The sequence below is a fragment of the Euleptes europaea genome, chromosome 3, assembly GCF_029931775.1.
Source record: "Euleptes europaea isolate rEulEur1 chromosome 3, rEulEur1.hap1, whole genome shotgun sequence".
NCBI lineage: Eukaryota > Metazoa > Chordata > Lepidosauria > Squamata > Sphaerodactylidae > Euleptes > Euleptes europaea.
Genome location: NC_079314.1, coordinates 96,211,794 through 96,312,727, shown reverse-complemented (window position 1 = coordinate 96,312,727; position 100,934 = coordinate 96,211,794). Strand labels below are relative to the sequence as shown.

Sequence of the window (100,934 nt, the reverse complement as noted above, 5' to 3'; positions counted from 1 at the left end):
AACTATTACTATTGATATGCAATGCATGACTTCCATAGGCTTTTTAATGCAGTGAGCATTAAAGAGTAATTGGCTGTGGTCTATCAAGTTAGTTATTACTAGTATTTTGTTACCCTTTAAAAAAAACTCAGCACTGTAAATCTTGGGGTGGGGCAGACTCAGGACTCAACATTATTTGAAATTCATTCGAAGTCCTTCATTTTTTGTCGAAGGCTTTCACGGTCAGAGTTCATTGGTTCTTGTAGGTTATCTGGGCTGTGTAACCGTGGTCTTGGTATTTTCTTTCCTGACGTTTCGCCAGCAGCTGTGGCCGGCATCTTCAGAGGAGTAACACTGAAGGACAGTGTCTCTCAGTGTCAAGTGTGTAGGAAGAGTAATATATAGTCAGAAAGGGGTTGGGTTTGAGCTGAATCATTGTCCTGCAAAAAGTAACAAAGGTAATGTGCTAACCATTGTCCTGTAAGTATCAAGATAATGTGCTAATGAGGGTGTGGTATGTTAATATGGAACCATTGTATCCTGAAGTGATCTGTTAATGTGTGAAATCCAAAGCTAATCTGCATGGCTATTGTTGACTGTAGTCTTTGTCAGTCTGGAGGTTTTCAAGACAGGAAGCCAAGCCTTATTCATTCTTAAGCTCTCTTCTTTTCTGTTAAAGTTGTGCTGATGTTTATGAATTTCATAAACATCAGCACAACTAGGATGGAGAAACTTTTGAAAAAACAAAACCTACAAACAGTGTTTAAACCCACCAAGAAAATACAACAAATGCTATGATCAGCAAAAGACAAAAGAGACCCCCTCACCTCTGCAGGAGTATATCGTATACCTTGCAGCTGTGGACAAGTTTACATCGGGACAACAAAACGCAGCATACAAACAAGGATAAAAGAACATGAAAGATACTGCAGACTGGGCCAACCTGAGAAATCAGCAGTGGCTGAACATGGACTGACACAAACAGGACACAGGGTCTTATTCCAAGACACTGAAAGACTGGACAATTCTACCAACTATTTTGTCAGATTGCACAGAGAAGCCATTGAAATTCATAAACATCAGCACAACTTTAACAGAAGAGAGTTTAAGAATGAATAAGGCTTGGCTTCCTGTCTTGAAAACCTCCAGACTAACAAAGACTACAGTCAACAATAGCCATGCAGATTATCTTTGGATTTCACACATTAACAGATCACTTCAGGATACAATGGTTCCATATTAACATACCACACCCTCATTAGCACATTATCTTGATACTTACAGGACCTTTGATACTTTTTGCAGGACAATGATTCAGCTCAAACCCAACCCCTTTCTGACTATATTACTCTTCCTACACACTTGACACTGAGAGACACTGTCCTTCAGTGTTACTCCTCTGAAGATGCCGGCCACAGCTGCTGGTGAAACGTCAGGAAAGAAAATACCAAGACCACTGTTACACAGCCCGGATATCCTACGAGAACCAATCCTTCATTTTTTATTTTAGTTCATTTATAACCTGCCTTTTCCTCCAGTGAAAAGCCAAAGCAGCATACATTGTTCTCCATTTTTATCCGTTCAGTAGTTTTTCCCCCAGAAAACAGTTGATGTAACACCTTTTAAAATGCAGGGTTTGCCAGAAATGTGGGGTCAGCATACACTGTCTAGTGGTGTTAAATGTGTGTGTGCAACTGCTTAACTCACCAGCGATCTTGAACTGCCTTGGAGAAAGTTTCCTCTGTTGCAAAATTTTAAAAAAACCTTTGTTGGGCAGAACAGTCCTAAAGGGAGGTGGTAGAGGCACGCCCAGGGATGGCGCAGCCGGGGCCGCTTGCTGATTGATTTGCTGCACCATGGTGAGCAAACCAATCGGGAAACCCGCCCCCCCAAGCCCTGTGAAACTGCTCTATGCACCATGTTTGTTGATGTAATCCAATGCCGGCAAAAGGGGGGTGTTCCCAGAGTGAAAGGGGACGCCCCCTTTGGCATTGGTGCAAGGCCCAGTGCTGGAGATACTCTGCCGCCGAGCCTGCAGCGGTGCCCATGCATGGCGTGCTGCATGGCTCCCCAGCACCGTTGTAAATGCCCATTTAGTTGGCATAAGTGGCACTTACGCTGTGGCGGGGTCATACCGCATGCAAACCCCTTTCAGCCCCCCTTCAGGATTGCACTGTAAGTGTATCATCTGGTGCTGATCACTGCTTTAATGTTTAGCACATGGTGTGGTAAAAATGGGTTTGCATGAGAAATTATTTTTTTTATGTGTTTGTGGGAAATACCCTCACACAAACAACAGTGAAAACAAACTTTATATTAGTGTTGCTGCTTTGATATAACCTTTGAACATTGTAATCCAGTTTTGAAGCTGTTAACTTCTATAATGTCGTTGATATTGTGCTATGGAGGCTCTTGTCTGTATATTTTTTTAAAACACCAAAAATGAAGCAAACAAGCAACTTCTTGACAAACTGAAGGCTAAAAATCTGAATGTATAGGAGGGAGTTTATTGTCAAGCAAAAAAGAAAAAGAAATCCACACTTTTTTTTTGTATTAAAGTTTTCATGTAATGGAATTAAGTACACCATAATAAAAATGTCTCATCAACTCTTTAGATTTAAGTAGTGTGAGAATCATAATACAGGGTGTTCATTACAACAGGAAAAACACCTGGTCAGTTAAACAAAGAAAATGGAATTTGGGCTTGTAATATACAGTTTGGCATTCCATGGGAATTTAATGTGTGGCATACGGCTTTCAGAACTCCATTGTGAGCAAAGAAGAAAAAGCAGGGTTTAGTACTGTTTCTTGTGCGTGTGTGGGGGGGAGTGGGAGGGTACCTGCAAAACGAAATACTAGCTACTTTAAAGTAGTTTATTTGGATCAAGAACTCTTTACAAATCATGTGGCGCACAAGCCACTCAGGATCACAGTCTTAGGTTCTCTGTCGTTATCTCATTTTCAGAATCAAAGTAGCTAAGTTGGTCCATAGTAAAATCCAGACAAAAGCCACGTAATATCTTTTACTGCAGCCAACCAGAATAGGCATGCAAGCTTTCAAGTTCTCCAAAATTCCTCATCAGCCTGGATATTGAAAGATTATCCCTCTCCCATTTTTACTTTTAAGCGCCTTCCCCACTCCAGGAAAGCAAAGAATCCTCCCCAGCACGTGTGTGCTCCAAAGCTCTTATCCTGATGCCAAGGATCATGACTCAGCCCTGAAAAAGATATTTCTGAAGCTGATATTTCCCTGGCTTGTTGTCTTTAAGCAAAGTTAAAGCTTTCAAGGAATCATCTTGGAGTTCCTCATTAATGAGATTATTTATAATATGGGTAAGCTTCCCTGGAAAAAGTTTGCCTGTTACTATTGATCTTTGTCTGGGGTGTTCTGGGTCTGGGGCCACACAGGTATGTGAGATGGAGTGGCAGTCTGTAATAACCCTGAACAAATACCCCAGCATTTTCTGCAAAACATACTTTTGTGACAGATACAGAGGGGTTTCTAGGTACTCTAAAAATAAGTGGTCTGAAACGCAAAGTCATTTATTAGTTTCAAGGCAATGGATAAGGCCAAAACACCTCCACTAATAGTACAGTTTTTCCATATTTAATGGTCTATTTTGGAGTTTTGGGGAGGGGCTGTGGCTCAGTGGTAGAGCATCTGGTTGGCTTGCAGAAGGTCCCAGGTTCAATCCCCGGCATCTCCAGTTAAAGGGACTAGGTGTGGAGGTGATGTGAAAGACCTCTGCCTGAGACCCTGGAGAGCCGCTGCCAGTCTGAGTAGACAATACTGATTTTGATGGACCAAGGATCTGATTCAGTATAAGGCAGCTTCATGTGTTCAAGTATGCTGTTGTAGCATATCCAAGATGATACACAAGTGTAAATATTTGAATGCGTTCTTGGAAAGGAGTACAGCTGGTAAAGTAACCTACATATGCCTTAGTGGGGAGAAAAACAAAAACCAAATGTAATACTGTCTGGCTCAGTTGACTTTCTCATAGGGACTTCTGTGTACTACAACACTTAAACTCAATCCCAAATCCCTTTATTGCCAAATCTGCGTTGAACAAGCAATATTATGTTTTTAGTTAAACATGCAGTTTAAAATATAATTCTAATTACTTCTGCCCCATAGAACTCTATACTCAGTACCCCTTGCCCAAAAAATGAGGTAAGAATGAACAGAAATCCTTAAGAACAGTTTGAATTTTGGGAAAACAGACACTGTGTAACAAAGTGGCAAAACAAGTTTTTAGGGAAACAAAAACACCTTGATTCTCACAAATTGCCTTCCTCCATAGTTTTGAACTGCTCCTCACTTTGAAGCAGAAATTCCTCTGTACTGCTTTATAGTTCACATTCAATTCCAGATCAGAGTCACATTCTTTCCGATGAAGTCATCAGAACTCTGCAGGTGGATCATCAGTCACCAGTTCACGTACATCAGAAGCCTGGGTCGTGGGGGGAAGCCAGGGACAGCAAGAAGAAGAGGAGTTGGTTTTTATATGCCGACTTTCTCTACCACTTAAGGGAGACTCAAACCAGCTTACAATCACCTGCCCTTCCCCTCCCCACAACCAACACCCTGTGAGGTAGGTGGGGCTGAGAGAACAGAGCTGTGACTAGCCTAAGGTCACCCAGCTGGCTTCGTGTGTAGGAGTGGGGAAACAAATCCAATTCACCAGATTAGCCTCTGAGATACAAAATGTGAAGCACAAGTCTGAATCGTTTGAATGCACTGAACAAATGCTAAGTACTGCATCAGATTTATTGTGGATTTCTCTAGGTCTTGTCTAGACTTGCCTACTAATCCTACTAGCAAGAGAAGTTACAAGGGAACAACTGCAAACTGTAGCTGCCCCTCTTGTTTCTCCTAAAATGGTACCACACGTTTTTTTAAAAACAGTTTCATTACAAAACAATTCCACTGACAAATTACAAAAGTAACCTCAAATGTGAGGATGGGTTAAAAAAAAACTTACTGAAAATGGATCATAAGGAAGATCTGGTGGTGAAGTTGTTGAGCCTTCATAGTTAATGTTTGAGATGTTTGAAGTCCGGGCTCTGTCCAGCGTAGTTACATCGATATCATTGTTTTGCTGTTTTAAAAACCAACATTTATTTATACTTCATTGATGTATTGCACGGAATTCAGAAGAAGGAATGCAACCATGATGGTGGTGTCATAATGATAAAAGAATACAAGCTTGTTGATTCCACTAATACTCTGCAATATTTAGTGAGTTCAGATTAGGGATATGCACTTCAAAAATTATCATTTTAATTCTATACCTTAATGGCGGACAAGGCATGGGTATCATATTCATTCAATATTGTGAGAGTATTATTGTTTCAGAAAATCATGTTGGGGAAAATTTTCAGGGGTCCTAGTCCTCATCTACTAAAGACCCTCCCAAGTTTGAATAGAATTGGACAAAGCTTTTTGATTTTACAGGCCCCTGCATCTCCAGAAACAAATTGGGGTGGGGCTGTGGCTCAGTGGCAGAGCATCTGCTTTGGATGCAGAAGGTCCCATGTTCAATCCTCGGCATCTCCATTTAAAGGGACTAGGCAAGTAGGTGATGTGAAAGACCTCTGCCTGAGACCCATGAGACCCTGGAGAGCCGCTTCCAGTTTGAGTAGACAATACTGACTTTGATGGACCAAGGGTCTGATTCAGTATAAGGCAGCTTCATGGGTTCAGCAGACAGGCTACAGAACAGCAGAATGCATTTCAGGTATTTCTGATATTTATCAGGAGGGAAATTGGGGAAATCTCAGAAGCACCTTTCATGTGAAAAAGAGATCCCTAAGATCTTGGCCTCTTGTATGAGCCAAGGTTGAGCATTAATCGTAATATATCCCCTCCATGGAACGTCCTCAGTAGCGGCTACTTAAAAACCCACACAGAGGCCCCTGCAAATGGGAACTGCGCTTTCCTCTGACACTCAATTTCACATTTTCATCTGTTTCATACCTTGAAACGCTGGAAGTGAATATCTCCTTGCTTAAATCTGAAGTATGCATACCCAATAAGGCCAATGATTCCAATGAGGAGCAGAACTGCAAAGAATAGTCCTGTTCCAACTCCAAGATGTGAGAATGCCTGAGCAGAGGCAGTGAAGGCAAATGAGTATGCAAGGAAGTAGTAAAACTTTTTTGTGACAAATTCTTGAAAGGTATCTAGTCTATCGTAGCAAAAACAAGAGAGTCATATGGTATTTTAACACTCATCGTACAAGACTTCCTGGCCCTACTAATGTAAGATGCATAAATAATAATTAAGTGCCATCAAGTTGCAACCGACTTATAGCAACCCCTCATGGGGTTTTCAAGATGAGAGTAGCAGAGGTGGTTTGCCATCGCCTGTATAGCAATCTTGGTCTTCCTGTGTGGTCTCCATCCAAGTAGGAACCTTGGCCAGTCTTCTAAATTGGTAGGTTTATGTACAGAGACAGAAAAAATACACAGTGAGGCTAGAAGGCTCAGAAAATGCAAGCAATGACAGTGGATGCGTCCAATGAATTGTTTTGAAAAGCACAAATGATCTAGCCTGAGAGGAAATAACCTTCTTTTAGAAAGTAGGTAATGATTGTAATTATTAACCAGAGTTGGAACTGTGACCCTGATGGCTAAGATGAACCAGAGGAGGGAATTAGAGGGACAGTGGAAGCCATACAACACCAGCGTTTCAGCCTGAGCTACTTTCCTTAGTCGGTCTTTGGGCACCAAGCTACAGGTGACTGAGTTGCCTGACTAGAACTCAACTGTATAATTTAGACTTCTCAAAAGCAGCTGGCAGAACTGTCCCGCACACCGCAGAGGGGAAAAAAAGTAACTAATGACCTGGAGATATATTTAAATAAGTGTGTTCGTCTGAGTGTGGTATCAAAGACAGCTTTTGGTCACTAGCCAGAAAAAGACCACCTTCAGATAAATGGGACCCAGCCCAACTGGCGTGTTACTTTTCCCCTGACAAGAGGGGCAGGACTACACCTAACAGTTGGAAGCTTAATGCAACTATGAGTCAGGCCTGGAAGTAGTGGTATATTGTCCTCCTGTGCTGAAAACTGAAATGGCATCTCTGCCATGGCATTATAGTTGACTTTAAATATAGTAGCCCAGGCAAGCCTGATCTCGTCAGATCTCAGAAGCTAAGCAGAGTCCACTCTGGCAAGTATTTCTATGGGAGACCTCCAAGGAATGCCAGGGCCGTGACACAGAGGCAGGCAATGGAAAACCACGTCTCTTGCCTCAGGCAAACTTTTTCCAGGGGTTGCCGTAAGTCAGATGTGACTTGATGGCAAAAACAAAAAGAGAGATAACAATGAAATCACAGCACCCACTTCCAGATCAGAATAGGAAGAATTATTTATTTGCAACTTTTCAATTGATGAGCAAGTGACAAAAAAACCCCCATAATTTCTGTACAAAGGGAAAAAAGGACTTACAGGGGGCAGAGGAGGAGCCTTCAGGGGTGCTGCAATGACATGGATGACCCCATTGGAAGCAACAATGTCCCACCCAAGGATAGCTCTTCCATCCACATACCTCATTGCCCTCTAAAAAGGAAGCAAACAGAGCCATAACAATGAATACTCAGATAACCTTTTCTAAATGCTTACTCAAAACTGATGAAACAGCAACTGCCAGGGTGTGGTGGTTGGGTGTCTCCAGTTTGGATCAACAGGAGAGCAGCCAGTGGTGGGCTGGACAGTAGGAGAGGAGGTGGTCCTTCAGGTACCCTAGCCCCAAGCCATTCGGGGCTTCAGAGGTAAGAACCAGCACTTTGAATTGTGCCTGGAAACAAAGGTCAGCCAGTGCAGATCTTTCAGCACTGGGGTGATACAATCCCTCCATCCTGCCCAAACCATAGCCTGACTGCTGCATTTTGGATGAGCTGAGGTTTTTGGACTGTTTTCGAGTTTTAGTTAAACTAAATTTGTTTGGATGCTTGGACAAGGTTTCTAAGGAAGAACATGGGCAAACATTTTGGCTCAACACTGGAATTTGAAGAGTGATCTTATCTCCCAGGTAATTGGATTTAGCCCTAACTTCCAGTCTTCAATGGCAGGAATTTATCAATCTCAGAATTACCTCCTATCTATAAGGGGAGAACTGGAATTCAATAAACATTGTTCCTGTACTTGCGTCCACAGCATTACTCTCTGCCTTTGCCCCTTCTACAGCTGTTGTCACCAATTAAAATTTCTTCCTTCCACTGGTTCTGTGCTACCGTCTCTTCAGACCAAATATGTCCTGAAGAGTACAATGATCAACATACCTTTGCTACAATATTATATAACTTTTATTAACTGTCTTGGCTTTCCCCTCACAAAACTCTTGAAGATTGTAGTTTGACATGGGTACTGATCATTCTCTAGGAAAGGTCCTTAGGCAGAGAAATATCTTGGTTCATGCATCTCCTGGGGCCAGTGCTCAAGTCTGCATGGTGGAAGTGCAAGTGGGAACCCCTTCTCTCCATGATGCACATAGCAACTAGTACAAAATGGCTCCCCCATATTAATTCCCAACTACTCAATCCCAACTACTATTCCCAACTACTCAATCTCTTTTGTTGAACCTAGTGATCTGGATATTCCACATCCATGTGGAGCACCAATCCAAAGTAGTTGTAATTTGCAATGTGCAAGAGAGGATGTGTGCCATTTCTCTGGTCTGTGCAATGGGTGCCCATCCTGGGAAATGTACAAACCAGGGATTTATCTGTGAACATGCAAACCTGCACTCACCTTTTTAGCAACGGAGGCCTGGTTTTCTTGGTTTTCACCATGAGTAATTGAAAGCTTTTTCCCTATTCTGGTTTGAAGAGTAGTTCCGTTGGCCAAGTCTTCATAGTACAATATGCTGATGTTGGACAAATGGTACTCAATGTCTCTTCCAGAAAGTGTCTGAATGTAGCAAGCAACATAAAGCAATATTAATTAAGAAAATTACCACATTTCATGCTTAATAGATTATTTCTGTTCTTGCACATCTTTATTTTCAAAGAGAAAGAATAAAGCAGGAGGAGGGCATATGGTAAGGGGAAAAAAGGAAAAGGATGGGGAGGAGATGTAATTCTGAAAAAGCTGAACAATGGATGTCAAAAATAGAAACTGGGTCCTATGTAGCAAGTTGAAGCTGAAAGTGGGGCTCAAGTCTGAACAGTTTGAAGATGACAGTCCTTAAGTGTGATGAAATTTTGGGAACCAGGTTTTGTTTTTGTTTTTTAAATAGTAGTACCACCTCAGAAATTCAGGGCTGTTGACAAGATCTTCTGGATATGGTAGGCTGTTTGCATGCTAGTACCAGTCCTCTCCTATTGTCAAGGGATATGATGGCCATTAGCATTGATGGATTTAAAAAAGGATGAGACGATTGATGAAATTTAGGTCCATCAGTGGTTACTAGCCACCATGACTACAAGGAATGTCCATATGCAGAGGAAGTAAACCTCTGAATACCAATGCTAGACTGCAACATGTAAAGAAGACACTGGCATCTATCCCATATTTACTGGCCCTCCAAGCAACTGATTGACCATTATGTGATACAGGATGCTGACCCGATGGCCCACCAGTAGGGTTGCTAACCTCCAGGTACTAACTGGAGATCTCCTGCTATTACAGGAGATCTCCAGGATTGCTACACCATTTGGAGTATCCTTCGGGGAACCAGTGAATCCACTTGATGATGTACTAGGCAGAAATTTATTTGGAAACATAAAGTTGAATGGATTTGAGCTGAAGAATAGACTTTGAAACGGCCGTCCCCCCCATCTTCTCCCATTAATTGCATTTCTGGGATTTGTTTGACTACGTACCATTCATTGGACAATCTTGAAATTTGTATTATTATCAAGAAATATACACCAAGAAGATTGCATTATTCTGTTGCACAGACTGCATTAAACATATGTTGTATATATTGTATATTTTTGATCTGTTCTTGTTTATGTTTTCCATTTTTGTTTGTCATTGATATACTGGCACTTAATAAGAATTTTGCTACTTTTGTACACTTGTTCTCCAGTGCTGTTTTCCTAACCTAAACGGTATTAGCATGGAGGTGCCTCTCCTTCGGATTATAACCTCCAGGTACTAGCTGGAGATCTCCTGCTATTACAACTGATCTCCAGCCGATAGAGATCAGTTCACCTGGAGAAAACGGCCACTTTGGCAATTGGACTCTATAGCATTGAAGTCACTCCCCTCCCCAAACCCCAAAAACCTTCCACCGGTGGTGAAGAGGGACCTGGTAACCCTACCCACTGGTCTGATCCAATAGGGTTCTTATGATTCCTCTGATCTATGGGCCCTCACAAAAGGTGCATCTGTACCCCTTTGTTTGCGATGCTGAAGAATACAGTATCACCTGGGTACAACTCGAACTGATGGCAAAAGAGTTAGGAATAGGGAGTGAGTAAAAGTTTAAAACAATTTCACAAAGCCTCAAAGTGAACGACGCTTTCCATGGACTAAACTATTATATCTATGTCATGTCTTGGATACTCTATATGAGGCTGATTCAGGGCCATGTTTATGATATGATTTAAGCTCCCATAGTCAGTTGGTACTTTACCTCATTTTCCTTCAGTCCATTATTGTCTGGCACAAACAATGTAGCTTTAATTGACAAATTTGTGAGGTATTTCAAGAATTCTTGACCTTTCTTTGAGGTATTTGAGTAAGTAAAGACCTCCTGTGAAGAAACAGGATACGCTGGAGTAAAATATTTTTACTGTGACAAAAGTTTCACAAGCATATATAACTGACACTATGAGATTAAGATGCAGTCAATTCACAAAAGTTGAAAGGTACTAGAAATGTGGATGCTTCATAATCAAAAGTTGATTTTAACACCAAAAACACTGCCTCACCATTATTCATTTTCAACATTATAAATGTTCAGTTTTGCTGTTCTATGAAGCAAGTTGGTGGGGCAGAAGATGGCTTTTGAAAAAAATGCATATTGTTATATTCTTGAGAATATCAACTCTTCTAGTACTCATGAAGGCAAATATGAAAAATGTATTTGCACTGAAGGAGTAGAAAGCAAAAGACAAATCCAAGATTTTCTCTGCATAAATGAGATAATTTCAAGAAGGAAGATGGTTATTTTTGGTTAACTGAAATGTGCAACACTAGGTAGTTTGGTTATTACAGCTGACTGGATGTGTCAGTCAGAAGGTGTAGGGGGCAGGGCTTGGCCCATGTTATGAAGTCCTTAACCATCAGAAATGGAAAACAGCAAAAACAATTTCTCCAAAATTTTATAATGCTGTGTGGGGCTCCGATTCAGTTGGCCACAGAGGGAGGCGAAAAGGAAATTTAACTTTCCTCTCCATACAGTTTTGCCAATTAGCCCCACCTACTCCACTGATCGTGTTTTTTTCCCTTTGAGAGCAGGTAATAGCAAGGGGGTAGAGTGTGAGTCAGCGGCAAAAGGTGGCAGGTCCAAAATGTCCTCGATCTTAGCTGGGTCTGCAGACTCAGTCCCATTCCCCTCTCTGTACACATGTTTCGGACAACTATTTTCAATGAAAGCATCAGTTTCTATTACTTACCGAGACAAAGTTTGTAAATGTTGGGACAGACAAGAGGACTTGAAGCAGATTTCCAGTACATGTGAATCCATTACCCACATAGCCAATTTTGCAAGTGCAGTTAACATCTATAAAATCCAAGCATAAGGATTTTAAACAGCAAGTTGAAGCGGGACATCATTATCTAGAGTGCAATCTGCAACTGCTTTGCAAGATTACTGTTTTGCAAAAAACATAATTAAAAAAGAATTGTGTCTTTAAAATGTATACTAGTGTTTATACTGGAAGGGACATCAATCATTCGTTTTTTAATGAGGAATTCAGTTGACTTTGCCAACCTATTGCATTTCAGTGTTTTCCCCTGTTCTCCCACCTTGTTCCAAACTGATTTGGGGTGATTTTTTTTTCTAGCTTAAAATGCAACTGCAGCATCAGTCTGTACAGTCTGTCAGGGCAAGGCACTACTGAGGTTTGTCAAGACTAATCAAAAGCACCTGTACCTTTGACTCTGTAGCAGAAGGCATCCCATCTTTCACTCTGGTTGATTTTGATTCCATAGTCGACAATCCCAATGAGTCCTCCACCACAATTAGGGGCAGAGAAGGCTGTTGGATAGCCTACTCTCCGATTCTGTAGCCAGCCAGCTGAGCATAAGTGGTACTTTGCCTGTACTCAGCATGGAAATGAAGCAATCGTGAAACCAAGGGAAAGAGGTAGCAATGTTAGCCTAACGATATGAGAGACATTACAAAATGTATACGGAGGGAAGGGGGAAACTCATTCTATATTAGGGTTGCCAACCTCCAGGTAATAGCTGGAGATCTGTTATTACAACTGATCTCCAGCCAATTCTATTGGATTTAATGCTGGAGCCTAATTTGATTGACAGAGGGTTCTGTGCTCCTGTAGAATCAGCCCCTCCCTTCTGGTGACAGTTACTTGTAACTGACGCTGCCAACTGTCATTCACTCAGTCTCCGTCAGAAGTATCACTCTAAGTATCACTGTGTTCACTCTCTGCCTCACACTCCATGAAGATGTAACAATGTTTCAGTTAACATGAGAAAAGTAGTAGAAACCTCTTAAGAAAATGTTGTTTATTTAAAGGACTTTATAAACTTTTATTAAACACAGTTTTCTTCAATTTAATACGTGTGCTGTTCATATTCCTCCAGATATCTTTTGGCTGTTTTGAACTCTGCTGCTTTATACAGGTGGTATATCCTGCACCAAGTGAGTGCTGGGATATTGCCCCACAAAAGGGGTTGGATTAATTTCCATCCCCTGCCCTACAAGTTCACCTGGAGAAAAGGGCCACTTTGGCAATTTGACTCTATTGCATTGAAGTCCCTCCCCTCCCCAAACCCCACTCTCCTCAGGTTTCGCCCCAAAAATCTCCCACCGGTGGAAAAGAGGGACCTGGCAACCCTATTCTATATATGCTCACTTAAGTCCTGCTCTGACGGCTTGAAGACATGGCCTGCTTAGATGACTTGGCATTCCCCTGCTGATGAAGCTAGGCCTGGGTGGGCTTAAAACAGTTTTATGTTGGAACAAATCCACAGCTGGTGCCTTCAGCTAGCACTGTGACCTATATCCAGCATAGCAGACATTGCTGTATTGCTCTGATGGCAATTGCTTTCTGCTCCCAATGTGGCATAGCAGAGTTGCACAAGGGAATTTGCTATTTGGGACAGAGTCCCCTGCGCTCATTTTCTCTAGCATCTTATGTCTTTCTAGAATCCCACACTCTTCTTTTGGTCTTTACTGAAAGGCAGACTCTGCAAGACATGTTATAGAGAGGCCAAAAGGGAGCAGGAGAGCTGCACAGCTCTGCTTCGTTTGCCAAGTAAAGGATCGTATGGTTATTGTGAGGAAATCACTCATTACTTGTATCAACACAGCCACACTGGATCAACAGGAGGAGGAGGTCTGACTGTTTCTCCATATCCTGCTGCAGAATTGCTCTGGAATCTGCAAGTCTGAGGAGTTCACTCACATACAGTTCTGTCTAGGCAGGCCCAGACCATTGGCTACAGATGATATAATTGATTCAGTACGATTCTGCACTGGGGAAAATGTAGTCAGTTTACAGCTTTGACTTATGTCTGCCTTACATGAGAGTCCAAAATATCTAGGGAAGTGTTTGTGAACAGCTCATTGATTGCTTTCATGTCAGATTGCAGCATCAACCAGTACAGTACCTACTTCATTTGAATGCATAACCAGGGTTCCCCCCCCCCATTCAGACTGAGAAAATTGCATTCCTGAGAGAACAGAATAATGTGTGACCTTCAGAACTCAGCATTTATGCTCCTAAGAGTCATTATTCAGCTTCTTTTTCCTTCCAATTTAAGAAGAAGGAGGAGGATGTGGAGGAGGAGAATAAGGAGGAAACTGACTAAGGCAGTATCCCATTACTCCCCAAATTATCTCACAGTGGCATGGTTCTCCGCTCATCCATGTTATCATCACAACAACTCTATGAAATAAGTTAGGTACATAAAGAACATTAGGGTTGCCAACCTCCAGGTACTAGCTGGAGATGTCCTATTACAACTGATCTCCAGCCGATAGAGATCAGTTCACCTGGACAAAATGGCAGCTTTGGCAATTGGACTCTATGGCATTGAAGTCCCTCCCCTCTCTAAACCCCGCCCTCCTCAGGCTCCGCCCCAAAAACCTCCTGCTGGTGGCGAAGAGGGACCTGGCAACCCTATAGAATGTGGTTGGCTAAGTGGGAATTTGGACCCAGGTCTTTAGTCAAAGCAGAATACTCTTAAACTGCTACACCACATTGGCTCTCTTGCTATCTTAACTGCAATGCCTTGTGCGCATGTTCAGATTAATGCTATGTTACCTTCTGGGCATATAAGAGCTGATTGTATGTAGCCAGTGTCGCTCCTTCATCTGCACAGGTTTTATTTGCTTCGTCATAAGTCAGTTTGTACTGTCCCAGTGGAGAACGTATGTGAAAAACTCCAGCGGTTGCATCTGCCAGAAAGAATTGGGCAAAAGAGGTTAGGGAGCCCACATCTGGCAAAACCTGATCATTTTAAAGAACCAATGCTTTGGCCAGACAAGGAAACTAGATTCCATTCTATTATTTCCTTTGCATAACTCATTTGGCAGAGCACCCTGGAGATATTCTTTAAACAAAAACGTCTCTGTTTTTGGCACGTCAGAAATGCTGCACATCTTTGTGGATAATGATTCTTTGGACCATATAACTCAGCAACAGCCAACAGGCTGGAGGTGACTCCTGAAACAATTTTTGCTGGCTCCCGATAGCCTTGCCAAATAATATTTTTGAGCTGTAAGAAAGAGAAGAATCCACACTTTAAGATTCCACAGCTCCCTTTTGGGTTTTGTACGCAATGGGTATACTTGGGTGGGCAGTGCAGTGTCTGAGCCGCTGTGCTTCACATGTATGAGGCTCTTCCTGCTAGATGGGTCTTACAGATTTGAAGCAGATGAGCTCAGACACAGCATTCCTGCTAGATGGTATCAACTTGATTTTGACATGACCATTCAGGGCCCCTGGATCATTCTCTGGTGAACAGAATGGCCTTGAAGCGGGATAAGCTGGATGTTTCTGGAAGTTTCCTTTTCATTTGTAATTCTTTTTATTGTTCTTTCCCTCTTCCTTGGCAGAATGGGGATTTGAAGCTGGATCTCCCAGATCCTAGTCCAGCATTCTAATCATTACACCATGCGCACTATCAAAGAATTCTGTAAAAAACTAAGTAAAGGCAACTCTTATCATATGATGCCCACATATATCCATTCAAAGCAGTCTTATTTGGGTATGATTAACTGATATAATTAATGGCTTATCATTTTCACACGGACAGACATTTTCTGTCAATGAGATCCTATTGCAATAACATCCTACGTAACTGAGACAAGGAAATTTTGAGGGGGAAATCCAATTAACATTCTCAAGTTCAAGAATCATTTGTTTGGTTTTCTTCTGGCACTCTACAAAGCACCCTACATAGCAATAAACAAGAAGAAATGTAGAGTATATAAACACACACATAAGACTGTAGTCCTGAGAGTTTCTAGAGTCACAGTTGCAGTTCTAACACACAGGTCTCATAGAAAAAGCTTAACTGTAGATGCTCTTTCCTACCCATGGAATTTGTATTCAAGCTTCTGGAGTACTGACCCTCAAAATGGAGATCTACACATTTAGCATCAGCATGGCATTGTCCGTTGTCTTGCAAACATCGGTTCATTCGGAGCTGTTTCACTTCGCAGTCAATTCCATCACCAATGTAGTTATCTTTGCATTCGCATTTGCGCTTACCCTGGGAGGGAGATTTTCAGTCCAAGTAAATATCTGAAGTCAACAAAGATGCAAATATCCAGCTGCCATTTGAAATCTTGCTTTTCACTTCTAACCCCTGCAGACATTGGGTAGCCCTTAAAATACAATTACAGCGGGTGCATCCCAAGCACTCTCTCCATTATCAATCATATCCTGCAGTGAATCTAGTCTTTGAGGGTGGGGACATGCAATTGAAATTCTGGAAAGGTGGACCTCTATATTTTACAAGCTGCCCGCAGGAACTGTCTGCCTAGAACTGCTGGAAGAAAGAAATCAACAGAAATTGATTGCTCGTGTCAGAGAAGGTGATGGTGGTGCTGTTGGCAGGTACAGAAAATGTAGGAAGTGGAATGAAGGGGATGTGTGGACCATGAGAAATGAGGCTGAAGGAGAGATGAAGAAAGAGTTACTGTATGAACTGTGTAAATGCTTCAGCATAGTTATTGTCAATGGCATTTTGTTAATCCAAAGAGGAAATGGAAATATTTGTGGACGGTTACTTCACATGGTCCAGTTTTTCGAAATGTTATTTAATCCTTTAAAATATTTATATCCTGCCTTGTATCCTTAGGCTTTTGTCTAAACAACAGTGCAAGGAACTTTTAGTCGTGGTTCCACGAGATGACTTCTTTTGTGTTGCTGAAGAATCTTTTTTCCACATTAAGGGGCACGTGGAATTGAAGCAAGGGTTAATGTAACATAATATTCCCCTTAAAATTCTAACAATGCCTATCATCAAAGGTAATATTCTTCTATTTGTCTACTCAGAAGTAAATCTCTTTCAGCAAAAGTAGCTCTCTGTGCATTTTCCCCTACCTTTGTTTTTTGCCTCATTGATTACTTCCTATTGCCTCTTGGCTGGCTGGTTGTCTTTCATCAGCATTCATGGACAATATGTTAATTATCAGATTGTGCAGGAGGGTGGAGATTAAGTGCTTCTTTTTTACGTTGTAATGAGTCATACTTACTGCTCATATTTTTATTGTACTGTTTTATCAAAACGTGATTAAAATTATTACTGATTTTGTAAAAAAAGATGAGCAACTTGGCTTTATTAAGAAGTAAGAAACAAAACAAAACTTGACCCTTTCCTTCTCTCAACAAGATGTAATAACTATGAATGTTATGGAAGAAACACTGCTGAAAAAAACAGGAAATAACTAATGAGGCAGGAAGGAGAAGGATGAGACAGGATTTTAAAGGACATTTCAATAGTGCTTTTTTATTTCAATAGTAAGTCCACGACTTACTGGCACTGTAATTGCATTTTATTTTAAAAATTGCCACAAATTAGATCTGCAAAAACACAAAAAATCATGGAATTATCAGGTTGATAATGGTATCATTTGGATAGTCCATTAAAAATGAGTGAAAAAATCATAGAATTTCCATTTTGTTTGCTTAGAGTGGAACCAGCTTTGGAGGGCAGGGTTAGCCCATAATAAAACTCTTCAGCAGATGGGACTGAACCTAAGTGTTCAGATCAATCTGCCACACAATTCTGCTTCAGCCCAGCAGGCTTACAGCACTATGCAAAGTTGCACCAGTCTAAGCCCAATGAAATCTGTAAAACTGCACTGCTAAAGTCACATCTGCATGGTTATTACTGGGCATGGCATCATCAGTATTTTCAGTTTTTACAGTAAGCACACGCGTGGGTGCACACACCCACACAAAAGGTCTTCCTATCTGGACAACAGAAAGACTGTGCTGATCAGTATAGGCAGGAGGAGGCGTATGCAATACGTTTATCCTTTCCTTTCCTAGAACATTTCCTGGACTCTCATTGTCATACCAGAATGCTCAAATGTCAGTGCAGGCAGACACCATCTGGGCGAGAACCCTTAAGTGAAGGGGCTACAGCCAGTAACACTTACAGGCCCTGTTTTTGTACAAATCGCATGTTCATGGCAACCACCATTGAGCCCATCTGTACAAGGGTTGATAGCCATGCAGATCTGGCCATCTCCTTTGTATCCTTTCTGACATGTGCAGTTGACTTTCACACCAGATTGCGTGCATCTTGCATTCTTATGACAGCCACCATTGGCTACCTTACAAAGGTTAATTGCTAAAAAGGAGAAAGAAAGCAAAAACAAACATAAATGATTTTTTCCTAGCATGCTCTTCACGAAAAAGCCTGGCAATTCTTTGTATAGAAATGTACTACAAAATGAGACATAAAGACCATGATCTAGGGGAACCAGTGACTTAATCAGCACTTGCATAGTGAGATGTAAATATTGCATCTTTGCACTTGGGACTGCATCTTCTATTGGGTTGACATTTTAAAAGGGGGGGGCAGTGTAGTAAAGCTTTGATGATCCCAAACTGAAGCTCAAGGCAAGATTGGAAAACTCAGGACTAAAATGGACAACTGGAGTTGGCTGGATGAGCTAAGCGTGGTGTAGTGGTTAAGAGTGGTGGTTTGGAGTGGTGGACTCTAATTTGGCGAACTGCTTTGATTACCCACTCCTACACATGAAGCCAGCTGGGCGACCTTGGGCTAGTCACAGCTCTCCTAGAGCTCTCTCAGCCCCACCTACCTCACAAGGTGTCTGTTGTGGGGAGAGGAAGGGAAGGTGATTGTAAGCCAGTTTGATTCTTCCTTAAGTAGTAGAGAAAGTCAGCATATAAAAACCAACTCTTCTTCTTCTTCTTTGTGAACTACCACATAACTTGCTGAAGGGTCGGCAAAGAAAGAGCCCATGAATCTCCTAACACCACGTCAGCCCCAAAGCTGGGATATGTGAGCCACAGAAGGCCACAGAACTGATGACGTGCCTGTTGATTCCACAAACAAACAGAAAAGCCTTAGGCTAATGGTTGGAAACTATAGCTCATTACCATTGGAAGATTTCCTGATTTAAAAAAATAATAATGTTCCTCTGGGACAAAGGGTGCTCATTTTTTGTTTTAACTGGTACACTAGAACAAGGTACAGGAGGATCATTTGCCCTTGAGAAAGATAGTTTTCAGGCAATCTTCTAATAATAAACTGCTACATTCATGTACCAACCTACATCTTTGCCTGTCCTTTTGTGGGGGGAAGATTGCCCCCCCCATCTTCTGCCTTGAAGATTCGACCCCTCTCCCACCACCAGACAAATGGTCACAGCTATCAAATCTGACAGATGGGGGTTAGAGCCTGCCTTGGACTAAACGCTGGCATTTCATGCACAGGTTGTTTCCGTTGGATATGCTGTTCTCTCAATGAACAGTATTTGCAGTCGAATTCTCAAATCACTCTGCACAGGGGTGTGAAACTGACCAAATAAGCAGCTGCATAGGACCTTTGTGATTATTTCAGCATTCTCACAAGTTGCAAACAAAAAAAACCCTGTTCAATCAGGCTGAGGTCTGAAACTGACCAACAGTCACTGTGAAACAGAGCAATAAGCAGCCTCACAGTATTCCAGCTTTGAGGGGAGGAAGTGGATGAGGGGGAAAGACAAGTGGGAGGGAGAAGCGAGAATGGGTGTGGGGAGAAAACTCTGAATTGACAAGCATGTACAGCACCAACTTTCAATTTGGGATTGAGGCAGACATTAAACTCGGGGTAAAACAGCATCTACAAAATGTGGGGGAAACACAAGGGGAGAGCAAGGTGACCTCTAATGGTCGGAAAATACATACATAATGAAAACAAAGCCCTGAAGTACTCGGGGCTTGAAACCTGTGCATAAAAGACCATTGACCTAATAAGTTACCAGAGCTGCAGATCTGACTTGTGGTGTAGTTCATACAGATAAAAAGATGTGGGTCCAACCTCAACCCCTTTGGTATTCCTAGGAAAGGAAGTCCATAAGTAGAACCTTATGTTTTGATTCATGCATCACCCTTGCAAGCCTGTATGTATTACCTTTGCATCTAATCACACTCAATGTGGGCAATGCAAATACTGTCAGACCTTTTGCCTTTTAGCTGGCGTAAAGGCTCTTGACATGAGTTAGGCCAGGTTCTGGCTACATGTCCAGTCCTTGGTTCTCATGCCTGTGAACATCTGTGTACAGTTTCGCTCGTCCTGTTTTCTGCAGCTGTGGTATTGTTTAGTCTGTCTTTCTTGGAACCACTTATCTCAGGGTTGCCTAGCGATGTTTACCTTTTCAGCCCATAGTGCTTTTAAGCACGTAACTTGCCTGTGTTCGCCATTACCAGCCTCACCTGCAAGTGTGCGGTCAGCTCTTTAATCTGCTTTTTTAGTTCCTAATAAAGTATTACTGCTTCAGAACCACCTGTCTGGATGAGTCTACTTATGGGATGCTAGAGGCAGACGCCTGATCCTGACAAATACTTTCTTTTAAGTGCAAAATGTGGGTTTCTTTTGTACAGCATGTTTTTAACTTCACTGACACTATACTACAGCATGATTTTGTGACATTTACAGATAGTTTTACACTGGGTCTTTTTGCATACGGACGATTTACGGAGGCTGAAGGGCTGAGATTCAACATATCCCTCTTCTTAGGTTCCCTTCCCAGTGAATTTTTTTCAGTGTCTGTAAAGAATGTACCTGTACAGGTGATTCCATCTCCAGTATAATATAGTTTACATTGACAGATGTTTTGGGCCTTGCACACAGCATTGGTGGAACAGCTGGGTGAACACACTGGTACCACATCTGTGGAAAAAAGTTAACACAACTGTTTGTGCATTTGGAAACCTCTCAAGACTGAGACACAGTTCTATATAACAAATAAGGCATGGAAAGGACAGGCTAGCATCTTTTCTGGACTATCAGAGGAGCCCCCCCCAACATCCTCAGGGAGAGCATTCCATAAAGCTGGGGTCACCACAGAGTGAGAGGGTCTACGCACTGGCTAATCATACAACTTTGGGGACTTAACCAGACAGCAGCTCTGGGAGGATCTGAGGTGACAGCGTAGACTCCTAATGGGAGAGATGGTCCTTCCATTTATTTTGCTAAAGTCAGTTAGTCATAAGCTGTTTATGGCAAGGTGAAAACTGCTCTCTAAGCTTTAAGTTATTGCTGCAGCTAAATGGACTGACCCAGTTTGGTTTCACAGAACCTTCCTGTCCATCCAGTTTCACAGACACATAGTCCTGATCCAGAAATCCCTTCATCGCATTGTCCTTGCTCCGTGCACTGACAGACTGCAAACAGAATGTGGTTGGATTATTAGGAGAATTATCATGAAAACATTTACATCCTGCTTCACAGCAAAGCTCTCGAGGCAAAAAACCCCAAAACAATAAGCTAAAAATATGAAAACAAGCAGACCTACTTAAGAAGAAGAGTTTGAGTTATACCCCACTTTTCTCTACCTTTAAGGTGTCTCAAAGCAGCTTACTTCCCTTCCTACAGTTTACCAGGAACTTTCCCAGTAAATTATAGGGCCGGTACACTCCTGTAAAGTATGCAGACTGCTTTACAGTCCTCATGTTAAGCCTTACAAAAAAGCCATTTGGAATTATTAGCCCCATTAATAAATGGGTGATTGCAATTTGCCTAAGGCCATGTGGTGAATTCTTGTTTCAGCCAAGAAGTTTGGAGACAGTTCTTCCAGGCTCAAGTCCAACTCTCAATCCAAAAAGCCATGCTACCTCCCACATTCTGGCTAGTTGGTTACATTAGAACAATAACTTAACAGGATGACAATCACAGGAAGCCTACATCTGCAATCTGGGCCGTATCTTCCAGGCAGACAGAGTTCACATGACGTCCCATTGAAGCCACCATAACATGTGCATTCTCCTGTGCCAGAGTATCCTTCATCACATGACCCACGGCTGTTACATGGAGCTTCTGGCCCTCCCGGGCAGCCTGGAAAGCAGTAAGCAGCACCAAGTCAAACATTTTCAATAAAAAAACAAAAAACCCAAAAATAATAAAAATTTAATTAAAAATAAAAATACAATATTTTCAAACACCAAGATGGAGATTTTATTTAGTGTAATAAATAGTTGGGCTAGGACCTTAAGACCCATAGAAAAGACATACAATTATGGACTCAGTCAATAATCTTTCCTGGAATACGATCCCAGCTTTCATGTTCAGACTTGGAATTTTGAGTCCAAATTCTTAGTGCTTCCCCCCTTCCCTACTTTCTTTCCATATTTTAAAATTAGGGAATCACAGACTTGTCTACCGAAATCCCAAACCCTGACAAAGCCAGAGGTAAAACTATGATTGGAGTACTACGAACAATGATACCTCTGAGCTACTATGAACACTCTGAAAAACAAACAAAAGACTATTATCTGTTTCCTCCCCTAACCCTAATCTGCCTACCCAAACAAAAAAGAGACTTGTGGCATCTTAATGTCTAACCAATTTATTCAGGCACAAACTTTCACGGACTACAGCCCACTTTGTAAAAGGTATTTGATGGTGGGTTTTAATCCATGAAAATTTATTTGTGATATACTGTTAAATCTATCAGGTGCCACAGGACTCCTTGTTATTTTTGTTGCGACAGCCTGCCGTGACTAACCCTCTAGAATCTGTTATCATGGAAGCCGGCTAACTGTCAGTTTGAACAGGTGGAAGTGTCTTCCCAGTGCCAGATACACTGACATAAAGTGCTCTTAATCTACCTTGTGCATGAACTAGAGATTTCTTATAAAACCACATGTACTTCTGAGACACACACAATCGATGTGTCTTTGGAATTTCCAAGTTCTCTATGGAAACAAACGAAGCTGTAGAAAGGAATGTATGGATGTGAGTTTCACTGAGAAAAATGGGATATAAATATTTTAAATAAATAATTTATCCATCAGGCGGACACAATTAATAGGAATTTATCTGTGTATTTAAAAAAAATGAATGTGAAAAGTGGTTCTGAGATATCAGAGCAAAATTTAGCACTCAGTGGGTTAGATTCAGTGCAGCATTTCCATGGACGGAAGGATTTTCTGCCTATGGAACACAGATTTCTTGACTCCCTCTTCTTGTTGCAGCTCAAGAAGCCCTTGACTGAGCAGCATGTCAGGTCACATTTTAGGCTATAATGGGCTGAAGGAGGTGAGAAAGTCATTGCTCCATGACCTGAAATCCTTCTGCCTATGGAAATGCTGCACTGGTCCTTCATGATGTTTTGAGGGTCCGTTTAGCAGTCTATTATGTTCTTTTGCTCCAAGACTTTTAATCTTTGGAAATTCTGTAGCTCTTCTTCGGGAGAGGGGGGGTTGCATTTCATGCAATGCTACACAAACCTTCCCAGAAACTGAAGTTTAATTTTGGAAAGTCTCACCTTGACAGTCAATCCCAAAGTAGCCCTTGCAGCACTGGGGTACCCTGACAGACACAGAGCAGTTCCTCTGGCAGCCTTCACGGAGTCTTCCATAGCTATAGTAAGTGCACGGGTGTGACTGTTGTCCCTTGTGATTTTAAATTTGAACACAAGAAGAAAGAAAACAGGAAATACAAAAAGGAGCACAGGAAGTTAATGTCTTCACACACACCATAGCTCCATCTTAAAAAATGCTCTGTGGTGTGTGTGTGTGTGTGTGTCCATGTGTGTTGTATATGCCCATGCAAAGGGGAAATCAAAATTCTCCGCATAATCAAGTGTACAGGACATAGGTGTAAAAACTAGTCCAGCTCCCTTGTGAATGACAGGCCTTCTAGGAGGCAGGTGAAGTTGACTCTAGGCATATTACCTACACCACTGTCAAACTAGTATTAGAAGTCATTATCTTCCCCAAAGGGAAGACAGTGTTGTTCAGTGAAGTTTTTACCGGGGGGACCCGCAGAGGAATTTTTAGCACCCTTGCTAAACTGCCATTTCCAGAATTCTTAGAAACAACCAGTGGCGGTGCAAATTAAAACCTAAAGACATTTTGTAAAACAAAAATGTCCTAAGTGTCATCACATTCAAGAGGCTGGATATGTCATGAAAGAGAGGGGTGAGACCTCTCACTATAGTTCCACCTCTGTTACAGCAAACATACCAAACTGGAATCACAAAGCTAAACCAGGTGACATAAGGCTAGTGTGGGGAGGAACACAACACAGCAGCCAGAAGCAGGGGGAGGGACCACAGCCTGCCTTCCTTTGCCACCCCTGCTGTTGGCCTCAGTAACATCCCCAAGAATTTGAGGGAACCAAGGAGTGCCTCCATTTGGTGTCCCTTGTGTGGCAACGAGAGTACGTAATCCAGTTCCATCTGTACTGGGAGGAACCTGTTCCCAATTTTCAGTTTGAATCAACCCAAGTAATTTGGTTCATACAATCTTGATTTTTTTTAGCGCCACCTTGAACATACTCATGGAGAGACTGTGGAAAGTGCTGCCAAGTTGCAGCGGACGTACGGTGATCTCGCAGGGTTTCAAAGCAAGAGATGTCCAGAGGTGGTTTCCCAGCTCCTGCCTCTGCGAAGTGAGCCTGGAATTACTTGGTGGTCTCCCACCCAAAGACTAACCAGGGCCAACCCTGCTTCGCTTCTGAGATTTGATGAGATTGGGCTTTCCTGGGCCGTCCAAGTCAGGGCACGAATGGAGAGGCAGGATATAAAATAAATCAACACACACACACAGAGGACCGTTATGAGCCTAAGGACAGTGGAGTACTTGTTATGAGGGAAGTGCCCTAATAAGGATGAATCCAGACCTTGATTCTGAAGGTGATTCAGGAAGCATCTAGCCTGAGATCTGCTTTCCGATCAAGGACCATTCAAGGAACTCACTGCATGGACATATATATTACTTTGATACTTGCTTATCTGTATGTGCAAATTTGATTACATTTTGGCTCTCTCTCTGAAACGTATTAGTATAGATTACTGCTTATAGTCAGAAGGGAACATTAATTACCTTTATTTTAGCCCCAACAGGACACTTCGGAGTTCTGTAACAACTAACACAATCTCCCTGGGAAAACAGAAAAAATGTATTTTTAATCAGGAAACTTTTAAATAAAGCTCTCTAATAAGACTTTTCTTAATTCATAATGACTAAATTGCATAGTTTAATAAAACTGATCAAAAATAGGGTCTAGGCACAGGACCTTCTTCCATATGAACCTGCTCACCCACTGGGATGGCATTTCTCTGTGAGGGCACTGCATTTTTATTTTTTGTAGTTTTTCGATATTCTGAGTTGTGCTAAACAGTTTCTCCGCATTTTTAGTGTTTTTTTGTTTGGTTTTTCGCTATTCGGCATTGTGGTGCTAAACAGTTTCTCTGCTAAAGATCTAATTGTGTTGTTCATGTTATTTGGTTTGCAACCTTTTGAGGTTTATGGAAATTGGAGAGGATTAATTTGTTTAGCCACTTTGAGCAAATGGTATTTGGAAAAATGAGATATAAATCCTATTGAATACAACGGAACATCCCATAACACATCTGTGGCCCTGCTAGCTCACACTGATGAACTAACAATGAAAGGATAGACTTTGAGGCCTCAATGATCTAGATTAATACACAAAAATAAATATAAGGTTCCCATGTTTTTACAAGACACCTCACACAATGTCTGGTTTCCTTCATTTGTTTTCACTCAGTCATTTTCTTTTCCAAAGGAATCTTTGCTGATCTCTTCTTTTTTATTTTGCTATAAATATTCTCTGTATTATTATCCAGTTCCCCAGTGGATTAATAGGTCTTGTTTTTACTTAAACTTTTAGCAAATCCAAAATACAGAGCACTGGTGAATGTGTACCCAATAATCTTAGCAGTAATGTCCAAGGTCAGTTTTACAGCTCACCATATAACAGGTCGGCTTCTACTACATCAATATTATACACACAGTTAACCTTTTAAGATATTGTATGTGAACGTATAAAGTTCTGACAATATACTTTTCAAGGATTTACACAGCTGTGCAAATTGTGGTAGTGGGGCAACACTATCATACAACAGCCGATCTACAAAACTTCGGACTTTGGTTACAGATGGCTAAAACATGGTTTCTCAGTCCCCATATTCTAAGCCTATAAACATTTTAATTGAATCATATTGGAGCACCCACATGTATAAATGAACTAGATTAATTTGAGGTTCAGAAAAGGTAAAGGTAGAGGTTCAGAAGAGTAACAAAAATTCATAGAAGGACAGACCGGAACATCATAACTGACGAAAGTGTCACAGCGACCTCCAAAGTTAGGATCTGTGAACAAGCAGTCAATCCCGTAAGCAACGCCACCGTCAAACTCCAGATACCTTTGCACTATTTTACAGCTGTTATCATTGACATACAATTCACCCTGAAGGAGAAAGGGACATAAAATTATATCTCTTTCAGCATTTTTTTCAGGCCACTGAGTAAGAGAAAACAGGAAGCACAGATATAATGGCCTGTATCCTACCACTCTGCTCTGCAAAAGCTTGAAGATTTCCTCTAGCCTAAGAAGACTTCCTTGAACTTAAGTGGTTCTTCCTCTGGTTGCAAGCAAAAATGGGCATACCCATTCCTAGTACAAGATAGACGGGAATACATGCGCGATGCTGACAGGGATTGCATCTGCTAGACTGCATCTACATCCACCCCAATCCGTACATGCAGTTATTAAGTGACAAGATCGTGTTGCTCACGACCTTGCTGTGAGCCGGCTGATGGATTAGCAGGCAATTGCCCACCATTCCAAGCCACCTGGCAACCCTAGTTGAGCTACAACAGCTCTAAAGCCATAGGTCTTTACACTGATGGGATCTGTGCTGGCAGCGACAGACCAAGAAAGGGATTTTGGGGTGGTAGTGGATAGCTCAATGAAGATGTCAACCCAGTGTGCGGCTGCTGTAAAAAAGGCAAATTCCATGCTGGCCATAATTAGACGAGGAATAGAGAATAGAGAATAAAACTGCTGATATCATACTGCCCTTGTACAAATCTATGGTGACTTGGAATACTGTGTACAGTTCTGGTCACCACACCTAAAAAAGGATATTACAGAGCTTGAGAAGGTGCAGAAAAGAGCAACCAAAATGATTAGGGGACTAGAGCAACTGTCCTATGGGGAGCAGTTAGGACGCTTAGGGCTGTTTAGCTTGGAAAGAAGGCGGCTAAGGGGAGACATGATAGAGGTCTATAAAATTATGCATGGTTTGGAGAGAGTGGACAGGGAGACGTTTTTCTCCCTCTCCCATAATACTAGAACACAGGGTCATCTGCTAAAGCTGGAGAGCGAGAGATTCAAAACAGATAAAAGGAAATATTTTTTCACACAACGCATAGTTAAATTGTGGAACTCCCTGCCCCAGGATGTGGTGATGGCTGCCAGCTTGGAGGGCTTTAAGAGGGGAGTGGACATATTCATGGAGGAGAGAGGTATTCATGGCTATTAGTTAGAATGGATATTGGTCATGCTGCATACCTATTCTCTCTAGTATCAGAGGAGCATGCCTATTATTTTGGGTGTGGTGGAACACAGGCAGGATGGTGCTGCTGCAATAGTCTTGTTAGTGGCTTCCTAGAGGCCCCTGGTTGGCCACTGTGTGAACAGACTGCTGGACTTGGTGGGCCTTGGTCTGATCCAGCAGGGCCTTTCTTATGTTCTTATGCTCTTAGGTCGCACACCCCCACACTATGTACAAATAAACAGACTGGAGGAACCGTATTACATTACAATGAAGACTCTCCCTGTTTCCATTTAAACCTTGCCAGCCACTTAACAGAATCAAAAAATCAATGGATTAGCTAATTTACTGATGTGAAATACTTACAATTTCATCGTTATATTTACCACACGTCACACTGAGATCAAAACCTTGAACTGTTGCCAGTGAAGTGGAGGTAGGGAGGGCATAGGCTGAAATCTATGGATGAGATGCGCAAAAGATAGCAGAGAGGTTGTGATTTAGAGAAATTAGAGAACAGAAACATGCGACACACAATTTAGGGTTGCCAACCTGGAGCCTGGAAACCTCCCAGTATTACAACTGATCTCCAGACAACAGAGATCAGGTCCCCTGAAGAAAATGGCTGCTCTGGAGGGTGTACTGCTGGAGTCCCGTCTCAGACTCCACCTCCAAATTTCCCAACCCAGAGCTGGAAGCCCTAATATAGAAGCAGAACATGTTTATACAGAAAGTGCCTACCTTGGCATCTCTAATAACGTGGAATTTCAGATACTGCTGCAATTTTGCCTTGTTTGACATTTTAAATAGAAAATCCTGCTGTTCTGCAGGCAGAGCTCTGACCACTTTGTCGGTGGGCCAAAACAAGGTGACCGGTTGGTGAGCAGGATCATTGAGGAAGCTAAACAATCCAGCACTCTGGAATAAAACAGAAGTGTGACAGATTTTCTCCATCAAGCTAGCTACAAATTAACCTGTGGAACCCAGGCATCGCCGCACCACAGACTTAAAATGATTTAAACTGCATTGTGGGGAGGGATATTTTGCCAAATCACAAAATCATGTCACCTTACCTCAAGCAAGTTGACAAACATGATGTAGCCATTTTTTGCTGCCACCATTTTGAGACTTTCCTAGGAAGATGAAATGTTTGTTAAGTTTATTTGCTTGAACTATTTTTTAATGAGCTGGCAATCCAAAGGTAAATTTTACATACCCTCTCCGTTGTCGGATGAGGAGTCGCGAAGTCTTGAATCCTCTGTGGAACCAGCCAGTTGTCTATGATGTGGATGACTCCGTTTGTGCAGATCATATCACGGGTTAAAATTTTAGCTTTGCCATTTAAAAATACTGAATTCTAAAAAGGCAAACAGGGGCAACAAAGTTTTTCACAGACCCAAGATGCTTAGTGCAAAGAAATAACACATGATAGACTGATCTGCACCTACAGTAGCAATAAAAGTATGAAGCTGGCAGTAGTGCTGGCCAAGTTCAAAGAAAGGGTGGAGACATCCCAAATTTTTGTAGGTAGGGTTGCCAGGTCTCTCTTTGCCACCGGCAGGAGGTTTTTGGGGTGGACCCTGAGGAGGGGAGGGTTTGGGGAGGGGAGGGACTTCAATGCCATAGAGTCCAATTGCCAAAGCTGCCATTTTCTGCAGGTGAACTGATCTCTATCAGCTGGAGATCAGTTGCTAGTATTTGGAGGCTATTTAAACGTCAACATGTGTACAACAACAAAATTATAAGTTCTGAACAATATCATGAAGCTTCACCATACATCAAGCACTAATCAGAACGTTATAACAATAATAAGTACCCCCCGGAAAAGTCCATACGCCGGCAGTAGAATCCTTTACTCAAAAGTACCTGATGTTGTGAGGATCGCTGTATACCGCTCCGTGCTGGTTGCAGCACTAGTTCCGCGGTCAGCTGATATGGAGTTATCCAATTGCGTTGCTTGAAACTCGTTACTGCTGATATCAAACTTTTTCGCTAAAACGACTATGTATTAGAAGTTTTTAACAAACATAGAACATACGTGGCACACTGATGTTACAAGATCCCGGTTGCTTCTTGTTTCGTTTTGAGTACAACTTGCTTCCTCAGACTGCGTAATTTTGTTCTGACTGTATTATTGCAGTTCATAAGAATGACTCCTAGGGTTTCTTTAGGGTTTCCAGGTCCCTCTTCATCACTGGCGGGAGGTTTTTGGGGCAGAGCGGGGTTTGGGGAGGGGAGGGACTTCAATGCCATAGAATCCAATTGCCAAAGCTGCAAATTGGAGGTTAGCGCCTCCAATTCTAATTTTAAATATACACTCAAGCAGTTTACCAATTGTTCATCTAAACACGTTATTTATGCAATTATTTGCCCGTGTTTTCTTATGTATATTGGATCGACATGCCGCCAATTAAAGTTGCGTATTGGTGAGCATAAGGCAAGGATCCACTCTAGGACCCTGGAGGCACCGCTCACTAGCCATTATTTGGAGAAGGGACATTCCGATTCAGATCTTTTATTTTTTGTGCTTTGGCAATATAAACCTCGCAGATACCAACAAGAAGATATTGCCAAGATTCTTCATAGACATGAGATGAGGTTCATTTACCTTTTCAAAACGCTTTCCCCTATGGGATTAAACAACGAATTTGACCTCACATGTTTCTTATAAGGATACACTTTCTCTTTAAGAGTCAGCAGTCCATTCTAACGTAGTGATGCAATACAGCTGGGCTAGGCAGCATTTATGTTGGCATCCTTAGAGATTAGTACCGGCACTCAGAGAGAATAGAGCCCTTGAGGGTCAGCTGGCTAATGGTATGTATGAAACATTATTATGTTTTAAGTTAGGGTTGATTATGAATGATTATTTTATGTGGACCTTGGTTTAATTTTTATAGAGGTCTTTGTACCCGTATGAGCTGTGAATCAACTGAAGAAGCATTTGGCAAAACGCACACAAATCCGGAGGTGGCGTTTTGAACTCTTGAGGAACTTTTGAAGAAGCCTGATAATTGTTGGATTATTTTGGAACTTGGACTTTGTACTATCAACCACGGAAGATGGATATTTAATTTGACTTATTTGGATCATTTTCTTTGGACAGTGGAAAGAATCACTTGGATCTGATTTAAGGCTTGTATGCCTTTATTATTGGTGTAGCAACCATATATATACTTTTTTGCTTTGATTGTATATAAATTGATGGTATATAATTTTTGGTGTGCTTTAATACATCTTGTTGCTTGAATTGTTTCACTCTTATCTTGTTGAATTTCCCAGTGGTGGATTATATATATTTTTTTGGAATTGTAGAGCTGGTGCTGTTCTTCTCTTCAACTAGTGTTTATTCAGCATACGTTACTTTTGCTTAGAGTACCTGGAGGCTGGCAACCCTATTTGTAAGTCACTTGCTTGCACCAGAGTGTATATTTCAAAATAATAAGTTAAAAAGGCATGTGTCTGACTACTTTAAAAACGTTTTTTTTAAATAGATTTTTTTTAAAAAAAATAGATGGGCTGGAAAAACTGGTGAGCACCTTGAGGCGTCTACTGATGAAGGGAGTTCATATAAGCCAGCTGCTTATCATCTGTAATGGCTAGAGGGAATGGAGAGGGTGCTGAGCAGCTTTCAGCTGAATCCTAGTTGCTGTACAGCACAGGGTGATGTTGGTGGATGTGGTGGACATGAACTTGGATACCTGTTCTGAATATATATATATTAGATATATTTGGGATCTGAATCAATATTTGGAAATCTTGGTTATACCAGTATTCCAATCCTGAATATTCCCAGAAATATTCGGGAATATCGGGTGCTGGTGTTAAAAGCTTGGTGTTTTTTTTGTTTGTTTCCCAGGCAACAGGAGGGAGGAGGGAGGGGGGCAGCTCTCATAGGCAACTGGCAACACACATTAGGGTGACAGTTTGTCAGGGTGTTTCTTCTGGGATTCTCTGGTTTGACACTGAGTTCTGTTGAGCTTGTACTTCCGCATCAGCCCTGGGTTCTACTTGGCTTCTGTGATTTGATGTTGGTTCTGTTGGGCTTGGTGGTTCTGTTTGCATTGGGAGACTTTTGGCCAGTGGCTGCTTTGCTCTTGTGTGTTTGGCTATTCAGTTGAAACTTGGGGGTCTTTAATGGACAGACAGCACTAACTCTGCTGCAATTTTGGTGTCATTTGTTCAAAAAACAGCAACTTCAGCCCCCCAGAAAGATTCCCCCAGGAAATAATGGACCACAATAATTTCCAAATTCCCAAAAAGAAAAACAACAACCTGCACATCACACTGGTATTTGGGACCAGAATTATCTGGAATACTGGTATTTATATCCTTTCTGAAATCCAAATTTAAAAAATACCATTTTTTTCAGGTGATTATTAGGCAAATGCAGCTGCTCCCGAGTCAGTACCGTTGCTCTTTAAAAAGTTGTGACATTCTTCCACTTCTTTGGAGAATAGGGCAAGGCACAGACGTGTAAATTCCTTATCATCTCTTAATCCAAACTGGTTGCTCGGTTAAGGGAGTTCGCTCTTTTCTTTGGTATGGCAAAACAGACACAAGAGAACTGAACACTAATTGTACATCCATCCCATCCTTAGGAGTGTAACATGAGAACCAGCCTTTGAAATTACAAGCATACTTCTGAGATATTGTAGGTTCGGTTCCAGACCGCCGCAATAAAGCAAATATCGCAACATAGCGAGTCACATGAATTTTTTGGTTTCCCAGTGCATATCAAAGTTATGTTTACACTATACTATAGTCTATTCAGTGTGCAATAGCATTATGTCTTAAAAAACACAATGTACTATAATAAAAATAATGAAAAAGTTTGAAATATTGTGAGAATTGCCAAAATTTGACACAGAGACATGAAATGATCACATGCTGTTGGAAAAATGGCGTCGAAAGACTTGCTTGAAAATATAATATCTGCAAAGTGCACCAAAGTGAAGCACAATAAAATGAGGTGGGCCTGTATTGTGTAGAATTTAATTATTAGATCCTAATTCGTTATTCCAAACTGTCAGCAAATGTTCCCAGTTTACTTTCCCCAAACCATTTACAATTTTATATGCTCTCTCTTTCCCAAAAAGAGAAGTGGAAATGAAATCGTACGTTTAGCTACCTGTGAGAAAGTGATCTTGAGTTGTTCTCCCTGGAGAGTAGTCACGTTTTTATCGGTTGTCAAATCGTAGTAGAGTAGCGCTCTACAAGCTACTATATGGTAGCGAAGTATCTGGGGCATCACACCATTTTTGACCCAGTCGTAAGTCTTGGAAGAGAAAGGTTAATGATAAATACAAGAGGGGAAAAAAACCCTCCATAAAACGTTAATCAAAACCATTTAGCATGATTTTGCCCTTTGCTTACTCACTTTTGATTGAACTGCTTTTCTTAGGGGTACGAAAACAGTGAAAGGGCCAGCCCCTTCCAAATCTTGGACACCAGCATCCTGCAGCAAAACAATGCCAAATCTCAGTTCCAAGCAAAGCAGTGGCATTTGAGAGACCACCTTCCTGTTACTTTGGCTTGCCAACTCTGGGTTGGAAAATTCCTGGAGAGCTGGGGCTGGAGCCCCCCCAAAACAGCCATTTTCTTCAGGAGAATTGAGCTCTGTAGTCTAGAGATCATGTGTAATTCTGTAAGATCCCCAGGCCCCACCTGGAGGTTGGCAACCCTACTGTTACTAGGTCTGAAAGGCGGATCCCTCAAAACACTTGTTCAGGTTCTCTGGCAATCCTAATTAAATATGCATTTGAATCCTCAATTAGGAGTCTGCAGGACTTCCATTTTTGTGTCAGTCAGAGAGCTGTGGAAGGCATAATTTGGGGTTCTGATCACACTGCAAGATTTGAGTCCAGTAGCACCTTGGTGTGTGTTAAGTGCTGTCAAGTCGCTTCCGATTCATGGCGACCCTATGAATGAAAGTCCCCCCAAATGTCCTGTCTTTGATAGCCTTGCTCAGATCGTGCAAATTGAGGGCTGTGGCTTCCTTTATTGAGTCAGTCACCCTGATTCATGCTTTGAACAGCTTCGGACTTTCCTTTTGCATCTATTCATGTCAACCACTGAATGTCCTTTCAGCTTTAGTCCAATCGCATCATTACGAATAGCGCTACTTGTACTTGTCCTCTGCTCTACCCCAGTAGCAGATTAAGTGCCATCCGACCTGGGGGTCCCATCTTCCAGCACTATGTCTTTTTTTAGTTTGGATTGTCTCATCATAGGGTTTTCAAGGTAAAGGTTGGTCAGAAGTGGTTTACCAGTGCCTTCTGCTGTGCAGTACTAACCAGGGTTAGCAGTAGTGGCACTGCCATTGTCTACGAAAGATCCTCCGCCAGTGTCACCTTCCACTACTGCTGCTGCCCAGTAGCTAACCTTCAGGGATTCTTCTGCCCCCATCCCCATTGGAACTGCCTGTTCTCTTCTGCGGATGTGGCCATTGATCCCTTAAGGGGGTGGATGCATCTTCGTCTGGTGTCTCAGCTGTGACCATTCCGTCTTGAGTGACTCTGCTAGGAGTTTAGTCTCTTGATAGAGTCTAGACCCCTTACGGTATTGCTCTCAGCTTCCCTGACACACACAAACCCCCTCACCACGTTAAGGTGTGCATCCAGAAGGGGGAGTAGCACCTTAGAGACCAACAAGATTTTGGGAGGGTATATCCTGAAAAACCTGTTGGTCTCTAAGCTGCTACTGGACCCAAATCTTGCTGTTCCACTTCAGACCAACATGGCTACCCTCTGAAACTGATCACGCTGATTGTCAGTACTAGCGATTGAAAAAAGTCCTTTTGGCTGAATTGGCAGACATTTCATTGCATCCTTTTAAATCAGTTACATATTATCCATTTTTGTGTGCTTGCGTATTTTGTATATGACATTTGGGGATTAAGGGGATGTCCGGATATTTACCAATGAGCTTCAGTTCTGGCATAAAGTACATGTGCGATGCAAAACACTTGGGATTGCCATAAAAATCTGAAACATAAGAATTCTTTAAACTTCTCTAAAATAGGAAACTCAAAATGGGTATTTCACACCTTCAAATGAACGCGTGGAAGTGGAGTCAGATTTTTGCTGTTATCCCCCAACCCAATCTCCTCTCATTTAATAGAAAATGTAAAAAAAAAGTATTTTATGTATATATTTTGTATCCATTTAGGCTCTCGCTGTCAGATCAAGAACACTGTAGGAAATAAAGACCCTCCCAATCACACATAGAAAGCCTATGGCTTGGTTCAAACATTGCATAGTTAATTAAATTAACTATAATGAACATGATCATCCAAATGTGGACCTCTCTACTAACTATGTTTAGTTGGTGATGGAAGGTGCTGCCAAGTAGAAGCTGATTTATGGCAACCCTGTAGGGTTTTCAAGGCAAGAGGTGGTTTGCCATTGCCTGCCTCTGCAACCTGGGACTTCCTTGGTGGTTCCATCCAAGTATTAACCAGGGCCAATCCAACTTAGCTTCCGAGATCTTATGAGTTCAGGCTAGCCTGGGCCATTCAGGTCAGGGCATGTTTAGTTAGGGTACACTAAACCAGGTACAAAAAACAGAGTCTATGGTCTGAAGCCAGTTTGTTAACCAGGAACACTTTCTTACCTGAAGATACATCTTAAATTGACTAGTGTTGAAATCCCTTACAAGTTCCTTCAATTAAAACAAAACAGATTATTAGAATCAGTGACAACAAAATGTAGGAGTTTTTGGCTGAATGCTAGAACCTCACCAGTGACACAGTGACATCACTTCTGGTGACACACTGGAAGTGATTTCATCACTTTACCAGCAATATCATTACCTCACTAGCAAGGGACACTCCACAGGTCAATCTGTCACTGGTTGCTAGCCTGGTACTGGCAACCCTAGTCTCCCCCTTTTGGCAGCCAGGCCAGGGGAGGAAGAAGCAGCGCTGGGTGTGATATATGCTTAACCATCTATCTGCTTTTCACTAGAACTTCCTTTCCCTTCCAGCACTTTCCCCCCACTGCAGTTCTGGATGTGTTTTGGCAGAATTAGAGAGACAAGTAGTTGGGGAAGGAGTTTGATGGGATAAGTGGGTTGGGAAGAGGATATCTCCAACTATCCATTGATTTTCTGCTGCAAATTCTACCCCTCCCAATCACCTGGGGAGATCCACACATCACTGGATAGTGAGATATCGTTGACTAGGATATCACAAAACCCAACCAAGTGTGGATCCTATCTGAGTTTAGTTCAGCTTTTGAACACAGGTTGCCTGATGAAACCTTAATACAATAATATTTTACCTGGATGATGGTGCCTCTGCAAATAAATCCATCACCAATGTAACCAGATTTACATGCACAGGTCCTTCCAGTCACTTCAGTATCATTGCAGACTGCATTTTTCCCACAACCGCCATTATTCTGTCAAGAAGGCAGAAATAAAATCTCACTTGCATTTCAGTGCTAAACCCACCAAGCAACAGTGATTTTCGGTTTCCACTAAAGCACACCGGCGCTGTGAACTGACCAGCCTTTAAAGGCAGACACCAAGCACACAGACAGAAACATCACACCAAAGTGCTATGCATAAGCATTCTTGCAGGCAAATTTTGAAAGCCTTGCTTGTGACTAATGTAGAGGCTGCTGAGCTGTAGACTGGTTTTCCTTTTGAATTCCCTTATAGAAGTTGGCTGACAAAACTGAAGTGGAAAAAAAAATCAAGTCTGGCTGAATAACCAGGATGAGGTAAGGAAACAGAATTTGGAAATGGAGCCTGAAGATTATGATTCAAGGTCACAAGATCTGGGTTTGTGTGCAGTGTATTCTTGTGGATCTAATGAGCTACTGGGGTTTTTGTTAAAACTCTTTGCCAAGTTAAGCCTCACAGGGATTGGTTGCCTGACTGAATGACACTAATACAAGAAGCACTATAAAAACATGTTATAAAAATCAGTTTTAACAGCATTATGGTTAAGCAGGAGGAAAGCTGGTAGAGATAGCACTTCACAAAGAAACCAAAGAACACTCTCTCATGTCTTTGATCTTAGACTTTCGTGATGTTTGAAGGGGGGATTCAAATGTCAAGCAGTTCAAACCTTCTGTTGCGCAAATCTGGACTGGAAGTGCAATTTACTGAAGAAAAGCTTTGGATAGGCTGATGCTCAGCTCTTCCCGTCTGCCAATTTCTTCTTACATTACAGCTGTTTTTAATGAATGCCAATACCTGGGGGTGGGTGGGCAGGTCTTCTGCTACAGTGAGAGACCTCCTAGCCTCAGTTTCCTGTTCCCCTCTGTCAATAGACAGGCTGGTGGGATAAAAGTAGGAGGGGGGGGTCTTCAGCATTGTGCCGACATGTGACATCATTTGCAACACAAAACCAGAAGTGATGTCATCGTGTCAGGGCGATGCTCTAGGGTTCATCTGAGTGAATCCTAGAGTGTTGTGCTGATACAATGAAGTCACTTCCCCTTTTGTGCAGGAAGTGATGTCAGGCTTTGGTGTGCCTCCAAAGAACTCATCCCCACCCCCACCCCAAATACTCCCATTGGAAGGCCAGGTATGGCTGCAAACCTGTAGCACCCAGGCCTATGTTTGTGATGGAAACACAGGTCTGCTGTGGTGATTGAGGAGGGAGACTTGCAGTGAGCACCATCCCAGTGCTGATTTGCACAGGAGGAGGAGGAGGAGGAGCTGAACGTAAAACACACCATATACTTCGACCATTACTTGGGAGTAAGCCCCATCAATTATTCATTTATTTAGTACATCTTTATCCCGCCCTTCCATCCAGCTGCTTACATTGGCCTATATAATTCTCCCCTCCATTTTATCCTCATAATAACCCTGTGAGGGCAAGAGACAATTACTGATCCAAGTTCAGCCAGTAAATTTCATGGCAAGTGGGGATTTGAACCTACATCTCCCTGGCCCTAGGCTAACTATTTTGGCTCTCAGTTAACTTAGAAAGATTTACATGAGTATACAAATTTAGGAATGTTTGCAAGTTGGTCTGCAAGTTGGATACTGTGGGATAATTAAAAAACAAAAACAAAGAAAGAAACTTTGGGGGTTAAGCCTGAAGACCTGCAAGTCTTTCTCCACTTTGGACTGTAATTACTCACCAGAGGTAGAAATGCACACTGCCCTAACTCAGAGATGTTGTCAACATTATTAGGCACACATTTTGGCAGTATATATACTGCGTACTAAATTTTGAATGACACAGGGATAGCATGACAAACAGAGTCAGCACAACCACGGAGCAAATTCATGAAGTGCTCCATTTGTATTACGCTTTGGAGCCAAGTTCTCATTTTAGGCTTGGAGTAGATCCAGCAGGTTGGCTGCTGCAACCGGGATACAACTGAATGGCAGCCAGATGCAGGGCTCAGCAGCTGGTTCCATTGTGTCAGTATATTGATGTCTATATACCCTTGTTAGGATGTGCCCTGAACAAACTGTGGATCTCCACTGCAGAAGAAACAGATGCAAAGCAAAACCATTCCATAAACCAAAAGCTTCACCAATATCAAAGTACTCACAATTGCACATAAACTGATGTAGGTGCATGAATGGCCATTTCCAGAATATCCTTTTAAACAGTTGCACACTGCCTGCCATGAACAAAAATAATTCAAGATTTGCAATCAGATTGAAGAAAACCTTTAATATCACATATATTTTATTTAGAAATACTTATATGATTACAAAAACACCACAAAGAATAATTCAGTCCATTCTGAACTTTTGTCTCCTTTGTAACTTTACTTCTCTCCTATGCAAAGCATATAATTTAGCAGTATTTTCTCTTTGCTAGTACATTTTGTAGCTTTCAGACTTTTTCTTAAGGAAAAAGTGTTGTAATGAAAAATGTAATAACCTTTCAAGACAGGCATTCATTTGTTATTCCAGTTTATCTTGGACAGCTCAGCAAAATGCAAATACCCAGGTCTTTTATGCTTGGCTGTTTCACTCGCTGTCACCCCTCTGATGACTTCGGGTCTTTTGTGTTGATTATGCATGCTGTTTCTAACTGTCAGATGTCGCCTTTCTCCCCTCCTATATTTCCCAGTGTTTTGCCCGTGTTTTCAGAGACCTGTTTCATCTTGAATTTGAAAACATGGACAAAACACAGGGAAAGGCAGGGGGAGAGTGAGTTTACCTCTGACGGTTGGAAACAGCATGCATAATCAACACAACAACCCAAACTCGTTGGAGGGGTGACGGCGAGTGAAACAGCCATGCATAAAAAAACCATAGTTACCCAAGCAACTTAGCTGGCCCACAAAAATGTTTTAGAATCTTCAACCACGAGCTTTTTGTTTTAAGAAAGATTTTAGCCTCAATACTGTATTTCTCTTCTTCCCTGCGTTCAGAGAACTTAGTATGTCAAAGGGTTCTTCAAAATACTTAAAGAACCACCAGAGGAAAAAGAGGAAAAGCTCGATATAAAAATGCTAAGTGTTCAATGTGTTTGACATAATATTGCCGAAGCCCGGATAACCTACAAGAACCAATGTTTCACATATTTCAGTAATTCCTGACAGGCAAGATGATGCCACTAAATGACAGACGGGAACCTGAGGCATAGCCTAAGCTTGTCCAGAGAGTATATGGCGGAACTAAAATTTGAATTGGTGGTTTATTATTGCTTCCAATTGGCAATTATGCTATGCCACACCAGACAGCACCAAAATCTTGCCGTTAAAAACAGAATAATCAGAAAAGGCTCATAGCTCAATAGAAGAGCTCATACTTTGAATTCATAAGATTCAGTCTCTAGTGAAATGAATTTCAGCAGAACTGAAAATGGCATCAGCCGTGACGAGCCTGTCAAAGTTGACAGTTCTGGGCCAGACAGACCAATGTTCTGCTTCAACATAAAGCAGCTTTGATTTGATTGTTTGCTTTCTTTAGCCTGTGAGTCACCACTGATTATTCATTACATTCATATCTGGCCTTTCTTCCACCATGCAATTCAAGGAAACATGCGTGGGTTCCAGGAGGTCTCCAGCCCAATTACTGACCCAGCCTAGACCTGCTTAGTTTTAGCAAGGATGCTGCACCACATGCCTCTCCTACTCTTCCACAGATAACTACCAGGGAGCCGTTTCCTGTATGGCCCAGACCCTGGTATACAGGATAGAAGAGTCTTCAACAAACAAGACAAGCATAGTTCACACCGCAGTGTGTTAATGCATACAATACATTTCTCTGGGACCAATGACTTAGTGCCATACTTAGTAATACAAGATGTAATATTGAAATTGCTTACCTGATTGGGTCCAATATGAGTGCATTCTGCATGTTTGTCACATCCACCATTATTTGTTATGCAGGGGTTAATTTCTTTATGAAATCAAATGAGAAAAGCAGAAAAAGGTGAGTACTCTTCCATTTCTCATGAGATTGCATTTAAGGGACCCTAGAAATGGAAGCTACTAGTTCCATTCATTCTTATCATTACTCCCCTTGTCTAATAAGCTAATTCTCTTGATTTCACCAAGACAGATACATATATCTACTATATATAGTAGCCAGTGCTGGCATTACTGTACCCTTTCCTTGAATTACGTCAATGAACTACAACAACCTTCTCAAATCTTATGAGAACATAAGAGGCCATGCTGGATCAGACCAAGGCCCATCAAGTCCAGCAGCCTGTTCACACATTGGCCAACCAGGTGCTTCTAGGAAGGCCACAAGCAAGACGACTGCAGCAGCACCATCCTGCCTGTGTTCCACAGCACCTAATATAATAGGCTCCTCTGATCCTGGAGAGAATAGGTATGCATAGGGTGGCCAACTCCAGGCTATGGTATTCCTGAAGATTTGAGGGTAGGTTTGGAAGAGAGGAGGGACCTCAGTAGAGTTTAATGCCATAGGGACCACCCTCCAAGGCAGCCATTTTCTCCAGGGGAACTGATCTCTGTAGTCTGGAAACACTGTAATTTCAGGAGATCTCCAGGCCCCACCTGGAGGGTGGCATGGATAGCCCTATCCTCCATGAACATGTCCATTCCTATCTTAAATCCCTCCAAGTTGGTAGCCATCACCACATCCTGGGGAAAGGAGTTCCACAGTTTAACTATGTGTTGTATGAAGAAATATTTCCTTTTGTCTTCTTTAACCCCATGTTCTAGTATTATGAGAGTGGGAGAAAAGCTTCTCCCTGTCCACCCTCTCCACACCATGCATAATTTTATTGACCTCTATTATGTCTTCCTTTACCTTTTTTCTAAGCTAAATAGCCCTACGCATTTTAACCGCTCCTTTTAGGGCAGTTGCTCTAGCTCCCTGATCATTTTGGTTGCTCTTTTCTGAACCTACTGAATGTTAATAAGCACTCTTTATTGTGTCAAAGATCTATACATATACAGTGGATACTTACCAAGGCAGACTATTCCATCTCCAGTGTAACCTGTTTTGCAAACACACACTCGATTTCCTGGAGTGGTCCGTCTACATTCTGCTTCAGTGGAACAACCTCCATTGCTGATTTCACATGCATCAATGGCTGTAAAAGGACACAAAATATAAAAGTACAAGCTGATGTTCTTTGAAGAATCAAGAGAGGTGACAAATCCAATCTCATGCCCCAAATCTTCCCCTACAGGGCTTCTGGTTTTTCCATGGGCTTAAGCTGGATGATTTCTCCTACCCTCCCTTTTCTCCCTGCCCTGACCTGGATGGTCCAGGCTAGCCTGATCTTGTCAGATCTCAGAAGCTAAGCAGGGTCAGCCCTGGTTAGTATTTGGATGGGAGACCACCAAGGAATACCAGGGTTGCTGTGCAGAGGAAGGCACTGGCAAACCACCTCTGTTAGTCTCTTGCCATGAACCCCCCCCCCTTAAAGTGGTCGCCATAAGTCGGCTGTGACTTGACGGCACTTTACACACATACACGCCCTTTTCTCCCTAGTTAAAGGAGAAAAGGGAGTAGGAGAAATTAGCTGCTGTCAACATTCTATCCCTTCTGCAGCAGTATTGCCTATTCAGAGTGGCATCAGCTCTCCAGAGTCTCAGGCAGAGGTCTTTCACATCACCTACTACCTGATCCTTTTAAATAGAGATGCCAGGGACTAAACTTGGGACCTTCTGCATGCCAATCAGGTGCTCCACCACTGAGCTACAACCCCCTTCCCAGAATGTATTTGTATGTACGTGCTTGCAAAATCTAAGTACAGGCAATGCCACTTCGGCTTTCTGAAAGACACAGGACATATCTGGCCCATGCACACACCCCAACTATGCATCATATGCTAGATCTTAAAAGGTCTCTGCTTCCTTTTCCTGCAAATTTGCTTTTAAAAAACTATTCATTGTAAATACATTTGGAAAGATTCATTTTCTCAAATTAACATATGAAAATGTGTTGGGTCTCCCCTCCCCACACTGGCAAACATCAGAGACAGCGAGCAGTCTTTCAAGCAGAAGGAAATCCACTTGCCTGTACAATGTGTTCCATTCCCTTTAAAGCCAGCTGCACATTTGCAGTATGATGTCCCTTTAGGATTGAGAAGGCAGCTAAAATGGTAAAAAAAGGATGAAGTGAGTAATGCAAAATCCCCATGCTAGCTGGTACTTCTTTTTTGAGACCCCCCCCCTTCACCCACACTTCAAAAGTAGTGCAATGGTCAGCAAGGCAACATTGACTTCTATTAACGTTGACTTCCCTGGAGGTTTTTAAGAAGAGGTTAGATGGCCATCTGTCAGCAATGCTGATTCTATGACCTTAAGCAGATGATGAGAGGGAGGGCATCTTGGTCATCTTCTGGGAATGGAGTAGGGGGTCACTGGGTGTGTGGAGGTAGTTGTGAATTTCCTGCATTGTGCAGGAGGTTGGACTAGATGACCTTGGTGGTCCCTTCCAACTCTATGATTCTAACGGGTCTGATGTCATACATACTTAGCACTGGTGTGGCAAGAATTGTTGCAGTTATCATCCTTGATTTCTGGGGAAGTAAAAAAGGAAGAAAAAGCCTTTGTTAGTGTGCAGTCAGAGTGACAACTCCTCCCTTTCCCTTTGACCTTGCCTGCACAAGAACCGATATATATGGCTACTGCAGAATCACATGATCCAGATGTTCTTCCCCAATCTAGAAAATCTTCCTGCAAGTTATGCAAAAATCTAGGCTGCATCTTCTTTCCTAGACAGTTTCTACTTTTGAAACAATGAGAGAATTCAATCATAAAATTCATCTGCACTTGGCATTGTATTTTTTTTTTGCTTTCAAGTCACAGCTGACTTATGGAGACTCCAAGGCAAGAGACATTCAGAGGTGGCATGGTATTGCCTGCCTCCACGTCACAACCCTGGTGTTCCTTGGAGGTCTCCCATCCAAATATTAGCCAGGGCTGAGAGTGTGTGGCTGGCCCAAGGTCACCCAGCAAGCTCTCATGGTGTGAGTAGGGATTTGAACCTGGGTTTCCCAGGTCTGACACCTTAACCACTACACCACACTGGCTCTCTTGGAATTGTCTAGCCCAAAGGATTCTATGCCATGCAATTATGCCCCACGTGTAGATATCATACAGACTGTGAGGGCTTGCCCTTTAATTTGAATATTGTGCCTACTATTCTCTTGGTACTTAAGAAACATCACAAAGCTGTAGCTATAAAAATAGTCTTCAATTTGGTTTGCATGAAGGCTGAAGGGAGCACTGAGAAGTTTCAGTAAGTCCATTCTCTTTTATAGTTTTAGCTGGACAAATGAACACAGGAGCATGCCATTCCGAGGATGGACCTGCATCTCTGGATCTGTATTGAGGACAGCCACACTTACCCGTATCACATTTCACACCTCTCCAGCCAGCGTCACATTCACAAGAGCCATCCCCTTTAATGCCACTGCTACACTTCCCATGGACGCAGGCACACTCTAAACGCAAGGAGGAGACAGGCTTCAAAATCTTACTTGATAGTAATCCTTACTTGATATTCATGGCTATATTGATAGTATTTGCTCTGTTCAGCTTACATGAGTTAGACAGAACAGAGAGGGTAATGACCCAACCTCAAAACTTGGGTACCCAAAAGGTGGGTGAAATAAAATCCAATTAAACAATGAAATATATTTATTACAAAGCGTACATGTGTGTGTGTGTGTGTATGTCAATGTGGCCCCAGTCTACAGATTTGAGTATCCACAGATGGAGCCAATCAATATACATTAAATATATATAATATATATATTAAATATATATAAATATACACACACACATATATATTCAATATAATATATATTCAATATATATGTGTGTAAAAAAACATGCCCTTGGGGCAGCAAATATAGGGTTGATTACCTAAAACCACATGCCAAACACATTTCGGCCCCCAGGCCTTCTTCAGTGGTCTAGTTACAGTCACCTCCAGGCTATACTGTAACTCGCTCTACATAGCCCTTGAGGCTAACTCAAAAACTCCAGCTGGTACAAAATGCCGTGGCAAGGTCCTCATCAGTGCTTAAACAGCTGCACTGGCTCCAGCTGGAATATTGGGTCAGATTCAAGGTGCTAGTTATTACCTTTAAAGCCTTACATGGTCTGAGCCCTTCGTATCTGTGGGACCGCCTGTCCTGGTATGTACCCCGGAGGACTCTTCGTTCAGCTAATACCAATCTTTTGGTGGTCCCTGGCCCAAGGAGTGTCCAGCTGGCCTCGACCAGAACCAGGGCTTTCTCTGCCCTGGTCCCTGCCTGGTGGAATAGCCTCTCTAGTGAGACCAAGGCCCTGAGGGACCTCAAAGAGGTCTGCAGGGCCTGTAAAACAGAGCTATTCTGCCAGGCTTATGGTTGAGGCTGGCTACAGTTCCTATATATAAATGCTGGTCTCCCTAACCTCCCCACGTGGTAATACCATTTTTATTTAATAGTTTTAGCTGGACAAATGAACACAGGAGCATCTGGTATTTTCCTCTTGCTCGCCTACCTGAAGTTTGTGTGTGTTGCGATTAGTACTTTAGAGGTGCCTAGGTAATTTAGTATAATGCTTATTTCAAACCTTTCATAATGTTTGTATGGATATGCCTTCCTAGGGTGCTTCCCAAGGAAATCTAATTATCATTTTGATCAGCTAGAGAAACTTGAGGAAGTAGGACAAGTAATAGGACCAGTATTAACTTTCCCTTGCTCCCATTCTCCACCATTCTTGCAGTATCTGTGACTCTGACAGGTGACTGATGACACTTTTAGAACCTTACAATGTTAACTAGTTATGAATCATCTGGAGTCTTATACCTTGATCACAGTTAATGCCATATTTGCCTTCGCTGCAACTATCACAGGCCAGTCCTTTGAAGCCCGCTTCACACTCACAGAAGCCGGTGCCGTTGAAGCCATCCAAGCAAATTCCATTCCCAAAGCAAACATTTCCAGCTGCTTGTGGACACGGCTCACACTGTGTGCCATAGAAACCCGCACAACATTCTCTGGTCTGGAAAGAAAAACTACATAAGGCAAATGAGAATCACATGTAAGAGAATACAACAAGAGAGAGGGCATTTGAGAAAAAACCTTGTGGATTAAGGTTGGATATACTTGAGCGAGCCCATGCATCCAGCTTCCTACCGACTAACTACATGCATCGGTATATAGAGATACAGCAGCCATTTCCTAATATTTTGCATCTTTGCTATATACTAGAATGTCACACGAGGGTGGCAGAGAAACACAAGTTATGGAACCGGTTGGGAATAAAGGAGGGAAGATGGAAGAAAGATGTCATCCTCCAGCTTCATGCTGGGAGAAGCACTCACTAATTTCTTCAGTTGGGGGAACTGGATCATTCCCAGTTCACCGCTCAGCAGCATTGGCCAGCCAGAGTAGGCCTCCACTCCTAGTTAAAGATGTTGGCCAGTGCTGATTTAGGATATGAAAAGGGAGAGGAAGTAGCTAGGGAGGTGTGGGTAGTTTGGATGACTTGCTGGCAACAGGTAAAAGCAAAAAAGATGACATTGAAAATAGCGGGGCACAGGCCATCTTCTCTGTGAGGAGGAAGAGATGGAGCTCATTTGGTTGAGCCTATAGACACACCCCTTTCTTTAGAAGCCAGAATTCGTATTAATTTTAACTATTTTACTTTATTTATGCCTTGCCTTTCTTCTTAATAGGGACCCCAATGCAGCTCACATTATTCTATTCTCCTCCATTTTATCACATCATTCTCTTCTCCATCTTATCCTCACAGCAGCCCTATGAGGTAGGTTAGGTTGAGAGTGTGACTGGCTCAAGGTCACCCAGCCAGCTCCCATGGATTTGAATCCCGGTCTCCCAGATCCTAAGTCTAACATTCTAACCGTGATGCCACATTGGCTGCGGGAATTGAGGGTATTCTCTGCTCTGCAGTAAATCCAAGGGGTCCCTGCTGATGGAGCATGACAGAAAGGCTAAGAGAGTGCCCAAGTGAAGATGAATTTCTAGATGACTTTAGGGGGAAAGTATGAGAGAGACAGCAATCATAGAATCATAGAGTTGGAAGGGACCACCAGGGCCATCAAGTCCAACCCCTGCACAATGCAGGAAATTCACAACTACCTCCCCCCTCCACACCCCTAGTGACCAGAAGATGGCCAAGATGCCCTCCCTCTCATCTGCCTGAGGTCACAGAATCAGATGGCCATCTAACCTCTTCTTAAAAACCTCCAGGGAAGGAGAGCTTACCACCTCCCGAGGAAGCCTGTTCCACTGAGGAACCGCTCTAACTGTTAGAAAATTCTTCCTAATGTCTAGAAGGAAACTCTTTTGATTTAATTTCAACCCGTTGGTTCTGGTCCGACCTTCTTGGGCAACAGAAAACAACTCGGCACCATCCTCAATATGGCAGCCCTTCAAGTACTTGAACATGGTTATCAGTACTTTAACAAAGATCCTAAAATTAACTTCTAACGATTGTACCTAATTGACTTCTATGGAAATGGCCCCTCTTGCTGTGTACTAATGCAACGACCAACTGAAATTCAACCAAAATACTCACAATTACAGTCTTTGCACACTGGACCTGGCATCCTTTTTCCATGGCGCGCCCTGAAGATCTGTAGTAGAAGCACATTTGTTTGCTCCCTGCCTGTACAAAAGGGTCAAATTTTTATGAGCCTCATCCATAAAATTATTACATAAATCCACCAGTCTTCCATGTTATTTTTAGTTAATAAATACAGCAATTTCCCATGAAACCATTTCTACTGAAATCGCAAGCTGAACACACTCATCTAAGAGAAATCGAATGATTAATTAGCACAACACTAATTTGAATAAATATCTTGGCAATCAAAAAGCTGCTTTTGTCAGTAATTTCCATTGACCTGGAAAATAAGTTTTCTGATTTGCTTTTTTCGTTGTTCATTGTGTATACACCACAGCATTTCCAACAGGCTCTTAAAATAGAAAGTCTGAAGCAATGAATACAAAATCCTGCAACTATTTAAAGCAGGGGTGGGGAACCTCTGGCCAGCGGGCCAGAAACGGCCCATGACATCATCTTATCCGGCCCACGACCCACCTGCCTAGGCCGGGAGTTCCACAGAGCTAGTTGTCACTAGCCAGGCTTTGCTGGGAAGTGTGAGCATGCCTCTGCATAGCCCTCCCCCTGCTCGACCCCCATGCGTCACCGGCCTGCATGCTGGACGCGCCACCAGAGGTTCCCTGCCCAGCCTCCCCCCGATGGATCCCCCAGCCTGCGCACTGGACGCGCCTCCGGAGGTTTCCTGCTCTGCCCCCCCATGGATCCCCCGGCCTGCGCCCTGGACATGCCGCCAGAGAGCCCCTGGCCTTCCCTCCCCCCTCGATCCCCCAGCCTCCGCGCTGGAAGCGCTGCCGGAGAGCCCCTGGCCGGCCCTCCCCCCCATTGATCCCCTGGCCTGCGGCCTGGACACGCCGCCAGAGGCTTCCTGCCCTCCCCCCCTATGGATCCCCCAGACTGCGCCCTGGACGTGCCGCCGGAGAGCCACTGGCCTTCCCTCCCACCTCGATCCCCCAGACTCCGCGCTGAACGCGCCACCGGAGAGCCCCTGTCCTGTCCTCCCCTCCTTGATCCCTTGGCCTCCATGCTGAACGTGCCGCCGGAGAGCCCTTGGCCTGCCCTCCCCCCTCGATCCCCTGGCCTCCGTGCTGAATGCACCACCGGAGAGCCCCTGGCCTGCCCTCCCCCCTCGATCCCCCGGCCTCCGCGCTGGACGCACCGCCGGAGAGCCCCTGGCCTGCCCTCCCCCACTCAATCCCCCGGCCTCCGTGCTGAACGCACCGCCGGAGAGCCCCTGGCCTGCCCTCCCCCCTCGATCCCCCGGCCTCCGCGCTGGACGCGCCGCTGGAGAGCCCCTGGTTTGCCCTCCCCCCTCAGTCCCCCGGCCTCCGCGTCGGACGTGCCGCCGGAGAGCCCCTGGCCTGCCCTCCACCCAGGGGCTCTGGATCAGTGGGAGAGCATCTCCCACACAGGGGCTGTGGATCAGGGGTAGAGCATCTGCTTGACAGGGGCTGTGGATCAGGGGTGGAGCATCTCCTTGGCAGGGGCTGTGGATCAGGGATGGAGCATCTCCTTGGGAGGGGCTGTGGATCAGGGGTAGAGCATCTTCTTGGCAGGGGCTTTGGATCAGGGGTAGAGTATCTGCTTGGCAGGGGCTGTGGATCAGGGGTGGAGCCTCTCCTTGGGAGGGGCTGTGAATCAGGGGTAGAGCCTCTGCTTGGCATGCAGAAGGTCCCAGGTGCAGGATGGACTACCAAACGTGCAGCATCTCTCTCTGTGTACTCTGTGCCCCTTCCCAATCTGGACCCTTGTAAATTCAATCCACGGCATTGCCAGGTTGGGCAAGAAATGAACAGAGGTGAGTTGCCATTGCCTTTCTCTGCAGAATGACTCCGGTATTCCTTGGTGGTCTCCTATCCAAGTAAGCTTAGCTTTTGAAATCTGTTGAGATCAGGCTGGGCCAGGCCATCCAAGTCAAGATCCAGCCAGCATGTAAAATTTCTCTCTCTCTCTCTCTCTCTCTCTCTCTCTCTCTCTCTCTCTCTCTCTCTCTCTCTCTCTCTCTCTCTCTCTCTCTCTCTCTCTCTAATTTTATATATATAAATTATTTATTTATTTATTTATTTATTTTATGTCCCCCCCCCCAAATGATGTTAAAGATATTCAAATAGCCCTTGGCCAAAAAAAGGTTCCCCAGCCCTGATTTAAAGCAATGCAATTATATTTGCTTTGTCGCCAACCTCCAGGTATGAGCTGGAGATCTCCTGCTATTACAACTGATCTCCAGCCGATAGAGATCAGTTCACCTGGAGAAAATGGCTACTGTGGCAATTGGTCTCTATGGCATTGAAGTCCTTCCCCTCCCCAAACCCCACCCTCCTCAGGCTCCACCCCCAAAATCTCCCACCAGTGGCAAAGAGGGACCTGACAACCCTTAGTCCAGCAGTCTGTTCACACAGAGGCCAACCAGGTGCCTCTAGAAAGACCACAAACAAGACAAGTCTTGATCAGCATTATCCTGCCTGTGTTACACAACACCAAATATAATGGGCATGCTCTTCTGATCCTGGAGAGAATACATATGCATCATGACTAGTATTCTTTTTTACTAGTAGCCATGAATAGCCCTCTCCTCTATGAACATGTCCACCCCTCTTAAAGCCTTCCAAGTTGGCAGGCATCACCACATCCTGGGGCAGGGAGTTCCACAATTTAACTATGCATTGTGTGAAGAAACTCAGCATACAGGAATCCAAATTTACAGGAATCCAACTATAAAATACCTACCACCACTTTCGTTCCAGGAGGACAGCCATTGCTGAAGATACAGGGCAAACAGCTCCTCTTAAAAATAAACATAATACATATTTGCAGAACAGAGAAGCACAGTACATGCTTATGCATTTCTGTTCTAACATTATACAGTCACTGCATGCTCGGTCAGTGGCATTATCACTTTTCATCTGAATAAACACACAGATATATATGCTCACAATACTACTGGACAGCTGATGACACAATTAAACCCTTGCCATTATTATTATTATTATTATTATTATTATTATTATTAAATCCTGTCCTCCCCAGCCGAAGGCCGGGCTCAGAGCTGCTCATATAACATTGCAACATATATTAAATGAAAAAAAACAGCACACTAGTTGGAAATAATCCAACTAGTAAATATACATAGGCTGACCACGGTGATAAACAACAATGTGGCTGAGGGGAGACATGACATAAAATTATGCATGGTTTGGAGAGAGTGGACAGGGAGAAGTTTTTCTCCCTCTCCCATAATACTAAAACGCGGGGTCATCTGCTGAAGCTGGAGGGTGAGAGATTCAAAACAGATAAAAGGAAGTATTTTTTTCACACAACGCATAGTTAAATTGTGGAACTCCCTGCCCCAAAATGTGGTGACAGCTGCCAATTTGGGAGGCTTTAAGAGGGGACTGGACATGTTCATGGAGGAAAGGGGTATTCATGGCTACTAGTTAAAATGAATACTAGTCATGATGCATACCTATTCTGTACAGTCTCAGAGGAGCATGCCTATTATATCAGGTGCTGTGGAACACAGGCAGGATAATGCGGCTGCAGTCGTCTTGTTTGGGGGCTTCCTAGAGGCCCCTGGTTGGCCATTGTGTGAACAGACTGCTGGACTTGATGGGCCTTGGTCTGATCCAGCAGGACTTTTCTTATGTTCTTATGTTCTTAAATTGTAGTATCGAATTTTAAACAAATCATCCTTAATAATTGCTGGAAATGAATGAGTCCTATATAAACTCAAAAGTGAGTTCACAAATTCACTGGTAAGCATACAGCATTCAATTGCTATGGTTACATTAATTGGTAAGAAATTATGAAGATAATTTGAAGTCCTTGAAAACTCGAAGGCAAAGAATTCGCAAGATGAAAAATGGCCTTCTAGAAGAAATCTTTATATACAGTTTATATAGGACTCATTTATTTCCAGCAGTTGTTAAGGATGATCTGTTTAAAAATTGATATTACAATTTAACACGTTGTTTATCACCGTGGTCAGCCTATGCACATATATTAAAAAGCATAAAACATTTTAAAACAGTTAAAACAGCCTTATAAAATCCTAAACAGCACAAAAATATCCAGTGGCACCCCCCACCCCCACCCCACATTGTAATGTAGAGCTGCAGTGGGCCAAACAGATGGATTGACCCCTATAGGTGGTAAAAGGAGGAATCAGTAGTGGGGGGTTTGGGAGGCCAGCATTTATAGAAAAAAAGGAACCATAGCTGGCCTCAACCATAAGCCTGGGGGAATAGCTCTGTCTTGCAGGCCCTGGGGAACTCTCCAAGGTCCTGCAGGGCCCTGGTTTCACTGGGAAAACTATTCCACCGGGCAGGGGCCAGGGCAGAAAAAGCCATGGCCCTGGTCGAAGCCAGCTGGACACTCTTTGGGCTGGGGATCACCAGAAGGTTGGTATTTGATGTTTGTAAGGTTCTCTGGGGAACATACCAGGAGAGACGGTCCCGCAGATACGAAGGTCCCAGACGGTGTAAGGCTTTAAGGGACATAACTAGCACATTGAATCTGATCCGATACTACAGCTGGAGCCAGTGCAGCTGGTAGAGCCCTGGCATAATATGTGTCCACGGCAAGGTCCCCGTAAGAAGCATTTTGTACCAGCTGGAGCTTCCGGGTCAGCCTCACGGGCAGCCCTACGTAGAATTAAACCCTAGTAGGCTATAACAGGAATAGATTGGTGCCAATTCATGCCTTTTTGTTTTCTTTTGATTTGCCCTCCATTGCCAATCACAGGGGTCACCAATTTGGTGCCCGTGGGTACCACGACACCCACTGACACCTTTCATGGTGCCCTCTAAGTGTTCGAGGTGGGCCTTTTGCCCAGCAGGGCTTCCGATTGGCTGTGCAGATATTTAGAAGTTGCTTCAGCAACAGCTGCCACCACAGCACAAGTCTCTTCCCTGTGTTACTGTGTGTACGAGAAAAAGCATTTTTAAACAATAAGTTCATTTTAAATGGCATCCTGTTAAGCAGAGCTTCTGCCTGAAATACTGAAGTGTTAATATTTAGAGTTATGCATAACCTCACTCCCTGACATTTTGCAGCCGGCTCTACCTCCTGCGGCAGCCACTTTGTGTCAGAATTTCACAGGCGCCCACAGGCTCAAAAGGTTTGGGAACCCTGCCTGATCGCTTGTCCTTTTCCATGCTTATTGCCCTAATTTACAAAAACTGGCAAAGAATAGGCAAAAGATTAAGTCACACTTCAGGACAAAATGAGACACTTCTTCCTCTGCTTAGCTCACCCAATGAGCTTCATCCCGTAACCTATCACCTTTTCTCAGTCTCACAGGAATATTGTGAAAATTAAAGGGAAGGCATATATATGCCACCCTGACCTCCTTGGAGGTTGGGTAGGATAAAAATGTAACAAGGAATAACAAGAACAACCCCCCCCAAGCACATCTGAGTGCCTGCTTGCAAGACAATGTACTCAAGGTAGGCCAGGCTGCTGCTTGAAATGGTAGAGAGCCAGCTTGTCTTCTTACACACAGTTACACTTTATGTGTTTATTTTAAATATGTATTTCTTTTAAATGATTTTTTTTTCTTTTTCAAATGCAGTCTCCGAGATTGCTTTGCGGAGGATAATTTTTTTTTGGGGGGGGCGGTAGGAGAGGTGATGGAAACGTTTACACCATTTTCTCACTTGATAAAGCTATCCCTGAGCTGCTTTTGCATCCACTGGAGGAAAAAAAAGGTAGTTGTACTTTTCCTCCAGCAGGAATAAAAGCAGTTCAATAGTGGCTTTTTCCAGGACGGGGAGAAAACGGTTAGCCTCTTTTTCTCTGTTTCTCCCAAGCCCCTCCAACTTTCCTCCTTGTTAAAGCAATCTTGGCAGCAAATAAACATAGAAGAAAGCTTCGTGGTCCAGTCAAACCCTGATATAGGTGATGAAACAAGAAATTTGAAGAACTCTGTTCAAGTCCAATAGTACCTTAGAGACCAGCAAGATTTACAGGCTTTCAAGAAAGCTTCCAAGTTTGACTCTCAAAAGCTTATACCCACAAAGTTTTGTTGGCCTCTAAGGTGCTACTGGATTTGAATCTAGCACTTCTATTGCAGAACAACAAAGCTAGCATTCTGAAACACATCTGAAGGGGACAATACATTTGTCTTCCATGAAGTGCCACAGGGACTAGCCCTGTGCCCCCCCCCCCCCAATTGCAGCATTAAGTACTAGTACGGTTAAGTATGTTTGGATGGGCTCCATCTCCTTCTCCCATCACTGCTAGACAAATTAAAATGATGAAGAGACTAAATAAATAACATAAATACAAAAAAATATATACACAAAAGGACACGGCGTTTTTAAAAATATATTAAAATTTTAAAAATAAATAAATAAATAACATAAATACATAAATATTTAAAACTTACACAGAAGGACACAACTTACAGTTATTATTGCAGTATCATTGGTATCACATCGGTTCTTCTTGATTTCCATTACTTTTCCCAGTCCATGGATAATTCCTTTTTCAGTTGCAACATTTGGATAATTTATAGGTGCTTCATTTATGTAGAGCTACATAAAAATTGTTATCGTTAGGGGAATGCACTGACACAAATATTGATTTTGTGAACTTTATAGAGCAAATAGTTTCTTCTTTATTAGTAAGTGAGCAATATCTTTTAGATATGTCCTTTACCCAGCAATGAAGGCAATCAAGACCATTTGGATTATAGTTGGCTTCCCCCCCCCTCCCATTTTTCTTCGTGCTTTTCAGAAACTATTTGGATGCAGCATCTGCTCCAGATCAGTCACTCAACATTCAGTGTTCCAGGCTATCTTTTCCTTTAAAGTGGATATTCATTTTTGATTTTGTAAAAGTGACGAGAATCGCAAAAGACAAATTACTCGTCTGATATAGACAGATATAGAGACAAAATTATGTAGCAGTGAAGATAAAAGATTAAGAGGAACACTTTTGTAGTTGGGTTTTCAGTTATCCTATTTTTTTCCCTTTTGTGATGAATTTTTTCAAGAAAATATTAGCCACAGAATATTTAGTAATGTAAATTGTTACAGAACCAGTACAGTTCAAGATTCTGAGAACAGTTTCTTATTCGGATTTTAAATTTGGGTTTATTATTAATCTAGATTCAATTATTATGTATGGGTTTTTTTTATCTTGTTAGTACTACACACATTTTAACTTGTTGGAAGCCGCTCTGAGCTCTGCTTGGTGGGGGAAGAGTGGGATAGAAAATGGAATAATAAATAAAACAAATTAAAAGGCCCTATTTGCAGAAGTGCTGAAATCAGATCTTCTGAAGAATGTCACCCCTGTTTATCTTCACGCATGTGATCGGCTCTGTTGATGTGCATGCATATCTTGGCCATAACAGGACATTACTATAGTGTTTATCATTAGAACACAAGGCACTCAAATAAGGATAAGTTGATTTTTTTTCTGGAATTGCTGGTGCAAGAGTTACCACTGAACTTGATGGGGTCAGCCACAAACTCTTATTTGAGTGTCTCCCTTGTTGTGTGAGATGTCAAAAATCTCTAGGGGCATGTGAGTGCTTGCACCCTCCTTTTCCTTACATTCACCCATGCGCCCCCTTTCAGATAAAAATTAGACCCCTCCCTGCTTTATAGGTGCAGAGAAGCAAGCACCAAATGTGGATGAGAGGTAGTGGGGAAGGAGGGTTTTATCGCTGTGCTCCTGCACCATTCCCTGATCGTCATGGCCCTTCCCAATTGCTTTAAACTCCATGAGGGTAAAGAAGACAGGCACAGTGAAGCCCCTATCTCCTTCTGTAACATCTGGCCTGGTGTTCTGGTGAACTCAAGTTTTCACCTTGTTATGTGTCATTAGGGTGGGTCCTAATAAAAGGTGTTACATGGATTTTGTCCTTGCCGTTTTGGATTTTTCTTTTGGACTAACACTTCTATAAACAACCTGTCTACCATGAAGGCACCTCTCTCTTTTTCCTCCTTAAAGCAGCCTGATGTGTGAGTGTGAGCACATGCATGAATCATTTTCCACTTGGGGTCAGAAGCTAAACCATCCCTTCTCCAGTGCAACGGCACTGACCGATACTGTGGCCGTACTTTGCTGCTCGGTTACATGCCTGGAGATTCCCAGAAGCACATGTGGTGGGTTAGTCTTGTAATACTAAGACAAGGGAACTCTAGATGAGGCCAGAAGGCAATGTTGGGTCATTAGCTCTCCATCTCGCTTTCTAAATTCTAAAACGAGTTCTTAGATCAGCACGTAATGTAGGTGTCTAATTTTTACATATGACGCGTAGCCTCATTAACTGGGAATGTAAATACACTTACACTAATGGTGCCCCTAGGTGAACTCAAGTCATGTCAAACATTAATATGCTGCTAGCTGAAGCCAACAGAGCCTCTTACAAGACACTAAGTCAAGCAAACATTAAGCCATTTCCTGGATCAGGTATTAGAATAAATAACAAAGCTATTCTAACAGTCTGATTGTATATACGGCACCTGAGCATCATGGATGAAGAATCCTACTCTAAATGAAAAACCAAGCATGGTGTCCCTGAACATCCCGTTATGCAAGTCATTCTTGAAGAGCTTCTCCTCTAGAAGAACATGGAACCGGATTTGGTCTTCATCCTGAGAATAATATTATTAAATTTAATTATTAACCAGTACATTAGCAGGGCGTATATGCCAAACTTTTTATGACAAAACCAGTCAGCGGAAACCAGTATTTTAAAAGCTCTGCTCTCAATCCCTCTTAGGCTGGAGAAAGTCAAAATATTTTTAGGTGAAGTGAAAGAGGCCATTATGGTTCACAGGCCTATTATCAGTTGGGTCCTCACCAGGGCCGGATTGGCCATTTATCTTACAGGGAAATTTCCCATGGGCCACTGGTGGACAGGTAGAAGCCCAGTCAAGCCCCAGCAACTCTGCCAGCTCCTCAGGGACCATTTGGCTCTGAACAGGATCAGAGGAGCATGCCTATTATTTTGGGTGCTGTGGAACACAGGCAGGATAACGCTGCTGCAGTTGTCTTGTTTGTGGGCTTCGTAGAGGCACCTGGTTGGCCACTGTGTGAACAGACTGCTGGACTTGATGGGCCTTGGTCTGATCCAGCATGGCTTTTCTTATGTTCTTAACATCAGTAATAGTAATTGATGTCACCTCATCCATTTTACTGCAGTCAGTTTGAAAAAGGAAGCAACGGGTGAGCCAATATGCCCACTGCTTGGACTGCTGGGCTGAGTGGCCCCTGCAGCTCCGGCTTGTAGCGCCACTCAGTTTGGTTTGTTCCAGAGCAGTTTTAACCTCCGGGTCTACTCCCAGTCTTTGCAACTTGTTTGCGGCACTGTTTGCTGCCTTGAGTCCATGGAGGTTAGGGCAAGATGGAAACATGATAAATAAGTAAACAGAGCTTGACCCACAGTGTGAACACATTCTGTTGTTGCCTCTGTAAGCAAGATTTGCAGGCTTTTGCAGGACTTCCTAAACTTATTCAGAGATAACAATGGGATTAATGTGCACATCATGAGCAAGGACAGAAAGCCACTGTGTGTGGTGGTTCTAGTGCCAGACAAAGATTGAGACAACCAGTTTCAAATTCCTCTTCTGCCCTGAGCTCACTGGGTGCTCTAAGAACTGGAACCTTCTACTGATTCACACATGATAAAAGTCCACATGGCCTGGGAGATGCCTGCTGAGGACTTAACTCCCACACATTAAAGCATGTGGTGAGCCCTATTTGAACTGGGAATGTGGTACATAGGGAGGGAGGTCTTAGGTCTTCCCCTGCACTAGGGCTGCCAGATCTCACACTATGGTGAGAGACCTCCCATTGGCAGCCCAGCTTACATGCTGCCACTCAATAGAGTGTGTGTGTGTGGTGGGGAGAATGGGGGGGGGATGCATGGCATTCCAATACTGCATTGTCACTTCCAGCATGACCTTGGACGTGATGGCATCATGTTGATGTGATGCTCTAGGTCTGCCCCACAAGTCTATGGCAAAACCATAGAGTATGGGGAGAATCCTAGAGTATTGCTCTGACGTGATAGTGTCACTTCAGGGGTCACGCCAGAAGTGATGTCGCATATTTACATGCCCCCCATTCACCTCTTGTTTGTTGCCAGTGTTTGGATGGCAGCTAAGGATATCAATCTCCAGGTGGTGGCTGAAGATCTTCCGCTATTACAACTGATCTCCAGGGTACAGAGATCAGTTCATCTGGAGAAAATGACCACTTTGGAAGGTGGGCTGTATGCCATTATATCCCACTAAAGTCTCTCCGTCCAAACCCCACCATCTTCAGGCTCCGCTCCCCAAATCTCCAGGTATTTCCCAACCCGGAGTTGGCAACCCTAATGACAGCCCTACCCTGCACTGTTTTACTGACCTGAAACAGCCCCGGGTGCACACTATCTGCCCCACTGGGGAAACGTTTGGAAAATGGGGGAGAGGAGGCTTAAGCCCTCTCTCCATTGTCCTGTGGTCCTGATCCAAAACAGGCCAGTGTGTGATGGGGAAGTGGGGAACTCCCAAAACAGAAAGTTTTTGTGGTGATTTCAAGGCCTCTGTAACATTTGAACGATGAGGGTAGAACCATGTATGCTACCTGAGAGTCTTGGAAGAAGGGTGTGATAAAATGTGATAAATATAAAACCAAGATCAAATTGTTGTTGAAAATTAATTATAAGACAAGTTTCTAGTTTAATGATCATGGCCTATATTTAGGGTTGCCAGCTGTGGAATAGAGAATACCCAGAGATTTTGGGGGTGCAGCCTGAGGGGCATGGGGTTTGGAGAGGGGAGGAACTTCAGTGGGGTATAATGCCATAGAGTCCGCACTCCTTTCATATGAGCAATGTCTGCATTTTCAGTTTTGTTCCGAAGCACCAAATGCAAGGAAAGCTCTGGAGCAGTTATGCCTGAACAAAAACCAGAGAACTACAAAACCAATACATACCAGAGAGGTCATCTGTTTACTCTTGAGGTAACTTTTAATTGAATAGTCATCCGGGGCAAAAATGGTATAGGTGCCAGCTGCTTCTATTTCGCTTGCCAGGTTATATTGCTGTTACAATAAAGGAAGACAAATATACTTTCATTTTCTTTCTATAATTTTATACGTGACTTTTCAGTGTGCGTGGATGGCACTATGCAGAGTGCAAGATAATGCCCCAAGGAGTTTACAGTCTAAAATGTTACATATCAGACTCAATAGGAGGGGAGAGAAGTAGAGGTGGGGGTAAACAGGAATAATCTTCATTTATTCCAATTATAAGTGGCTAACAGCCCATTCTTGAAGGGGGGCATGGATCTGCGGTGGCTGGGAGTGGCGCAGCCATGCAGCCTCCTCAGAGGCTTCCCGGCTGCCGCGGAGGGAGAAAAAGCACTTTTAAAAATAAAGGAAAAAAGGGGAAAATGCCCCATAGCAAACAGCAAGCCTGCGTCACCCAAAAAGGTGCTCAAGGGGGTGTTCCCGGGGTGAAAGGGGCTGTGGAAGCTGCCTCCCGGGAAAGCCCTGCCTGTGTGGCTGCGCTGGTGGTGGGGGCCGGAGGCATCCAGACGCCGGCATGTTTGCACCCGCGCTGGCGTAGATGCCTCCTTATTCTGTGATAAGGTGGCACCTAAGCTGGCGCAAAGTCACGCCGGCTCCTAAGGAGCTTCAGTCCCCTGCTTCAGGAATGGGCTCAGAGACTGAGTTAGAGTAGGGAAGACTTAGACTGTGCCAAGAGATTCAGTTAAAAGGTGAGTTTGGAGGAGGAATTTGAAGGCAGTGAGAGAATTTAGTAATGTACAAGTGTAACATCACATGCCAGTTCTAAAGGAAATTACAGCTCAGTTAGCCTAACATTTGTCCCAGGCAAATTAACAGAAACTGTAGTCAAAGATAACATTATTAGGTGCATAGAGGAACAAGGCCTATTGGGGGGAAATCAGCATGGCATCTGCCAAAGTAAGTCCTGCCTCACCATCCTTTTCATGTTCATGGAGAAAGTGAACAAGCATGTGGGAGGGGCTGTGGTTCAGTGGTAGAGCATCTGCTTGGCATGCAGAAGGTCCCAGGTTCACTCCCCGGCATCTCCAGTTAAAGGGACCAGGCAAGTAGGTGATGTGAAAGACCTCTACCTAAGACCCTAGAGAGCCGCTGCTGGTCTCAGTAGACAATACTGACTTTGATGGACCAAGGGTCTGATTCAGTATAAGGCAGCTTCATGTGTGTTCATGTGTAAAGGAAAAAAACACACAAATACTTGCAATAATATAACCCCTGAAAATGGAGTAGTCTGGCATCTGTTCTAAACGGACAAGAAGTTTTGGCGGTGTGGACCTCACTCCTCTGTGGGGTGTAAGAACCTGAGGACAAAAACACAGTTTAAATCAGCGAATATTGCTGTGATAGCAGAAGGAAGTCTCAACATTGTCTAAAATATAAATTGGAAGAGGGTGACAATTTCCCTTAATGGCCGCTCAAGACGAAGGTAAGAATCTATTTGCATCAGTTCACTATGGTGTAACTGCTACATACCCAAACTACCAGGATTTTTTTTAAAAAAAAAGAATTGCAAAGATTTACCTGACCTTCCTTTAAAAAAAAGAAAAGAAAAAAAATTATTAGAAGATGAAAAGAAGTTCTGTAAATTGTCCGTGGGCACCTGTTCTTATAAACAGGGCTATATTTACCTTTATTTATTCTTATAAACAGGGCTAGTTTATTTACCAGGGTCAGCTAGTCCAACCCCCAGCCAATGCAGGAACTACAACTGTATGATCCCCGACAAGCAGGTATCCAACTGATTCTTAAACTCCAGTGACAAAGAAACCAGCTAAGTTCTCCAGCCAAACCACAAAATGGGCGCTTGGGGGTCACACCACAAGGGTGGAAGCGACGCCCGGGAGGGGCTTGGTTTGGTCCCAGCATTCCACATGGCTCTTAACACGGCCATGTTTTTAAAACTTTAAAATAGTGGGGGGTGGAAGGTGCCATCAAGTCATAGCTGACTTATGGCGACCCCGTAGGGTTTTCAAGGCAAGAGGCATTCGGAGGTGGTTTGCCATTGCCTGCCTCTGCGTGGGCTGAGAGAGTTCTGAGAGAACTGTGACTGGCCCAAGGTCACCCAGCAGGCTTAATGCGGAGGAGTGGGGAATCGAACCCGGTTCTCCAGATTGGAGCCTGCCGCTCTTAACCACTACTGACCTCACATTCAGTATTCCTCTTTCCCCCACCAAGGAAGAGAATGTGTGCGTGGGTGGGAAACGCTAAAAGAACAAGGGGCCTAGACAGCAGACTTGTGATACCTACCTTTCCAGGGCTATCATATTTACATTCAGTGGACTCTGCAGGACAATGCACAGATTTTGTCTGCCGAGGATCTATTGGAGTGCAAACTTGGCCATCTCCTTTGTAGCCATTCTGGCATGAACATGTATGATGACTGGGACCAAGGTAGATGCAGTCAGCATGGGGATCACAGACCTGTTCCAAGCATGGGTTGATGGCTAGGGAGGAGAAAAAAGTGAAAGAAAGAAAGAAAAATCAGAAGGGAAAAGAAAGAAACAAACACTGATTGCATTCAAACCCCCCCCCCATATTAACTAAAGATCTGTCTTCTGTTATTGTTCTGCTACATGGTAAAGAGAATCTTCTGTCCCTGATCATTAATCCAGGGAAGCAAGAGAATGGAGAGTTCTTTCACCATCTACTATGATGAAACTGAATATGAGCTTACCAAGCAGTTACATGCCAGTTAGGGTCACCAGGTCCCTCTTGATAACTGGCAGGAGATGTTCGGAGGCAGGTACAGGGGGCGGTGATCAGTGTCTGTGCACGATGACTTCACTTCCAGCGTGATGTGGAAGTGCCAGCATACATGGGAGAAGGGGCACTCCAGCACTTGCCCCAGAACTCTATGGCCCCGGAGGTAGCCACCATGCCTCCACTGCACAGGTCTCGAACCCAGGCCCATAGCCTCCTGGAACCTGTCCCTTCTCTGCAGGAACAACGGCCACAGAAGGCCTGGGACGAAGTGGCCCAAAGAAGGCAAAATGCCAGACTGGCAGTGCACAATACCATCCCAGAGCCAAGCAGTGAGGTTGATACTTATTTTCAGGATCCTGTGGCTACAGCACAGTGCAGCAACAGGAGCTCAACACCCGCCAGCAGGGCAGCTGAGCCCGATTATCTCCCAGCTTATTTAGGATGAGGCTTGGGAAGTCTGCTTTGCTGGATCAACTGGTCCACTAGGTGCAAGTGCCTGTGCCAGCTCCTGGCTGCCAGCATCTGTTGATGCTCCCAAGACTTGCTATCTAGCCCTGAGGGCACTGCTCCAGAAGAGACCTGACAGGGCCTGCCTGCAGAGTGCAGGACAATTGGCAAAATGTCTATAGATGATGTCTATAGACATGATCATTTACAGGGGTAACATTAACAACCTCTTTTGAGTGGAAAACCCCCCCCCCCATTACTCAGGTGACCTGCAGAGTTACTCTCCCCCTCACTGAGTTTTACTGTCCTTTTATATAACTGCGAAAAGCAGACAGTTACAATGGGTATTTCCTAAGATTTTCAGAGACTACAAATTGTCATAAATTGCAGTGATTAGATGCAAAATATTAAATATTGCTTTAAAGGGAGGGGATTGGGTTCATATTTTCATTAAGTTAGAAACGAGTACACATTTTCTATAGTTAATTTCCATGTGCAGAATCTTAATAACTGGCCATTTCCCCGCCCTCTCCAGATAATGGTATATAGGTTGTGTGGAAGCCCAGACACATCATTGCTCAAAACATTTTTAAAAAGTTATTGTGACAAGCACATGCTAGGCTTGTGGTAATGATTTGCAGATAGAACCAGAAAGAAGCTCCAAGCCATATAGCTAGCTAGTCATGTGATTAAACTCATAATTATATATTTTTGAACAGGCATGTTGGTAACAGTCACTACTGATTGTTTCTCTTAACTGTGTTGACATTATTCACTTTCAGAAGTTATGCTGTTTATCCTCCAAGTGATCCTGATAAGTAAGTCCTATTTCCATGTAACATTGTAGAATGAAATAGTTGCTTTTCCAAGACAGCTTGACTGGTTGGGATATTTATCTAGGTCTCCAAAGCTGACTGTTTTACAATTTGGGCTACACTGGTTTCTGTGTTTTCTTTCTAGCTAGAAGTAGGTCATGGGTAAATCATTCAGCTGTACTGCATGGGAAACATCTGTAGGAAATGTCCTCAATACGTTCTCAGAAAGTCAGCACCTGATAACCAATATCCTGATTACTGCAGTTCCCCTCTATACTTAGCACAGAAGATATCTGCAGGAAACATCCCTATATGCCAGGAATCTGAGAAATGGTTATTGCACAGAACTATACTGGCTTAGTTCCTGGAAAACCTATGTCAACGATATTCAACCACACAGTCATGCTGTTTACAGGCAGCCTGTACTCCTGGCTGCTTCTCTTGGGCTAGATACCTGTCCCTCCATGGCTCAATAAACTAGAGGCAAAGCCACACAAGGCAAGGGTGTGGAGGATACATACCTACAATAATGCAACCTAGAGCATTTGTGCCGCTTGCACAAGCAATAGTGCTAGATATACCGCAATTTAAACCAGATAGAACCAGCTAATAATTACTGGCACAATGTCTTGCACAACTGGAAATGTAGGTCAGGATACAATAAGTTTAACTAAGTGCAAGCTGCCAACATGGTCTTTTTTAGGGTTGCCAACCTCCAGGTGGTGTCTGGAGATTTCCTGCTATTACAATTGATCTCCAGCCAATAGAGATCAGTTCTCCTGGAGAAAATGGCCACAAGCAATTGGGCTCTATGGCATTGAAGTCCCTCCCCCTCTCCAAACCTCACCCTCCTCAGGCTCCACCCCCAAAATATCAAGGTATTTCCCAACCCGAAGCTGGCAGCCCTATCTTTTTAGCATGCTTTCACTTGCTCAAGGGCTGTAGCATGTTGGAAATCATCTACTGGATCCAACCCATTGGCTGTTCCTTGTAAGAAACCTGCAAGACTCTTGTCTGGATAAGACCAACAGGTTTGCTTTGGATGCCTGTAAAATGACGTTTACACAACATTACCCATGATTGTCTATGCAGTGTGTTGGGTGGTAATACATCTATATCACTGCATTATTTTTAAAGAGAATGTATACCTGACATACAGAGAGGTCCAAAAAGATCTTTATCACATGTTTCACAAGCAACTCCAGAAAATCCTTTCTGCAAAAGAAAAATGCCATTTAAACATAAGGGCTATACTGGAGCTAACAGCTGAAATTAAGACAGCTACCAATGGCAAGCAATGGCAATGTTGCAACCAAGGACTGACTAGCCACAAAATATACCTAGACAACTCTTCTGATTCCCCATTCCTCAGCTGCAAACTCTCTATGTGGAAAATTACACAAGTCACATAAAATAGTGAAATGGAGCACTGGTTTCCTCTGTGAAAAATGAAAGAAACAAAAATTAACCCTACAATTATGTGAAGATAAATGCTAAAATTATCAAAGTTCCTAGCAATGCTCAATTGCAGGTAATACAATAAGAAGAAAATCAGCTTTCAGCTTTTGTCTCATTGCTTTTAAGGATTATCAAAAAGCCCAGAAATCTCACCTAGTCTTCTTCTGAGACTTTATCCAGAGAAATCTGATTTGTTTGTCACAGCTGCGCATATTTACAGAAAATTATCTAATTTCTCTAAATCTGTTCTATTATAATCATGTGATTATTATCTAGATAACTGTTTGGTTCATAACTAAATATGATATAATCAACATAAGTGCAAATAAACCAATCAGCATGTGCAAGTTATATAGCAAGATAAGAAGGCCAATCTTAACTCAACCTCTGTTGAAAAGAAATTAATCTAACTATTCTGTAAAATTTTCAGTTAACTGTCCAAGACGAAAGCAATTTGAAACAAACAATGTTCATTGACATATGAAAAGTGCTTGAACTCTTGGTTAGCTTGCAAACTCAGCAAGAAAAGGTTAGTGGTATCATAGACACTACTACTACAAAACTATGGTTTAGTTCAACTAGGGTTAATGTGATCATCCTGATGTAGGCTACTCTGCTGTCAGTGGCTAGTTGAAGATCATAAACAAAGCTCCTTCATTTCCTATTTTCTCATTCTCCTTATTTGTACATATCCTCAGAGAACAGGCATTTAAGATGGCCATTTGATGACTGTATCCCCTGTTGCTTTAAAAAAATGAAAAAAACTGTCCTGAGAGACTACAGTCTCAAGACGAGCAACAGTGCAGGGCAGAGCTTCTTGCTTTCCCCCCTTAGCCTATGCTTTTTTGCTCAGCTCTTGTCTTCACTGCCTTCCCATTCCCCCAAGACCACATGGAGAAAGCCACCAAATCCAGCATCTTTTTATTGAAGGGAGAAAAGCTGCTTGCTTGCCTCCATACATTTATTTTGAATAGCAAAATAATTCAAGAGAAAATAGGGTTGCCAGGTCCCTCTTCACCACCGGCGGGAGTTTTTTGGGGCGGAGCCTGAGGAGGGCGGGGTTTGGGGAAGGGAGGCACTTCAACCCTAAGAGAAAAGGACTAGCAACCTTCTCCCTCTGATGTTCCTCTCAAGATTTTACTTCCAAAGGCTGTTTTTCACTAGGAAATTCAATGACAAATTACATGCAACTTTCTGTAAAGTGAGATTTGAATCAGACTTCTAGGTTCACAGCTCATTCTTAGCCATTATGCAATACTGGCTTTTGTGAATTACGATGCTGGCGTTCCTCCTTGGAATACAGCTGTGCCTTTTTTTAAAGAGGCATGGGAAGTAACCCAAAGGGGCCACTGTACACATAAACATTTTCCTACAGGGACATTATCTCCATGTCGGAAGCAGTGTGCACACAAGCATCTTTTCCCCTTGGGGAGCTCACGGCCTGGGCAGCCTATAGTCACAGTAGACAGGTGTAACATGAAGTGGCCCTGAGGATTAAAAAGAAGTGTTCCAGAATTACATTATCACCAACCAGTAACAAGAACAGAAGAATCAGAGTTATGTATCAGAGTTAGGGGAGGAGCTGTGGCTCAGTGGTAGATAGGGTTGCCAACTTCCAGGTACTAGCTGGAGATCTCCACTATTACAACTTATCTCCAGCCGATAGAGATCAGTTCACTTGGAGAAAATGGCTGCTTGGGCAATTCGACTCTATGGCATTGAAGTCCCTCCCGCGTGTCCTAAGTCTCCGCCCCCAAAATCTCCAGGTATTTCCCAACCCAGAGCTGGCAACCGTAGTGGTAGAGCATCTGCTTGGCATGCAGAAGGATTCAGATTCAATCCCTGGCATCTCCAGTTAAAGGGACTAGGCAAGTAGGTGATGTGAAAGACCTCTGCCTGAGAGCCACTGCTAGTCTGATTAGACAATACTGACTTTGATGGACCAAGGGTCTGATTCAGTATAAGGCAACTTTGTGTGTTCATGTTAGCAAGAGAGGCAATTAGCTTAAAATTCTACCCTTTGGTATTGGGAATTCCTTTCTCTTTAGACATTTACTAACTAGACAAGACATGGAGTGTCCTTGATGGGTTATTCAGACACTTTAAATCACTAATTAGAACACATTAAGCTGTTGGACCATTGCTCCACCTAGCTCAGTGTTGTCTGCTCTTGACTGGCAGAATCTCTCATCAAACAGGCAGAGGTCTTTCCGAACATCTACTGACTGAGATCCTTTAACTGGAGGCACCAGAAGTTGAGCCTGGAACCTTCTGCATGCAAAGCAGATAGTTCACCAGTGAGCCAAGCTCCATTGTCTTGTCTAGTTAAGGCCTATGAAATCCCATTCTAGGTGTTGCTTGATTTCTGTGCCTCTTTCAAGTTGTGATAATGCAATATTGCTTTGAAGAATGATAAGCACGTACCTGGCAGGTACAGATTCCTTTCCCAGTAATGCCCTGAGAGCAATGTCCTCTGTTATTGCAGGGGGATGCTGCTCCGCCTGGACATTCTGCAAGTGAGCAATCAACAGAGATACGTATTATAGTAGGGCTTGACCTTGGATGTATCTTCTCAGACAGATACTTTAAAAAGAGGATATGCATGGAAAGCAGGGCTTCCAGCTAACCAGAAGAGTACTGGCTTTTCAGTTTTTCTTACTTAGACCAATACCCAGAGAAGTATGGTGCAAGACCTTAACATTCCTCAAGCTATTTTTTTTAAAAGCTTTGAAGCTAAGGCTACAAAGATGTCCTGTTACGTCCACTTGCTGTAAAAGCAGTCCTTCCATAAAACAGTTGGCAACACTACCAATCAAGAACATGAGTTCTTTCAAATGCAGTCTTGGGCTGCATCAACAGAAGTATAGTGTCCAGATCACGCGAAGTGATGGTATCGCTTTAGTCTGCTCTGGTTAGACCTCAGCTAGAGGTGTTCAGTTCTGGGCACCACAATTTAAGAAAGATGTAGACAAGCTGGAACGTGTCCAGAGAAGGGCAACAAAGATGGTGAGGGGTCTGGAGACCAAGTCCTATGAGGAAAGGTTGAAGGAGCTGGGTATGTTTAGCCTGAAGAGGAGAAGACTGAGAGGGGATATGATAACCATCTTCAAGTACTTGAAGGGCTGTCATATAGAAGAGGGTGTCGAGTTGTTTTCTGTTGCTCAAGAAGGTTGGACCAGAACCAACGGGTTGAAATTAAATCAAAAGAGTTTCCGTCTAGACATTAGGAAGAATTTTCTAACCGTTAGAGCGGTCCCTCAGTGGAACAGGCTTCCTCGGGAGGTGGTAAGCTCTCCTTCCCTGGAGGTTTTTAAGAAGAGGTTAGATGGCCATCTGTCAGCAATGCTGATTCTGTGACCATAGGCAGATGATGAGAGGGAGGGCATCTTGGCCATCTTCTGGTCACTAGGGGTGTGGAGGGGGGAGGTAGTTGTGAATTTCCTGCATTGTGCAGGGGGTTGGACTTGATGACCCTGGTGGTCTCTTCCAACACTATGATTCTATGAGTTGACCCAATAGGTTTTCCTTGCTGTTATTGGTTGGGATGAAGGAATCCCTATTGACTGAGCTCAGGCACTTGAACACAAGTTCTTGCTAACCTTTTCCCCAAGAGACCCACTAACTTTATGAAGAAAATAAATAAATGGAATGATGGGGGGCGGGGGGCAGGAGAGGTAGGGAATACAACTTGCAGAAGAGCTGCTTGTAGGTCATACATTTTAAAAGTCTATTTTTGACAAATTATTAGATAGGGTTGTAAGCCCTCTTGGAATTATTCTAGTTAAAACAATGTTTTTCGGCTGTGCACTAAATGAATTTTTTTGGGCGGAAAGCAGCCATTTGCAAACTGCTGACAACTTCATTCCATTTCCTGGTTGCTTCTTTTTTCCACTACAATAGAGGGGCAGCCTGTCCTTCGGGTAAGCTTTATTATATTGTTCTACAATTGTATCTTGGCAGGCAAAGCATTTCCTCTTGATTGTCACATGCCAGAATATTCTGGACATTATTGTTCACTCTGACACCAAAAATGGTATATTAGTGGTATACTAGCGCAAAGGCTAATTCATGCAACCACATTGGGGGCATATTGTCCACAGGTGGTACATTTTTGATTGTCAGACTGGATTGAACATAGACACGGAAGAAGTGGTGAGTGTTTTATTATGCATCCAGATTCCAGTTTAGTGAGTGTTTTATTATGCATCCAGATTCCAGTTTAGCATGCCACACAAACCATCTATCTGTGATGTTAGCAATGGAATGTGAAATTGGCCTCTACATGCATGGCAAAGCTCAAACAGCTGTTGACGCCATTTAGTTCACATGCAGTCTTGCAGGTTAAATGAACTATAAGCCCTCAAACTGACTGTAATGTGGCCTTAACCATATCTTCCAACATTTCACAGAGGAAAATAGGGATATGCTTCCAACCAGGGGTGCTTGACCTGTTTGTGTCTGCTTGCATAATTACACTGCTTTGTCATAGCTGCCATTCCCTGCCCACTGCCTACTGCCACTTCCCACGGTTAAAAGGCACATAGTTAAAAGAAAAAAAGTCCTTGTAGGTTATCCGGGCTGTGTGACCGTGGTCTTGGTATTTTCTTTCCTGACGTTTCGCCAGCAGCTGTGGCAGGCATCTTCAGAGGAGTAACACTGAAGAACAGTGTCTCTTAGTGTCAAGTATGTAGGGAGAGTATATAGTCAGAAAGGGGTTGGGTTTGAGCTGAGTCATTGTCCTGCAACCCAACCCCTTTCTGACTATATACTCTTCCTACACACTTGACACTAAGAGACACTGTCCTTCAGTGTTACTCCTCTGAAGATGCCTGCCACAGCTGCTGGCGAAACGTCAGGAAAGAAAATACCAAGACCACGGTCACACAGCCCGGATAACCTACAAGAACCAATGAACTCTGACTGTGAAAGCCTTCGACAATATTTAGAAAAAAAGTCCTTTGAGAGTTCAGCTGAGGCTTACTACTTGGATGTTACTTTGTGTCTTTGGTGTTTGACCACGACCCTAGCTAACGTTGGGATCACTTTCTACAGCACAGATGCAAGAAGCAAACAATATATCCAGATCCAATGCCAATGATTAAAGAATGCATCCACCTGTGCTGGCAAAAAGAGGAACTGAACTGCAATTCCTTCTCTGATGTTGGTCAATTTAATAGCCTGACCCCAGCCCAGCGGGGGGGATACATGCCTCTTTTCTGGTAATCAAGGATTTCGTTCATGGACTATGCAAAAGTGACCACAAACCTCAGCTTATTTGCTAGTTATTAACAAGGTATGACTTATCCCTGTAGTACAAGCGCTGCTGCACAGGCACAAAGCTCCTTGGCACAGGGGGGGAAAGCTGTACAATAAATATCTGCATCTGCAGTGTCTGCAGTGGTAGGCTGGGTGTTGCAAAGTGCCTTTCTGTGTATGTATCTCTAGGTAAGCGCAACAGAAACTAGATACATATAGAAACACAAAAAAGTTTCAGAGTCTCTGGGGAGGGACCTGGACCTGAAGCATGACAATTTCCAGCCCTACTACAAAATTAATAAAGAATTTCCAATAAGTAAGATTATGGACAGTGATTGCAACAGGGACAAGTAAGCAAAACCAGGGATGTCTTTATTCAGTTAGGATAACTGCAGCATATTTATTAGCTACACTAAAAACACATTATAATAGCTTTTATTTCAGATTGGCTGCTGCACTGGGCGGGGAGGGGGGAGAGTGTATGCAAGCAGAGAACTTTTCTTCCTTGCTAATCCACTGATTTTCTCAGGGTTTCAGATCATTAAATTTGTTCTGTCTGTCTGGAAGAGAAGAGAGCAGTTCACAGGAGCTTCTCAATATATTAACTTTCATTGCCGATATTTTATCAATCATCTTTCATAGCGGCATTATTGTAAAACAACAGAAAATAAAACAAAAACCCTACATTGGTGTCAGTGATTTTAAGATTTTTTTCATAAGTCTCACCTGTTGCTCTTGTTGAAGGAGAAGTTAGTTTATATATTTATTTATAAACAGGATTTGCAATACCAATAACATATTAAAACATAGTATACTTTACAATAGTTGTTCCATATGAGTTAACACAGTACACCAAATTAAATCCATTTAATTTTTTTAAACGAAACTGGTATCAGATTGAGATAACAAGTACAATTTTGGTCACTTCTAATCTGAGCCTACAGATGAAATAGAAAGGTAGCTCATGAGTTCAAAGAAATTTTGAAAGTTACTATGGGACGATGTTGATGTAAATATTTCTGGTAATTATGTGCTCTCTACAAAAAGCTACCTCTGGAAATATAGTACATCAGCAAGATAGTTCCAACCAATTTTAACAAATGCTCCTGACAGTGCTGATATATATTCCTGAGCATGACAGTATGGATTACTTGTGGGAACTTTGGAAAATAAAAAAGGAAGTGCACAAATCCTTTTATTGGGTGGGTGGGGGGACTCATGCTACAAGAGAATGCTCTTACCTAGGCAGTCAGGTCCCCAATAACCTGGGCAGCACTGAGGCTGCTGATACTCCTTCATACATGTATGCTGACATCCCTCGAGGGAGATAATAGAGCCCCCCCTGATCTGACCCCCAAACCTGGAAGAAAAACATTTAAGGCTTGGTTAAAGTTCTAAACAGCTTTGCATGGAATATTCTGAACCTTCAAACATCTGTAAAGCAAGATGACCTGAAAGACAGCATAAGAGAGGCAAGGCGCTGCAAATATACTGAGTTTTCTTTATAGCCCGTTTCAGCCTTTATGGTAATGTATACTAGAAGCCCAGCAATTGCATGCATTGGGAGTGCATGCTACATGCGATCCTCCTAATACAGGAGATCGCTACTTTGTCTGAAAGGGCAGCATCAGGGCTGCCAAGCCTCAGGTGGGGGCAGGGTCCTGTGGCCCACTGCCACTCCAAGCAGATATACGTCTGTTGACCCTTTTGGACAACATGGTGACTGCACATACCATGAGTATTGCATATAGTATGTTCTCCCCATATGTGTGGTCAAATGTAAGAACTGGAAAGAGCTTTTGTTGGCGTGGGATTATGGCACATCAATGAATGCAATGCATTAATCACTAAGCTCCACGTGGTGGCTGGAAATCTCCCACTATTACAACTGATCTCCAGCCGATAGAGATCAGTTCACCTGGAGGAAATGGCTGCTTTGGCAATTGGACTATATGGCATTACAGTCCATCCCCTCCCCAAACCCCGCCCTCCTCAGACTCCACCCCAACAATCTCCAGGTATTTCCCAACCTGAAGCTGGCAACCCTAGCCAGAGGGGACCTGGCATCCCTAGCTTATACAGAGAGAACTGACTCTGCTACAGTATTAAGTGCTGTTGAAGGATTTAGCAGAAAGAAGTCACTTAAGGAGCTGATGAGCGGCTGGAAATAAAATTCTCTCTTACACAGTTTACCATGGGGTTCCCAGGCACGGCCCCACAGCAGTGGGAATATTTTGGGGGCAGAGGCTGGCCGAGAAGTGATGTCACATGATGCCGCAATGCCATTTCTGGGTTCCAGCGTGGTATGGCGGTTAAGAGTGCCAGGCTCTAATATGGAGATCCCAGTGCGATTCCCCACTCCTCTACCTGAAGCCTGCTGGGTGGCCTTGGGCTAATGTCACAGTTCTCTCAGAACTCTCTCAGCCCATGCAGAGGCAGGCAATGGCAAACCACCTTTCTTCCCAGTAACTGGGGATGTGGGAGAGCAGTTCTAATCCAAGACAATTAATTTTTTTCTCCATTTAGGTAAGTGAACTACACAGGCTGGGTCTTACAGACACTCAACTAGTATTATTCCCTTGGAGTTGGAAAGTACAAATGAAGCAGTTTTCTGATTAAAATTAACTGTTATTGAACAGCCCAGTTTCAAAGCAGAAACCCTCAGTAAGTAATTACCAAGAGTTGTACCTGCATTTTTGCGTCCCATAACCATTGGTAATTCTGGTAGAGCCTTCAGGACACTGAGCATCAAAATTCAGAGAACAAGGACGGCATTCGGTTTGTGTGGTAATGAAGGTCTTCTCATCACATTTGTTCTTCCCCTGGGAGGAAAAAGCAAGTTGTGATGCATCCAAATTTTCAACCAGCCGTTGTAGCTATGCTTTTAACAGTAGTTTGATATAAGGACATATGGTGAACATTTTAGTCCTTAGAAAAATTGTAACATGAACCTTTCTGCAATTCTGCTTATTATAGGGTTGTTGTTGGGAAATTCCTGGAAATTAAGGGTAGGGTAGGGTTGGGGAGGTAGGGTTGCCAACCTCCAGGTACTAGCTGGAGATTTCCCGCTATTTCAACTGATCTCCAGCTGATAGAGATCAGTTCACCTGGAGAAAATGGCCACTTTGGCAACTGGACTCTATGGCATTGAAGTTCCTCCCCTCCCCAAACCCCGCCCTCCTCAGGCTCGGCCCCAAAAATCTCTCTCCAGTGGTGAAGAGGGACCTGGCAACCCTAATTGTCAATTATATCTTGGGAAGTCTCTGGAGATTAGGGAGTGGAGTCTGGGGATGGGGGTCAGAGTCTGGGGAGGGGAGGATGTTCAGCAAGGAGGGGATGCCACAGAGTCCGCCTTCCGAAGCTGCCATTTTCTCTGGGGAATTGATCTCTGTTGTTTGACGATAAATTGTCATTTCGAGAGAAAGGTTGGCAACACTACGGTACCATAAAGGTTCCTTTTTGTTTTTGCCGTAACAGACTAACAATCCACTGCACTTTGAATAACAGGTTATCCTTCACATGCGTAGTATGAGTCTCACTAAGTAAAAGGTTGAGCATCACTAAGGGTAACCCCACTCTGTATGGGGCTGGCAGGATGTTACTTTGCTTGGAACACCTGCTCATCTTTTGTGTTTGATGACAAATGAGATCTCCAATGCTTTTTGTCCTCCAATGTCATACAAAACAATGATCGAAGATTTTTCCACTCCGATTTTTAAAGTATATTTAATATATATGTATAAATGTTTATATCTTACTCTTATCCCAACACAAATAATAACATACAACTCATAGTTTGGGATCTGTGTGTAAAAGGGACCTACTGAGACACCTAGGTGCTGGAATTAAGCCAGGGTCTTTTTCTTCCTGGCTCTTTCCGGGCTCTTAACAACGTGATATTGCTTTTTGGAATTAATGCTGTTTATCTGTGTACCCTTGTCATGCAAGAGAGCCAATGCTTTTTCTCCTCCAGAGAATACTGATATTGTAAAGTCTCCCTGGACTGGCAAAGAGGAATTTCTAGTCAGTATCCGCCGGCTTAATTTAAGCTGCAATCCTATGCATGCTTGCTTCCAAGCAAACCTCTTTCAATACAGTGAGCAAGCATACGTAGGACTGGGCTGCTGTTGAAGTCCTTTGGTAGTGAGAGTCTACTTCAGTGCTAGATCAGCCATGATATTCTAGGACTGAGTTCCAGAGTCTCTCAAAAAGTCCTGGGACTGTTTTTCCTGAGCATGTGCAGAGTGCATTTTTTCCTTTCCGCTTATTAGCTACGGCTACATCAACAATTTGTAACATTTAAGATGAATGGACAAGGAATTGGGCCACAGGGGCAATAATAACAGGTGTGCATGGCTGCTGCTATCTAGAATTACAGGCTGAAAAGCTCTACAGTAAGCAACACAATTTTAAGGCCACAAGAAAATGGTGTATTACGAACCTCAAAAAATTAACTTTATTTTTTTAGAATATACCATCTTTGTTATGATTAAAGTTGTTTTTTGCAGTGCATCTCTTAATTTCTACAAGTCTTTTTGTCAATACGAAATAAGCAATCATTCCTTGAAATACAGAGCAGAGGTCAACCCTACAAGAACTTTTTGCTCATCCAGAGGCTGGACTGTAGATTCTGTATACCCTTATAACCCTCCCCTCCACTTGCATGCACTCACATATGTAAAATTATCCTTTCTAGATACTAAAGCAAGCCTTTATCATCAACATACATGAGCATAAAATGCATCATCCCACTTACCTGCGCTGTGACTTTCATTACACTATATGCATTTGGAATCAAAGAAGACACTAGGAATAAAACTGCCAAGTTCTTCTTCATGATGAGAAACGGTTGGAGTATTTTTTCCCTTTGAAATGATTCAGTCATTAATTTTAAAATACAGCAACAACTTTGCAAAGTTGCATTAGGCTAAACTTATCCACATTAGGACGTAAGACTGGATTATTTCAAAACGTATCCTTGGTTGTTCTCCCCCACCTCTCTTATCCCTGAAACAAGTGAAGAAGGGCGAGCATGTGAAACTTGCTCTTAGGTAGGAAAACTGCCCAAATGCACAGAGTTGTTGAAAATGCTTATGGCCAACTCAATTAACACTTCCCGGTTGGCTTCCTGCCATACTCTGCTGTGTGAACTCTTTTCTCTCTCCCCTTCCTCAAACTTCTGGGGTTGTTGACAGCACAGTTCCAAGGACACGAAGCACTGGTGACAAAAGAAGATAACTTTGTTGGTTTCAAGTGAAAACTAGAAATCTGAGGAAGTAGTTGTAAAAGGACAGACCTTCCACAAACCTTCCTTAAATGAAACCAGCCTGATATTTGCTAACTCTGCAAAGATGTGGGAATAACAGTTGACTGCAGTGCTGAGAGCTCAATAAGAGGGTCATCAGAAGCAGTCAAAGCGGCATCTTTGAGTGTTGAGTGGGAGCCAGCGTGGTGTAGTGGTTAAGAGCAGTGGATTCTGATCTGGAGGAACCAGGTTTGATTCCCCACTCCTCCACATGAGTGGCGGATGCTAATCTGGTGAACTGGATTTGTTTCCCCACTCCTACACATGAAGCCAGATGGGTGACCTTGGGCTAGTCACAGCTCTCTTAGAGCTCTCTCAGCCCCACCTACCTCAGAGGGTGTCTGTTGTGGGGAGGGGAAGGTGATTGTAAACTGGTTTGATTCTTCCTTAAGTGATGGAGAAAGTCAGCATATAAAAGCCAACTCTTCTTCTTCTGCTGCTGCTGCTGCTGCTGCGTAGATAGGATGCATGAATATGTTGGTTTTCCATTGACTCTTGTCTTCTCATAATGTGACCAAAGTACAATAGCCTCAGTTTAGTCCTTTTAGCTTCTATGGAGAGTTCAGGCTTGATTTGATCTAGAACCCACTGATTTGGACCATGGTAGCCATAATACTCTCCTCCAACCCCACAATTCAAAGGAATCTACTTTATTTCTGTCAGCTTTCTTCATTGTCCAACTTTCACACCCATACATGGTAATAGGGAATATTATGGAATGAATTAACTTGATCTTGGTCACCAGTGACACATCCTTACACTTAAGAATCTTTTCTAGCTCCTTCATGGCTACCCATCCCAGTCTCAGTCTCCTTCTGATTCTGAAAATCTTGAACAATTTCAATTGCCTTGACAGCCTTAAAGTTGAGTAATTCCCCAGTAGTCATTACTTTTGTCTTCTTGATGTTCAGCTGTAGTCCTGCTTTGGCACTTTCTCCTTTAACCTTCAGCAGTAGTCATTTCTAGTCTTCATTTTCTGCCAGTAATGTGGTGTCATCTGCGTATCTCAAATTGTTAATGTTCCTCCCACCAATTTTCACTGCACCTGCACCTAATCCAGCTTTCCTTATGATATGTTCTGCATATAGATTGAAGAGATAGGGAGATAAATTACATCCTTGTCTGACATCTTTGCCAATTAGAAACCATTTGGTTGAACACACGAACACATGAAGCTGCCTTATACTGACTCAGACCCCGGGTCCATCAAAGTTAGTATTGTCGACTCAGATGGGCAGTGGCTCTCCAGGGTCTCAGGCAGAGGACTTTCACATCACCTACTTGCCTAGTCCCTTTAACTGGAGATGCCGAGGATTGAACCTGGGACCTTCTGCATGCCGAGCAGATTCTCTACCACTGAGCCACAGCCCCTCCCCTTCTCCATATTCTGTCCTAGCAGTAGAATTTTCCTTTCTAGACCATACTGTATCATTAAGGCTAAAATTTGGAAATAAAAAGAAATCTCAAGACTGTCACATTAGTCTGATTAGAATATATTCTCTCACATGCACCCCTATTTTTATGTGTTTCTTTTGCATAAATGCTGGAGGATTTTGCCTCCACTGTAGTAGACCTGTGCTGTGATATACTAAAGTCCTCCCAAGCCTCAGTTGTATGTTAACTCAGTTATAACCTTCAAATGGACTTTTCTGTCACTGGAAAACTTTAAACAAATGCGCCAAACCTATAAATCTCCAACTGCAACCCATTGCCATGTCCCGGTATTGTTCTTTTTGGAAGTGCTGAATTTAAAAAAGAGATGAAAATTATAACATAGGAAACAACAGGGCGAGGGGATTTCCTGCGAACTCATCAGATGAATTATATGATCCAGAAAAGTAAACCACCTCTCCGGACTTCACAATGTACACACTGCAGTAAATTGTGTAGACTGACAGCCTATACTGCCATGTCATCCTGTGGGCCATTGTTTTGTTATTGTTCCAGCATGCCTTTCCACATTCTCCGTCCTGTATATGATTCATAGTCTGCTCCATCTACTCAGAAGAGCTGCATTAATGCATGTCGAAGAAGAGGTGCATGATGTGTGTAGAGGAGGGGAGAAACTGGGTATTACCACACCCTACTCACTGCTTGCTGACACAGTTCTCAGATCCAAACTAGTATTCCATTCCAATGCAGATCTAAGATTCTTCTGTCCCCTTTACAGAATAGTGTATTTATCTCTCAGTAGGAAGCTGAGAACTGGCAAAGCTGAGAAGGGAGGAGCAGGAAAAGATCCAGATGCTGTACCTCTCATTGGCCATTTATACTTGGTAATTAGCAGCGTGTTCTAGGCTGAATTGCCCTGCATATTTTTTTTGAGTTTTTCACACTGAGCCGTCATTCAGGAAGTGACTGCAAAGCCGGCGCATACCTGCTTCGCATTGCTTAAGAGCCCCTTTAACGAGATCTTTTGTGTTTGCTCCACCCCTGCCGTGAAGAATCCCCTCAAGGAACCATACAAAATTACAGCTACACATTAACTATGCACAGGGCGGTTGCTAATGACTATGCAAACAGGAAAGAAGGAGTAGGTGAGTGGTGTGTGTGTGTAATTTCTCCTTTTGCATTAGGCATTTTAAAGGTCGCATTTATGAAAAGGGTTTTGAGTCAGCATCAAAACTGACCCTGCATAAATAGCCATTATGTCACTAAATAGTTAAAGTAAGGCTGTGAAGAAAGGAAGGCAGCTTAATGAACAGAAAGAGCTAGGAAAGCAGTTGCAGGCAGAGCATGACAGAAGCCATGAAAATGCGAGTGAGAAAAGAACATGAGAAGACCCCTGCTAGATCACACCAGTGGTCCATCTAATCCAGCATCCTGTCTCACATGGGCCAACAACAGGGCATAGAGGCCAAGGCCTTCCCCCGATGTTGCCTTCTGACACAGGTATTCAGACATTCACAGCCTCTGTATGAGGAAGTTCCCTTTAGCCACCATGGCTAGTAGCCAGTGATAGACCTGTCCTCTATGAATCTGTCTTTTAAAGCTGTCTATGACTCAATGAGCCCTTACCTGGATGGGCCAGGCTAGCCTGATCTTGTCAGATCTCAGAAGCTAAGCAGGGTCAGCCCTGGTTAGTATTTGGATGGGAGACCACCAAGGAAGTCCAGGGTTGCTATACAGAGGAAGGCACTGGCAAACCACCTCTGTTAGTCTCTTGCCATGAAAACCCCAAAAGGGGTCGCCATAAGTCGGCTGCGACTTGACGGCACTTTACACACACACACACATGACTCAATGAAGGAAGCCACAGCCCTCAGTTTGCAAGATCTGAGCAAGGCTGTCAAAGATAGGACATTTTGGAGGACATTGATTCATAGGGTCACCATGAGTCGGAAGCGACTTGACGGCACTTAACACACACACACATGGCTGTAGCCCCCACTACATCTTCTGGCAGCAAATTCCACATTTCAACCACTCATTTTTGTAAAGAAGTATTTCCTTCTGTCTGTCCTGAATCCCTTTCCTAATAATCCCCAGTATAGACTTTGCTTTTTTCACTGCTGTATGAGGGGCTGTGGCTCAGTGGCAGAGCATCTGCTTGGCATGCAGAAGGTCCCAGGTTCAATCCCCGGCATCTCCAGTTAAAGGGACTAGGCAAGTAGGTGATGTGAAAGACCTCTGCCTGAGACCCTGGAGAGCCGCTGCCAGCCTGAGTAGACAATACTGACTTTGATGGACCCAGGATCTGATTCAGTATAAGGCAGCTTCATAGTAAGAACACTTACTTTGTTTCGGCTTTGTATTTTCTGAGGGGTAGCTGTGCTAGTCTGTTGCACCAAAAATAAGCAAGATATTGTGGCATCTTAAAAGACTATTGTGTATAATCTTTTGTGGACTAGAGCCCATCCATAGTCCACAAATGTTTATGCAGGAATAAAATTTGATTAGTTTTTGTGCCATCTGTTTGTTTATATTTCCTACCATACTTTATGGTAGGGAAGAGACTAGTCTAATAATTCATGTTCAACCCAATTTGTGGAGGATTCATTTGGTTGTTTCTGTTTTTCTTTTTCAGGATCTCATAGTGATTTGGAGTTATTGTGTGGCTTTTTTCCTGTTATCTTGTTTCAACCAGAACAACTTTCACAAGAGCTATAAATGAGGCACTTCCCTTTCCTGTGCTATGGATTGACCCCAAAGCAATGTTTTCTATTCTCTATCAGTCACTAGGGAAAGATTGCTTTTCTCTCCTTCGTCGCCATTAGTAGAGAACATTTCAGGTCTTGAGTACGTTTAATGAATATGACAAGTGCCATAAATCATGGGGACATGTGCAGGGGTCATAGTCTGAAATCCTAAACAGGTCTATTCAAAAGCAAGCCCTACTCCTTACACTTCAATCCTATACAGAGTTCTTCCAGTCTAAACTCACTGAAATCAATGGACCTACACTGCAACAATCCTGCATGGAACTGCTCTGATGACATGCCATTAATCTACTGAGAGTCAGTGAAACAGTTGGTATTTCAACGAAATTTCATTTGGTTTATTGGTGTTAGCTTAGTTGTAATGAGACTGATCATTGGATCTTCTTGAGAGAGAAGACAGATGAGGGAGGGGCTGGTCTCTTGGATGGATTTGTTATTCTTGGACTTCTGTGAGGAGCAGAAGGATACAAATTGTGTTTTGCATACAGTGAGGACCACAGATCTGGCATTAATGGAGAATATGCTTTTCTTATTGATATTATTGATGAAAAGAGGAGATGTGAGGGCAATTATCAAGGAAAGGGGTTTAGACCACGGAGAGCTCCTTGCTTTTGAACCTCCACTCAGACCTCATCTCCTGAAGAGCAATATTAGCTAGTCCAGGGGTCCCCAATGTAGTGCCTGTGGGTGCCATAGAGCCCACCAACACCTTTTCTAGTGCCCGTGAAGTGTTTTTAGAAAGTGGGCAGGGCCAGGTGGGGCTTTCGCCTAGCAAGGCTTCTAATTGGCCACTGGAAATTTAATAGGCTGTGGAGGTTTTTTTAACATATTGCATTGCAAGCAGCTGCAACCACAACACAAGGATCTTTGCTGTGTGACTGAAAGTAAGCTGTGGAAGCCATTTTATGGCTGCGTCGACCATACTGTGTCAGAATCCCAAAGATGCCTACATGAGATAGTCCCCCTGAGATAGTCACTGAATTGCATGTCTATCTTTATTTCATTTTGTAAGCCTCTTTGAGTCGCCTGTATGGAACAAAAAAAATTCTAAACAGTGTTAAAACAAATTGAGAAAGAAGATGATCTTTTGAAAGACAGCTGCAGGATTGTTTCTTTCACACTAACTTGGAAATTACATGGCATGTTGTGTAGCTTGTAGTAGGTGTTACATATGACTTACGTACTGCTGTGTCCCTGAAGGTCCTTTCGCAGCTTGAGTCCTTTCAGCGTCCCAACTCTTTGTAATCTGAGTAACAAAATGCTTGCCCCTACCTGCTGCATTTTTATTCAGGATAGGCAAGTGTCAGTCTAGCTATGGAACCTAATGCACTTGCTTTGCAGAAGAGGGTCCTGGTTTCAAGTTTAACCTCTGGCATCTCCCTTTGAAAGGATCTCAAGCAGCAGGTGTTGGGACAGATCTTGTTTCTGTTTAAGACCTCAGAGATCTAGTGCTGGTCAGAGTAGACAATACTGGGCTAGGTGGACCAATGATCTGGTTTGGTACAAGGCAACTTCATAAGTAGCAAGCACTGAGCTTTGATGCAGACAGCAAACAGATTTTGGCTAAGATTAAAGAACTCTGCAGAAGTTGACAGTTTAGTTTCTTCATTAAGCAAGATCAAGTTCAGTCAAAGATTCTGCTTTATTTCAGACGTAACACAAACCCCTGGTTTGTTTTAACAATGGTTCATTTGTGAAACAAGGATTGAGCTTGCTGATAATTGCCCAGGTCCTGGTTTACCTTTAAAAACGTTGGCTTCATCACTTTTACTTTTAGGGAATACATAAGAGTGGCACTAAGGAATAAGCCTGGATCAAGCCAAACATCTATACATCACATGTCAACATATTTAAGGCCATGGTTAATCAATGAAACAAACCATGGATGGACCATAACTAACCATAGATATGGGAGTAGCCTACTTTTAGTTGAACTGTAGTTAGGTTAATTAAAACACAATTTTGCATTACATGTGAACAGAACAGAACCAACTGTCTTCCCCTTACTTTTTGGACTCCACCACATTGCCTATAAACCCCCCTTTGGACTGCAGCAAAGGAGAAAAACGTTGTTTGTCAATGAGAAAGTTAATGAGCCTGGGCAAAGCAAACTGTTGGAAACCTTGTGGAAATCTCGAATGTTTGCCGCTCAGTTTTGATCTGAAACTCTGATGGGAGCTTCATGATTTCCGTCATGGTGTCAGTCATAACGGCGGTGACAGTTTTTTTTTTAAATGCTGGTGACTGACAGAATTAATGAATGCTGAAAAGCCAACTGGAAGCCTCAGGAGCCAGCCGCAGATGGCATGCTGAGGAATGCTGCGTGTCCGCTGCAGCCCGTCGCTTTTCATTGCCGTTAATGAAGGAGAAGGCCAAGACAGTTGACTGAAGCGAGAACACGTTCAAGGGGGCATACAGCGGATGACCCGGCAGGCTGTCAGTGGGTGTGTGGGGGTCTTATCCAGAGATTAGGTCCTTCCAGCAGCCTTGCCGGCTTTGTTCTTGAAAAGCCCTCTCTCAGCCGGCGAAATTGCAGACAAAAGGCAGCGCCATCTGAGGCAATAATGCAGAAAGCTTTCCTGAGGAGGAACCTTAAGAGCGGCTGTATCAGTGAGATGAGCAACGGCTAAGACACACACAGGAGACTTATTTATCAATGACTTTTCCTCCACCTGCACTGATCTCAGGCTGGTGTGCAAGGTTGTTCTCTCCTCCACAAAAATATTGCAAAAGAGTCGAATAGAGTCCAGTAGCACCTTAAAAGACTAACAGAATTTCTGGTAGGATATGAGCTTTCGTGAGTCACAGCTCACTGCTTCAGATACGAAGAAGTGAAGAAGAAGTGAGCAGTGACTCATGAAAGCTCATACCCTACCAGAAATGTTGTTAGTCTTTAAGGTGCTACAGCGTGGTGTAGTGGTTAAGAGCAGTGGTTTGGAGCGGTGGAGTCTGATCTGGAGAACCGGGTTTGATTCCCCACTCCTCCACATGAGTGGTGGAGGCTAATCTGGTGAACTGGATTTGTTTCCCCACTCGTACACATTAAGCCAGCTGGGTGACCTTGGGCCAGTCACACTCTCTCAGCCCCACCTACCTCACAGGGTGTCTGTTGTGGGGAGGGACAGGGAAGGTGACTGTAAGCCGGTTTGAGTCTTCCTTAAGTGGTGGAGAAAGTCGCCATATAAAAACCAACTCTTCTTCTTCTTCTTCTTGCTCTTTTCTACTGCTACAGATAGACTAACACGGCTACCCATTTGGGATCTATCTTACGAAATAGGTTAGGCTGAGAGAGTAAGTAGATCAAGAAGAGTTGCGAACTCTCTGCTGGAAAATTCCCAGAGATTTGGGGACAGATCCTGGGGAGGGCAGGGTTTGGGGAGGGGAGGGACCTAGGTGGGGTTTAATGTCATATAGTCTACCCTCCAAAGCAGCCATTTTCTCCTGCAGCGATTGATCCTGTCCCCAATGCTTTATATATATGTTCTCTAGCAAGTTTGGAGTTGGATGCTGCCAGTACGCTGATGACACCCAGCTCTACCTCCTGCTTAATAAACAACCAGAATCTGATATCTTCTCCCTGGCCCTGGTGCCTGGATGCCATGGTGGACTGGCTAAGGGGTAGCTGACTGAAGTTAAATCCTGCGGAAATGGAGGTCATGCGACTGGGAAGCACCATGGCTTTGGGGAATTTGTCCGCCCCATCACTCAACGGAACCCACCTTTCTACTGTGGACTCCATGAAGAGTTTGGAGGTTTGGCTTGACCCTGTGCTTTCCACGGACAAACAAGTATCCATGGGGGCTAGAACGACATTTTCCCCCTTTTGCCGGGCCCCACAACTTTCCGATATCTATCTCAGTCTGACCTTGCCACGTTGATCCATGCAACGGTCACCTTTCGTTTAGAGTTCTGCCACTCGCTCTACGGAGGTCACTTCAGAAACTTCCGGTGGCACAGAATGCAGCTGCTAGGTTGGTGACCAAGTCATCGTGGTCAGCTCATGTAACACCAATCTTGAAGCAGCTGCACTGGCTACCAATTAGTTTCCAGATCCAATTCAAGGTGTTGGTACTTACCATTAAAGCCCTTAATGATCTGGGACCCTCATACCCACGGGACCGCCTTTCCTGTTATGATTCCCCCCCCCCCAGACCCTTCGTTCAGCTTCATGGCGCTTGCTGGTGGTCCCGGGCCCTGGGGTAGCATGATTTTCTTCCACCAGGGAAAGGCCTTCACAATTTGGGCAACCTCCCTCTGGAATGCACCGTCAGAAGACATTTGTGCACAACAGGACCTGATGATGTTTCGGAATCTCTGTAAGGCAGAATTATTCCAGTTTGTTTGGTTCGTAATAACTACTTATTGTGAAGTACAGCTGGCTTGTGGGTAATTTTGGATGTTACTTGCAGGGATTCCTATGCTTTTAGAGTGGGGATTAGATTGGTTTTATGTGTTTGTATTATTTTATATGATTCTATATTATTGGATACTTATTATATTAGTTTTGTTAAAAAATGAAATAAAGAAAATAAAGAAACAGATAAATTTTTGCCAGACTCTATGAGAGCCAGCGTGGTGTAGTGGTTAGGAGCGGTGGACTCTAATCCCATGAACCAAGTTTGTTTCCCCACTCCTCCACATGAAGCATGCTAGGGGACCTTGGGCTAGTCACAGTTCTCTCAGAACTCTTTCAGCCTCACCTCACCTACCTCACAAAGTGCCTGTTGTGGAAAGGGAAGGCGATTGTAAGCCGCTTTGAGACTCCTTAAAGGTAGAAAAAAAGCAGGGAATAAAAACCAACTCCTACTCCTCCTCCTCCTCAAATGCAGGAATACGTAATATAAACCACCGAAAATAAGGGGTAGAAGGGGGTGGTAGTAGGGTTGCCATCCTCCAGATTCTAGCTGGAGATCTGCTCTTACAAGTGATCTCCAGCCTATAGAGATCAGTTTACCTGGAGAAAATGGCCGCTTTGGCAATTGGACTCTATGGCATTGAAGTCCCTCCCCAAACTCAGCCCTCCTCAGGCTCTGCCCCCAAAATCTCCCGCTGGTAGGGTTGCCAACCTCCAGGTAGTAGCTGGAGATCTCCTGCTATTACAACTGATCTCCAGCCGGTAGAAATCAGTTCCCCTGGAGAAAATGGCCGCTTTGGCAATTGAGCTCCATGGCATTGAAGTCCTTCCCCTCCCCAAACCCCGCCCTCCACAGGCTCTGCCCCAAAAAACCTCCCGCCAATGGTGGCAACCCTACCCGCCGGTGGCAACGAGGGACCTGGCAACCCTAGGTGGTAGTCTTCAGGCCTTTATGCTTTTCACCCTGGCCAGGATGCCACTGGCAGCTGCCACGCTCTGCTTCAGCTTACTAGCCTGGCTTTTGCTCGCCTTGTGTACTAGCTTCTTGCTTTAAGTCCCCTTTTTTGTGTGGCCCTGGGCTGCTAGGAACAGGTCACGGGTGCTTATTTTTCCTCTTTTGTTAAATTTACAAAGGGGTTTTGGGCATGCTTGAGGAGTCACTAAGTATGGGGAGGCCTCACCTTGTCTCTGGGGGCCAAATCCTGCTGCTTTTGTAATTAATTCAGGTACCAGCTGTGTTACTATTGGGTATAATTCACAGTGGGTCGCCGTGTTAGTCTGTCTGCAGTAGTAGAAAAGAGCAAGAGTCCAGCAGCACCTTCAAGACTAACAAGAATATTTTCTGGCAGGGTATGAGCTTTCATGAGCTGTGGCTCACGAAAGCTCATACCCTGCCAGAAAATATTTTTGTTAGTCTTTAAGGTGCTACTGGACTCTTGCTCTTTTCTACTATTGGGTATAGTTATTAGAATGACTGTTACTGAGGATGCAGGTTTGTTGTGAAACATTTTTCTCTGTGTTTGAAAACAACCTCCATGTCCCGGTAAGGTATTTCATTTGACACTAACAGATACAAAATAAAATGTACTAATGTACTACTGTTTTTCAGTAAACTTTGTGAAAGATGGTACTCACCGGTTAAGGGATTTTGAAAACTCAATAAAAAATAAGCTCCAAGCCCTGATATTCCAAGTAGAAATTAATGACTCTGCCACCAGGTGGCAGCAGAATAAAAGCAATTGTGCTAGACTGCAACCTTTTTGTGTGAAGTGCTGTCAATTTATGGACACTCCTTGGGAATTTCAAAGCAAGACCTTCAGAGGTGATTTGCCATTGCCTGCCTCTGCGTCTATGACCCTGGACTTCCTTGGTGGTCTCCCATCCAAGTGCTAACCAGGGCTGACCCTGGATCGGAAGAGATCGGACTAGTCTGGGCTATCCCGGTAAGGGCTAACAGAAGATTACAATGTCAAAATCCCCCTCTCCCCCGTCTCTTTTTGCTGCTACAAATCTGGAACTGGTGGCTCACAGAAACCTCCAGGCTAGGGTTGCCAACTGCCAGGTAGTAGCGGGAGATCTCCTGATAATTCAACTGATCTTCAGCAGATAGAGATCAGATCACCTGGAGAAGAATGGCCACTTTGGCAATTGGACTCTATGGCATTGAAGACCCTCCCCTCCCCAAACCTCGCCCTCCTCAGGCTCTGCCCCAAAAATCTCCCACCGGTGGGGAAGAGGGACCTGGCAACCCTACCCTAGGCCATGTTTCACTACATGTAGGTGTAGACATATGTTCTCTCTGGCCTGGTTAACATGCTAATGTTATGGGGATAGGGATGCCAGCCTCCAGGTGGGACCTGGGGATCCCCCTGAATTACAATTCACTGCAGACTACAGAGATCGGCTCCCCTGGAGAAAATGGATACTTTGGAGGGTGGACTCTAGGGCACTGAACCCCACGGAGGTCCCTGTCCTCCCCAGTCTCCATCCACCAATCTCCAGGAGTTTCCCAACCTGGAGCTGGCAACCCTACCCCCTGCAGGTAGCCAGGGGGGACCTGGCAACCCTATATGAGGGTGAGGGTTAATCTGATTTTAATAAACTAGCTTTCTGAACAGAAAGGTTGGGAGAAATGTACAAAATTAATATGCTTGAATGTTGTTGAGCAAGCTCTCTTCTGGGATTTGAGAAATTTGTAGAAACATTTAAGGCTCCCCCATGCCCAACAGACTATAATAGATAATAGGGTTGCTAACTCCAGGTTGGGAAAATCCTGGATATTTGGGGGGGGGGCAGAGCCTGGGAAGGGTGGGGTTTGGGGAGAGAAGAGAGCTCCACAGGGTATAATGCCATACAGCCCACCCTTCAAAGCAGCCATTTTCTACAGGGGAGCTGATCTTTGTCACTGAAATTCCAGGAGACCTCCAGACCCCACCCGGACATTGCCAACCCTAATAGAGAAGTCTGGGGAGACTGCAAAAAGGAAGGAAGGAAGGAAGGAAGGAAGGAAGGAAGGAAGGAAGGAAGGAAGGAAGGAAGGAAGGAAGGAAGGAAGAAAGAAAGAAAGAAAGAAAGAAAGAAAGAAAGAAAGAAAGAAAGAAAGAAAGAAAGAAATGGAAGGAAATAATTTTTCTTCTAAAGAAAATCTGACCCCCTCCTTCCATTTCGACTGCTTTTCTGTAAACATAAAGTAGCAGGTGTATCCCTGTGGTGCTGGTCTCTTTCTTTCATTTACGGCAGTCTAATTAATGACCTGGACATAGACTGCTGCTTTTTTAAAATGGGGAATTTGCTCTGCTGTAGTGGAACTGCATTACAATGGTTTGAGGACTTGCCATGATTCAACATGGATCCATGGGTTTTCAGAGTCACTGCAAGCCTCACTGCATATGTCTCCTATACACATACAGTGTGATGACTTCATCCTACCATTTCTGTACAAGGGGTCTGTGAGTGTACACAGTGAGGCTGTTCACCCTTTGTCCATCTACTTTGTACAACTTGTACCACACCTGAGCCATCTGAGTGCAAAAGTTGCTTCACAGAGAGATGGCTATGACAGGCTGGTATCAGGGATTTTAACCACTGTTTCCTCTAACATTAAAGAAAAGGACCATGGCTGAATAGCAGAGGGATGGTTTGCATGCAGAAGACCTCTGGTTCAGTCTCTAGAATCTCCAGTTAAAGAATCTCAGGTATCAAAGGTGTTGGGGAAACCCTTTCTCTGGCTGAGACTATGGAGGGCCACTGCCCATCAGATCAGGTAGTACTGGATGGATCAGCCATTCATCAGTACAGTACATAGCCAGACATATACAAAAAAATAGTCAGCAGTTGTCTAAAATCAACATTAAAAACCTGAAATTCCAAGTATAAAATACACTGGAGATTACAGTTCATCCCAACAATTTGTGCCTAATTTTGGATGCGGATGGATTCACAGCAATTCAGTGTATGGAAGCTGTATATTCTTCACCAAGGCCTACTCAGGTTGGGAGACAAGCCATGGGATATTCCTTTATAGGCTGATTGGTTAGTTGCTGGGTGAAGATTGAAGGGTTGCCGGCTATTCTCCTACGTAGGTTGTAAGTATAGGAAGGGCGCAGGTTCATCTATGTCATGTGTTTGACTTTCTGTCGGTTTGGGGGTCAGAAACGCCTGTAGAACACCCCTTTTACTTTGCTTAGAAGAGAGGACCCTGGAAAGACTTCAGTACCTGTTTTGATTATTGATATTTTGGTGAACTACTCTAGGTAATATTGTCGAAGGCTTTCACGGTCAGAGTTCATTGGTTCTTGTAGGTTATCCGGGCTGTGTAACCATGGTCTTGGTATTTTCTTTCCTGACGTTTCGCCCGCAGCTGTGGCAGGCATCTTCAGAGGAGTAACACCAAAGGACAGTGTCTCACAGTGTCAAGTGTGTAGGAAGAGTAATATATAGTCAGAAGGGGGTTGGGTTTGAGCTGAATCATTGTCCTGCAAAAAGTATCAAAGGTAATGTGCTAATCATTGTCCTGTAAGTATCAAGATAATGTGCTAATGATACCACACCCTCATTAGCACATTATCTTGATACTTACAGGACAATGATTAGCACATTACCTTTAATACTTTGCAGGCAATGACTCAGCTCAAACCCAACCCCCTTCTGACTATATATTACTCTTCCTACACACTTGACACTGAGAGACACTGTCCTTCGGTGTTACTCCTCAGAAGATGCCTGCCACAGCTGCGGGCGAATTGTCAGGAAAGAAAATACCAAGACCACAGTTACACAGCCCGGATAACCTACAAGAACCAATACTCTAGGTAAATCTGTAATTTTTAAAGAGTTCACAAATGTATCGATGAAGATAAATTATTATTCTCCTTCGTGCCTTTATTTGCTAACAAAGTTTACTGCATCTTGATGATCCTGGAACCCACTGGTAATGTTGGTAATTTTGCCTCCATAAAATGCACTCTTAGAAACCAAAATATATCCACCAGATGGGCAGTGGAAACTTGGTGTATGTTCAGATGTCCAGGACCGATCTGCTAAAGTGTTTTGGGAACGGAACTGGGTCACTCCACCCATTCATAAGAATGGAATGTTAGATTTATGTTGGGGCTTTTAAAAAGTTGTGTGAATACATACTGAGATGAGAGAAGTCAGGAGATAATATGGGACAATTGCCAACTTCCCATATGACAAAGTGCCCTTTAGCATTCTTCAGATGGGATTAGTTAAATGTGTGCAAAGAAATATCAATGCTTTGGCTCATTAAACAAATTAATTGTTCAAAGTGAAGGCATTTGTGTTTTTGTACATTAGTTAAATGTGTAGCATATACTAATACGAAGGAACAAGGAACACAAATTATGTATTCTAGATGTTAGCATCTCTCAATGGTCTCTTTCTAGTGGGTACATTACCATGGTTTGAAAGGAGGGTTGCCAGGTCCCTCTTCGCCACTGGCGGGAGGTTTTTGGGGTGGAGCCTAAGGAGGGCGGGGTTTGGGGAGGGGAGAGACTTTAATGCCATAGAGTCCAATAGCAAAGGGGCCATTTTCTCCAGGTGAACTTATCTTTATCGGCTGGAGATCAGTTGTAATAGCAGGAGATCTCCAGCCAGTACCTGGAGGTTGGCAACCCTATTTGAAAGTGAGACAATCAAGTGATATACCATGAAGGAAAATGTGAATGAAGTCCAGTTCTCACGGTAATTATGTAAGGTTCACCTTTTGGATATGCCCCATGTATTGAAAGCTGTTTTTCTTGTATTTTGGACAGCTTCATTTTAGCTTCTGCTGCAAGATGTCACTGTAAAAGCATGCATAAGCTGGCCTTCACTAGACTTCCACCATGTGCAGGAAATTATTCCTTTGTGATACGGAACGACTACTGCAGGTCAGTCCTAGATCTTCGCTGCTGGAGTGTGTGGGCGCTTTCACCCATGCCGCATAATGCACTTTCAATCCACTTTCAGTTCACCTTGCAGCTGGATTTTACTGTGTGAAACGGCAAAACCCACTTGCAAACGATGATTAAAGTGCATTGAAAGTAGATTGAAAGTGCATTATTTAGGACGTGCGAAAGCAGCCTGTGTGTGTGAACGAATGCGAGAGACTTCTCCGACTCCCAGTGGAATAAACTAAGTGGCAGGCTTGTGAGGGAAGAAAACACTTCCTGCAGCCTCTCACAGTCACATCCGAATTTTAAAAGGCTTTTTCTAAGCACAGACAAATAGACAAATGTGGCCGGGGGGCTGGGGGGGGGGCGCTGAGTAAAGGAGATGCAGAAATTAGGGGGGGAAGCCTTCAAAAGTACAATTTCTGGCTAGCTACTGTGTGCTTTTGCTTGCAAAACCGGGCCAAGCCTCAACTGAGAGCTGACAAAGGCGATGGAACTGATGCCGGAGGGTTCCCTTCTTGCTAGTTCATATATCAGGGAATCCATGAGAAGGAGGGAGGGTAATCTGTTATCAGAAAGTGTGTGTGTGTGTGTGTGTGTGTGTGGGAAAGGAGTGTATATAGATGTTCTTGACAAAATGATCCAGAGCACTGAATTGTTGCCCCAGGTTCACGTGGGAATTCGTACCCAGCACTTTTGGGTTTCTGTGCAGAGGCGTCGGAGGCAGGGTGTCCCTGAGGTGTCTGGTGGAAGGAAACTCTCCATTATCCTCCGCTGGGGGGATAATTGACAGGCTGGTGGGACAGCCAGCTAGGTGTGAAATCCTGGATGGCTTACATGACCTCCCCCATCTTGAAAGAATGGAGTTTTTGGTCAGCGATGATCCTCGCACAAAATCGACCTTTCTTGCAGCAAAAGAGGCGCTCGTTCATCACGGTGATAAATATTTGCTCTCCCCATGTGGGTTCTTTTCGGTGTATTAAGAAGAAAGCAGCGCAATGTGAAAATGACAAGAGTGTTGCCCTTGAGGTGACCTTACTATGTCCACAATTGATAGGAAAAGTCCAGATTTATTGATCAACTGCAGCACGCTATAGTGATTAAATGCTTTTTTAAAAATAAAAATGTGAAGGATGGCGACCCATTGAGCTACTTGAAGGAGGAGGATAAATCTGGCTCAGTGGGTTTCCGGTAATACCCGGCACTCCAGTGCCTTGACTGTTCTTGCAGGGAAGGTTTCCTCTATTAGAATGGCAACCCACGTGGTGTAGTGGTTAAAATCTAAGACTAGACTTCGATCCAAATCCCACTCAGCCATCAAACTCACCGGGGTGACCTTTTTTCCGTATACATCACAAGAAGAAGGAGAAGAGGAGTTGTTTTTTATATGCTGATTTTCTCTACCACTTAAAGGAGACTCAAACTGGCATACAATCACCTTCCCTTCCCTTCCCCACAACAGACACCCTGTGAGGTAGGTGAGGCTGAGAGAGAGTGACTTGCCCAAGGTCACCCAGCTGGCTTAATGTGGAGTGGGGAAACCAACCTCACAAGGACATTGTGAGGTTAAAATGTCACCCTGAGCTCCATAAAGGGTGGGATAAACTTGAAATAAGTAAAAAATGTAAAGCATCCTGCCAACACGATTAGATGGCAGAAGAGAGAAGTATCTAGATACTTTTTTTTCATGTTCCCGCACTCCTTATTGAACCATGGGCTATAGAAATTTTTGGTTCTTGATGATGTGCAGGTAAAGGCTGGCATTAAAAGTTCTAATAATTTGGCCAAAACCACAGGGGCAGTTTCTATATTCTGCCTATTTTCCAGTTCATTAAATAGTGCTTGGGTATCAGGAGTTTCAAAAGGAGCAGCAGCTCTAGCTTCCAATGAGCTGGCAGTATCTAGACACCCTACCCTAGCTGGTAGTATCTAGAGCTGGTAGACCAACGAGCTGGTGTATCTAGATAGTGACAATGAGTAGTTAAGAGAAAACAGCTACCCAGAAAGGACTGGAGCACATCTGTGCAAGTAACATCCACATGCTGAGCCAAGAGGATGGTATTTCGTCTAGTTGAAAGAGAAGTCCAGTACAAGAAGGGGTCTGTAGCAAAGGCCGTTTTCTCCATGCTATCAGAAAATTAAGGCCCCAATACCCTGACTGACATATTTGGATCTGTTACAACTAATATGATAACAGGTATATTTAACACGTTTCCCACTTTTTATTTTGTATTTGAAGTACATTGCTTTTCTATTACAGTGTTTGAGCTAGATGCAAGCGGTTATATAGTTAATTTATTTACAGTCATTTGACCAGAAACTTTAAAATATTTTAAAAACTTTAAAAAGAGATGCAAGCAGAGAATTTGTTCTGAGAAACAATATTTTCAACCTCATAGAGAAATATTTATCACACATGCTTAAGAATATCTGGACCTACACCAATATGCTCCAGTGATCAGAAATCTGGGAAATGCCACAGTAGAAATTTCTCCTACCTGTTAGGAAATAAGAAATTTGTTCTCAGAGCTGATTTTCTGTATACTGCAGTAACAAAGAACACTATCTAGTCAAGTAACTATTACACATTCAGTCCCAAAACAATATTGCCTATCGCTTTGGATCATTGCTTATAGAATGCAATCTGAGACTGTTAAGGAATTGATGATAGAAAAGGATGGAGAGGAACCATCCTCTGTCGCGCTAAATGACCAAACTGTGATATGAACTCTTGTTTGACTGGCATTAGTTCCATTCATGCCAGCTGAAAAACAATTCCCTTTTGGATGTATGGTCTTGCCTTCACCTTGTCTGTGGGGTGAAAGAGGTTTGATGTGACCTTTTTGAAGGCTGAAGTACCGATATGTGTTACTAACCGGAGATCTCCACCCTGTCATCGTGGGAAGCTGGCAAAAACTGACAGATTAAACGACCATTGCTGTTATCCTCGTTCTCTCTCTGTTTCGGTCTTGTAGCTAGCAGGTCAGATATTCTAGGAGCAACTTAATTAATGTATCTGTTTCAGCAGCAGACGATGCTGTCAGAATGCCTTGCGTTTCAGGCTGAATGCCACACAGTGGCGATATATATAAGAACAATTAAAAACAGTCAACATCCCCAAGGCCTCTGTAGCTACAAGGGTCAGCCCAGTCATACTTTTCTACCAGGTTTATTGAGGTGATTTCCTGTTTTTCTTCTTGTTCTTCTTCCTGGCCCCATCCTACATAATACTAGAATGCGGGGTCATCTGCTGAAGCTGGAGGGTGAAAGATTCAAAACAGATAAAAGGAAGAATTTATTCACATAACGCATAGTTAAATTGTGGAACTCCCTGCCCCAGGATGTGGTGATGGCTGCCAACTTGGAAGGCTTGAAGAGGGGAGTAGACATGTTCACGGATACTAGTCATAATGCATACCTGTTTTCTCCAGGATCAGATGATCATGCCTATTATATTAGGTGCTTTGGAACACAGGCAGGACAATGCTGCTGCACTTCTCTTGTTTGTGGTTTGCCCACTGTGTGAACAGACTGCTGGACTTGATAGACCTTGGGCTGATCCAGCATGGCTTTTCTTATGTTTATTATATATCCCACAGTTTCCCCTTATGAGGGTCACCAGGAGGCTTACAAATTGCACCCAACTTTTTTTTTTTAAAAAAAGCCATATATGGGGATTATCCCTGATGAATTGGCAGAGACATGCAGAGCATCAGAGCCTCCTCACCTGTTCCTTCACCTCATCACCAGCCACTTGAGTCTGCTGAGATGCATTCTGCCCTGGATGGCCAGCTCCTGAGAGTTCCCGCAGCCAGGGGTAGTACTGGCTTGTCTCCTCTGCTGGATGCTCTCTCCAGAGGCTTGGTTGGCTGGTGCCAGATCTATTTAGGCATCCTCCTCATATATACTCTTCATAACAATTTTTTCTTTTAAAAAAGAAACTGGTTAAGGGTAATCATGTTAACTTCCCATGAACATGACTGCTGCTCTTGGGACCTGTGCAGAAAGTGAAATCATTCATCCCTAAATGGGCACTTCACAATAAGCATAGGTAAAGTAGATACTAAGGAGCCCCATGGCACAAAGTGGTAAGCTGCAGTCCTGCAGTCCAAGCTCTGCTCACGACCTAAGTTCAATCCCCGCAGAAGTCGGTTTCAGGTAGCCGGCTCAAGGTTGACTCAGCCTTCCATCCTTCCGAGGTCGGTCAAATGAGTACCCAGCTTGCTGGGGGTAAAGTGTAGATGACAGGGGAAGGCACTGGCAAACCACCCCGTAAACAAAGTTAGCCTAGTAAATGTTGTGATGTGACATCACCCCATGGGTCAGTCAGAGCCTGCACAGGGGACTACCTTTACCTTTAAAGCAGATACTGCATGCTTAAGAGGTGCAATTTAAAGAAAAACTCTGAATGATGGCAGCAGAAAAGGAAGCTGAAGGTCAGTTATGGGACAGTGAAACACCCTATCAAGATCTAAAACCCAGGCAAACAGGTAGTAACAAGGTGAGGTGCTGAAGATCCATTTTACGACGTTTGGTGGCACGTGTGGTAGGATAAGGCCATTTTGCTATAGTATCAAGGGCCCAATCAAAGCCTGAGCATGAATTTCTGACAGTACCTCTGTTGTCAGGTAAATCGGGGGCAAGGGAAGGGGGAAAGAGATTATTCTTCCTGTTTGAAGGAGTTGGGGTAGGGGGCTTCCAGGCTTTTTGTATTCTCAATTACATCTTTCAGAGCACAAGAACAACAAGACCTGGACCCAGACATAAAAAGAGGTAATTGAGGTTTGAGTTGAACAGGATCCTACTTAGCTCATTTTAGGCGAACTGATTCAGAAATGAATTTAGGGAAGCTTGTTCAGTTGTGTATATGCTATCACAGCATTGTAACTAGTCCCCCCCCCCCCGCAAATTATTGCCCCACAGAAGTATTTATTGGTCCATATGCCTGCACCTACCTGTGTTAATCTTTTGTGAAATTTCAAGGTTGTGAAAGGAAACTAGATCTTTTCTAATTTACAAAGAATTACCCAGGAGAGATTCATATTCAACACAGTTGACCAGGTGAGTGGCTATTTAAAAGCTTGTGTTATCAGGTTTCAGCTGTTTCACCTTAGCTCTGGTGCATATGTCTGTTGTTTACATCTAGGGACAAGACCAGATTTCACAAATGTATTAGTTATATTTATATATCTCAATTTCGCTTCTCCCGTATGAGAAGAGAACCTTTTACATTTTGCTCCATTTTCTGTTTCTTCCTGTCAAATGTTTCCCGTAAAAACACCCCCTTCTCTTGTAGGGATGTCAATTGCATACAAATGGAAGAAAATGGTGCCTACCTACAAATAGTGTGAAAGTAATAAAAGAACCCAAAATGACAGGAATGAATATGAAGCAAACCAAAATGCAGGAGGACAACAATTAACAAGAAATGAAAACAACCGTAACAGCTTGCCTCTAAGGACTACCCCTTCTTAGCCCTTAGTTCATATGACAAGTGGGTCAGTTCCAGGAAATCTGGTTCCCATCACTCCATTCTGTTGATCACTCAGATCATGGCTTGTGAAAGGGAGATGGCAGAAGCTTCTGGAGCAGAGGGCCTTGGTATGCAGCAAATGTTTTGCAGAAGGCAAAACCTTCTGAGAAAACTCTATATTTTAGACAATGGCCAAAAACGCATGGTCCGGGTCCCTTAACCCACTTTATTCCCTGTTTCAGCCAGGATCAAATTTACTCGGGCTGGGGGGGAAACTGTACGCATTACCTTGAAAAGCAGGGACGAAACTGTGCCCATTGATCCATGTAAACAGAAAATGCGGGAGACATGAAGTTCCTGTTTAGTTTGGCACACACCCCATGCCCTCAGTGATTGGTCATTTCAAATTGACCAATGAGGGCCTTCCCTGCCCCGGGAAATGACCAATCACTGGGGACGGGGGTGTTGCAAGCTAAACAGGAACTGTGCACGTCTCTTGCATTTTCTGTTTACATGGATGAATTTGCACACAGTTTCATCCCTGCTTTTCAAGGTAATGCGTACAGTTTTCCCCCAGCCAGGGTAAATTTGATCCTGGCTGAAATGGGGAATAAAGTGGGTTAAGGGACCATGTGTTTTTGGCCAATATATTGAGATGCCGTTCAAGCAAAAGCCCAAATTTCCTGAAGGGAATAAGGGAGAGAAGACAGATCATAGAATCATAGAGCTGGAAGGGACCACCAGGGTCATCTAGTCCAACCCCCTGCACAATGCAGGAAATCCACAACTACCTCCCCACCACACCCCCAGTGACCCCCACTATGTGTCCAGAAGATGGCCAAGATGCTGTTTATAACAGCACATTTCCATCAGAATCAATTAACGGATCCCCCTTGAACGTCCTCCTGCCTTTTCACTCTTTTTCTTTCCTGTGGCCTTCATCATACTCCATCTTGAATGAAATTAGCCTTCACAGTACTGATTCTTAAAACAGGAAGATAGAGTGCCCATCTTCCAAACTGGTTTCCAGTGTATGAATAGGATGAATTTGTTGTACATTCAAATGCTGATGGCATACTAATTTGCTGCTTTCCTGTCAAAACCGCTAGGCGAATGATGATAAAGTAGACATATGATGGCGCCGATCCAGCTGTAGTTAATCACAGCAAGCCCAGCTAAAATAAGTGGAAACAGGTTCGGCGCAAATGTCATTGAGAGCCAAGGACAAGATCTAGGAGACCCAGGTTCAAATCTACTGTGTCATGGAAGCGTACTGGGTGACCTCAGGCCATTCACATACCCTCAGCTAACCTACCTCATAGGGTTGTTGTGAGGATAAAATGCAGAAGAGAATGATGTAAACTGCTTTGGATTCCCATTGAGGAGAAAGGCAGAGTATAAATGAAGCAAATAAAGTACCACTGCTTTCTGTGGAGGACATAGCACAATGTAACTCCCACTGATCAAACAAACCTTAATGTGCATAGGCCTGCAGTTTTAAATATTGGTAATATGTATGCTTAATTGAGTTTAATGAAACTTACTTCCAAATAAATAGGCATTAGATTGCAATCGTACATGAGTATAGTAAGTCTTGGGGGGGCGGGGAGTTCCATTATGATCAGTGGGGCTTATTCTCCAGTAAGTATTTCTGATTGTAGTCTTAGTCAAGTCTAATTTTACCTGTGTGTATTGTGTATGTAACCGGAATACATAAAAAACCCTTGGCCTACAAATCAATTCATTCCCTCTTTCTTTCTTGTCATTTACAGGTGTAGATGACAACTAGATTTCTTTTCTTGTCAGATGTTAACCAATGCTGCCAAGTTCCTCAACACAAGCTACGTTGGGCCCTTGCCCTATGCCAGTGCAAAGACAAAAAGCCTCAAGCCTGTTGAAAAGAAAGAGGGGGGGGAACACATGGCGCTTTCCCACTCTTCACAAATGATGGCTGCTGTGCTTGTTAACCTTTCCTGGGACTCACACAGCGAGCGCTGTGGAGAAGGGGAACTATTTCAATGGAATAAAAGGGCTTGGAACTCCCAAGCATAGAAAAACCACATCTTTCTTCAAGAAAACCAAGCGTTCTCTATTTTTGTTGATGAATGTTTTATATATCTGCCTGTCATGGGTCATGTGGGGATGGCAGTTCAGGTTCCAGAATGTTAACAGGTGGGTCTGCTGTGTTAACTGAGAAGGGCCTGTTCCAACGATCCTTAGACTGGGGTGAGACAATATATTAAAAAGAGAGCTGACCGTGCGCTCTTCAGCCATGCTGGAGCTCGCCTTCACAAGTGTTAGTCACAGCTCTCTTAGAGATTTCTCAGCCCCACCTACCTCACAGGGTGTCTGTTGTGGGAAGGGAAGATGATTGTAAGTCGGTTTGATTCTCCCTTAAGTGGTAGAGAAAGTCGGCATATAAAAACCAACTTTTCTTCTTCTTCTTCAAGGCAAGAGAAATTCAGAGATGGTTTGCCATTGCCTGACTCCGTGTCACGCCCCTGGGCATTCTTGGAGGTCTCCCATTCAAATACTTACCAGGGTCAAGGCAGAGTGTGTGTGACTTGCCCAAGGTCACCCAACAAGTTTCCATGGCAGGGTGGGGATTTGAACCTCCTAGTCCGACACCTTAACCACTACACTCTAAAGCCAAATATCTAATTGAAATTAAGATGTGTTTCTCCCAGAGACAAGGTTAATCTCCCCCAGGAGGGTAGCAGGGGAGGAAGCCAGCTGTTAGTGAAAGAAGAGCTGTTAGAAATGGGGGGGGGGGGGGAAAGAAAGCAAATTATACTTTACTTGATCTTGAAGAGGATCCTAGTGTGTCTACGTTGGTGTGGAAGATGGTTTAGAGGACCATCTATAAAAGTGGGAGGCCTGTCCTCTTATGCACCTGATTTACCTGGTTTGCAGCGGTGAAGCTTGGCCATTGGTCAAACTGGGTGCAAAACTAACTGTTGCGACCCCATTAGAACAAGAGTTTATACTTGGGTTGCCCACTGGTGGATTCAGGGCAGCACTTTGATTTGTGCAGTTGAGGATCTGAGACCTTATTGATGCAGGGATCAGGATCCAGGCTGTGAGTGGCTAACTGGGCTGACCTATGAGGGAAGGGGTATCTCAATATTTAGGAGATGACCACCTGGGACAGGGGTTAAGTTTTAGCTTAATGGCTTCAAGGTGCCCAGGAGATAGCAAATGGTCCTGTTGGGCAGATAATTGCTTTACGCAGAACTGCATTTGCAAGTGTGAAATTAAAGGAGTTTTCATTATTTTATCTTGTCAATCTAGCTCATTGTATATGGAACAACAAGATGCGAGGAGGGCGGGGGGCAAGCAAAGAAGCCTGTGTCTTCTTGCTCCCTTTGAGGCATCAAATAGCCTTTTCTGCCAAGTCACCTGTTTCTCACTTGGTATTGGTGATCCTTGAGATGTAAAACATAAGAGTGTCCTTGTCTTCGCATCAGATATCCATTGACCAGAGGTTTTTGGAGTCTGTGCATCCTGTCTTTCTGCTTTCCTGTCCTCTGCTCAGGCAAAAAGTTCCTGAGCTAAAGATGCTGCCAGAGTTTGAAGGAATGATATTTTCTGGGGTGCTTTCCCCCATTTCCAGATTCCATATAGGGTACAACCTATAGTGCCCTGACCTGGTTGGCCCAGGCTAGCCTGATCTCGTCAGATCTCAGAAGCTAAGGAGGATCAGCCCTGGTTACTATTTGGATGGGAGACCACCAAGGAATACCAGGGTTGCTGTGCAGAGGAAGGCACTGGCAAACCACCTCTGTTAGTCTCTTGCCATGAAAACCTCAACAAAGGGGTCGCCATAAGTCGGCTGTGACTTGACGGCACTTTACACACACACAAGCTATAGTCACAATGGACAGGCTTGAACAGGTGTCCATTTCACTGGCATTTTGCCATGACAGGGGAACGTGGGCTGGCAGCACTGTGAACTCTCATTTTATATACCATCTGATTTCAGCCTTTCAGTGGAATGAGGGGTAAAATGAGGTCTTGATTCAGATGCCAGCTTGGTCTCTGGCTCACTGGAGACATATGGCAACCCATCTTCTCTCCACTGTTTTAGCGACCTGGTATGGGTGGTGGCGGCTCACGGGTTCCCAGTGTGGTGCTTGTGGTTGCCATGGTACCCACTGACACCTTTGCTAGTGTAGATTTGATTTTCTGTGCAGATTTTTTAAAACTTTGCTTTGGCAGCAGCTGCCACCATAGTATACAGGTCTTTACTGTGTGACTGAAGGTCATCTGCGGCATTCCTTGTCCGGCTGGCTCTGCCTCCTACAAGCAGCCATTTTCTGGCAGCCACTTTCTGTTCAACAGTAGCCCTGTGAAAGCTTCTGCACTGTCAGCGTCACTTTGCAACTCAAGTCTGCTTGGCTAGTGTGGCAACGTTTGGTCAAGGGGTACTCACCACCGTCATGTATCTCCTGCAGTCCTTCATCCTGCTACCCCTAGTAGCAGCCTGCTATGGTCAAAATGAAGCTGCTTTATTAATTTGTCTGTTTAATTAATTTGTATTCTGCCCCCTCCCTGGCAATGCCGGGCTTGGGACGGCTCACAACATATTGCACAGTTAAACACATTTACAGTGCCAGTTAAAATTTCTCAGCATTTTAAGTTCTACTGGCGCCCCTAATCAATTCCAGTGGCGAGGCTAACAACATGAGGAATAAAGTCAGACAGACTCAATAAGGGACCTTCTGCATGCCAAGCAGATGCTCTACCACTGAGCCACAGCCCCTCCCCTAAAACAACGGCTTAAAATAGGTTGGATAAGCTGTCTGTTTGGTAGCTCCCTATGGATCCAACCCTTGCTACACATCAGGGAGTGGGGCTGTGGAAAGTGCCAGTCTGCTTGCTCTGAAAGTGGAACTACAAATGCTCATGCATTTGTTGCATGTGGGGGGGGGGGGGGAAACTGTCCTGAAACATGCTTTCGTATTAGGCAGAATTAAGATTTGAAGTTCTCAATGATGTTAAAATGATATCGCCTCCTGGCAGTGTACATGTTTTGGCAGCCTCTTGGGCAATAACAATGATTAGCTGGAAGTCTGCTGGAAGTCTTCAATTGATGCATTTCAGACACTGCGCTAAGTTCTGAGCTTTGCGTCTTGCCTAAACAGCTCCAGTGTGCTGGAAATGAATCCAACATCCATCCGGCACTATCACTTAATTATCCTTCTTGAGTGGGTTTGGAATGCCCCTTTCTCCCTCACTAGGATTGTGCCCAAGTAGTTCTGTTTACCTGTGTTGACAGATTCTCCTGCCTGAAACAAATTTGGTTTGCAAACTCTTTGTTTGATTCCCTGAAGTTGATGGCGCATATATGAGATTGGTCTGGGGGTGGGGGAGAGAGACAAGTGATGCTGTTTGCTTCCAAAGCCTAAATACCACTGTAACAATAACAAAATCATAACATAAAACTCTGGGCTCACATGGATTTAAATATTTTGATACAATTCAAGTTTGTTATGATTCATTATTCTGTAGCTCTGTGAATAGATGTGGCACTTTACAGAGTAACATAATAAAAATTACATCTGTGTAGGTAGGAGCTTAGATTCAACATTTCAATAAGGTAGTCATGACATTTCAGTAGCTGCAGTGGGAATTCATTATCTGAACTGCTGTACAATACATTTCATGGTATTAATTAACACTCCCCCTTCGCTATGCAATCTTTGACAAAAACACCACAGAGAGTAGTGTAATATGACTGTTAGTGCATTGGGCAAGGACTGGGGAGACCTGCTGTAGGGCGGGGCCTCCAACTGCTCATAAGAAAGAACATAAGAAAGGCCATGCTGGATCAGACCAAGGCCCATCAAGTCCAGCAGTCTGTTCACACAGTGGCCAACTAGGTGCCTCTAGGAAGCCCACAAACAAGACAAAAGCAACTGAAGAAGCTCAACTGAAAGCAAACATGGTCGAGCCATTGCCAGCAAAGTGGGAACTGCCACCTACAAAAGGAACCTTTTGTTTATATTACTTAAGCAAAGGTGTGAGTCTCGTCCCTGCCCAGAATGAACCTGCAGGCTGGAGGAGAAAAGCCTGAGTATTGGGACATTACAGCCCCCAAATAAAGGCGGTCTAGGTCTCTCTCTTGCTTCTTGCGTTGAGGAGAGACTAGAACCATACACTCAGTGACAATGATTTCTAAGTAAACCTCTTTAGGCTTCAGTTGAAGGACACTCCGACTCCAAACATTATTCAGAAGTCATAAGCAACAATGTTTTGCTGTTAAGTGAAGCAACTCTCAAAGACATTTATGCACGGGAGATTTTGCCTTGGATTTGCCCCTCTCTAGAGGTGCACTTTCCCCATCCTAATTCCCCAAACTCAAAAATAAGCCCCCCCCCCCATGCAGAGGTTTGAGAACCCAGATGGGGAAAACGTGCATCTAGAGAGAGGCAAATCCCAGGCAAAACCTAGGATTAAACAGTTTACATTTCAAAAGCTCTCCTTTAAAAACATCTCTCCAGTATCAGGCAATCCCCCTCAACTAAGAAAAGTCACAATTGGAAAACGTTTCAACAGAACCCACGGCCATCCGAAGGCCAGCCCCAGCCCCCTCCTCCCTCGCTCCATGCCCGCTCCAGCCCATCGTCAGATAGCAATAAAATGTGGACACATATGAACACATGAAGAACACATGAAGCTGAACCAGACCCTGGGTCCATCCAACTCAGTATTGTCTACTCAGACTGGCAACGGCTCTCCAGGGCTCAGGCAAGGGTCTTTCACATCACCCCTTTAACTGGGGATGCTGGGGACTGAAACTGGGACCTTCTGCAGGCCGAGCAGATGGTCTTGCACTGAGCCACAGCCCCTCCCCTCAACTCTTCCAACTGTTATTTACGTGGTTTGAAGCCTGTGTGTGTGTGTAAAGTGCCTTCAAGTCGCAGCTGACTTATGGCGACCCCTTTTTTGGGGGGTTTTCATGGCAAGAGACTAACAGAGGTGGTTTTGCCAGTGCCTTCCTCTGCACAGCAACCCTGGTATTCCTTGGTGGTCTCCCATCCAAATACTAACCAGGGCCGACCCGGCTTCGCTTCTGAGATCTGACGAGATCAGGCTAGCCTGGGCCACCCAGGTCAGGGTAGGCCTGAGGCCTACACAATTTCACAGCCTCCCTGCAGATTATTGGCTGTTACTGCACTTGCATTCCCAGCGATGTATTAAGAATATTGTCAAAGGTTTTCACGGTCAGAGTTCATTGGTTCTTGTGGGCTATCCGGGCTGTGTGACCGTGGTCTTGGTATTTTCTTTCCTGACGTTTCGCCAGCAGCTGTGGCTGGCATCTTCAGAGGAGTAACACTGAAGGACAGTGTCAAAGTGTGTAGGAAGAGTAATATATATAGTCAGAAGGAGGTTGGGTTTGAGCTGAATCACTGTCCTGCAAAAAGTATCCAAGGTAATGTGCCAATCATTGTCCTGTAAGTATCAAGATAATGTGCTAATGAGGGTGTGGTATGTTACTATATGTTACTCTTCCTACACACTTGACACTGAGAGACACTGTCCTTCAGTGTTACTACTCTGAAGATGCCGGCCACAGCTGCAGGCGAAACGTCAGGAAAGAAAATACCAAGACCACGGTCACACAGCCCGGATAACCTACAAGAACCGATGTATTAAGAGTTTGAAAACGTTATAAAAAATACTGTGCGTGCTTTGCTTGGCCCCTTTAGCAGTGAAGACCGTCTTCCAACCATTTATAAGCCGTGGTATCAAAACAACAACAACAACAACCCCTTTTAAAGCGATGTTGTTGTTGTTTTTTACAACGTTTTCAAACGCTTAATATATCGCTGGGAATATAAAGCGCGGCAACCCCACCGACACAGAGAGGCAGAAGAAGAAACGATGCGCTTCCCGCGGCCGTGGGGCAGCCGGCCTTTC

The 100,934-nt window shown here is 43.5% G+C and overlaps 1 protein-coding gene across 1 annotated transcript; it reads right to left on the bottom strand.

Moving 5' to 3' along the window:
• Positions 1–4,382: 4,382 nt before the first annotated feature.
• Positions 4,383–72,662, bottom strand: STAB2 (stabilin 2). Its single transcript, XM_056846569.1, has 44 exons — positions 72,582–72,662; positions 70,514–70,647; positions 69,067–69,185; positions 64,994–65,079; positions 62,260–62,326; positions 59,394–59,590; positions 58,349–58,447; positions 57,054–57,161; positions 54,593–54,724; positions 52,523–52,651; positions 48,846–48,902; positions 46,074–46,163; positions 44,339–44,534; positions 42,887–42,982; positions 42,010–42,055; positions 41,551–41,627; positions 40,493–40,618; positions 39,377–39,450; positions 37,644–37,715; positions 35,403–35,522; positions 34,735–34,782; positions 32,501–32,578; positions 32,252–32,398; positions 28,337–28,477; positions 28,194–28,253; positions 27,862–28,038; positions 27,487–27,579; positions 25,884–26,030; positions 24,641–24,697; positions 23,080–23,206; positions 21,498–21,647; positions 20,873–20,977; positions 20,376–20,483; positions 17,740–17,933; positions 15,701–15,842; positions 14,390–14,523; positions 12,031–12,196; positions 11,552–11,658; positions 10,567–10,686; positions 8,736–8,894; positions 7,434–7,544; positions 5,960–6,088; positions 4,965–5,081; positions 4,383–4,433 (listed from the first exon to the last, which is right to left on the bottom strand). The coding sequence occupies exons 1-44, from the start codon at positions 72,660–72,662 to the stop codon at positions 4,383–4,385; spliced, it is 4,974 nt and encodes a 1,657-aa protein (XP_056702547.1).
• Between the last annotated feature and the right edge of the window lie 28,272 nt (positions 72,663–100,934).

Excerpts from the sequence above, each read along its gene's own strand:
- STAB2 (XM_056846569.1), bottom strand. The coding sequence starts at position 72,662 with ATGAAGAAGAACTTGGCAGTTTTATTCCTAGTGTCTTCTTTGATTCCA. Across the intron at positions 20,484-20,872 it reads GTTCTGTGAAACCAAACTGG|ATGTGGTACCAGTGTGTTCA; the intron begins GTCAGTCCATTT and ends TTTTTTCCACAG. Across the intron at positions 7,545-8,735 it reads AGGCCTCCGTTGCTAAAAAG|AGGGCAATGAGGTATGTGGA; the intron begins GTGAGTGCAGGT and ends CTTCCTTTTTAG.